Source organism: Anguilla rostrata, chromosome 7, assembly GCF_018555375.3.
Source record: "Anguilla rostrata isolate EN2019 chromosome 7, ASM1855537v3, whole genome shotgun sequence".
In the NCBI taxonomy this organism is placed as follows: domain Eukaryota; kingdom Metazoa; phylum Chordata; class Actinopteri; order Anguilliformes; family Anguillidae; genus Anguilla; species Anguilla rostrata.
The window spans coordinates 48,668,288-48,812,112 of record NC_057939.1 but is presented as its reverse complement, the minus strand read 5'-3'; the positions used below and the strand labels follow the sequence as shown (position 1 = coordinate 48,812,112).

General features: G+C 45.9%; 5 protein-coding genes across 10 annotated transcripts in view; 2 read left to right on the top strand and 3 right to left on the bottom strand.

Annotated features, from left to right (window-relative positions):
* The window catches only part of strip2 (striatin interacting protein 2), a 34,511-nt gene extending 9,262 nt beyond the window's left edge, over window positions 1–25,249 (bottom strand). The window contains exons 1-16 of one of the 2 annotated variants that reach the window (XM_064344846.1): window positions 25,093–25,249; window positions 20,274–20,343; window positions 19,981–20,055; window positions 13,194–13,328; window positions 12,704–12,824; window positions 10,470–10,538; window positions 9,440–9,546; window positions 8,994–9,121; window positions 8,245–8,433; window positions 7,481–7,531; window positions 5,213–5,445; window positions 2,630–2,695; window positions 1,883–1,946; window positions 1,209–1,280; window positions 757–831; window positions 157–254 (exon numbers count right to left, since the gene is read on the bottom strand). In XM_064344846.1, coding sequence (XP_064200916.1) covers window positions 157–254; window positions 757–831; window positions 1,209–1,280; window positions 1,883–1,946; window positions 2,630–2,695; window positions 5,213–5,445; window positions 7,481–7,531; window positions 8,245–8,433; window positions 8,994–9,121; window positions 9,440–9,546; window positions 10,470–10,538; window positions 12,704–12,824; window positions 13,194–13,328; window positions 19,981–20,055; window positions 20,274–20,343; window positions 25,093–25,203 — 1,664 coding nt within the window. In that variant the 5' untranslated portion in view covers window positions 25,204–25,249. The remainder of the gene's footprint in view (window positions 1–156; window positions 255–756; window positions 832–1,208; window positions 1,281–1,882; window positions 1,947–2,629; window positions 2,696–5,212; window positions 5,446–7,480; window positions 7,532–8,244; window positions 8,434–8,993; window positions 9,122–9,439; window positions 9,547–10,469; window positions 10,539–12,703; window positions 12,825–13,193; window positions 13,329–19,980; window positions 20,056–20,273; window positions 20,344–25,092) is intronic. The other variant, XM_064344847.1, reaches the window with a different exon arrangement.
* Window positions 25,250–33,786: 8,537 nt separating this feature from the next.
* On the bottom strand, window positions 33,787–76,221 carry LOC135258648 (putative adenosylhomocysteinase 3). The gene is made up of 16 exons (XM_064342091.1): window positions 75,581–76,221; window positions 47,301–47,412; window positions 44,874–45,017; window positions 43,719–43,841; window positions 43,168–43,269; window positions 42,754–42,848; window positions 42,220–42,326; window positions 40,748–40,864; window positions 40,594–40,657; window positions 40,291–40,379; window positions 39,862–39,932; window positions 38,962–39,138; window positions 38,368–38,408; window positions 37,402–37,470; window positions 35,976–36,054; window positions 33,787–33,911 (listed from the first exon to the last, which is right to left on the bottom strand). Exons 1-16 carry the CDS (start codon window positions 75,905–75,907, stop codon window positions 33,787–33,789), a joined length of 1,842 nt encoding a protein of 613 aa, XP_064198161.1. The 5' UTR covers window positions 75,908–76,221.
* Window positions 76,222–77,912: 1,691 nt separating this feature from the next.
* Window positions 77,913–86,255, bottom strand: tmem209 (transmembrane protein 209). Of its 2 annotated transcripts, none has more exons than XM_064344844.1 (15): window positions 86,100–86,255; window positions 85,270–85,408; window positions 85,026–85,084; window positions 84,759–84,890; window positions 84,012–84,256; window positions 83,171–83,375; window positions 82,823–82,998; window positions 82,439–82,510; window positions 82,032–82,128; window positions 81,403–81,528; window positions 81,092–81,189; window positions 80,286–80,400; window positions 79,914–80,011; window positions 79,472–79,545; window positions 77,913–79,066 (listed from the first exon to the last, which is right to left on the bottom strand). In XM_064344844.1, exons 1-15 carry the CDS (start codon window positions 86,113–86,115, stop codon window positions 79,015–79,017), a joined length of 1,704 nt encoding a protein of 567 aa, XP_064200914.1. In that variant the 5' UTR covers window positions 86,116–86,255; the 3' UTR covers window positions 77,913–79,014. The 2 variants fall into 2 exon arrangements, with proteins under 2 accessions (XP_064200914.1, XP_064200915.1); XM_064344845.1 differs by having other exon boundaries at window positions 86,049–86,206.
* Window positions 86,256–87,275: 1,020 nt separating this feature from the next.
* LOC135259912 (carboxypeptidase A2-like) lies at window positions 87,276–93,372 on the top strand. The gene is made up of 11 exons (XM_064344842.1): window positions 87,276–87,436; window positions 88,356–88,437; window positions 88,986–89,120; window positions 89,324–89,422; window positions 89,734–89,835; window positions 90,042–90,143; window positions 90,764–90,874; window positions 91,154–91,244; window positions 91,356–91,555; window positions 91,818–91,902; window positions 93,108–93,372. The coding sequence occupies exons 1-11, from the start codon at window positions 87,372–87,374 to the stop codon at window positions 93,293–93,295; spliced, it is 1,260 nt and encodes a 419-aa protein (XP_064200912.1). The 5' UTR covers window positions 87,276–87,371; the 3' UTR covers window positions 93,296–93,372.
* A 1,040-nt stretch (window positions 93,373–94,412) lies between these two features.
* On the top strand, window positions 94,413–142,290 carry tfec (transcription factor EC). 4 transcript variants are annotated; one of them, XM_064344839.1, is made up of 9 exons: window positions 94,413–94,548; window positions 103,532–103,756; window positions 130,694–130,927; window positions 131,153–131,254; window positions 134,254–134,299; window positions 136,569–136,625; window positions 137,903–137,978; window positions 139,067–139,214; window positions 141,511–142,290. In XM_064344839.1, exons 2-9 carry the CDS (start codon window positions 103,562–103,564, stop codon window positions 141,952–141,954), a joined length of 1,302 nt encoding a protein of 433 aa, XP_064200909.1. In that variant the 5' UTR covers window positions 94,413–94,548; window positions 103,532–103,561; the 3' UTR covers window positions 141,955–142,290. The 4 variants fall into 4 exon arrangements, with proteins under 4 accessions (XP_064200909.1, XP_064200908.1, XP_064200910.1 ...); XM_064344838.1 differs by having other exon boundaries at window positions 134,254–134,374; XM_064344840.1 differs by lacking the exons at window positions 94,413–94,548; window positions 103,532–103,756 and adding an exon at window positions 124,555–124,725 and having other exon boundaries at window positions 134,254–134,374.
* Window positions 142,291–143,825: the final 1,535 nt, after the last annotated feature.

The following is a 143,825-nucleotide window of genomic DNA, read 5'->3' as shown; positions in this document are numbered from 1 at the left end:
GTGAATTCAAGTCTCTATTTCTTTGCGAGGTCAAAGCCGTGAAGCTCCAGAGGAGGACGCTGAGGGAAGGACGCTGAGGGAAGGACGGCGGGATCCCGCCCGGTTTCCTCCTGGGAGTAGGCCCCCTATAACCCTGCGGGCGGCCGGCTCACTTACGGCATCTCCTCCGGCAGCACGTCCGCCAGGATGTTAATGGAGTCAGTCTTGGCTTTGGAGGTAGGAGCAGCAGCCAACAGAAGCTTCAGCAGAGCTATCTGCAAAAAAAAAAAACCCATAAAAAAGTATGTTAATGCTTCTGGCAGTAATTTCGGGATTACCTCAATTGGCTCATTAGCTTTAGGCAAAGATAATGAAAGAGATTAATAGGAAAATAAGACATCTTCCCACAGTTTGTTTATTTTAGTCAAGATCTGGTCCTCTCCCTCTCTCTATCCCCCTCTCTCTATCTATCTCTCTCTCTATCCCCCTCTCTCTATCCCTCTTTCTATCTGTCTCCATCTCTCTATCTCTCTCTCTGTCTTTCTATCCCCCCTCTCTCTATCCCTCTCTCTCTCTGTCATTCACTCTCTCTTATCAGTCTTCTCCACAGCAGGTGCTCTTCTCCCCGGAATCTGGCAGAACATTCCGTGCGTTCCGTACGAACGCGGTCATACAGCACAAGTGAAATACGGGAGCGTCGCCATGGCGCAGGAGCAGCAGTGGAGCCAGTAACCGTGCCATGATGTGAGTGGGATTCAGGGTGGGGGGGTCACTCACCACATACTGGGACAGGTTGGGCAGCATCCCCACGTACAGAGTCTCAGTGGGCGTCTCCTCCACGTCCTCTTCCCCCTGACCAATCGGCACCAAGCAGAAGCTCAGACAGAAGGCAACACACCGGTAGAATAAAAACAAAACGTGTCCTCTCGTGCTAACGGTGAAGACACTCCATTGTCCAAGAGGGTTTACAGGAGGTTCACACTCGAAGAGAAATAACTTCACACTTCACAGTTCTAGAGACATGACCTCACTAGAGAGTTTACCTAAGAGAAGGTTCTTCACTAGAGTGTCCATCTAAGAGACAGGGCTATGCTGGAGTCTCTTTCCGAAGGTAAGATACTCTGAAGTCTCTCTAAGAGAAAAATACCTTCAGTATATCCGAGAGGTAGAGATTCACTGGAGGCTGACAGACAGATCTTCACTGGAAGAATTAAAACGCAGCAACTTACCATGGTCATGGGGCACTGCTGCAATGTTTCCTCTCTCTTGATCTGCACCTCTGCCAAGGAGATGTACTTGTGCTGGGAAAGGGCATACAACCAACAAAATTTAATATGACCGTGAGGGAAAACTGCAGGAAACCCAGTGGGTCACCTGACACAAGGATGCCAACAGACATTAATTAAAGCCAACAGACGGATGAAAATCGTCAGGGTGACCGTGCGCCTGTCGCCATTTTGCAGTGTAACGGATTCCCAGTGCGCCGATATAGAGGCAAATTGATCTGTTGTCAAATGGAGTTTGGATTGACTGGCTCTAGTGTTCCACAGGTTCAGTCTTACAATAGTAAGGGGCGGAGCTTCACTGACAGGGTCTCTCCCCGAGGGAACACAACTCACTGGACAGTTTCTCTTGAGCATCACCAGAGAGTCTCTCGCTTAGAAAGAGCTTTACTGGAGAGTCTCACTCAAATAGAAGGAGATTCACAGGATGGTTTCTCTCTAAGAGAAGGATCACCACCAGAGACTCAGTGCGAGAGAATGAAATTCAGTGGACGGTTCCTCTCTGAGGGAAGGAGTTTTACTGGGTGGTTTTATTTTCCCAATAGAAGGAAATTCCATGGATGCTTTCTCTCCAAGTTAAGCCGAAGTACCTCTCCATGAATCAGGGCTCCTGGTCTCACCTGTTTAAGGGTCTTCACACTTTCATGGATAGGCCTTGGAAGACCAACCAAGGTTTCTGTGTCACTGCAAAAAAAAAAAAAAAAAAAAGAACAACAGGAAATCAAATAAGACCAACCCAGAAAGACACAAGGCGGCCATTTTGGAAGCACAAATTTGGCTACTCTTTGGCCATCTTGTGGCAATGTGGTTTTATGCATCCTTTCATGAAATTACAGAACAATTTAGCTGTCAGATTCTTGAGGCTAATGACATGGCTTCTTGCTGGCTTTTAATCAAGCGCCCCAAAACTCTTAATCTTTCTCAAGAGAAACCCCCCTTCAAAAAAAGACTTCCCACCACTGAAAGAAAATGACATCAAGTTATTTTAGGGATTAATAAGACCCTTAAGGATGCGATATTTAAAGAGTAGCAGCTGCTACAGTTAGCCACACTACAAGCTATAACACAGATCATTTTATCAGTCTACGAGCATCCCCACTCCGTGTAACTGACTCTTTATTCCTGACAGGAAGATACCCCCTGATCCCACAGTCCTGAACTTCTGCTGCCTCTGTCAGTGAGGTATATGAAAAGGCACATGCCACAAAGTAGCCGAATAAATCAATCAATCAAGTAATCAAGTCATATTTTATATTACGCTCTTCATGCTAAAGACTGACATGGCACGGATCCATTGAAAACAATGTGCAAGAACAACAAGCGAGGTGCGTTTAAGACTCCCTGGATTGTGTCAAAGTGATGCTCACTTTCCCAGGGTGAATCCGATGAACTTGTTCCTGCTGGTCTCCAGAAAGTGCTCGATGTCTTTCTCTCTGTGAGAAAACAAAGCCTGTTAGAGCCCATGGTTTGGGGGGGGGGGGTGTTTGTTCACAGTGCAGTGGGGCTGTGAGCCTGTGGATAAAGATCTCGCATCATTAATGTATCTGCTGCTGGCTGATAACTCTGTTTTCCAAAAAGCTTTGTGGAAAATTCACCCGGCAACAAAAACAGATAAACAAAATTCAGGCGCCGCTGCAAGAGCTTAGAGGCTCATCGGACACGCTTGGGAATTCCGCATTCCAGGGATTTAAACTTCACTCACACACACGCACGCACTATGAAACACACTCGGTCTCACTCACACTCGCACATTAACACACTCACCGGCACATTCACATTCTTTCTCTCACACACACACACGCACACGCTGACACGCTCCGTGAACTCAACTCCAGTTCAAGGATAAAATGACTGGCTGGTGTCTGCCTGGTAAATAATGCATATGTCTAAAGATTACAGGAGCGAGAGATAGAGCAGAGAGAGAGCGAGAGAGAGAAGGGGTGGGTAAGTGAGAGTGAGACAGAGAGAGAGAGAGAATGAGAGAGAGAGAGAGAGAAGGGGTGGGTAAGTGAGAGTGAGACAGAGAGAGAGCAGGGCAGGGCGATGCATTACTCATCCAGCAGGTGCCGCTAACATAGGATTAATACAGCACTTCCACCCTGATGGGCACGGCGGACATGTTGCGAAGGGGGCAGGGGGAACCATGTCCAGGATAGCAATATTTTCAGGGCAAATCATGACACAAGAGAAGCAGGGGGTGAGACTAAGACTGGCCACACCTCCTGGGAGGGGCTGGGGCGGGGCACGCAACACTGCAAAAGCCTTTCTAGCGTGCCAGTGCCTAACGACAATCGATCTGTTGTCAAATGGAAAGCGAATCAATCCTCATAGCCCTCTGACAGTACGAGGCCGATCTCTCGTTGAGAAGCAGCCGGCGTGTTGCCCTGCATCTCCTCTGTCATCATTAGTCCCTGGAGTTTTTTTTTTTTTGTTTGTTTGTTTTTGTTGTTGCTGCTGCTACTGAGACTGGTCTCTGGAAAGCGAGACGGACACGCTCGCGATTAGACAGAGACCGCGGAAGCATCCACGTGGCTGCACCACCGCGTACGTCTTAATTTAGATCAGATGCGCAGCGAATCCTCCAGCATGCGCAAAAATAGAACAGGGATGTGCATTTCACCAGTGGAGAGGTAGCAGATATATGTGGGAGAGAAAATGGAGAAGGTAAACTGAGAACGATAGAGCATTTATTTATCCTTTTTTTTTTTTATAAACCCAACCACAACTGCCAGCTTTGGGGGAACAGTTTGTCCATCTTTTCATCAAGAGTATTAACACTCAAACATAAATACACTCAACATTTACTAGAGCATTTGAGGGAAAACATGTTGCAGCCGTAGTGACCCTCAGTGACCACTAGGTGGGAGGGAGGAGCACTATCCATGACTCCATTCTTCCAGCCTGCTCACCCACACAGCTGAATATAACAGACACAACACTATAAGACCTAAAAGTTCAGTTCACTCACAGTTTGAGGAAACCAACTGCCTTGAACCATTTGGGAAGGGTTTAAACTTAATCTTTTCAAGGATTCTCTGGTCTCGTTAAGCTTTTTATAAATTGAGTTATAACAACAAATTCCTTTAAAAACAAAAAAAAACAAAAAAACTTAAGACTGCTCAATTCAAGTACTAAAACTGCTGTTAGGTCCTACACTGAAGAGCCTGTCCAGCATGGGTAAGAATGAGACAGCCATCCCCAGAATGGTTTTAGTTAATGTTATTTTGGCAGGGGTCGACTAGGAACATCCAACCCCCCGTTCCTCCTTATGGCTCAGAGATGAAGGGTAAATCTGACACAGCAGTTGGCACCATCGCTGTCTCACCCAGTGCTGATTTTGGCAGCTTATACAATGTTTTATTCAGTTTTATAACACATCTGAGCTCCTGGCACCTCCACCGAGATCCTCCCCGTGACTCCAACGAGCAGGAGGTTAATCCCGTCACTTCCCAAATCCGTACCCTTTTTAACCCTTTCACCTCATCCTGTTAGAGATCCAGATCTACGCCCATGCATATTTTATTTGATGTACACGATTGACCCTTTGACTGGCAGTTCAACTGAGTGACTGAGCTCATTTTCACATTCAAATTTAGTTAATTTGGTTGCGCAACATTTATATTCACAAATGAATAAATAAAGATGCTGAATGCTGAAGAGAAAGAAAGTTCACTTGGTTGAGCCGCTAGTTAAAAGGCTTAATGCTTAACCCTGTCATAAAACATCTTGCTTTCTGAAATGCAATCCCCTAAGGTCTATCCTGTGAATTAACAGCCAGTGTGTCCTGGACTGTCTATGTGTTTAAAATGCTAAGTGTTATGCTATGCTTTGCTATGGCTAACCCTGCACACTATGATCACTCTAAACAGATTCCAATGGTTTGCGGTTATCGGTCACTATGGGGATACTGTGTTCCCTGCTTCACTCAGGGGGCCCCATGGAAGCCTTACCTGACTTTGGGGGCCCAGGGCAGGCCCTTGGGGAAGGACAGCCTCTCGGTCGGGGGCCGCAGGGGGGGCAGAGGGGGCGGGGGCTGGATTATCACGTCCCGGTCCAGGGGGTCCACCTCGCCCTCGATCCCGCTGTCCACGTCGTCGGCGTCCTCCTCCTCGTCCCGCGCGTCGTCGTTCTTGAACGGGTCGCGCTCGTTGTAGGTGTCCAGGCTGTCCTGCTTCACCAGCGGCTGGAAGACAGGAAGCGGCGGCGAAAGGCAAGCGTCAGACGCCGGGACGCCGCGCTCCTCTCGCCGACGGCAAGGGGCCTCCGTCTCCCCGGTAACTGAGACTTGCAGGGCGGTTGTGGGCGGGGCATGAAGGAAGGTCTCAATTCTGATTGGATTTAATTTATTCATCATTTTTTTCATGTGGCTTCCTTCAACAATTAATGGCTTTTTGCACACAGATGCTTGATAAATGTTCCTAACTTGAAGCCTGAAAAGCCATCCATAGTGTTTTTAGTACTTTCCCCCCAAATAATAATAATAATAAATTATAAGGCCGTCGCATTGATGCGAAACATAATGCCTTCAGTGAATTGTGCAGACAGCTGTTGCCTATCTGCCAGCTGAGCCGCGCAGCTGTTGCATTGTAGGCTGCTCTCGCGCAGATTGCTCAGGCAGAACTTAGCGGTAAAGCCCGCCGGAGGAGTCACCGCCGCCTCGCTGCGCACGGCGCTCTCTCCCTGCCCCAAAATTACCGCCAACTGTGCGCCGCTCCATGGGACTGGAACTGTCAGGATTAGATACCTGCATGTGGGGGCCATTACTACACCTGGGGCTAGGGTTAAGGCTGGTCATGCTACTGAGGAGGCACACAACATTATAACTCATTAAGCATATTCTGCAGGTTCGGTTAGCCATGCTAGCACAAATTTTGGTGTTCAGTCTGTCGTCTTGAGCTCGTTTTTAGAGTAACAATTGTGTTCTCCCAAACGCAAGCCCCTTATCACACGAACGATGACAAACAGGGAAAAGCCCAATAAAGAGTAAATAATCAATAAATGACATAACAGGCAGTCAAGGTGCATAAACACACAAGCTAACTAAAACCAGGCAGCACAAAGCACCAGATCAACCTCAGAAGCAGCATAGGCATTTCTGGAAGGGTCTGGAAGGTCATACAGCTAAAAAAAAAATTTGAAATTCCACCATTGTGCAGTTTCAGTGCTAAGAGCCTGTTTTCCCCATGAGCTGATTGCTTATGGGAAGTTATGAAAAACAAGGTGATTCCCATTTATTTAACGGCTGCAGAGACTTGTGCAAAATTCTGTAGAAACGATGAGCAATAACACTTTTGTTGTGGGGAAAAAAACCCTCCCTTGCTCCTGTCCTCTAACCCCATTCGCTTTCAGCCCCAATCACTGACCAATCAGCATTCAAGAACCATAAACGCTAGATATAGCCAGCTGCTGTCACAACACCTATTTTAAAGAGCTTTTAGTCATACTTACAGTACCAGCAATTCTCTTTTATGGGAAGAATAGCAAATAGCAAATAAAATAAAATAAAATTATCAATCTGACTTACCATGAGATTTGAGACTCCGAGATACATGGAACCAGAGAAAAAACCTTCAAAATCTTCAAGGCAATTTGGGCCAATTTAAAAACCGAACTCACAGGCACCAGCCACACTCCATAAAGGTGTTATGCATTCCAGTCAACCAATCAAACCAATACTTGGGATTCCAGTCAAAATCATCGGCAGGAAGACAATGAGAGAAGAACAAGATCACGGGGTGACTCAAACAGTAATGCAGGCATCAGGCATGGGGGGGGCAGGGGGGGGTTGCGTTAATTCAGCGTTATAAAACATGGTGTGGTGTTTTTGAAGACTGGGGAAAGAAAAATCAAAAACAATAAAAGAGAGAGCAGTGGTGACACATGGCTCTGCGTGTCGAATGGAGCAGTCATTCCGCGGTGGAAGCAGGTGGCTAGTGCGCTCTTTTTTTTTTTTTTTTTGCCAAACCTGAAGGACATGGAGGAAAAAGCTACGGTGGCGGCTAGCTGTGCCGGATTCAGCACCGCGGGGGAGAAGCAGCCTACATGACACAATCATCAGCCAACCCTGTCTCGGCCCGTCCCCCCCCTCCTCTCCGGACGGGACAAACCGGCATGGGGGCATGGTGGCGTTCGGGGGCGCAAGACCAGCTCAAGACAAAGGAAAATAAAAAAATAAAAAATAAAAATAGAGGGTGTGGGGGATTGTGGGTAATAATGACCTGCTTCCTGGGAAAGGGGCTGTCTCCTTCCAAGCTATCAACATAGGCCGTCTGTAGGGATACAAGGGAGAGGGAGGGGGCATGAACACCATAGAAGAAGAACCACGTGTAAGGCAAAGCCCTAGACTGCAGGGTGGTGAGTGGAGGACTGGCTGGGAGGTGGGACCTACTGTAGAAACTGGCCCTGAGTCACTCTCTCATAGGCTGCCCCACAGGGGGCGTGGCCTAGTGAGTGCATGTGTGTGTGTGTGTGTGTGTGTTTGTGTTTGAGTTAATGGGTCTAGAATGTCTCTCAAAATTGGGATCTTAAACTCCAGTCCTGTAGGGCTACAGCGTCTTTTGTTTAGCTTGATTGAACTGAACTGTTCATACACCTTGTTTCTATTGGCTTTCGTGTGCTGCAGATTGAAAGGAAAACTCAGAAAACCTGGAGAGTGTGTATATCTGTGACCCTGCAGGACTGGCGTTTAAGGTCACCACTCCAAACGAGGAGCATGTGCAGTAAGATGTGAAAATCCGGTGGGTTCTGTGGCAGCAAAATCAGCAGAGCAAACCTGATGAGTACAACAAATCCCACCGGGTTGCCAGAAAACAGGAGAATCCCTCCTGGATAGGGGAGCGTGCGCATTGCGATCGCTCACGTGATCAGAAACCCCCAGAAACGGAAGTCCCAGCCCGCTGCTGTGAGGGGTGCGAGGAGGGCAGCGTGTGAGGGGAGTGTGAGATTTGGGGGGGGGGGGGCAGGAGGGGTGGGGGGCTGTTACCCTGCGACTCCGGCGGCCCCTCTTCTGCTGCTGCTGCTGCTCAATGAGCTCCATGGCCGAGGCGGGGGGGGAGGCGGCCCTCATGCTGCGCACCACCTTAATGCTGTCCTCCGGCAGGGGGGGCAGGCTCAGGCGCTCCCGCCCCCGAACCTTCATCTCCTGCAGGTCCTCAAAGCCCCCCAGGGTGAACTGGGGAACACACACAGATAGCGACACACACACACACACACACACACACACACGAGACCAAGCAGGCATACACACGCGCGCACACGTACACAGAGATGTACGCACACACAGATACACACATACACACTGGTGAGAACCAAATTCAAACTGTCCTGAGAAAAAAAAACTAGATAGATCAGAAACACTGCAGCAGTCCGCTCATACAAACTGGCACAAATCTTTTCCCAACACTCCTCTCTTTCTCATATCCAGTAACTTTTAATTCCCTGCTAGTGAGCACCACTCTCAGACATGTCAGGACAGCAGACTGGGCATGGGGGAACAGGCTGGCAGGGGGAACAAGCTGGCAGAGGGAACAAGCTGGTGGAAGGAACAGGCTGGCAGTGGGATCAGACTGGCAGAGGAACAGGCTGGCAGTGGGATCAGGCTGGCAGAGGAACAGGCTGGCAGTGGGATCAGGCTGGCAGTGGGATCAGACTGGCAGAGGAACAGGCTGGCAGTGGGATCAGCCTGGCAGAGGAACGGGCTGGCAGTGGGATCAGGCTGGCAGTGGGACGCACCAGGATGGTTTTCCAGAGAAGCAGAAGCACTTTTTTCATGGGGAAGTGCGGCGCATTCATGCTGCAGAACTTGTTCACCATGGTGAAGAGCATCAGGGCGAAGGGCTCTCCGTTGTACAGCGGTGAGCCTGGAGGAGAACAGGAGAGCAACAGCCTTTATATCCACCACCTGCAGGACGCCTGAATAATAATGCAGTATAAATATAACACATTTTAAACTTCAGCAGCAAAAAATCTGAATTAATGGTAACTAATGGTCTGCCACTCTTATCTCATTTTTATATGAAATATTGAATCCAATTTTCTAAATTTACCAATCTTGACAATGTCACATCCACTGGGGATGGAAAGGATTTTTAGGGGGCAAACTGGGCTCTTTTAGAGCAGCACATCCCTCTGCGCTCTGATACCGCTCCCCCTCCTGCAGCCCTCTCCGCCCCCCTCACCCAGATCAGTCTTGAAAGTCTCCCTGGCTGTCCTCCATTCTGACCGGTCGTCCTCCGTCTCCACCCGGATCATCTCCACCATCAGGTACATGATGCTGAGCAGGACCCTGGAGAAGCACGTCGCAAAGCGCACGCATGTAGACTGGAGCCTGACTGCCTCGTACACTCCCCAATGTCCCATAAGAAACTGTATGCTGAAGACGAACTGCTCTACAGGCCCAAGATGTCCGTATAACAGACTGTAGGCTATAGCCTGACTCTACAGGCCCCTGATGTCCGTATAACTGTAGACTGAAGCCTGACCGCCCCATATGCCCCTTAAGGTGATGTCTGTCAGTCTGTCTGTCAGGGACCCCATGACCCGAATGACTCAGGCCAAATCGTACAGGCCTGGCAATCGTTCATCAGTAATTAGCGAAAACAACTGACAACAGCCTGCATTGGTGGCTTAATTCAACTACAGGCTCTGTTTGCGCTTGGAAATGAAAGGGAGGTTTAGGTTTTTTTACAGGTAGCCCACTGTTTAGCTTCATGGAAGCCTACTGTGTGGGCAGATCAAATAAATTCAGAATTATTTCAGGTAATTATCTCCTGACCTGTGCCAGGGGGGAATCACTCCCTAACTGCTCAGAATCCCCCCCTCACCCCACTCCCCCCACCCCCCGCCGTCCCAAGCACTCAGGTGTCAGAGGTGTGTGAAATGCATGCTGGGAGTTTGCAACAGATCTGAGAGAGCTGCTTGGTCTACCCCACAGGGATAGCTGAGTTTGCCATTAGGATTCCATCCTATCACCATGTAATTCCAACATACTGCTACAGCACTTGTGGAAAGAACTAGGTGTGAAAAACGTGTTTTATTTTCACATCTGTTGACACCTAAACCTTTTACACCTTAAAAATAAAGCAGGGGATTGCGCTTTTTCCTCGGATACGTGACAACAGCTCCCAATGTTGCAAATTCAGAGCTCAGAATGGTGTCCCCCCCCCCCCCCCCCCCCGAGCCGGTTTAAGAGTTTCGGTATGTTCTTACCTGAGCTCAGTGCTGTCGGCTAGAGAGATGGCGGGTTTCCTTACTGCACTGCTGCAGGCCTGGTTATTACTGCAAGGACAGCACACACACACACGTATGCACACACACACAGAAAAAAAAAAAAAAAAACTTTAATTAACCTAAAGAGTACCTTAATCTGGCTCCCTGTCCCCTGGAGGACAGAGGCAGCCATGTTTAATGTAACTCCCCTTGAGTGAAGAGAGGTGGCCAGGTGGAACAGACAGCATGAAAAGACAGCATAAGCCGTGAAATCAATGGGGTGGGGACAGGGGGACGCAGGCCCGCGTTTGAGCCGTAATGGAGGAATCGACCCGGACAGCGCAGTGCTGCTTCCCAAGCACAGGTGGTAGGGAGCACCAGGCTGTGTTCTGCGCCTCCCTAGCACCTCCCACCCCCCACATGCCTCCGAAATCCGCATGGGCAGTGGTGCTTCACGGGCGTATCCCGGGGGAAGGGAGCAGGGGTGGAGGGGGTGGGGGGGGTGCTGAGGGGGCATGAAGTGCCACACTTGAAATTTCAGGGCTCTGAACATCACATCTGGTGGGGTAACTACAACGCCTGGCCCCCTTTGAATGGAGTGCTCAAATTTCCCCCCCGCCCCCAAGAAAATGTCAGAGCAGAAGGGTTCCCCTCTGGCTAGTGCTGAAATTATCACCCAGCGACACCCCCCCCCCCCCCATTAAACATGAGTGGGGGAGGGCGAGCTGTCTCCAGAACATTCCAAAACTCCTTCAACCAGAAGCCTGAAGGAGAGCCTTGGAAAGAAATAACATTCATATTTATAGGGTCGGTGTCCTCGCCTAAAAAAAGCCTGAAAAATTTATGCCGCTTCATTAATTTTTATCAACAAAGAGAGCGTCAGTGTCCCAAGTGTATTTAGGCATTATGTCTCTCTCCAGAGGGTGTGTGTGCGCATGTGGAGGCATGTGTGTGTATACGTGTTCATCTGAGTGAGTGTGCACACGAGTGCATGTGGGAGTGTTTGCATGTGTGCACGCGCGTGTATGTGTATCTGTGCATTTTCATTTGTATGTGTGTGCCCATGCGTGCGTGCCTGTGTGTGTGTCTGTGTGTCTGCATGCGCCCATGCGTGCATGTGCATGTGTGTGTGTGTGTGTGTGTGTGCGCGCGCGAGTGGGCAGCAGTATTTATATTTAGCACTTTGGCCTCACGGAGTGAGAGTTCCTCTCCAAGGGTGAAAAGGTGTCCAGCGTTCACACACAGCTGTTCCTGTTCCCAGCAGTGTCAGTCTGAGAGGGAGGGTACAGGGTTTGGGGGGGGGGTGGGGGGGCACTGGGGAACGAAGCGGCGTCTCCTCAGCATGGGGGTAGGGGGTAAGTAAGGGGTGAATTAATGAGCCTTCAGGTCCGCGGCACGGACGCCGGACTTGCCGCCGAGAGGAAGCGAGCTTCACGCAGAGAGATGACGGGTGGTCCCACGAGCAACAGACACAAATTATTTATCTGTTTTTTTTTATTGCTGAATTAGCTTGTTTTCCGGTTTCCCTCACGGAGGTTGAGAAATACGCCAGTTAAGTCTCTGCTGTGTGTGCTTTCCGGAGCTTCCCGGCCCTAGTCACCTCAGACAGCGTACAGACACCTATACGCAAAGCGCACCAGAGCAGGTCAGACTGCAACGTTACCCAGCAGATATTTATAACAAAGTTGTTCAGAGGAGCACTACATGCGCACATGTAATCAGATATGAAGAGCATGAACAACAGACAGAGGCCCCTTTGCACTAATCAATAACAACACAGGGATCAATAAAACTCTGGGAGCTTAAACAAGACCGATAATGACACAAAGAATAAACTACTGCAAGAGCTACGGCTGTAATCCTGAAATCTTAGGATGCTATGACTATGGGACGGGGTTTGCCTTTAACAATCTGCTCTGGCAAGCAGTAGATAATCATTTGATTTACGACACCATGTTGAAAAGCTTTTAGTATTTAGCTCAGTCCAACTCAGTCATCTTTTACCACTCAGCTGCTGTATGTAATGCATGTGGGGTCCATCAAAAACAACCGTTATTACTGACCGTTGATACTGTTATTGCTGCCATGACTTGTTACTGCATTCGAAAGAAGTAATAAAAAGAAACAGAAATAATTTGTTTGTGGACGTGCCAGCCAGTGAGAGGGCTAGAGGAAGGGGGTCACCGTGAGGCAGGTCTCTATGGTAACGGTGTCTTTTTTTTTTCGGGACTCACTCGATCTCCATGCTCAGCAGCTCCAGCAGGGCGGTGAAGGTGCCCATGTCGTACAGCAGGAAGACGTTGTGCCGGGACCAGTGCAGGACGTCCGCCTCCGTGTCGCACTCATCAAACACCCCTGGGAAACAGAGCTTGTTCATTAGCTATCTTGTGTTAGGTACAGGGTGTGTTCATTAGCTACTTTGCATTAAGTACAGGGTGTGTTCATTAGCTACTTTCCATTAAGTACAGGGTGTGTTCATTAGGTACCTTGTACCAGGTATTGGCCGTGCTCATTAGCTACCTTGTACCAAGTACAGGCCGTGCTCGTTAGCTACCTTGTACCAGGTACAGGACGTGTTCGTTAGCTACCTTGCGCCAGGTACAGGCCATGCTCATTAGCTTCCTTGTACCAGGTACAGGGTGTGTTCGTTAGCTACCTTGCGCCAGGTACAGGACGTGTTCGTTAGCTACCTTGCGCCAGGTACAGGACGTGTTCGTTAGCTACCTTGCGCCAGGTACAGGACAGCGCGGGCCACCTTCAGCCTCTTCTCCCGGTTGGTCACCTCCAGCGAGTCCAGCAGCCTCATCACATAAGCCCTCTGCTCAGACAGGCCCAGCTCTATCCATTTTTTCTTCTTCACTGGAAGAGAGAAGAGGAGAGAGAGAGGGACAGAGCAGGAGAGAGAGAGAGCAGAGAGGGAGAGAGGGAGGGAAAGCAGGAGAGAGACAGGAGAAACAAGTGGGAGAGAGCAAGACAGAGGACAGAGAGGGACAAGAGAGGGGGAGAGAGAAATGTGGGATAGAGAGAGAAAGGGTGAGGGATGGAGAGAGGGGAGAAAAAGGACACAGAGATAGAGGGATAGATGGAAAAATAGATAGGGAAGAGGGATAAAGAGAGAGAGGGAAGGATAGGGAAATACAGAGATAGAGAGAAGGAGAAAGGGGAAAAGGGAGTGTGGGAAACAGTGGAAGAGGAGAGAGAGAGAGACAGAAAGAGGTCTGGGTCATGCGTTTCTCACGGGGCTGAGGTGAGCCCTGGTTTCTGCACGAGAAGCGGATTAACAAGGCTCAGTTTCCCTCATTAAAACACCCAAACTACCCAGCACCATCCACAGCCAGAGTAACCCGCCTGGTATGAATGCTGTGGGGAATTTTCGGCTTAGCCCAGATCCCGAGGACCCACATTTCAGCTCTTTCACCGGTTTTTAACCGTTAGACGGCTTTACTTTCAATGGGAAATATTCCTTACGGTAAATAAACAGACACGTATTAGGCTCCCCTGTAATGCAGTTGCTTTTAACACTTTTCTCCATTAGAGCCGGGGGATCTTGAACATTAGACCAAATCTAATTAGCCAGAAGATCCCAACTACCTAATTTAACAGGGAGGTACTCAATAACAGAGATTGTTAACTCAAAGTGTATATGTTCACTGAGAATTCAAATCTTTTAGAAAAGGTTAGTTAGCATAACCTGCATGTTTTGGGATTGTGGGAGAAAACTGGAGTACCCAGAGGAAACCCACACAGGACACACACACACATACACACATACAAAGGCCCCAGCCTGGATTCGAACCCAGGACCTTCTTGCTGCAGGGTGACAATGCTCACTGCACCACCATATTTTCTAAAAGTCTTAGAAAAACAATGTCTCCTAGTGACAATAAAAAAATTATTCAAATTTGACACAGGATATTTAATTTTTGGAATGAAATGTTTCATAATGGATACACTTTGAGCAGAATGAAACGCTTCTCCCTGAACGAAGCATAAACGGGGAAATAATTATTCTCGTCGGACCGGGGAGGACGCAGAGCTGATTTGTCACTGATGAGTCTTGGCAGAGGAAAGACGCTCCCCCCCCCCCGCGTGGAGCATGTCTAAATCCCCAGCGCAGGCAGACAGGCTCATTGCTCATCGGCGTTTTCCCACGCCCAGTTCGCTCGCTGTGACGGACAAGCGGGAGCCGCCGCGTTAACGCGGTCCGTCAAAGCCGTCAGCGTTAAGGGGAGAGCGCCGCGCCGCGCATCCGCGAAAAATGACTGATGGGGGGAGTGAACGGAAGAGACGGGCGGCCGCTCTCTCCCTCTCTCCCTCTCTCTCTCTCTCTCTCTCCGCTTCCAGCACCCCTGCGGCGTCTCGCAGTGCTGGCGGTAGCTCGCCGTAGCTCAGAGCCGGTTTTCGGCTGGACCGCAACAGCGGGGCCAGCCCTACAAACGCAAATGTCCGTGACTGACTGAGTGAGTGACCGAGTGAGTGAGTGATGAAGTTACGCCATTGGCCGGCCGTGTTATGAAGTCACACCGTTGGTCGGCCGGATCACGTGTGTTAGGTCCAGCCATATACTAGGTGTTACCCTGGTCTTGTTAATCCGTACTTGGGATTCGAAGCCTTCACTCGCACCAGAACAGCGGACGCACACGTATTTCACACATCACTTTTTTAGCCTAGCCCTGGCCGAAAGGCTGCAGCATAAAAATGACACAGCACAAAAAACTATAAGGAACACTACAGTTCCTACAAAAGCAACAACATCCATCAAACCAGGAGTCAGGAGTTTTCATACTAGAGGTTACCAGAAAATAAATAACTGCAGTCATTGTTCTCATCATGTTATTGTCAGAACACCAAGTTATTTAAACTGTTGTCTTCTTGATTCTTCTAAGGTCCAATGCAATGGATTGTTTTGCACAATGTTCTCTATGTCAACCTGCATCTGTCTGAATGAAAAAAAAAAAACAATCAATAAATAAAACACAGCTAGGTAAATCACAGAGAGGAACAACATACTACTCAGTACTACAGTATGTGAAGTGTGATTTCAAAGGCAGTACCCTAACCCCTCCATTTTGGGGCTGGTACTGTGCACACAGACTCATTTCCACCGCACAGTGAGATACTCCATCAATGGCAGCTGGTAGCCTACTGATAAGGGGGACAGAAAATGTATCTTTAAGCCCATCATTTTGCACAATTAAGCAGTGTGAATAAAGATTACCCATCAACAGCGGATTTCATTTTTTACTTTTTTTTTTACATACAGCTAAGAGGACAGCTTTGCTTTTGTGGCCTCTGCATCTAAATCATTAATTATAATGAATGAATTATAATTAGAATTATTATTCATTAAAATTAAACCTAGGCTTTTAAGCTACGGAAAATCGATTTCTGTACGGAAAAAAAAAAAAAAAAACTGCCGATGGGACCCCGGTGTCTTTGTCACCGCTGAAAGGACTCGTCAGGACCTGCACAAAAGGGCGGCGCTGCTGACACATTAGACGCAATTAAGCCAGCGGCTGACGGGGACGGGAGATCCGGACTGAAGCTGGCAAGCTCCTCAATCACGAGAACCCAGGATCACGGCTGTAATCAGCTTCGTTAGCGCGACACCTTCATTAGCGCCCACGCGGTTTACCAGCCTTCTACCAAGAGGGAGAAATGAGGTGAAAAGACTCCTTCGTCTGTTCATTCAGCTTCTCAAAGGCCAGGTTTACAAGTTTACTCATAGCGCTATGCTCTGTATTTAAAATTTTTTTTTTTTTTTTTTACTTACAGTGCCTGAGTAAATAATAGACGCCTATGTATACTGGAATACTGTACATCAAGAGTGGACAATTCTCTCCCAGTTCTGGGTCGGAGTATTTGAAGTTCTCGTTTCCACTAATTAGACCGGCTCATTTAGCTAATTAGCCACATACTTGCCAACCCCAGTCACTCGCAGATTAGGCCACTAAATGTTTCACACATGGACAGATGATCAATCCTCAGCTGTCACTTGTGAGTTCCTCAGGGCTAATCGGGGAAGCGCTTATGATCTAAAATGTCAGATCACATAAATGATAGGGCCTATTAAAATTATTTAGTGCAGAAGCTGGCTTGAAATCCAGCCTTCCTTCCCCCTGATGTACGTTTGAGCAAGAGAGACACTGCAAGGTCATTTTGAGATGAAATGCTGCATTAGGTACAGCAGCCTAGCCTTCTCACGGGTGCTGTCACAAATATTAGATAAAACTTCGGCTTTCCGTGTGCTGTCTGTGCAGCGCCGGTGATTTCAAAGCTGCGGGATATTCCAAGGTAAACGCTGTCGGAAACGTTTTCACCTGGTTAAGCGCAAACAATGAGCCATTCTTCCCCTTCGAAATCAGCTCTAGTGGTCTGGAGAATTTGCTAAAATAAGTGCTGACCTTTTTTGTTTTAATAAAAGCTTGACATCATTGTACTTGACACAGAGGAAATGGCTCCACAGTTTACGTCCAGCAGCGCGTATCGAAGTGCACAAAACACCGACAGGCGAGCCGCTGAAATTCTGCCCCGAACGCCCCGAACGCCCCCATCTCCCATATTCAATCTGGCAATAACCGCTGAAATTAAGGGCTGACGACAACTGAAGAAAAGCATACGCGCACACACACACACACACACACACACACACACGTACACACACACACACAACACACACACACACACACACACACACACACACACACACACAAACACACACACACACACACACGTACACATACACACGTACACACGCATACACACACACACACACACGTACACACACGAACACACACATGCACACACACACACACACACGCACACACGCACACATGCAACGCACACATGCAACGCACACGCACAAGAGTAGCCAACAAAAATCAGGACTACAGCATTACCGCACAATATGTCAAACAGACAGAGCTTGTGACAGAGTGGTGAGATGCATTCGCTCCAGTCCTCTCCAGACAACTGCTCCATATCCTCTGGGCGTGCGGGGGTGTGAGGACCCTGCTGTCACAGTCTAAGCTTGGCTCTGTGTTCCTGGCACCGCTCCTCCTGCCATGGTTTACATTTTTTGGCTCTTCAGTCAAAATGGCCACTCAGCCTCTGGTGGTTAAAATTAATCTTAAAATGCATTTATTGACCCTCCTCCCAACACATACACACACACGCAGACACACACACGCACACAAGCAGACACATGCACACAGAAACACACACACACGCACACAAACAAACACACACAAGCAGACACCCACACATGCACACACACATGTAGACATACACACACACACACACACACACAGAAGCAGACACACGCACACACACACACACACAATAGCGTACACCCTTGACCAGTGCACTACATCCTTGCCGAGTTAGCAGAATTCACACTCGTTGACCTGGAGAACTCCTCCCCCCCCTCCACTGCCGCCCCTGGCCTTCGACAGCCCTCCTGACCGCTCTCGACCATGCTCTCTGTGATGTCCTATCGACAGGACCGTAATGAAGATCTCCTCCATTCCTCCGAGTCTTGAGGAAGGGATCAGTGTGCGGGATTAAAGACGTTCTTTTAAAAATCCCTCTTATGAAGCGTTGCATCTGCTCAGAGAGCCTATCGGACAGGCTTACAGCAGATTCCTCATCTCCCCGAGCTCCATTGGAGGGCATTATGGTGTATCGTGTCAAGGCATTCGATGACTTGGGGCAGTGTGTGCTATTGTTTTTGGGCCCTTATGGCGTGTCCTGTATCATATCGGACCTTGCAGACCGTACGTGCATCGTTTCAACGCTTAGTATGTGTGTGTGTCTGTCTGTGTGCATAGTTTCCTATTATTTGACCTTGAAGGTCAACAGATTTCAATTCTCTTTTACGGCGATTACCAGCGTATCTAATGGAATGAAATGTACTTGATTGTGTAGCCAATCAGAATGCTATTCATGCATTGCAGATTTCTACAAGACGGCGTTTGGGTTAATTAGCAAATATTCTTTGACGTGACGGTTCAGCCGTGAGGTCAGAGGTCACGGACACAGCTCAGATCAAAGCTGAAAAGAGATGATGTGCATTTCTGGCAACCGCAAGCATCACACGCAAGAGAACTGCTTTACTGCTGGACATTTGAAAGGGTACAGCACACAGACATCAGGATTTAGCACTCCCTCAGTGATTGATGTCATCATGTGCAAATGTCCCCGTTTGGGTGGATCATCAGTGCGGTTTTTAGCCGAACCCCAGAAGCACTGGCATCGACTTGTCGACCGTTATCGCACGCAAACACAACTGCCGTTTGATGGTACAGACAAACAGACAGTGGGCAAACAGAGGTAAAGCAAGCCTGGCCACGTGCACGGGTAATCCTGCCAGGATGGGCATTCGTGCCAGAGAGAGGGGGGAGAAAAAGACACGTTGTTGTTTGGGAAAGAGGGGAGGGAAAAACGAGCGAGTCACTAGCGTTTACGCTGCATCGGCCTGACCACCGTCGCAAAAAACAAACAAAAAAGAACGACTCGGCTTTCCCGTAAACCTGCCAAAATCGTCAGCAGCCACGGACCGAAGCAGATTGAGAAGGAGGACACGAGGGATTACAAAAGAGGCCAATAATTCTTTATCCAGCTCATTATTTTAGGATGTCAACAGCTCTGAAACAGTGCTGGTGTAATCTTATTGGGCAGAAAGAAGCAGCAGCCAGTAAATCTGAAGCAGACGTGATAAAATATGGATGGGATGCCAGTGTCATAACCAGCAGAGGGGAGCTTCACCAATCACAAGCCACGTTGGTGACAACAAATGTTACAATGCCTTCGGTGACTGGTGGCTACTCAGTCTTCAGCTGTCACTCATGACCATAAGTTTGGTACAAAGGCATGGAATGCAGAAACAGACTTGGCCCTCAGGAATGGGGTTTCCCCTCTCCTGCATTATACCGAGTCAGCATTTAGTCATGTGACCCAGAAACATAACACCACACATTGACAAACAATCTGAATTCCATTGGCCAGAAATTAGGGGCTCAATTGCCTTCAGCCAGACCCATATTAAAATGCTGGATACTGGGCAGGCACAAGTGTGCATACACACACACACACACTGCACAGCACTGCTGACTGTGTATTCTCAGATTCTTTCAGAGGCAGATAAGAAGTAACATAACACCTGGCAGCATGTAAGGTAATCATCATCTTTGTTTCAGCCTCATAGTGCTTATACCTCATACTGCTCTCTCTCTCGCTCTGCCTCTCTCCTCCCCCCTCTCTCTTTCGGTCTCTCTCAGTTTAGATAACTTAACAGTCTGGTAACAGAACAAATTCAACACGGTAAAACTGTGTTACCTCGCCTCGTCACAGGTAGCACAGTGACTGCCGCAACAGTCAAACCGGAAGACCAGCTAACACCAGCGTCACACGTAGCATCACGAAACGACTGAGCGCCAGAGCTCGAGGAGCCGCTCGGAGCGAGCCAGGTCTGTTCCCCTCGAAAGGGAACGCCCGTTCGGCCTCAGCCTACCTTGCTTCCGGAAGTCCTCTTCGAAGCAGTCCCTGTTGAGGCCGAACTCCGGCTCCTCCGTGTAACTGTAGAGCTCTGTGTGGGAAAGGAGAGAAGGAGGTGACATCAGGGAGTGACCCGGGAGAATTCTAGAACTCAACTGTACCCGACCAACCTTCCTGAGATCTGCAGTATGATGTCGTGCAGTGTAATGGGCTCATTTTGGGGTTCCATTCCCTGCTGGGGCGCTGCCATTGTACTGTCGGGCAGGGTACTTACCCTGAGTGAATGGAGAAAGGCCCCACCGAACTCACCGGAAAGTTCAGCCGTGAGGCTGTCTGTGTCGCCATACTCAAACTCCAGGGTCGGCAACTCCATGGAGCCCTGAAAAATAAGGCCCGGAGTGGGTTACAGGTCTCCAGAGCAGGCCACAGACACCCTGAGAGGGGTACAGCTGACCAGAGGGGGGTACAGCCGACCAGAGCAGGCCACAGACACCCCGATAGCGGTAGAGCCGACCAGAGATGGGTACAGCCGACCAGAGATGGGTACAGCCGACCAGAGAGGGGTACAGCCGACCAGAGATGGGTACAGCCGACCAGAGATGGGTACAGCCGACCAGAGATGGGTACAGCCGACCAGAGATGGGTACAGCCGACCAGAGATGGGTACAGCCGACCAGAGATGGGTACAGCCGACCAGAGATGGGTACAGCCGACCAGAGAGGGGTACAGATAACCAGAGAGGAGTACAGTCGACCAGAGAGGAGTACACAGTCCAGTATCGCAGCCATCGCTCACATAGACAAACGCTCCGTGGGCAATTTCCCTACGCAAATAAGGAGCAGAACCTCTGTCTTAATGACTGAAGAAGACGGCACCGAGCAGACAGCCGGGAAGTCAGCAGTGAGAGGACACCATACTGTGCGTTTAACAGGCCTCAGGCCTGAGCAAACTGAAACCGGAGTACACAACAGTGCAGCCTGCAGCTCACACAGCAGCCTTCAGGAGAGGAACACTGCAGTCATGCTTCTGTTTCTGTACCTCTTACACTCAATGACACGCCATAGCAGCACAACATCAATAAATAGAACAAACGTAAACCCTGGCTGTTTCCAACTGGCACAATCTCAGATATCTCCACCAGTCTGTGTGTTAAGAACGGCCAAATGGAACAAATAACACAAAATAAAAAAAATTTAAAAATGGATTTTAGATCTCAGGAAAAAAAAGTTTGGTAAAAGAAATAGCATCTCCCATTTTGAAGAGCTAAAGCTTAATATGCTATTCATAGACACTGGTTCACGGATGGTTGCCTGTTTGATGAGCATGAGGTAACTGTACTTTGTCCTCAACAAACCCTTTCTTCACTTCACCAAGCAGTCTTAGGTAATATATCTCAAATGCAACTGCCCACGTTTGTGGTATTAGCTTGAAGCCGATGTTCAGGAACTTCACTGGGGGATATTTTTTTAAATATTACCGTTTTAAACCAACGAAGAAACCGACAGACTTGTCAAAGAACTGCCCAACCATACTGGTTCAGCTGGTTTGCAGCATGTTCCCCTTGGCTGAGATGAATCATCACACGTCTGTTTTATTTTCATAAAATACATGTTGCAAAAAAGTAAAACATCAGAGTGAAAAAGTGGGCTGAGTCACCAAAGACTTGCGCTGAGATTTTCCTCAAACGTGACAGCCGATTATTAAAAACTCTTTCTTGTAAAATGTCAAGTCTGACATACTATAAAGAACTTCACTTTGATTGAGCATTCTAATTTCAGAAGCAACATGCCACATGCACATTTCCTCACACTGTACTGTGGGAAACATACTGAAGATTTAAAAAAGTAATCATAAGATTAAGATTATAACTACCCTTGGGTTTATTATAACAATTCCAGGGTTAGCCTGTGTTTTCAAAAGCGTGAGCTGAAACTTTATCATCCAACAAAGGCTGAGAATTTGTCTTTTGTCTCACCTCAGAAATAGAAATACATGTATAAAAACAAAATATAGTACAATAACACAGAAGACACACACACACACAAAATAATAGCTCGTTATCTGGTTTTGTTCAAATGACTGATTGCAAGCTGGGACAAAGAAGCTCTTATAGACGTTTCTTTTTCGCTACTGGTGCTCTGAAACATTGGCCAGAGAGTAGAGTAGCAACTCAAACTCGCTGTGGAGGGGGCGACTGGTTTTATATTAGCCCAATATAAAACCAGAGAACTATATCCCGCCTGCTTTACGGCAAAAGCGGTCACGTTGGGCAAACCGCGGCTGACCTCCGCCTGAGTGTTTTTTGAGAGGAGCGCGGAGCAGGAGGAAAGCTGCCCTTCGGCATTAGGAACTGGTCATACTGTAGTAGCAGAAGTGGAGAAGCCAGAAGAAACATGACAAGCCAGGGCGACGTTGCCGGGGGGAAGATTTATACCAGCCCACAGTCGGCCGAGGACAGTGGACCGTAAAAATTCCCATTGAGAATATGATGACCTATAAAGGAACTCAATCAGAAGAGCAGCCACAACAAATCCACTTTCCAGCAAAACAAAAATGCTGAGGGCTGATGGATTTTCTCCTGTACTTTTTTTTTTTCATTTTTCCATTGTATAATTTGGCTTCGGAGTGATGCGTGCTGCAGCTTGCTTTCTGCGTCTTAGTTATCAACAATAGCAGCAGATAAATGCAAAGACAGTGTGCCTTCAGACATACAATGCTTGATGAGGGAGATTCCCATAGTATCCTTCCCAGGATAGTGACTCCCAACCCAATTCCTCTCCTTCTACAACAACTGTTAGATGTCTCGCTCTGAAAAATATATGTAATAATCCAATAAGTCACAGGAAAAAAGAGACACAGAACACAGAAAATGAACTTGCAGTAATACCAGTGAAACTACAACAGGGCACCAGGAACATAGAGCAGCTCATATTTTCAGCTCACAGTGTTTATTTATTTATTTATTTATTTATTTATTTATTTATTGAAATATGATGCTAATACTCAATGTTAGTATGTATGTGTGTATTTGTAGGGAATGAGAAACAATCTGCCAACCTCTACAACTACTTTGCCATCAGTAGCAATGACATTTTAGCAGCCACATGTAAGATATTGGCCACAAGCATTTCATTGATGAACAAAATGTTTTTGTTAGAAGGAACCCTGGGTCAGCATGCCACCAATCATCGAAAATGATTGGTGAAAACATTGCACAGCTCCACAGGGGAACTCCTATGGAAGGGGTGTAACCATGACATCCTGTTTGCTTACAAACAATCCACCAAAAAACAAATACACCACTGTGCCCTATGAATGAATTATCTGTGCAAAAGAAAGACATGGCATGATCTGTTTCAGAAACAACTCATCTAATTCATTTATTTAATGAATACGAGTTTCAATTAAGATCACATCAATTAAGCTTCACTGTCAGCAGGAAACAGTGGGGGCTAATGGGGCTAATGCATACTTTCACTACAGCGCCGTTCAAAGCTGTAATCTATGGAAGCAGGCATGTGATTTTTCCTGCTCCGCTACCCCGGGGTTTAAGCGGACTCCTCTGGCCGAAACCCGCAGCCAGATTACAAAACTGGCAGCGCAAGACGCAGACGCCGCCAATATGAAACTGCCATGCATCACATCAAGGAGCCACATCAACGGCCAGTTTAGCCAATATACTACGTGCATTACGGTCAGTTGTAATATGTCCCATTTAAACCCGCATTACATGAGGTAGGCTATATCCGGAGTAAACACAATTTGGATTGTATTGGCACTGTGGATTATACTGGCTGTCTGAAATCTGTGATGGTTTCACAGAATATGCTGCTCGGCAGAGCATGCTAAAAAAACAGTCGCTCACTCGCGGGCGCCACTAGAGCATGCTGGTTAGGGTTTGCAACCCTGAGATTGAGCTCTCGAGAAAGGCAGTGAACCCGAACTGCTGCAGTAAATATCCAGCTCAGTCAATGGACTGTTCGTAAAGAACGACCAGTCCGTTTGACTGGATAAGGTTGACTTTTAATAGCTAAAGTGAAAAATGCTTTGAAAAACACATGAAAGAAAGCACATCTTTAAATGTCACCTGTCAACAACTGAGCAAAGTAGATCTCAGAAGTGGCCGGCATAAAAGCATGCCAGCTGGTTTGTGCAGTGAAACTCCATTCTAATACAAAACTCTGGCTGAGGATATGAAAGAGGTAGGCTACATAAAAAAATGTTTAAAAAATTATGCTAAACAAATTAAGCATTAAGCATTTTAAAAAAATAAAGAATATCATCCACTGCAACGCATTTCGTTTTTAGTGAAAAGAACGTGTCCAGATTGCACATCCAAGGGCTGAATGAAAAATGCATTTCCTGTCATTTCCAGTGCATAAATGAAACATCAGTTGACGTTTGAAGGGAGCAGCGGAGCTAAACTGAAAGCATACACATTTCCAATAATATGCTGCCCTTGAATCTCATTGTAGGCTATATAATCTATCGTCCTTAAACAGTAATTTTTACATGCATTTGGTCATTTCTTTGAGTCACCGTGTAGGCTATCCATAACAGGTTTATTACATGCTTTAACTGCGATAATTAGAAATCGCTTGTAACATTAATAAAATATTGCTGTCAACTTTTAAGTCTGAGTGTCCAGATATACGAGAGAGACGTAAACTGAAAAAAATCAATTATACGGGTTTTCAAATTGTGGCATGAACGATCAGCAAATCACAGCATAGGCGTTTTCTCTCCAAGATCATTCACACCGATGTGTCAATACAAACAGCGATAACGACGACGACGACAACGGTTCATAATGGTAATATGTCAGTGTTCATAGCGTTTCAAATGAGAAATTGGTTTTAAAAAGTCGTCGGCTCGGCTTCCAGCATTAGGCTACACGAAACCGCCAATCAACCCCGAAAAATGTCGCAGACCGAGCCCCGTCACATTGGCTACTCTCATAAATATATTTTTAGCAGTAGCTCGCGCTGTCACCGAATATCAAACTCCGATTAAGCATGCTTTCAAAAGGGGTGGCTGACACGGGCTTTTAAAGCTCCGACACCAAACCTTCCCCTAGCACACTGCTGCCGGCGTGATTACCAGCTGGACACGGGTTCTTCGGATTTACCTCCGAATCCTTTCGCTGATTCTTGAACAGCTCTTTGACTTTCGGAAGAGACTTCTGCCTGTTGCTGTTATTAATATTATTAATAGGTACCTCCATTTCGTCCGCCTGCATCTGCCCAAGCCTGGTCACTTTCACCGCAGAGAGGACATTAGTATACAGCGCTTGGAACTGTCACATTGGAGCCAGTTGAGGATTCCAAGTTGGCTATATCCATCCCTGCCAATCCGATTGGTTGGCCGGGCAACGCTGTGGGCGCGGCTTAAGATGGACGCGTCTCGGTGAATGGTCGGCAGCCTTGTCAACAGTGCTAAAGCAGCAGAGGGGAGACGCATTCTAGGGGGCGAGGTTGGGCTTTTAGCGTACACATGCCCTGAGGCACCAGCAGTTGGAAATGGGACAATATGTCAATTACTGGACGTGATGAATGAAAATAAATAAATAAAAGAATGAATGAATAGGCGCACCGAGATCATTTTTGTGCATTGTAGCAAAGCCATATTACGTGATTAAAGGTGGTTTGAAGGAGGAACAACAATTAACTCAAGGGGAACGGGAGCAGATGAAACAGAATCAGTTTTGTACAAGGCTGTTTACAATCTGTCACACACTGCTTCTCTGCCTCAGCTGATGTTTGATGGGTGTGATGGGGAAAATATCTGCTGTTCATGGATGGTGTTGACGGTGAAAATGAGGACACTGCGTTTATACAGTGTCTTTGGGTCCTACCTCTTCAGAGAAAATAAATATGTATATATTTTTTTTCTAATATCTTCAGCACGACTTTGTCCACGACCCCGTTGTATTTTTGCTGCCAATTCCAGATGTCTTTGTATGCATGACTAAATCCAGTGAACACATGCTCCATTTCAATCTTGCCTATACGATGACATCAAACTCGATGTTATAAAATCATATTTCGTCTACTACTATTGGTTTTGATGCTGGTGATATGTATCACATTAGCTCTGTTCATTGTGTAACCCAGCATGTATGCACAGGGGCGTAACCAGAACCTAAAAAGCACCAAGGTCAAGAGACTCGGTGGGTGTGGGGTGACGGTTTGCTCTTTTCCCCCTTTATTTAGTCCATTTTTGAGGATTCATTTTACAGTGTAAATGCTGTGCACACCCTGTGCTTCGGCTTAAATGTGAGAAAATACTGAGGAACATTCATTCCCCTCCTAAATGAATTGCAGTTGATGTTCTCACTAAAGAATACAGTAAGTATATGCTTTGGAAAAGGACATGGAAAAAAAAAAAAAAATGAGGACATGACCTTGGTGTGCTCAAGGGTAGTTACAGCCCCGTGTGTGTACCTATGCAAATTTCTCTGGATAAGAGCATCTGCAAAATTCTTAAATGTAAATGTGCTGGCAGCGTTACCCGAGATGCTCCCGTTTTAAGCTGAAGTTCACTTTGTATGCTGGCACAGCTTTTCCTGTGGGTAATCAGCAGAGGGGAGCAGAGATGAGCTCTCCAACTGAAACACTTCAGTCTGTGCTGTATAACCAGGATTAGCCCTGTGTGCCAGTAGGATTTCAGTGCCAGTTAACTGCTTGATTCCACACCCCCCCCCCCTCAGAGATAAATTTTATTCAGCATCTCAGGATCTTTGAGGCCCCTTAACCCTTTAAATTGTATGAAATATGTGATTAGAATATTCTTAACTGAACATTCTAATGCTGACGTAACAATCACTGCTAGCAATTGAAAGCAGTGCAGTTCTAGAATGCTGACTTCGAATTTTGAAAGAAAAAAAAACCCCCACTCTTCACAGGGTTAAGACACTGATCTGTCTTATGTATGCTGAATGTGACATGTATGGGGTATTGATATCTTGTGTTGTTTTCAGATGCATGTCAGCACCACTGTACAGTACTGCTGCTAATCTTCATTGCCCTTTCTTTCCCAAAGGCAAAACATTCCTAGAGAATAGAGAAAAAAAATTTGAAAAAAGAAACAAAAAAAAAATTTGCTGGTGTCATTAAAGTTCTAACCAGTGAAAGCCAGGCTATAATCACCAAAAAAAGTCAATGTGTGGTCTGCTGGTGAATTAATGACTGCAATCTCCCGCAGATGTTTTGGTGTTCCCCGAATATTCCTCGGACCTTTAGATCTGGCGGGGGCATGTGCTACATGGAGTGCGAAAGGGAGATGTTCCTGTGGATCACTTTCTTTCCAGATCAGCCGCTGATTGAATTATTGATTAATATGGGGGGGGGGGGGGGGGGTCCATAAAGTGGATTGCCCCGCACTGGCCTGATCTACCCTAAGCCCCATGTCGAGAGCACTTTATGTGATATGATTAGAGTCTACACTTTAATGAAAAAGAGGTCACCTCCCAGTGTGTTGGAGTTGCCACATGATGGATTTAAACACACAGGGGACACGCTGGGAGATGAATCTCAATGCACAATCCAATATAACTCAGCCACCGTTGTGCGTTACAGACAGGAGGAAACAATATGAGAGAATTACACTGTTCTTACACTGGACCAAATGCATAAAGCCCTGTTCAGATCAAAACTGTGACAGCAGACAAGACAAGAATGACAAATTAGGATGGAAGAAATATTGGGCTTACTGAGCATGGACTAGAAAGTCCACATCAAAGCAAAGGTTAGTGAACATTTTCCTAACAAGAAGTTATGAGCGGGTTGAACACATGTCTCCTTGCTTTAACGCTAGACTCAAGATTTGACATGCTTATCTCTGAGACCACGGCAGATGTTCTAAAACTCTGAAACTTATCAAAATTTCATCTGAGATTTTATCAGCAGATGGCTTTTTGATCTGAACCAACCTTAAGACCCTGCAGCTTAACCCGTGCTTTCATTTCAGGTCAAGTTGACCATTTTTAAACTTTAAAAGAGGAATGACACTTTTGGAAAATACATTTCATGAGCAGTGACTAAACTAGTGTATATTTGGTTCTTGTTTTGCGTATATATTTGTCGTTCACCATCTGTAGGTTATTTGCTTGGTCTTCTAGTCAAAATGGTTTCTTTGAATATAATAAGATAGGCAAAAAATAATGTTGACAATTAGTCACATATACCACTCATATTGTTTGGAATTGAGATAAAGATAATACAGTAACTAGAGCTTTTATTGCATAAATTTTGTTTCTGTGTGGCTTTAAGAATCCCAATGTCTTGGATACATTAGACCCAGGCTAACAGGTTCACAGGTGCTAATAAGCAAACAGAACACAAGGGTCTGTTTACACAATTTGCCATGCTTGCGTTTGTGCAGACAGGAAAAGGATCCTGCTGTTTTTCTCCCAGTAACCATTAAGAGACAGAGCCACACATTCACAGTTGTAGGAGGACGGTTTGTTTACGCGACCTCAAGTGGTATTAGTTTGTTTTTGAGCGGGAGTATTATTAAGGCTAATATGATGACTCACACCAACACGCTTCAAGTGCAGTCGCGGCTACTGTGATTCATAACTGATAGTCTCACTCCAAACATATTGTCCCTGCAGCCTGAAGGTAACATATTGTGGCTTGACTCAATGAAAACCAGCGCAATGCACTTACAAGCATCAGCTAGGTGACTAGATTCTCCAAATGGCATCGACAAGGTCGAAGTCAGTCTGAATGGGACTGCAAAGAATGAATCTCGCACAAACAACAAAGGCTTTTGTGTACACAGTGATATTGGCAACACCCCAGCAGAATGTAACCTTGAGTCCTTCAGTGAAAACTACGTACAGCGACATGTGCGACAGTGAGAGGGCAGCTGTTGCCGCCATCGCATTGCTTATCTTTTCACAGAAAGACAGTTCCACATTGGTCCGGTCTGGTCTTACAGTTGAGGGTATGTCCCAGTAACAGCAATACAAAAAAAGAAGATATAATTTAATGTCCTTTTTTCTAAAGCTTACTGCAACTCCTGCAGTTGCCAATGTAATGTTCTGTATGAATTTTTCCCGACACTTGAGTTTGAATAAAATAAGAGAAAATGAAAGTGCGTTGTACCACCAATCAAAATGCAAGCTTCATCATCAGCATCATCACAGTGCATTTCCTGTCTTCCGTCAATTGCTGGATCTTCAGACACCTGGCAGGATTGCATTCCAGACGTGGGGGGGGGGGGGGAGGGGTAATGATTCGGGATGAGCCTGATGATTCGGGGTTCAGCTCTTCTGAGCTCCTAAGCCCTCCGGACCCCAGGACGTCAGATCTGGGGCGAAGGGGGATCAGGTCACTCTGAACTGGCAGCAGCAGCTGCGGCTCTCACTTCCCCCGCCCTGCCCCGCCCCCCCACCCCCACCCACCAAAAGCGCAGTCTCCTCTCTACTCCCAAATGTTCCCAGACAGGCCTCACTCTAATGCCATCTCATCATTAATGCAGATCTGCCCCGGCCAGCAGTCATTCAGCTTCGTTTACTCTGCTCCTCTGTGCCACTCCCAGGGGGCAGAATATCCCATTAATAATCATTTGCGTATTGATATAAATTTATCATAATTCTACATCACCATAGACTTATTCTCCTTATTATTATTGTTATAACGTCTGTGACTACAAATGATAAGCTGGTATATCTGCAGCAAGGACATCGACACAGGTGCATTTTCAGCCGTTCTCTTAATGTTTGTGTTTTCCAAGCTACGTCAGGTCTTATTGTGAACAGCATTTTGTTGCCTATGAAATAAAATTAAATGTGGATACACAAATAGAAGTGTACTGCTGTGCACTTCTCCCTAAATATATTTTTAAATGACCTTCTTGTGCACTACCTGACCTTCACAAGATAAACAGCCAAAAAGAGCAATAAATAAATAAATAGACCAAAAGCTTTGAGGAATGGCTCCCAGATCAAAATGTCATGGAAGCCAGTTGCGGACTGTGAGAACATTTTCCCGATTTACTCTCAACCCAGTGAAAACAGAAAAGGGGTTATTGATAGTTGGTGCGCAGTAGGCTACCTGGCCAAACAAAAATGCAAACATCTATGGACTGCTTGAAATTCTGTACCGTGGACCTGGGGGGGGGGGGGGGGGTGTATTCAGCACTTTCCCTCGTGCCAACCCAGTAGTAAAACTGCCATCTGTCGCCATGTCAACATCAAGTGGGCAAACGGTGTACAGTCATCTGTGTTTACATCACACATCAAAACCAATTGCCACATTTGATTTTAAAGACAAGGAGTATCAAAAGAGGTCAGGAGCCAGCCAATCAAGAGGCTTCATACCATGACAGATTAATTTTTATAGGCATACCGAATAGCGCATCTATCCCTCAGCGCTTAAGATTCGGTTCTTTTACGGCCTATAAAGAAATGAGGTCGGCAACTGGTCGGATTTTCAAAAAAATAATAAAAAAAATAAAAAAATACATGCCGCACGCTTAGAGAAAATGACAATAACTTCCATGTTTTTCCATGTCGGTCCTGATAAGCACAAGTGGAGTAGTCTCTCTCACCTCCGGTAAAAACATCCCTTTTTATCCCTCTGGGGTGTAAACCGCTTTAATGTGACGGTTGCATCTCACTGTACTCAAAATAGAAGCTGGCAGGAGAGCTGTCTTCGGCAATGCTGCGCATCGCTCGCCGCTTCCTTTGATTCCTCAAGTCTCTCTTCAGATCCCGTCGTGAGTAGCTATTGATTTGTCTCCTTCGCGTGCACGTTCGGCAGACTGCCACATCTCGAGCCATTATACACCTCCCACGGAGATATCCCTGCAAAGGCGTCTTAGAGGCTCGGAGACAACGTGGCAAATAACCGAATAGGCTACAGCAATGTGTCAGGTAGCCTATTCCTTCCCGTCTTGGGGGCTCATACCCATGATCGACTTGGGACAACAGTCGCATCACAGTTCCGTTAACGCTGACAGAAGGGAAAAACCTTCTTCACAGCAGAGTGATTAAAATGTGACAACGTAAAAAAGAAAGACTATATGATGCAAACATGTTTGTTTACACTTTATTTCATTTTTTTAAGATTACAGATTTCATTATTGCTCATCTACTATAATCACTTGCAATATTTAAAACTTTTTAATTTTTTTTTATTTTTTAAAACATTTTTATTTTTAGACAACTTCAATCTTGAGAATTTGTGTCTTTCTCTGAAGACTTACAGCGATAAATACAGTTTATCTGATCGAGTTTCTCTCTGCAGAGTTTATCATCAAAAAGCGAGATGCTGGTGTCATCTCCCTCCCTCCCTCCGCCCCGTGTGATGTCACCAATTTATAATGCTAACGAGCCCGCCTTCACAAACAGGTCGCGAGCCCGAGACAACTGCAGCGAATGAAACAAGAATCGTGGGGAACGCATTGGGAGTGAACGTCAAAAGGAAAAACGTACGTATCAGAAATCTTAAAGACAACAGGTATAAATGTTAGCAAAACAGACAAACATGGATACATGATGATTAAACAAAAACAAAACAAAACAAACAAAAAAAAAAAAAAACAGCACGAGTAAAATTTGCTCTAACAAGTAAAAAAATACAGGTGTGAATACTTAACACAAAATATGTGATATCTTATTTTGGGGCTGGAACACAAATCGAGGATGGGGGTGTTCTTGGGCATAGCAAAATGGCAAGGATCTAGCGTTCACTTGATGAACACGATGGGACAAAGATGGGATGTGTTTATCGGGAGTTCAAATATGAATAAAGCTAACGTTAGCAGCTCACTGCAGATTCCAGTTGTGATAGGACATGCTGGGTGGCCAGATCAGGACCTGGCGTAACGCAAACACCTCCCCACAGAACCGCGAATGACGTCTTACACTGGCTCCACCGGATCAGGACAGGTAGCTGGTCTTAAAGAAACGCGACAGAGATAACACTAATCCAGAGAACGCAATATATTCTATATTCCCTTTATTTTAATAAAAAGTCAAAACGAAAATATCTTCACCGAACGTATTCTAACGAGGTAAATGTATCGGCCTTCATCATGTTAACAGTAAAACAAGGTCCCAAATTATTACAGGTTACAAGCCAACCGACAGGAAGGCTATATAAATTCCAGTATTAATAACCAAAATATTTCCTCATCTCCTCTGTAAAGATGAGACTTTTTAAAAATATCAATGAATAACAGCTGGTTGATATTTTGTAACCGTTATTTTACCAGAGAATATGGCCGTAATATCAGTACCATGCACCCAACTCCGCCCTGAAATGAAACGGTCACCTGCACATTGTAGAAAACAGGGGTCTCACAATGGACATATATTATCCTATCCTTCTTAACACTTTACTGCTTCTAATCTTCATAATGACAGAATGGTAAGTGAGTGAGTGAAAATTCCTATTGTCATTATTATTATTATTATTATTATTATTATTATTAACAACACAAAGAATAATAACAATAATCATAACTTTAAAAATAATCATAATAGGAATTATAATAATTTAAAAATTCTCTATAAAAATCTAAATATATACTTCTCTGTATGATATCACAGCTTCCATGCCCATATTTTAATTGTTGGAAGGAGAAAGCAACGTAGGCTACTAACAAATCCCGCTCGCTAAATACTTCCCCAATTTTCAACACTGGCGGCACTTGAAGGCGTAACAAACTCCAACATGATGCGCTGCCCGGCAACCCCACCAGTCGTAAAGAAGCCGTTAGAAGTGAAAGAGACGCAATGCTGACTGGAGACGTTTGCACTTAGTGTTTTGAGAGATGACAGACAAAGAAAAAAAAAAAACAGCGATTCCGTCCAGTTTTACTTCTCTGTTAAGTACAGGCAAAGGAACCAGAAGGTTCCACGACATGGAAAAATACGTTGCCAGGAGTGATCAGTGCTTTAAAAAAAGAAAAAGATAACGATATGACCGCTCTACGCTGCCCCTCCCCCCCTCCCCTATGACCAGGATGAAAGAAAAAAGACAAAAAAAAAAAACATACAAGTAGAAAATAAAGACGATAAGACTGGAAAATTTGCACGTGTATTTTTTTTTAGAAGTCATGTCTAGTGTTAATTTGATGGTGAGATCTCTAGAGGAGAAGCAGGACTGACGTGTAAGGTAAAGAGAGTGGGAGGATCCCGGAGGGACTGTGGTGATTGGAGGTTTGGGTACGGGGTACGGTATTGTAGCTGAAATAAATAAATCTGCTGTGGCGCTGGCTCCGCCCCCACTAAACGCCACCAGCTCCGCCCATGGGCGTCTCCCAGGAAACGCCGCTCTCTCTCCTCCCCTCAGATCTTGGTCGGTAGGGTTGTGCAGTCTTGATATTTCTTTAGGGTTGAGTCGCCTTTTCGGAAGTAGGTTAATACCTTAAACAAACACAAATTTAACATTAGAGCACGTCCAGTGCACATCAGCAATGCACTGTGGAATTGCTGGCTGTCCAGCTCCAAAGCCTGCCTTTTTGAAGGGGCAGGTGGCTGTTCTTGGAATTCGCGGGTGTCATTTTAACAGTCCCCAATTTGGTGAATGAAATCCACACCCCTGGATACCATGGAGACCAGGACACCCGCTGCATTTGACAGTCCGGTCAGTGTAATAAAAGGCCAGCCATTTAAGAACAAAAATGTCCCACGATGCACTGCAGCTGTGCTGCGATTGGCTAGGGAGGTGGAAGCACGTCAATCTTTCACGATCGCACGATGGAGAAGAGGGGGGGAGCTGATATGAGCCTCTCGCTCTCCCAGAGGCCGCCACTCAAGCCCCCTGACCCCGCCCCCACCCTGACTCCGGAGGGCCCGGCCGAGCGCTCACCTGTAGTAGTTGGGCTTGAAGGGGCCGTTCTTGTTGAGTCCCAGGTACTTGGCCTGCTCGTCGGACAGCTCGGTCAGGTGCGCGTCGAACGTCGGCAGGTGCAGGCTCGCCACGTACTCGTCTGAAAAGACCCAAAAAAGTTTCGGAGGTCTGTCGTCTGCGTACGACAACGCACCAAACTGCACTCGCGCACAGGGAGGAACACCTGTTAGCTACAACGGGCTAGAATTACAGAAAAAAACAGGCTTTTAATACATTAGCAGAGGCCTGTTCTGAAAACTCCCTCACAGAAATTGAATCTACTGCAGTATTCGCTGTAAATATTGACTTTTTTTGGAAAATATGAGATGTTTTCCACCGCCCTACAAAACAGAGTGTGCTTTTAGAAAATACACCGCAGCATCTGAAAGCAGCAATTATGTCATTGGACATTTGTCCACAACACTGTGAAGTGTAGTGATATATTAACAGAACATTTTAATTTCAATATACTGGCAGTACATTCCGTTTTTTTTTGTGTGTGTTTTATAAAGATTTGCTCCCGGTGCCAGGAGCACACAATGAAGTAGCCGATCTCTAATTAAAAGCAGCGAGCAGTGCATTACTCCCCATTACGAAGATTACAATCCTTAATTCACACTTCTAATGGAACTCTGAAATGGCCTGAGATCTGGGCTCTGGGGTCCTTCATCCCGAGCCAAACTGCTAGTGTTACGGCTCACATCGGCAGTGTTATCGCACGGTTCGTTTTAGCGGTGCTAGTACACAGTTCATAGCGGTAGTGTTAGCGTACGGTTCGTTTTAGCGGCGCTAGTACACAGTTCATAGCGGTAGTGTTAGCGTACGGTTCGTTTTAGCGGCGCTAGTACACAGTTCATAGCGGTAGTGTTATCGCACGGTTCGTTTTAGCGGCGCTACTACACAGTTCATAGCGGTAGTGTTAGCGTACGGTTCGTTTTAGCGGCGCTACTACACAGTTCATAGCGTATAGTTATGCGCACGGTTCGTTTTAGCGGCGCTATACACAGTTCATAGCGGTAGTGTTAGCTACGGTTCGTTTTAGCGGGCTACTACACAGTTCATAGGGGTAGTGTTAGCGTCGGTTCGTTTTAGCGGTGCTACTACACAGTTCATAGCGGTAGTGTTAGCGTACGGTTCGTTTTAGCGGCGCTAGTACACAGTTCATAGCGGTAGTGTTAGCGTACGGTTCGTTTTAGCGGCGCTAGTACACAGTTCATAGCGGTAGTGTTAGCGTACGGTTCGTTTTAGCGGCGCTAGTACACAGTTCATAGCGGTAGTGTTAGCGTACGGTTCGTTTTAGCGGTGCTACTACACAGTTCATAGCGGTAGTGTTAGCGCACGGTTCGTTTTAGCGGTGCTACTACACAGTTCATAGCGGTAGTGTTAGCGTACGGCTCACAGTCTTGGCTTTAGAATATTGGCAGTTGGGTTTGTGGCAGTAGGGGTATTGCAGTAGCCGTAGGGTTACTGTACGGTTCACAGTGGTAGGGTTATTGTATTGTAGCAGTACGGTTTTTGTATGGTTCATGGTGGTAGTGTTATTGTATGGTAGCAGTAAGGTTACTGTATGGTTCACAGCAGTAGTGTTATTGTATGGTAGCAGTAAGGTTATTGTATGGTTCATGGCGGTAGGGTTACTGTACGGTTCACAGTGGTAGGGTTATTGTATGGTAGCAGTAAGGTTATTGTATGGTTCATGGCGGTAGTGTTATTGTACGGTTCACGGCGGTGCTGTAGAGGGTTGGCGCTCGCCGCGGTTCAGGCTCGACTACGCCGGGCTTCCTCGCGGCTCCTGGTGAGCGCGCTCAGAGCTGCAATGTGAGCGAGCGGCTGACAGCTTGACCTATATTCCGGCACTTTCCGCCAGTCTGCTGAGGAGGGGGAGGGGGTGGGGGAGGGGGAGCCCAAGGCTACGTCTCCATCCGGCAGACATGCTGTTCTCTGATCCTCCCGCAGGGGGCGCTCAGCTGGAAGTCTTTCTTCCCCCCACATCGGGCTGTCAGACCCAGTGCCCAGTTAAACACAGTGCTCAGCATTCAATCACAGACAGACTGACTCACTGAACACTGTGCTCAGGTCTCAATCGCAGACAGACTGAACACGTGCTGAGTACTCAAACTGGGTGGAGGTGGGTGTGGTTGTGGGTGGAGGTCTGCGCCCTTACCCATTTTTTTAGGCAGCAGGTAGACGTCCTGTTTGTAGCGACCTTCAGGAGCGTTGTACAGCTCTATGAGAGCCAGAGCCTGTGGAATGGGATGGGGGGGGGGGGAGGGGTAAAGAGAGGTGAGGGACTGCTCCGTAACCATAACAACACCGCCGACCAGCACCATTACCGGGGGGGGGCCTCTCCTCCAGATCTTCTTCACACACACTTTATCCGAACCGCCGCTCACAACCCCGAGCAGAGCCTCCGTCAAGCACGTGGTCACTCACTCGAACCTGACGCCGCCAACGCTACAGCGTGTCACACACACCTTTCCCTCAGACACAGGTAAGCACGCTTCACCTGCCCCCCCCCCACCCACAGGCAACAATCTGATACGGTAATAAATACGCCTCACCCACGCGAGGGAGGGGCGAGGCGGCAGCTAAAATAGTTCCACTTTATAAATAATTCATAGTTCCATGCGGTATTTTAAGACTGAGAAGAATGCCAAGCGGACTCCGGATATCAATATTACAGGGCGAATGGGCGATGAAACGGTTGGTGTAACGCACAGAACGGCTCCACAACGACCCCCTGAAGTGGACCAGCGCGCGTTTCATACGGCCCGCGTTGGTGTAATTTCACGTTTATGGCGAGGCAGCAGTTTCCTAATGGTTCTGAGCAGAGAGATGGAGACTGCGGCAGAGTTGCTCTTTTTGACTTTCTTCTAGAGCTGCCCCTGGATTTAAACTCCAAGGACCTGATTTACAGAGCCCTCAAGGCCGTGAAAAACCGTTTAGCACGCGCAAAATTAATAACACAACTGAGACTGGCTCAAAACAAATACCACGACCGATCATTGGTCCCGTCATTGGTTTTGAGAGCGCTAAAAGGTTTTTCATGTGCTCAAGGTCGTAGCAAATCAGGCCCTAATGTTAAGCAGATAGCTACAGTTCTACCTGTTTAGTGCTAGCTACTGTAAACATGTAATTAATTTTGATAGGTTACTGAGGTATGACAGTATAATGGTGGAAGTGTGTCTGAAAAGTGGAAAAGGGGGCAGTTAAGTGCTAGAGGGAGGCTTCTTGTTGCTCAGAGGGGGCACTAAAATCGGTAAAATAACCTTAAAGGTGGAGCGTAAATACCCTTCTCCCACTCACAGCCAATAACCTGACAGACTTAATCATCGTCCTCGGCTCCATGACGGATTACTTTGAGTTCAAGTGAATTCAGCAGCGTGCTCTGATCTTCTCTCCCTCTCTCCCTCTCTCCCTCCCTCCCTCCCTCTCTCTTTCTCTATCCCCTCCCTCCCTAGCACACACAACGCAACAGCCTTCAAACATACATCTTCTTTAAAAGTCTCTCTCCCAGACAGTCTAAATCCACCTCTGACCCGCAGTCCCAGGCTGATCCAGCACTCAATTTCCCACAATGCTCCTCTCACCTGGGTAGTGGCGGTGATGGACAGCACAAAGGTGGGCACTGTGGAGCAGCTCAGGTTGAGGAGGCGACCCTACAGATGAACACACACACACACACACACACACGTGAGAAAACAGAAGAACACACACGCTATTCCGACCAAAGTGTGGGTGTGTGAACACTACTTCCCAGCAGATAAAGGAAATCACAATCTCAATCTGGCAACCGGACAGTGCCCTATGGTCACGGGGATGCAGAAATTCCCCACCCACCTCGTCATCCCTAATCTATAGAGATTTCAGCACCGTGGGATTTCACTTCCCGCTCAGCCTACAGCGAATCGCTTTCAACAGAAGCAGCGCGAAAGCGTCAGGAAGGAGAGATGTGCAGGATGAATAAACTCTGCAGGACTTAGAGATTCATGAGACCTATTAATCCCCCTCATAATGATCCCATTCTGTCACCAACAACCATCAGCAAGACTGACACTGATAAAAGCAGGCTGCTGTATCACAGTAAGACAGTTTGCAGTGTATCACTGTAAGACTGTGCTGTATCGCTGTAAGACTGTGCTGTATCGCTGTAAGACTGTGCTGTATCACTGTAAGACTGTGCTGTATCGCTGTAAGACTGTGCTGTATCGCTGTAAGACTGTGCTGCATCACTGTAAGACTGTGCTGTATCGCTGTAAGACTGTGCTGTATCGCTGTAAGACTGTGCTGTATCACTGTAAGACTGTGCTGTATCGCTGTAAGACTGTGCTGTATCGCTGTAAGACTGTGCTGTATCGCTGTAAGACTGTGCTGTATCGCTGTAAGACTGTGCTGTATCGCTGTAAGACTGTGCTGTATCGCTGTAAGACTGTGCTGTATCGCTAAGACTGTAAGACTGTGCTGTATCGCTGTAAGACTGTGCTGTATCGCTGTAAGACTGTGCTGTATCGCTGTAAGACTGTGTGCAGTGTGCTGTGCTGGTCAGCCTCTCTCACCTCAGCGAGCAGCAGACTTGCTGTATCGCGTGACTGTGCACCTGTAAACGGGCAGCTGAGACTGTGCGTACGCTGTAGACCTGCTACGCTCAGCGTGCACGCTACGGCGATCCTGTACAGACTGGCTGCAGCTGAGCGGCGCACACCTCCTCACCTACAGACGACGCACACTACCCTCCGTCGGGCCAATACGTGTCACGTACACACACACGCCCATCACTCTCCAGTGCTGCACAAGCACACAGCCATCACTAGACAACACAGCATCACTCTTTCATCTACCAAACATACTCAGTTTGCACACACACACATCAGCCCGCTACACTGGTGTGGGTGTGAGTGAGAGATGCGGTGTGGTGTGCGTTGTGTTGCGTGTGTGTGTGGTGCGTGTGTGTGGGTGTGTGTGTGTGTGGTGCGTGAGAGGTGTGTGGGTGTGTGTGTGTGTGTGGGTGTGTTCGTGTGTGTGTGGTGCGTGTTGGTGTGTGCGTGGTGTGTGGTGCGTGTGAGGTGCGTGTGTGTGTGCGTGTGAGGTGTGTGTGTGGAGGGTGGGGGTGTGTGTGTGTGTGTGTGAGAGGTGTGTGTGTGTGGGTGTGTGAGAGGTGCGTGTGTGGTGCGTGTGAGGCATTAACACTGTAAACGCAGCCCCCGTTAAGGGCAGTCCTCCCGCGGGACTCACCACGTCGATCTCGGTGTTGGAGTGGCCCATGTTACACACGATGCAGCCGTTCTTCATGCGGTCCAGGTACTCCCTCACCACCACGTTCTTATTGCCTGAAACCATAAGTCACTGTTTCATACTCTCTGCGTACAACATATCAAAACCCTGATGACTGACTGCTTATAGATTCTGTATAAAAAATACTTTTTTGCGAGAGGGAGAAAAAAATCTCATTACTAGAGTATTTGAGAAAACCCCAACATTCAACCACATTTGCATGAATTTATCCAGGGAAACTAATAGCATAATTTTTCTACGTACGATAACATAAGAACAACACCAGACCAGATACGAACATTGACTTTACTACAACTAAAACATAAGAATTCTACATATATATCAATAAATAACATAACATATTTTTATGGTCTCCTGACAGAGATCCATTGACTAACTCGTCCAACAGAATAAAATCCCACTCCTGTGCACACTCTCACCCCCAGGGTGATCTCCATATCGTAACACCGGGTCAGCGCAGACACTGTGAGCACATTTCTCCCGCCTCTCGACGGACGCTTGCAAACGGCTCGTCAGAGCGAGATTAACTGGGGACGCAATCAAGTCTCGGAAGCAATTAACCCCTCGCAGATCGGATTCACGGGAGACGGCCTGCCAATCACGCTCCCCGCTCTCTGAGGCAGAGAAACGCCTGAGTCAGCGCTTCAGCGCGTCAGAGCGCGGCCTGACGCCGTCCAGGCTTCGGCCTGTTCCGCGCGGTCTCCGTGGAGACGCCTCGCGCTGGCGGGGGGTTCTCAGGTCGGCTGGAGGAAGCCTACCTGTGCAGGTGATGACGATGTCCACCTGCCGGATGACTTCATTCAGCTTCACCAGCCTGAAGCCGTCCATGCTGAGGGGAGCATTTAACGTGCATGAGCTTCATCTGTCCCACACACTCGCGCACCTACACACAGACTCGCGCACCCACGCCCATTCAGCACAGTAGGACACACGCGTACCTCACCATTACACAATATGGCTCAAATATGACTTGAATTATGACTATATGTTTGTATACGAGGATATTCTTTCATTCTTTGAAGAGTTGGCATAGGGATACTGATCACTACAGATGAACATAACGGCAATAATGTGACACCTGCTATTATACCTGGAGGATACCCTACTCTCATAGACACCTGTCATTCTGACTGGACAGCTCCACCCCAGTGTGACCCCTGACCCTTGACCCCTGACCCCTGACGTACCAGGCCTGCAGGGCGCAGATGGGGTCGATCTCGGTCACGTACACTATGGAGCCCATGGCCTTCAGAGCAGCACAGCACCCTTTCCCCACCTAGAACCACAGAGAGACGTCAGTTAGGCCAGAACTTATGTAAGTGCACACTGCCCTCTAGTGTCTCGAACACAAACAGCACCCATACGCAGCAGTAAACACCAGCAGGTAGAAGCGTCAAAGGTGATCTCAGGTACAACTGACATGCACACTGTGCAGGTCGCCTGTCAAATAAATACAAACAAACAAAAAACACAAACGGATAAAAGCATACCTCTCCATATCCACACACCACCACCTGTTTGCCTCCGAACATCACGTCTGTGGTGCGTTTCAGCCTGCGGAGAGAAGCAGGGGAGGGATCAGTGAACATCGGCTCCGCCCCCCTTCAGAGGAGATGTCCAATGGCGAGGCCCGACTCCACTCACCCGTCCAGAATGGACTCTCTGCAGCAGTACAGGTTGTCGAACTTCTGCTTGGTCACGGAGTCGTTGACGTTCATGGCGGGGACGCAAAGCTTCCCGGCCTTGGACAGCTGGTACAACCTGAGCAGAGAGGATCATGGGATATTACGAGATGGACAAAGAGCACCCAACTCATTCTGTATTCCTTGTAATCGCACTCCTGTCAATAACAGATGACTCCTTCCGTACAAGGCGTTTCTGGTGCTATTACTCCACCTGCCCTCTGAATGGCCATAACCCTTAATGAACATTCACATGGTGAATGGAATTGGACTCTGGGGTTTGACTGTCGAAAGAGAGAACTCTCACTGATAAGGATTCAGAGCTGAAAATCTTCTGCGTACACAGAATCTGTCAGACAGGATGCTGCGGTATAAGACAGAACTGGGGTCAGCGTAAGGTCAGCGCGGGGTCAGCGTGGGGTCAGCCAGTGGGCTGAGGTTCTCCTCTGAACCCGCAGCACAGTGTGTTTGGCTGAAGCTGAAGAGCATGTGTGGTAAAGGACTGCAGTGGCTCAGTTCCCCTTACAATTCACTTAAACCCCAGGACTCCAGTCTCACTGACACAATATAACCACACAGACACACACACAGGCAATACACACACACACACACACGCTCGCTCAGTCGCTCACTCACTCCTATACACACACGTACACGCATATCATGCACACACACTCCATATACCGCACACACACATCATAACACACACACTACCAAATTTCTACACCTACATACCAAACACAGCAACACACACACACACACTCTCTCTCTGTGGATGTGCCTTATAGCAGTGCATCAGCAGTAACAGGCTCTCAGGCTAAGCCCCCACAGCTAGTTTACATAATCCTGCTCCGTTTCTCACGCCGGCCCCGCGACTCTCCAGGGCAACGGCAGAGCAGCCCCGCTTTAAAAAAAGCCCTGATCTCAGCGGGAGAGAAGCGCGGATTAGACTGCACTCAAAGGTCAGCTTCGCTCCACATTTAAAACACCGTAATCAACTTAAACTCGTCCCCATCGGACTGAAAGCTCAGCTCGCGCGCAAACTGCAGCATCCTGTGGAGAACGGGCGCTTCACTTCAGACCAGGCGGCAGTACTGCTCATCTCAAAGGAGCAGTTCTGACCAGCAATCCATCAAACTAATCACAGGACAAAAAGGCCTGTGAAATAATGATTTTTTAAACTCTAAAACTCTAGAGAGGCATCAGAATACATTATAAAATTTGGCTTATTTATTTTGTACTTTTAAAATGCATCTTACTAACATCAAGTAGAACACAACATCTTGAACAGCATAAACGCGTCAGATTGCAAATGCATGTTAAATACCTTTACCGGCCACTAGATGGCAGCACCCACCCACAAGCAAGTCACAGTCTCCCACCAGAAAAAAACCCGGTGAAAGCATCTCTTCGGCCAGCCCGGCCGTGACCCACCTGTGAACCCCGGTGACGCTCTCCTCCACGATGCCCTTGATCTTCTTGAACATGTTGGGGTATTTCTTATAGATCCAGTGGGTCAGGTCTCCTCCGTCATCCAGAATCTGAAGGGGCAGCAGAGGCAGGGGTTACTGCTGGCCAGGCCACCCGCTAATCCTGACCTCACTAGCTCTAAGGACGTGTGCGTAAGAGGACACATTCAGTCATCTGCTTCTCTGATGCTTACATCTGAAAATAACCTCTCTAGCAGTTACTTACTGAGGCAGTTTAGTTGAATTCCAAGCTCTATTTGTTCATTATTTATATTTTTAATGTCCATTTAATTTTATTTGTTGTATTAAATATACTTAAGTTCTTAAATCCTGCATTTTCTTTATGAGATAATTCCGTAAGTAAGAGATGTCACCTTCTTGGTCCCCGTTACTCTATGATTGGCTGTGAGTGACTGTGTTTATAGTAAAAATGTGACGTGATTGGCTTAAGCAGATGCACAGAGATCAGTAAACCGTTAGCCTGCAGGAGGCGCTGTACCATGTTGGGCTGCCAGCCCTCCAGGTTAACACATCGGTCGATACACCACCAGAAATCATCCTCCGACTCCCCCTTCCACGCAAACACCGAGAAGCCTGCAGGACAGAGGGAGAGAAGATCAGGAGAGAGGGAGGGGGGAAGGGAAAGAGAGGGACAGAGTTAGTGAGCAGAGGGAGGGAGAGAGAGGAAGATAAGGAGAGAGGGAGGGGAAAGAGAGAAAGGGAGAGCATGAAAGACAGGAGGGAGGGAGTGGGAGAGAGAAGAGGGAAAGAGTGAGAGAAAGGGAGAGTGAGTGAGTGGAGGGAGGGAGAGGGAGAGAGAGGAAGACACAGAGAGAGGGAGAGAATGAGGGAGGGGGAGAGAAAGGAAGAGAGAGAGGGAGAAAGAGAGATAAAGGGATGTGGGGACACACACCTCCCTCTGCCAGAGCAGCCGCCACCTCGTTCTGGGTGGAGTTCAGCGATGCTGGCACAGAGCCAGGTCTCCACCGCACTGGGGACCCAGGAGCCAGACAGGGTCTACCCATGGAGGGCATGGGGGATGGAGCCAGCAGTTAGGCCGTTATATCACAGACATCACAGGGCAGTGATATGTGTTACCGCATGTTGTGGTGTTGTGTGATATGGATGTTGTGTTGTGTGTATGATATAGTGTGTGTAATATACTCACAGCAGTCTGGGCAGTGATATGTGTATGATATAGTGTGTGTGTGTGTATGATATAGTGTGTGTAATATACTCACAGCAGTCTGGGCAGTGATGTGTGTATGATATAGTGTGTGTGTGTGTGTTTGTGTGTGTGTGTGTATGATATACTGTGTGTAATATACTCACAGCAGTCTGGGCAGTGGTGTGTGTATGATATTGTGTGTGTGTGTGTGTGTGTATGATATAGTGTGTGTAATATACTCACAGCAGTCTGGGCAGTGATGTGTGTATGATATAGTGTGTGTGTGTGTGTATGATATAGTGTGTGTAATATACTCACAGCAGTCTGGGCAGTGATGTGTGTACAGCCCACCACTTTGGCTCCAGCCAGTGGTTTCTCTCCCTGAGCTCTCTTCCTCAGAGCCATGAGCGCTGGCATCTCTGTAGAGAAACACACACACCCATCAGCACACACACACAGGGATCAGCGCGCATACACACACACACACACACGGATCAGCATGCTAATGCTATAGCGCAGAACTGGCCTTTCTCCTCCAACTCAGGGTCACAGATTGGCTAAAAGGAGTCACAGGCCGGCTGAGAGGAGTCACAGACAGGCTGAGAGGAGTCACAGACAGGCTCAGAGGAGTCACAGACGTGCTCAGACAGCCTGCCCATGAAGCAGCCATCGCCTGTGTAATTGCTGTGTGGGCATCAGGCTGGCCCAACCGCAGAAAGCTCAGCTGCTTTTTCGGGACAGGGCCAGCCTATCGCAGGCTCCAAAAGCAGAGCAGAGCCGCGCGGTCTGGTGTAAATATAGCGGGAACGCCCAGCCAGGCGCCATCTTTAATTTAGGGCGACCGCGACTACTTCACCTGAGAGGTGGCAAATTCCTAACGGCTATAATGAACTATGACTCGGAGAATAAGCCTGTCCCTGGAAATGCCTTTCACCACTGAGAAGGCCAATCAACACTCTGAGAGAGAAAACACCGTATGGGACACGGGGAGAGGGAGAGGGAGAGAGAGAGAGAGAGAGAGAGAGAGAGAGAGCCTTATGGGAAAGGAAAACTGAGCAAGACAACAAGGGAAACGGGAGAAAGAGAGCACGCATGAAGAAAACAAGAATTAAAAGGGACAGAGAGTCGAAGACACAGAGAATAGGAGAAAAAAGAAAAGGCAAGTGAGAAAAGGAGGGAAACAAAGGAAGAGAGGGGCTGAGAGAGAAGGGAGAGAGGGCATGAGAGAGAGAGAAAAACAGGGAGCGCAGGAGAGAAAGATCATCTGAGTTCAGCTCTCATGAGAGAGAAAGAGAGAGAGATGCCAGAGAGTCGAATCGATGTCTGGACCAGCTAGCAGACCGGATAGCCGGGTGATTGGCTGGCCTCCTGAGCTGGTGGGCTCCCTGTTGTTCTACAGAGGCTGTGCGAACGCACGGGTGCACTAGCGCCCCCTGAAGGCCGACCCCCACCTTGCTCGGCGATTTCGATCTCGCGGCGACCGAAGTCGGCCTGCTTGATGTTCTTGATGCAGAAGTCGGAGTTGCCCTTGGAGTTCTTCTGCTGCTTGTCCCGGGGAGAGGTCTCGTCGTCGGAGCTGTCCGTGTAGGAGGCCGCTGTGGACAGACAGACGGACACAAAGGCACAGAGCGTTTTACCTCAGCACATATACGGCATGTTGGAAACAGCATCTTCTCATTCAAGTTTGTTTTTTTTTTTTTTAAGTTTATGAAATGGTGAAAAATTAGAACTATTAAAAATATATTAAAAATCCATCTGTGAATTTGCAAAATACAGAAATGTGAACAGATGTTATTAAAAGGGGAAAGTGTTTTGGGGTGCCCTTGCTCTGAGCCCTGCTCTCCTATTGGCTCACTGTTACCGGGCAGATGGCAGACAGCATTAGTCAGCAGACCCGCCCCTCCGATGCCTCAGATCAGGGGCCCTTCACAGGGCGGGTTAGCACCCCAACATCTGCCGTCAACTAAATCACCTCCGAAACAGCTACCCAGTCACAACCCTAAGCTTACAGTCAATTAAGAGATTACAGGGAGGTAGGGAGGGATGGGGAGAGGTGCAGCCTGAAGAGGTGAGTCTTCAGTCGTCGCTTGAAGTGGGTCAGTGTCTCAGCTGTTCTGACCTCCACGGGGAGGTCATTCCACCATCGTGGGGCCAGAACAGACAGGAGACATGTTCGGGAAGCGCAGGTGCGAAGAGGGGGAGGTGCCAGGCGTCCTGAGGTAGCAGAACGGAGGGGTCTGGCTGGCATGTAGGGATGAAGATCTCTGGCATGTAGGGATGAAGACCCCCCTCTCTTCCTGCAGCAGCCATCTTTTCTGACTCCTCAGCGAGTTTTGGATATTTTTAATAAGCAGCCAAAGCTTCCCATTCATCCCCATCCATCATCCCGGGGCGACATAGCTCAGGAGGTAAGGCCGATTGTCTGGCAGTCGGAGGGTTGCCGGTTCAAACCCTGCCCTGGGCGTGTCGAAGTGTCCTTGAGCAAGACACCTAACCCCTAACCCCTAACTGCTCTGGCGAATGAGAGGCATCAATTGTAAAGCGCTTTGGATAAAAGCGCTATATAAATGCAGTCCATTTACCATTTACCATCCCCCTCCAACCCCCAACAAAACCCCGACATCCACGAAGTGAAAACTGTTTTTCCTTTGAGCGATGTTTTTCAGAAAGACCCAGGAAGAAGAGGGATTAAAACAAAATTAAAGCTCAACAATTATTCCCCAAACACCCCCCCCCCACCTTCATTTTAATGAAAAACTGGCTCAGAGACAAATTCCTTTAATCCCACGGGCCCCCTGATATGGCCCGTCGCTCCGAGCAGAGGCCGGGGAGAGAGCCCGAACGGGCCGGGGGGGGGAGAGGGGCGGAGTGCACCTACACCGCCCAACGCAGAGAGCGCACGGGCCCTTCCTGTTCCTCACCCGCCGCTATGGAAACGAGCAGGGCTGACGCTCGTTACAGAAATCCAGAGACTGCCAATCACGCGTGCCCTGCCAGCGCTGGCTCTCGCGCGCGGCGTCCGCGTCTATCCGCTCGAGCGCGATGCGAGCGGCGTGGCGTTTCAGCCGGGGGCCGCAGACGCAGTCGAGAGGGAAGTCCGTAAACGAGGACGGGCGTCCGGAGCGATGCCTCGACCCTTCTTATGGTCACGTGACCTGAAACTCTAGGCCATGTGACCTGCCGTCTCTTTTACTACCATGCATCCTGTACGGGTGACACCAGGGACATGGCAGGGTGCTGGAGATGTGCACCAACAGTAAGAGACTATCTACTGGTTCTGACTGGATGTGGGAACGGATCGGTGATGGTTCGATATGCGCAGCCTGCCAACAGCCCTGAGGAAGAGGAGGCGTAGGAACCGTCCTATCAAATGCAGTGCTTAGCCTGAAGTCGTTAACTCAAAGGGAACTGGTAACACGATGAGCTTGATTATTCCTGATCAGCGAATACATTTGAAATGTGGGTGGGTCTTTCGTGCCTTATGACCAACACCTATTTTTAGTCACTTTTTCTCAGTTGAAACAAGTTCATTTTGGAGATGACGCGGTATTCACTAATCTGTGTGAAGGAAAAAATGCCTATACTCACATTTGATTGTAAATCAAAGTGAATGATAAATGTTGCTAGAATCCTGGTCTATCCCGCTTGTTATTTTAATAGGTCTACAGGACTGCGTAAGATTTTTGCTGCTCAGTCACAGATGGGTCAGGTTGCATTGCTGGTCATGTATCACGCATTAGGTATTCTGAAAATCAAATTACAGTGCTTTGCTTAAAAATTTTTCCAGTTTTTCCAGTTCTTCCAGCATTTAATTTAACCGCGTGTAAGTGTGTGTACACGCGTGCGTGCGTGTGTGTGTAGAGAGAGGCGGGCCGTACCTGAGCTGTAGCTGTCTGTGGAGGACTGAGAGATGGAGCGAGACAGGGAGCGGCGGCCGATCTTGGTGGGGCGCTTGTTGAACTCCTGCTTCTGGTCTGCAAACTGGATCTGCTGTGGACACAGGGACAGAATCAGAATCAGAATCAGAATCAGAATCAGAATCGAATTTATTGCCAAGTACATTTACACATACGAGGAATTTGCTTTGGTCAACACACAGTTGTGTGTATGTACAACAGTACACGGGTCACACGGAGGGTTTGCACAGAGAGTCTAAACCTCTTCCCCAAGGAGCAGAGGCTTACAGAACACATTCAACAGGGATGATGCATTTCAGCATGGCATTTTTACCAAGTTTTAAAAAATATATCTAGTATGTCTGTAGAATTTGGGCCTAACCCAGCACCCCACAGTAACTGGGGCTGGCAGTCATGCTGTGATTCTGTGTATATCTGCAGGAAAAATGGCCCTGGCACAGCTGACACACAGCTATAGCCCAGTGAAAACACCGTTTATAAGTGTCATAACCCGGCACTCCGTGTTCCACGAGCAATTAATTATTTTATACAAGGAGGTATAAATCATTTGGAATACACTGTCCAGAACATGGGCAGTAACAGCACTCTTCAACAATCAATAACCATAAAAAGTCCTGGGGCGTGGGGGGGGGGGGCGAGACAGGCTAGTAAAAGACCATTTCCTGGTGAACTGATGCAGGCTGTGTTGATTGGCCTGGCACAGTCACCATCCATTATGATGTCATCCGTTTTAGAATCATAAATTGAAACAGTCCAAGACACACAGGGAAGACCTGATGCTACAGCCACCAAAGTATAGGTCAGACACAGAGCATATACTACCAAAGCAACATACTGATAAACATTATTTATACTGCCATGCTAACATGCTGATGTATTCACATTAGCACAGTTACACACAGATTCACACTGCAGACCCCTGAAAGCCGCTTCCTGCGTCTGCACATTTATAATGCCTTCCTTTATTTCCTCCGGTCCAGACTGGTCAGGGCTCTTTAGCACAATGCCCGATTGTTTCTCTCTGTTCCCCGCCCCGTTGCCCAAAGCCCCGCCCGCTCGTGCCAGGAACCGCTTTAAATAATCAGAATCCTTGGCGCTCACCTTAGCTGTCAGTAATGGCCACTGTTAGCGTTAGCGGCTGAAAGAGCCCATTACCAGCGTAGCGCTAGGCCCTCGGACATTTTGGGCCGGTCACAGTTAGCTTGCCTTGAGCTCTAGGCCTCAGACCAGTTTGGGTTGGACAGCGTTAGCGTTAGCACTAGGCCCAAGGCCAGTTTGGGTTGGACAGCGTTAGCGTTAGCACTAGGCCCAAGGCCAGTTTGGCTTGCGTCAGCACTACTGTAGCGTGGTCTTTATCTTTAGGCCAGTCAGCAAAACATGGACTCTCCTTTGAACCATATAGGCCACAGAGAACCAGCACTTGCATTATTAACCGCCACAGAGGGATCTCAAACTACATGTCCCAAAATGCTCATTTCTGTCCCACAATCTCATGTTGCACTGCACGGAGTAGCACTTAGGGAGTACTTTTGCCCATATGTTACAAAATGGGGTCTGAGACTGCTGATAGGGGGTCTCACACAGAGCGTGTGTGATATGAGAGAGCTGGCGAGCGTGTGTGCGCGTTGTGTGTGTGTGTGCGTGTGTGAGAGACTAGACAGGATATCCACACTGAGAAGCCACTCTAAGGGCTCTGTGTTACTGCCGGTTCCATGGAGCTGCCCACACAGGCCCACAGCCCTCAGTCACCACAGCCATTAACACAGGTGATCACCAGAGGCTTCCCTCCTCAGTCCAAAGCTCAGAGACACAATTTCCCCTCTGAAAACAAAACATATTCTCTCTGTAGAGAATACGAACCATGCAAAACATTCTCCACCAGCGGCCATTGTAATTAAAAACAAAACAATAATACCCTTCGTATGACTATCGCTGTGATCATTAGGAGTCAAAAGCTATGAGTAAGTGAAATACAGTGGCCATAAGCACTCATGTCATTGATAATTACCAATTGTTACTCTAAAATACAGTATGCCATGTGGTTATTATTTCGCTATAATATAACCCTGACTTCAGCACAGAGAAGGACAGTGCCCTTTAACTGCGGATGACACACACACACACACACACACACACACAGCCTACAGTTTCTCTCAGGTGCATCCACCATGCAAACAACAAACTTTCCACACTGCAAGCACAAAAAAGCAGCTCCCATGAAAATTCCAAACAAACACCACATGGAAAAAACAAAAAAAAAAAAAAAAAAACAAGGTCCCCAAATCACGGCACTGACGCCTGAAGCACACGCTAAGGACACGGGATTAGGGCTAAGAGCCGTGTTCTGGGAACAACGGCGACGCCATATGCCACGCGGCGTTTGGTCTGACGTACAGATGTTCGCGAGCGTGCGCACAAGCAGAGAAAAATAGCGGCTTACGCAAAGGGGCAGGCAGGCTTGGGCAATCTGACCGCCAGCGCTGGCAGCTGTCACTGGAATTACGACCAAAAGAAAAGAGGGGGAGAAAAAAAAAAAGCAATTTCCTGTGCGCGGAACAAGCAGATCAATCAGGGTGTGACGACACAGCAAACCGACAAACAGCAACTCTCTTCCCTTTAAACTTGGTGGTACACTCAGGGCTGTGATACTCCAAACTGCATTAAACCAGCTCTGACACAAAAGGTCCTCCGATGTGGTCCGATTCACATCCTGGTCATCCCTCATTTCCTGTCGCTGCACAGTGGCCCCTGTCCCGCTGGCCTGGGGGCCTCTCATCATCCAGGGGGGCGGGCAGAAGGCGGGACGGGGGGGTACTGGAGCCCCACTTAGCCATGGCGGTGATCGATCCTCTCTGCCTGCTCCCTCCTCGGGGCAGTGGGGCAGTCCTCCACTTTAAAATGGCCCCTTGCACCTCTTCCCCCTCTCTTCCTATAAGGACCCCCGTCCGCTCTGCTCACTTGCTCCTAATCCATGTTTGATCAGTCAATCTGCTCCTTCCTGGCAGCTCCTAATAGGATTTGCTGACTCAGGCTCCTGCAAATATGAATTCCTGACCTGGAGGCTCTGGACTGGCATGTTGTGACGCAGAGCCAGACAGGGTCGGTACCGGTACCAGGCCAACAGTATTTACCGAGCCTGTGCTTGCTGCTGGAAAAACAGCAGCCTGCCATGTGATCCTGTGGTGGCATGCGATTGGTCGAAATGGGAATACTGGAATACTGTATGGTGAGAGAGTTTAGGGTGGTGTGTGACTGGCTGAGAGGCGCACTGCATGCTGGGTACAGTAGGAAAGCACAGGGTGGTTTGTATTTGGCTGAGAGGGGCACTGGTTGAGAGAGGTGCACTGCATTCTGGGTTCAGCAGGAGAGCAGAGGATCATGGGAGCGGCTGATGAAGTGACGGAGATTAGGAGAAGCGGGTGAGCCTCTTCGGGCCGGGGGGAACGAATCAGAACCCGACAGCAGCGCTCGGAGCGCCGGGGGCTCGGCCAGCGGGGGCCAGCGGGGCCAGCGCGTGATCGCCTTCACGGAAGCGTTCGAGTGGAAGATTCGGGCCCCGGACGCGTTACGCAACACAGGACTCCTGAACCGGCAGCGAGAGAGCTCTTATCAGAGCGCTGCGAATGCCGTCCCCAGTTCAGAACAAATCAATGTCATTTTTATGAGAAACGGTAGCGCTCTGAATGGTCCTTCATAAGGGCTAAGCTAATGGTCCCTCCTAAGTGTGTGTGTGTGTGTGTGTGTGTGTGTGTGTGTGTGTGTGTGTGTGTGTGTGTGTGTGTGTGTGTGTGTGTGTGTGTGTGGTGTGATGTGGTGTGTGTGTGTGTGTGTGTGGTGTGTGTGTGTGTTGTGTGTGTGTGTGTGTGTTGTGTGTGTGTGTGTGTGTTGTGTAGGTGTGATAGTGTGTGTGTGTGTGTGTGTGTGTGTGTGTGTGTGTGTGTGTGTGTGTGTGTGTGTGTGTGTGTGTGTGCACGGGCGTTTAGCGCAGTCTGATACGCCTCCAATAAGTGTACAAAGTTAGAGGTTATGTGCATTTACACAGAGATTACTCAGACAGATGCAAAGTACCGGTGGGTCACACCGTGGGCATGTCTCTAACAGAACTCCATTGAGCTGGATTTCTGTGAAGTGCCACAGATATGGTTCGGGAGAATGGGCACGCGTACTCTGGCTGAACACGATTCTAACCGTGTCCCTATCAGTATAAATGAAATACCATGAATAAGAACCACACAGAGGTCAGATACAATCAAACAGAAAGGTACACAAAGGGTAATACTGATAGTGAATAAATGCACTTATCCTGCTATGTGATAAAAACGATGTACGTGGTGCATGTTGCGTGTTCTAAAATGAAAACATAGAGGACTAAAGTATGTTTGAAACAAACCATTACTCGTACCACTCAACATATAGGCTAATACAACTACATGAAATGGACATATTACTCAACTGTACACATCAAAGACACTCATTTAACGAGGAGAGACAGACTGTTTTCACATTTCTGAAATGACTGCCTTTCATTTCGCTTTCAGTAATGCATATAATAACCAGTAATTATGGACAATGTCCTCTGCTTGTGCAGCTGCCAGTTTGGTACCTCTAACTGTGAAGGGCGAAGGTTTTGGACACACCGGATTTATTTATTTATTTTTAACCAGCTGTGTTCCCTGTTTTTAGCATACCCCCACCCAAAGCAGTACATCATAGACTAGCATAGACTAGCATGCCTGCAGCCAGGTTTTGCTTGATTTCACTGCACAGTCCACTAGCAGAGCAGCTCAGTAATTAGAGACTGCAGTACCCCTTACTGGCCAGAGGGGTCTCTGTTTGGCTGGGAGCTGTGCCTTGGGAAAGCCTCACTTCCCAGCCCCAGATGTGACTGCCTGTGTGTAACCCTGTGGGGTTAACAACAGGGCAGGGGTCAGTTCTGCGCCGGTCAGCACCGACCCGGCCAGGGCTCCTGGACCATGTGACCCGTCACTGGATCCAGTTCACCGCACACACGGGCCGGCACACGCGTTGGGACTCTGTCCGCAAAGACGACAGAGCGAAAGAGCCGACAGAGTTAAAGTTGCCAGGCAAGCTACTGCTAATGAAAACATCATTAAAAAGCCCGGTTGTTGTGAACTCGGCGCAGGCAGGTACTGGACCACAGCCGACGGCACTTGCAGCGGCGTCGTGTTTGTGGTTGGCGTGGGTTTACGGCGGGACTTGCGTAAGCGCGGCATCAAAGGGGCCCCAGAGCTGTCCCGTTTGTTTTTGCAAAGCGGCTCCACTGAGGGCCGGGGACGCAGAGAGACGGAACGTTCCGGGGCCCGGGGAGAGGCGAGGAAGTCATCAGACGAGACACACTCCCCAGAGAGAAGGTCCGAGTGCGGGGAGAGAAGCATCACAACAAACACGCACGCATGTGTACACACACACTCACTCACACACACACACTCACACACACACACTCACACACACGCAAACACACACACACTCACCACACTCACACACACTCACACCACACACACACACACACCCACACTCCTCACACACACACACCACACCCACACCGCACACACTCACACCACACACGCACACACACACTCACACCACACACCACACACACACACACACTCATCCTCACACACCACACACACAACACACTCATCTCACACACTAGCCACGACACAACTAGTCACAACTAGCTGCAGCAGCTTGCATACATCACACACCATCTTAACACACACACACATCACACACACCACACACACGTCACTCCCACACACGCACCACCACACCACCACAACACATCTTGCTACATAGACACACACGATACATCACACACAACATGCATGCTCAGCCCACACCTCAAGCCCCTCACACACTACACAGCTCATCCTCACACACACACACACACACACACACACTCATCCTCACACACACACACACATACAATCAATCACACACGACTCAGCATGCCTGAGCCAGCGGTAAAATATCTATAGTCACATACATTATGGCTGCGTGCGTGTGCGTTTGTCATGATATTTCACAACCAGTGCTTGGAACACACACGTATGCATTCATGCATGCGCGCGCACACACACACACGTGCACTCGCGCACACACGCACCTGACTCAGCATTCCTGAGCCAGCGGTAAATATCTTGTCGTATGCATTATGGATGTGTGGCAACAGTGTGGCTGATGAAGTGTAAATAATACATGCATAGCTACACTGCTCTGCACACGCTGGCAGAGGCTTCCTCTGAGTCAGAGCACTGATCTGGGATCAGGTTCTCCCTGTCGGAGTCCTAACCTTATTCACAGCGAGCCCGAAGGCAAAACTGCTCCCAGATCAGGATCTACAGTCAAAAAGCACCTGAATCACGTTTCCTCTACATTACATTACAGGCATTTAGCAGATGCAGAGCGGGTTACACAGCTTTTTACATGCCGTTTACACTGCATCCATTAACAGAGCTGGATGTATACTGAAGCAATGCAGGTTAAGTGCCTCGCTCAAGGGTACAAGGACAGTGTCCAACCTGGGAATCGAACCGGCGACCTTCAGGTTACAAGACGAGCTCCTTACGGGGGGTGGAGGGGGTTGTGTGCAGTGTTGCCATGGCGACACTGGAGGGCAGCGCGATCTCAGGGTGGACATGACAGCAGTGCCCTGGGCGAGAGGAACAGTTGTTCTGCACCACTGCACAGCGAGGTCACACCCCCCAACCCTTCCTCTTTTAGTTAACCTCCTCACCCCCACGGCCATTAATGACCAATTAGAACTACACCTAACCAGCTCAGCCAATTAGGACAAAGGACTCTGAGCCTCAAAAACCGGATTTAAGTCACTGTAATCGAGCAGGAAATGACTGTGGGAAAGCATGAGATTTCTCCTCGCTGATAAGAACGCTAGTGTGTGTGTGTGTATGTGTGTCAGCCTCACTCTCATTCAGGTGCACTGCCTCTCTCTCAATTCCTCCGTCTCGCAGTCCTCTTCAGTCCCTACTTATCCCCTTCTCTTTCACCCTAACCCTCTCTCCCTCGCTCTCTCCCCCTTCTCTTTCTCTCTGCTTCCTTGCTGGCTGCTGTAGCTCTGTATATCTCTGAAAGGCCTTTGGGCCCCAGTATTCCAGACACAGCCCTCCATCCGCCCCTCTTGAAGGCCCCACGCGGCTTCAGAAACAAACACAGCAGATGTTGTGGAAATTGACGCCCCGGTTGGCGTGATGGGGCCCGGGTTCGAGCAGATGTGATGCGAGAAGGGGGTCCTGGTGGGTGCTGAGGGGCTTCGCGGTTTGGGAGGACGCGCGACTGCGCTGGGAACAGTGCCGGGCCCAGCTGGAGAGAGCGGATAGCGGGAGCGGGCCCACGGCTCACTGATCTGGGGTCAGTTATCGCACGCGGGCACTGCCCGCATGAGCAGGCCTCGGTTAGACACACAGATCCCAGTTTACGCTGCAGGGTGAGTCTCACCTCAGGTGAATACTGGGGTGATGACATGGTTGCCCAACCCTTTTTGCTGGAGATTTACCCTCCTGTTGGTTTTCATTCCAACCCAAACAAAGCACACCTCATTCAACAGCTAGAGATCTCGCTGAGCTGCTAATCAGTAGAACCAGGTGCACCAAATTAAGGTTGAAATGAAAACCTACCGGACGGCAGGTCTCCAGGAACAGGGTTGGGCAGCCCTGTCATGAAGTGCTCAATGTCATTTCAATGACGTCAACCTCTAAAAAAGCCACTCTTTCTCCCTTGGTCTCTAAATTCAATTCAAAAAAGCTTTCATGCTTCAGATCTATTGCATATCACAGTGTAGGCAAATAACTAACATTTACAAAGTTCTAAAACAAATAAGTGCACAGTTGCAGTAAAAAACCAAACAAAGGGACAAAGATTAAGAATGAGAAGGAGAACACATACCCAAGTTAAAAGGCTAGACAAAAGAACAAAACCAACATCTCGGTTTCTCACACTCTCTCTAACCCAACCCTTGCATTGTAAGTCAAAGTTCAGTCAATAGGACTGCTTCAGTGTCCAACATTCCCATAGCCTCCGACCAATTAGCACGCAGCCAGAAAACCAGCTCCATGGCACTGGAACGATGCAACGAGCCCAAGTGGGCTAATCGCATGTAGAGTGGCTGGACTTAGCGCGCGGGGTGAAGCGTGCGCCTAAACGACCGTTAAAACGACGCTGCCTCTGAAGAGCACATTAGCATGTTGGCAAAAAGAGCAAATTCAAGCACAATAAACCTCGAGGCGCAGAATTCTGAACACCGAGAAGACCACACTAGTCCAAACGCCACTTCCGCAACCTGTGACCTTGACAGACCGAAATGTGCATTTTTTTGAAATTTATGGGGGGGAGGAGTATCAGTAGACAAGCAGGGCCCTGGTCAGAACCACAGATCCCGGTCTGAGGTACCGTCAAACCCCATAGGCTAAGTCTCGTCGTACGTCTCCGTGGGAACTAGACAGTGGGCAGCCACACGAGCTCTCCAAAGGCTTTTTTTTTTTCTTGGTAATCCTCTAGCAAAGGATTGTTTGCTTCACTTCAACAGAAAGGAAAACGATATCCACCCCACAAAAAAAGGCATTTCAGCACATAAAAGCGCAGAAGCTCGCCTGACACGAACGCTCCCCAGTTGGCCGTTAAACCACCGCATTTAGCGAAGTCGTCGGTCGTTAAGACCGCACTTCCAGCGGTTTTAAATCCCCATCGGGTAAAAACGCGGCCGTAAATTCCCGTGCAGCCGCGAGCAGGCACACTCGCGGTCCGCAGCACCGCGACCCCTCCGAGCGGAGGGTGTTTGCTTAAGGTTTGCCGCTGGCGTTTCGGAACGCTTTTCCCGACGGGGCAGTCCTGAGGCTAAGTTACTGTGTCTGAGGAGCGCGGAGCGAAGCGGCCAAACGTAACACATTTATTCGGCTCACGGCTCGACCCAGAAAAAAAACACCAGCGCTGCAGAGGTGAGAGCAGCCAGTATCACCGAGACGCCCGCTCCTACTCTTTAGTGCGTAAGTTTTTTAAATAGCCTACGGTCGCCTGCCCAGATGAGCGGAGACGCAGGGCGAAGAGATGGGGCTCGGGTACCTGGATTCGGAGGGACTGCACCCCATCCTCCTGCTCTCTCGTCCGGGTCACGTTCAGCAGGTTGTACACCCTCCTCATGGCTCCGCGGCGCGAGCTGGACTGAGCGCGCTCGGCTGAATGGAAGAGGCCCATGCATCACGGAGCGCTCTGACGGGCGGAACAATGGGCCCTCGCTCGGGGAAAACGGGGGCGGGCTGAAAGCCGAAACCGGCGGAGACGCAGCCGCCCCACACCCGTTTGGTTTGCTGGCGGGGGGGCTGGGAAAAAGGGGAGGGCGGGTCGGACACGCGGGCTCGGGTCCTCCCACAACGCGGTCAGCGAGACGCGATGAACCCCAATTGGGCCGTGCCGAGGAGAGGGTTCTCCTGCGCCCGTAACGGCGGTTGGACTGGTCCCACGTTGGGGGCAGTCCTTTGGGCTAAAGACCCAGGTGCGAGGAGTCGGTGAGCAGACAGGCTTGCCTGGCACAAAGCTTCATTCAGGGCTTCGAAGGGCCAGTGAAGGGTGAATGGTGAACGGGGCGGGCTGTAGTAACCATGGAGAATGAGTGGAGGATACAGCCAACCGCAGAGGAAGAGCGAGTTGGGAGAGCCAGTGGAGGGCAGAACAGGCTGTGGAAACCAAGGAGAAAGAGTGGAGGATACAGTCACCAGGAGAGGAAGAGCGAGTTGGGAGAGGCAGTGGAAGGAAGATGCCAACAATAATACCACCCTGTGCCAGTCTCGTGCCAATTTCCACAAGCTAAGCAGGACAGGGCTGTGCTCTTTTTGTGAAAACTAAGTTGCTGCAGGAAGAGGTGTTGGTGGGTCAGTGGGGGCAACTCTTCCCCTTTGACCCCACCCCCACCAAAAAAAAAAAAAAAAGTGTCCTGGCAGAGGCTTCCAAATTACAACAAAACTGACTATATATCTGGCAACCGAAAACATCCCTTGGATTCTCTACCATCTCTGACATCATCACGGCAAATGCATTTTGTTTTGAGTAGACTTACCTGATAACATAAAAAGATCATTTGAAACTTTTTTTCCACAGCAGTAGTGAGAACTAGGCTATGTGGCCTCCACAGGAAAGCCGGACGGCCACTGTACATCCAACCAACTAATAGAAAAAGACTGGACTGTTCCACTTCAGGCTGAAAGTCAAAAACTGCATATCATTTGCAGTGTTCGAGGTGAAACGAGATGGATCAAAATGTAAATAATGCAGTGAAGTTATTCAGTTACTCCATGTCGAAATGTTAACAAATATTTGGATGATCGTTAAGCCAAATTTGCGTTCACCGTGCAAAACATGATTTAATCACTCGGGATCCCAGAAGAAAAACAAATAAGGGTGAGACCAGAAGCTTTATTACTGTTGCATGAAAGCCCTCCACAACCACCAAAAAGGCAAAGTCGACATTTTATATTAGCACATCCAGACTCGTCTCCTGATGCTTTCCACCAATCAACATCCTAATGGGTCAGTCTTGAGACAGATTCCGATTTTAGCTCTTTAAAACCGGCAAGAAAAATGCATTGTCCTCTTCCTTTTAAAAATAAGCACAAAAATTTCAGTTAGCACACGTTCAGCGTTGGTGGTTACACAGACATTAGTGTGTAACCACATACTGATCAACTCAAAACTGATCATTTTTGTGAATTAAAATATCAAAATATGCCATCAAGGTGAGGGCAGTACATTGTGTGCTGCAGCTTCCAAAAGAACAACAAAGTTGAACTCAGTACACCCATCACAATTAAAATATAACTTTATGAGAAAAGTCAATAACCCGTGAGGCAGCTTCAATAGGTTGTCAGGCAGAAGTTTGATCTTTCAGCCAATAAAATAAAAAAAACCAAAGCCAGCCAGGAAGGACAGAAATAAACATGTGGTCTTTGATGTGGTCTAAACTTCCCAAGACACAAAGGCAATGGCTGTCAACTCACCAGGCACGAAAGAAGGTGGGGGTGCAAAGCGTGTGTAAACAAAGCGCAGTCCAAAAGCGGTGGACCGTCACTGGGGTCCTGTTACAGCTGGATGCAGTGGGTTTTGGGTGTGGTGTGGGGACTGTGGGTTTTGGGTGTGTTGTGGAGGCTGGAGGCTGTGGGTCTTGGGTGTGTTGTACAGGCTGTGGGTTTTGGGTGTGTTGTGGGGACTGTGGGTTTTGGGTGTGTTGTACAGGCTGTGGGTTTTTGGTGTGTTGTGGGGACTGTGGGTTTTGGGTGTGTTGTGGGGACTGTGGGTTTTGGGTGTGTTGTACATGCTGTGGGTTTTGGGTGTGTTGTGGGGACTGTGGGTTTTGGGTGTGTTGTACATGCTGTGGGTTTTGGGTGTGTTGTGGAGACAGTGGGTTTTGGGTGTGTTGTACAGGCTGTGGGTTTTGGGTGTGTTGTGGAGGCTGTGGGTTTTGGGTGTGTTGTGGGGACTGTGGGTTTTGGGTGTGTTGTGGATGCAGTGGGTTTTGGCTGTGGTGTGGGGACTGTGGGTTTTGGGTGTGTTGTGGAGGCTGGAGGCTGTGGGTCTTGGGTGTGTTGTACAGGCTGTGGGTTTTGGGTGTGTTGTGGGGACTGTGGGTTTTGGGTGCGTTGTAGAGGCTGTGGGTTTTGGGTGTGTTTTTTGTGGGGACCGTGGGTTCTGGGCGTGTCCGGGGGTTTCGACCAGGCTGCCGGTGTGCAGTGTGCCGCCGGCTCTCACCGTGTGGCGCAAGATGCCCGGGGGGGTGGGGGGGGCGCCGCCGCCGCACTGCTGGTGGGAGGAAGCCCCTCTGGGACTAGCGGGCGAGTCCGCCACCGTCCTTCTCTTCAGATAGGCTCTCTGACAGGGCCTGTGCGAGCCCGCCCAGGCCAGGCCCGGGCGACGGGCCCGCTTTGGGGGGAGCCATCTGACCCTACGCCTGCACTAAATCACAGCAAAGCACTGGAGTTACTGTACGCTACGCCTGCGCTAAATCACAGCAAAGCACTGGAGTTACTGTACGCTACACCTGCGCTAAATCACAGCAAAGCACTGGAGTTACTGTACGCTACGCCTGCGCTAAATAACAGCAAAGCACTGGAGTTACTGTACGCAACGGACAGGGCAGAGCCCCATTACACTACTTATCACTGTAAGCACTGATCAGTGTTGCTGTAGGCCCTGGTCAATATTACTGCATACAGGCCCTGGTGTTAATGTAGATAGTGGGCAGTGTTCCTGTAGAAACTGGTCAATATTTTTGTACACAGGCCCTGGTATTATGATATTCTTGCAGACAGTATTTATGCAGGTGAGCTTTCCTGTAGATACTGATTAGTGTACCTCCCTAGCATTACTATAGACACTGGTTAGTATTACTGTGAACCCTAGACATGATTACTGTTATTACGACTAGTGTAAAGCCTTAGAATTATAGTACAGAATAATCAGTTTCACTTTCGACACTAGCCAGTATTAGTCATTATTACCGTAGTCTTGCGTCAGTATCATGGTCAATATTACTGTATGGCCCGGTATTACTGCAGAACTCAGGCAGCTGAAGCACTCGTATGGCTGGTGAATGAGAATAAATCATTAACAAGTGAGAACGGACACGTTTACTCTCCCGAGTGAAGAAATTCTCAGGTAGGCCAAGGAAACATCAGCTTTAAAACGGCACACTACCCAACGCCAGCTGCCCATCAAAACAAACGTGAACCTAATCGATACATTTACATCTCTGCAGCAAGAGATGTAGGCCTACATTTACACCTCTGCCGTAGCATTACACTCATTTATAAAACGGGATGTTTTTTTAACAAAAAAATAAATAGTGGGACGGCTCCTGCAGCTTCACGTTCGTAGGTTCATTTTCTAAATGGGGCAATGCCGTTGTACCCTCGAGCAAGACTGAATTGCTTCAGTAACTATACAAGCTAAAAGGGATGCACATAAAAAGAATGTAGCCTAAGCTATGTTAGTCGTCTGGAGAAAAGTTCTCTCATAATTTCCTCAATTTATTTACATTTATTTATTCATAGAAGAACAAAGAACACATGAGTCACAAAAACAGCCAAATTCGCTTCCGTAGTCGATTCGAATAAGTAGTAACCAAGGGTGACGCTGTTGGCCAATTACGCAAAACACCTAATTATGCCCCGCCCTGCCGGGCTGCCTGCCCCAGGTTCCACCAACCAATCAGGATTAAGCACCAGCCTGCCGGAAGCACCACTGCACTGAAAAGCTGTGCGTGCCAGCACAACCTCAACCTCTGACCATCCATCCCGGAAACAATCGGCAAGTCTGTTTTCACATGTGCTAAAAGCCGTTTCTGATCTTTTCTCAGGAAAAATAAATAGCCTACATTTTTATAAAACCACTTCATTAAAGGACAAATCCCACTAATGCATCACAGCTCGTGTCGGATATAGAAGCGAAATCTCATCCAGGTCGGAGAGGGGAGGGAGAGGAGCGTGAAAAGGAGAGCGTACATCCGCTATAGCCCCGCATGCGAAAGCAAACTACGCACGAGAATCGCCGATTAACACAGCTCCTGTAAACGACTCGTCAGAACACTGCTTCCTGGAGGCTGCTAAACTCAAAAACAATACAACGCCCCCCTTCTCCCCCCGAACACACACACACTAACTGTGAACCGATTGTGAAGGCTGGCACAGGGAGCCGATGTACGAAAGAGCATCAAGCCATCGCCGCGATCCAGCTGACGAGCACGTGAGACCGATTCTCTCATGTAAGACCATTCATCGAACATGTCGCTTTTTTTCTGGGGCCTACGGCTGACTCGAAGTGTGGGTTCGCCGTCTATAACGGCGCACAATAATAGCCTTTTTGTTGCAGGTCTGGACGGAGTGGGACGTGAGCGGAAGTGGCCCACGCGGTTTTCTGCATCGCTGCTTCGGACTGCGTCCCAGCTAATTTACACGGCCGGTTTTATCCGTGGCAGCGCGTTCGATTCGTAGGCGAACTGGCGATCTGAGACAGAGATCTTCGCGGTTTTAAAAGCAGCTCTTCTGTCGCATACGGAGGGTGAAAGTGGTGACACAACCCTTCCTCTGAAACGCTACCGTTGCAGCCGCCTCGCTAACAAACAACCTCCCCTTAAATCTCACCTGGACGTGCGCTGCAGCGTGCGCAATCACGCGATGACAAACACCGCACACGCGATGACAAACACCGCACACGCGATGACAAACACCACGCGTCGCGCGCTGACAGAGGGGGTCTGAACCAATTAAACGCTTACGGTCGTCCCTGCGCCCGAGGAAAAAAAAAAACACTCAATGAGCGGTTTGGAAATGCGAGCGGCGCACCGTGGGATTTGTAACGAGCAACAATTACGCCAGAAGAGCTGGAAAATATCTTGAACCATCAGCCCAAATAAAAGCATAAAATCATATCCTTCTGGAGCCCAGATAATCTTCTGTACTGTCAGCAGAACAATAGCTCATGTGTGCGCATGAAATACTACACAAACACAGATGCGCCCAACTCCGTTTGGGTGCCTTTGCTTTCTCATGGCTCTTAACAGCTGAAATCCAAGAGGAGGATTCAGTCAGGGGTCTGACAGAACAACCTTATGCGAACCCTATCAGTCAGAACCCTGGTCAGGGTTAGAACTCTGACAGCAAGGAGGCCCACTGCACTTCGACTGTTATTGTAAGGGAACAACAAGTTAAATATACATAATATATATTATATATATAAGCGGACACATAGTTGGTAGTCAAGGTGACCAACATGTTTCGGTCTTTAGCAACAGAAGGGTCAGATTCCAATTTCCAACTTGTACAGGTTTTAAGGAGCCGAAACGTTTTTCAAAACACGTTTTAATGCTACAGTGTATGAGGCCAAAAGTGACCCAAATCTATTTGAGGAAAACAGGTTAGACAATCATAAGACCAGGACCAAAAAAGAAATCGTCCGAAGCGCTTGTGCTAAACTGAGACACACAGTGCGGTGGGTCTGTAGGACTTAAAGCCGGCTCGCATCAAAAAGCCAACCGGTGAGACGCTTTTAAAAAGCCGTCATCCGAAGATATTTCAAAGAAACTGAAGAGTTCAAAACAGCTGCTGACAACTGCTGTGGTCTCTCAGACTCAATGGGCAAAACTTTGAGGCCAGAACGGGTGATAAGCCTGATCGACCGACTCTCAGAACCTTACGGAGACGGCTAATATGTTATCCAACACATTTGTGTTGACGGTGGACATCTTTGACTCTGTTAAATTTTGAAAATGCGCCACCCTCGTCTGCTCTCAGTGTTGTGCTAAAACTAGGGCTGAGACGACAGTGAAAACAGGACTGGTGGAGGGGCCATTTTAGCTGACAGCAGCTGATGGTAAATTAACTGAGAACACATTAGACTGACCAGCCTGTCATTTATGACTTTCCGGGACATTAAAATTTAACAATCACCGTTAACATTTAACATTTATCATTTAACATTAGCAGTCTTTTCTGCCAGGCAAGCTCAGAGTAGCGTAAAGACTAAATTAGCCTATTTGCAAATGTCAATACTGGGTAGCATTTGAATTATGACCACAACACTGTGATGCTATAATATTTATAATAACATTTATATGGGCAAATATTAATTTAGACTTAATTGCTAGAATCTGTGCAAATGTGCAGCAGATTTTCAGAAAAATAATCAATATATGTACAAGGGTGTTTACAACCTCGCACTATTGACACCGTTAGTCTACAGTCCTTGGTATTTAACCTCCAGCAGTCCTGACCTAGCTGCATGAACCAGTGGAATTTCGGCTGTGGCTCCTCTTTTTGGAGTCGCTTTGGCTATTCAAACACAGGCCAATCCATCTTATTTAATCGGCTACAGCCATCAGCTGTCACCGATTCCGAGAGGTGTATTTGCACGCTGGGGCCTGTAGTCTTTAAGAGCAGCTAAACCATGCGTCGCCACGGCAACCGACAAGACAGAAAAACCAAACTATTTTCTTACACCTCGCTGTGCACCTCAGGGGTAAATGGCAGGACGAGATCGCCAGAGCTGGACCGGGACGGGGGACGCGAGGGGGCTTCGTTCGCGGGACTACGGTTCAGCCGAAATTCTCTGCAGCCACTGGAGGAACTCCAAGGAGACGGGGGCACACCTCTGTGCTCCAGAATCTGCCGCACGTGGCACTAATGCCAGAGAAGGCCCACTTTCTGAGGCACTGGACCTGGGTCAGGCACGCATCCGGATGGTGGCAAAATCCAAACGCAATCCCGCATAAACCCTGGAGCTTTTCAGCAACACAAAAACGTTCATATGAAAGAAGAGCTTTATTCCGCCTATTAGCCAAAGCGGACCGTTCCCGGTAATCTGCCGGTAATCTGAAGGATTTCGAAATAACGATGTGACCCAGGTCCGCTGGGTAACGGCCGGGTTGGTGCAGAGCAGTGCAGGGGGGAGGGGTGGGGTGGGGGAATACCCACAATGCACCTGCTCCCAGGGAGCGAGCGCGAAGCGAAGGTGTCTCTTTGATGTTGGACTTGCCGCACCGCGTAGCAGAGAATGCCATTACCGCTCTAAATAAGTCACCTAGTGTTGAGCTGGGTTACCGACTGAGCAGCTGAGGACTGCGACTCTCTCTGCTCGCACGGTGCCTACGGCATCACAGGCTCCCGTCCGCCAGGATTCTCCTTACGCAACGCGGACAGAACAACACATACTGACCCCACAAGGGGCTGTGTGCACACCGATAGATCTTCCAATAGAGAGGGAAACAGAGATAAATAGGTTATGTGCAGTTAGCTGTATTTCACCGTCTACTGAATCAAAGAACACTGTGTTTTTAAAACTCAAACCTGCAACCCCATTGAGAAATGCTAAACCTCTCAATCTATGAAAATAACCACCAGTACTGGGGTCAGTTTCACTTCAATTTTTAATTTTTTTTTTTTTTTTTTCCACTTCATTTTTTATGAATTTCCTCAATGGACTCATCTTAAATGAAATTTACACCCCAACTTATTTATTAACCTTTATTTATACAGGGCCGGTTGATAGCGCACGCATGCTCTTTTGCGAACGAGAATGGTCTGGAGGATGTGTCGCACATTGATGTCTACGATAGTCTAAATCCAGAGGAAGCGTAGGCACTACCGTGACCTTACGCTCCCCGGAGGCAGAAGAGACGGCTCGCCCCCTTGGGTAGGCTGGCCGGCTGGGTACTGGGCACTGCGCCTGGCACGCTGAACAGCTGGCAGCTGGCCGTGGCCAGGAGGCCCACTGCACTGGCCCGTGCCCAATCACTTATATCACTATGAAGGGGGTAAAAATACACCCCCATCCACTCAGACGCCAGTAAGGGGATATCTTTACCCCTCTAATTCTGACTCACGGACGGGGCAGGGCAAGACGAGGCTTCGTTTCGGGTGACCCCGCCCCTGTGTCGGCACTCCGTTCCCCAGGTCCCCGCCGGACATCTTACCGCCATTCTTTACTGCCTCGTTCCCGCCATTTTCCAGCAGTGAAGCTCAACTGCCTTTTATGGCGACAGGGAATAACTCATTTCACAGCTTCCGCTGAAGTGCAGGAGCAGCGAGGCACTTTCCGCTGATCGGAAGAGTGGCTAGTGGCTGTGCGTCACCGTGGAGCGGGAACCCGCTCGCTCGCGACACACGGCGTGCAGGCCGGACGCGTTCGCGGTCTTCGTCTGCAACGGACACCGAGCGCGGCGATCGCTCAGGCGAGAGAGTCAGTGACGTCAAAACCACAGGCGCGATCCCGCTAACTCACACAGACAGACGAGGGTGTTCGTTCAACTGCCCACGCTCCCTCACACACTTACTAAACCGCACAGCACACAAGCGTCGCTCCACATGCTCCTTTATCTTATTTTTATTTATTTTCATAGATGCGTTGTGCCGTTCCGTGTTAGGAATCAGTTAACACCAGTGGCCACAGTGAACTATCCGGTTTCCCGACTTGGACCGGTACTTCTCTCTAGGGGTTTCGTCATACTTGTTCCTGGTTATGGTTATACACTTTGTTGTACGTCGCTCTGGATAAGAGCGTCTGCCAAATGCATGTAATGTAATGTAATCTTACTGCATCCAGGTCAAAGGTCAGAAATCGGACCGAGCCGCAGAGAGCGGCGATGAGAGAGCGAAGCTTAACGAAGCCTGGAGTGGGCGGACCTACAAAGAGCTGTCAATCACCAAACTCTCCACAGCACCACACAATTATTGGTTCACCCCGCCAAGTCGCTGATGGTACACTGTGGCACCAGCCAATCCTGGATCAATAAAAGCTCTCTGTGCCATCAAACGCAGCGGCTCAGCTCAGACTTTAGAGGAATTAGTATTTCAGCCCTGCACTGTCGATCGGTCCGGTAGAGGAGCAGACTCTTATCTCACTGTCTCCCTGGGTGCACACAGACCGGGGGAAGTTTCCCAGCATGCACTGCACGGTCACACCGACTTCTGCATGGCAACAGGCCCACACGCACGCACGCATGCACACGTCTTAGCTTTCCTCCACCGATTGCTTCGGCCTTGAAGATTAGAATATTCAAGCCCTTGCGTGTCTGACAAACAATAGCGAAAGGGTCTAACAATTAAAACAAAAGGCTGCGCTCTCCTCCCTGTGCACAGGCTAGGCTACACAGGTCCAATAATCTCCACGGTCTTTATATTCCACATTAATCCGGGCTGTTCTAATGCTGTCCTAATGTCCTCAGTCTGAAGGGATTCTCAGAGTCCAGTCCAGAGGCATCACACGCAAGCCTGTGAAACGAGCACTGGTGCAGTTAAATTATAGCGGTGCAACCTGGCCCAGACGTTTGCTCACCTGTGCTAATCCTCACCTGGAAAAGGGAGCAGAACTGATTGGGTCAGCGTGGCACTGCCACAGAGGGGACGCTCTCCGTTAATAAAGCTCGTTTTCGGTCCCGCAGGAGCCGAGCCGAACCGAGCCGAGCCTGGGACTCATCCTGCACCAATCAGCTCTCAGTGCGACCCCGCTGAACCTGTCATCCATCCCCCAGCATCAGCGCCGCTACGCATCTTATACGCACTTTCTTCTTCTTCCATCCGTTCTCGCGTTCAAATGAACTGAATGCCTACATCTCGTGCCTACATGTCCCCTTCAGTCCACACCACATCCAAACACGCCGCACAGCAAGGGTCCTTTCAGTTGTAAGCTTTAAGGCTTTGAGAAACAAAGAGATGTTATTATCGGCAACAACTTAAAAAAAAATTTACAAAACAAATAATAAATTTAACAGGCAGGACATAAACAAAACTCAAGTCTGGAGCCAGAACCAACAGGGACAACAACAGGAGCGGCTAACCACAAACAGTATGAGGAAGGGGAGAGAGGGAAGGGAAAAGAAAAGAAAAGAAAAAACACTGAGAGAACGAAACAAAGGAAAGAAAGAGAAAAGCAGACTGCAATTAAAGCAGCATTCCCCCCGCGTCGCGGCCAAGCGCACATTAAGTTATTGCGGAATTACAGGTTTGCGGGAACGCAGTATTCCAGAAATACCCCTGTCCCTTTTCCCCAGGGGTGTAATTACTTCAGATGCACGCAGAAGGCAGGCTCGGTCGCCTTTTACACTGCCTGCACTTTTGGCTTCTTGTTCCGTGAGAACGGACTGACAAGTCTGTCAGTGTGGACATGGCTGTACTGCTGTGTGTGTGTGAAAGGACAGGTCTGTCAGTGTGGACATGGCTGTACTGCTGTGTGTGTGTGAAAGGACAGGTCTGTCAGTGTGGACATGTCTGTACCACTGTGTGTGTGTAAGGACAGGTCTGTCAGTGTGGACATGGCTGTACTGCTGTGTGTGTGTGAAAGGACAGGTCTGTCAGTGTGGACATGTCTGTACCACTGTGTGAGTGTGTAAGGACAGGTCTGTCAGTGTGGACATGTCTGTACCACCGTGTGTGTGTGTGTGTGTAAGGACAGTTCTCTTGGCTTGGACATGGTAGTACTGCTGTGTGTGTGAAAGAACAGGTCGCCAGTACCGCGTTGTTCACTCACTAGCCTGTCATGGATGTTCTTCACACGAAATGTATCCTGGCAAGCCAAGGAAGTGCGCGTACTGCACACGCGAACGTGACACGCACCCCTGAGGCTAACGCTAATGCTAGCGTGACCCCGACTGGCAGAGGGCTGTGGTGCGCTGGGCCAGCATTAAAACGGTGTGATGCTATGGGCTGCCAACTCTGATATCACCCACCTCCAGCTCTCTCTCTCTCTCTCTCTCTCTCTCTCTGTGCTGTCTGGCTGGGCCTTTCTTGCAGTACAGACAGACAGGCAGACAGATGCTTACTCTCAGCAAAGGCCTTTGTGATCCAACATCCGCCCTTAACCCCCCCCCCCCCCCCCATTCACCACAGCCGAAAATGTCCCAGCTCTGTTTTTGAGTAACGATACCCATCTACCTGAGCCACACAGACAGAGAGAGACCAGCCTGGCTGAGTCACAAAGAGAGAGAGAGAGAGAGACCAGTCTAGCTGAGTCACAGTTTGAAACCGCTTCCTCTTCATTTTTCGGGTCAACGCGTAAGCAGTGATTAAGCTGCCGGAGCCAGAATGGCTCCTTAAAAACGCGGCGCAGCGGAGTGTAAACAGTGGGATTCTGGGAGGTAAAGGCCCGTCTCCTCACTGCTCGTGTTTCAGGCACTGTCACGCGGCGCGGGAGAGCTTCCCAGGAAAGACGAAGATCCGTGACGCCGTAATGAACACAGGATTATCCCGAGCAGCGTGGGGGGGGGGGGGCACCAGTGGCGGGCTCGCTGGGAGCCGTTTCGGGGTGTACATGTCTCGGCACTCAAGGGCGCGGCGACAGGCCGTTTCTAGGCCACTATATGACGGCGTGTTATTTCTGGGTGGACTGGATGCTACTCTGTCATACTTAGAGAGGCCCGGGTTCGAGTGGCGGGGGTCCGAAGGGGGTGAGCGCTCTTAACTGCATATCGCATTTCTGTTCTGCGTGACACAATGAGGCCCTCAGAACCTCCGATATCTGAACTGTGACAAGCTGCAAATTTGCCCTTACTGTTTTTATTCAAACAAACGGACACAGAAATGAACTAATAGTACAGAAGGCTGTACTTAAAAAAGTTGATATTTTTCTGGGGAAAACAGAGACATTGGGCTGTAACTCCCATTAAAACAGTACAGAAAGACTGCACCCAATACTCAGGCTAACTATGAGGCTCCAGGAGAGGACTTTATTTTTCCTGATGGCTAAACACAGAGCTTCCCAACCAGATTACACCCCCAAAAAAAATCATGTAACTTAACTGTGTAACGACGTGACTTAACTGCGCTATTAACCACTTTCATCTATCAATCAAGCGGTGATTAACAGGTCCCGGGGGGGGGCAGGCCTGGTGACCCCCGCATGCACGCGCTGGGAAAGGAGGCCGCGCAGGAGCGGGACAGAATGAGCAATGAGCGCGAGGGCTCGGCGGGGTGACCTTTAACCCCGGCCGTCTCCATGGCAACCAGGCCCGATCCACACCATATTGGTCAGAGCCGTCCGCTTCTCCGTGGACACAGTTCGGGCCTCAAGAGCATTTCAAGGACAAATGATTTTACAGGACCTGTTTTGTTTTTTTTTGGTATGAATGTGACTGTTCCCAATTTCTTCCTGATAAATCAGGAAAATTTGATTTGTCAGACCTTTCTCTGGGGTCGCTGGCATTTTGGCCATTCTCTCCAGCCATCAGCTGTCAAAGAGAGCAAAATCTTTTGATGCATGTGCTTTTCAGAAACCCAGGTCCTGTGTTCTCTGGCTGAAATCTTCAGGGTCTGAAAATCCCTGGTTTTCAGGGAGACCGTCAAAGGACCTTCAGGGATATTTTTGCATGAAGAACACTACACCCTAAAATAAAAATGTTTTGTATCTACAGTGATTGATGACGTTCGGCACTGAAATGAATGAACAGACCGGTGAGCTGTCCAATCGAATGGCACTATCCCAGGATGGAAACGTTTCAGAGGACTCTGAAGGGCCGTGGGAACTCTGGGGGGCCATTTTTTCCCCCGTTGGCGAGGCGGCCGAGCACGCTTCTCGCCGAAACAAAGGTGACGGCTGGCTGCCAGGTACCGGTGGGGGGGGTGCTGTTATTGTAGCACAACCGCGGCGGAAAGCTCGAGCCGGTTCACACCTCCAAAGCACACAATGAGTCCCCCCGGGCACTCACAGGAAGCGGAAAGAGCGGGCCGGGCTCGGAGAGGTTTCCCACAGCGGCTACCGAGCGACGGAGGAACGGGAGCCGCGAGCGTGACTCACGGCGACGACGGACGCCCTGCCCTCCGCGCGGAGAGACAGGACTCAATCACCACCAGGAGGAAGGGGTGGGGGGAGAGGAAGAGGAGAGACAGACTGAGAGAGAGAGAGAGAAAAAACGAGGAAGTGTGCAATAACAGGATGTGGATAATTCAGAAAACGCCCCCATTTTTCTGCGCTAATATCTTTCAGGGACAAACTTGCACACAAAAATGGTGGCTGATCTAGAGGCAGAGAGAGAGAGAGAAAGAGACATAAAGTAACGTAGACCGAGTGTGTGTGTGTGTGTGTGTGTGTGCGTGTGTGTGTATGTGCCCGTGAGTGAGTGTGTTTGTGTGTGTACATGCGTGCGCATGTGTGCTGTGTGTGTGAGTGTGAGTGTGTGTGTGTGCGAGTGTGTGCCTGCGTGTGAGGGTGTGTGTGTACATGCGTGCGCATGTGTGCTGTGTGTGTGAGTGTGAGCCTGCGTGTGAGGGTGTGTGTGTGCGTGTGTAAGCCGTACAGCACACGTCTCTTCATGCTGCTGTTTGGACTCCACGGCACTGGAGCAACGTTCCCACAGATCTCTCTTGGAGACTGTTCCGGATAGCGGCCAAGACAGGGGCTCCATGGAATCTGTGGCGGTAGCTCAGACAGGGGCCCGTCAGCTGGGCCTGGGGCCCGTCCGCTAGGCCAGGGGCCCCTTCTCGCCCGTCCTAAGTAGGGGAATGGGAACGGCGGCTGGAGACGTGTGTGGGTCGTTGCCACAGAAACGACCTTGGGGTGGGAAGCGAGGGGGGGGGGGCCTTAGGAAACATTCCTCTCTCGCATTCCAGAGGGGCCCAGGATTCCTGCCAACTTTACACCATGCTGACAAATATTTCCCCCCCCCTTCCCCCCCAGTCCCATCCCATCACTAGAAAGAGGCCACAGAACTGCCCCCCCCCCCCTCTCAAAATACCACAAGGGGGTCACACCTGCAGAGGACACTGCCAGGGGTGCAGACACAGGCGCATTCATGCCCCTCTCCGCCCTCAGTTTCCATTCAATCCAGTCCGCTTGGAAAACTAACACAATTCCAAAAATAAAAAACTCACAGAAACTGTTTATATGAAAAAAGCCTGTGAAGTACCACAACGACTTAAACTGAGTATCAAAATAGAATTATGAGAGTGTTATTCAGACGGTTACAGGAACTACAAAAAAACAGGACTCTTAAAAAGCCTTTATTTTAACAGGGCTGTGTCACCTGCTAAAATATTACTGTTAAAAACTCTTCCAGAAGAGAAACAACTGACCCCATTATCCAAGCTAATTCTAAGGGTCCAGATGGGGACTTTATATTCCCCAAATCCAGAGCAATAATGAACCTGTGCTGTGAAAGGGCTCTCAGACTGAACAGTTGTGTTGAGCCACAACTCCTTTTTCACTGCTCGATATACCCATTTTTTCCCATGATTCCTGAGCAGCGGAATTCCTGTGGGAGAGACTGAGTGTCTCTATCAACGCATGAAGGTGGAATGGAATAAAGTTTCACAGCCATGTCAGATATAAACATAGTAAAATGGCTATGCCCAGTCATAAATGCCCCCAAATTATTCTAGGTTATGGGTTAATGGGACACTCCACAACTACGCCACCAACATTCTGGCACTTTCTAGGGTTTACCCACAGAGCTGACCACAATTTCAATTTACAGAGTGCCACTGCAGAAGAGTAGGCTAATCTGCTGGAAGAAACAGACCCTCCCCCCCACACCCCCCTTTCAGGTACAGCAGGTACAGAGACATGAAGAGGAAGCAGGTGACCCTTACACTGGAAAGTAAACCAGGTGACTTATCTCACTGAGTGGATCCAACACACACGCACACACACACACACACACAGACAGTCCCACTGCGCACAGTGATTCAGGCTGAGCACGCGCGCTCACACACACATGCGAGGATAGAGAAATCGGTTTTTTTTGTTGTTCAAATCAGTCAGTGATTGATAGCCTGTTTAAGCCCCACCCATCACAGTATTCGTGAAACCCCTGTACCCCATCGCGAGTTGGCAGGACCAGCTCAGCAGCAGAGGGTGGAGTGGGGTTGTTTTGGGGGGGTAGGTGTAGTGCAAACAGGAATCCATTATCGCCGGCCCGATCCACTAATCCCTTTTCCGGGCCGCGCAAATTTCGCGGCGCCCCGGCGAGGCCGCGATGGCCGAGATCGCTCCGGGCGGCCGCGGCCAACATCTGTCCCCTCGTGTAAAAAAGCGAGAGGATTACGCCCAGCCCAGAGAGGCGGAGCGGAGATCGGGGGGGGAAAAAAAAAAACGCCATTCGGAATATTTTTAAGTCCGAAGGCCAAACGACAGCAGAACCGCCACCTTAAGGGCAGGGGTTCAACAGATGCAGGCTGGATGTAGCCCACCGAGCAGCACGCAATCCAATATTCAATAACCAGCACCTCAGAAACTCCGCATAATACATCTACACAGAAATGGGCATAAAGTCATATCCACACATCACATTTATTCATTCCTGTTTATTCTGGAGAAGCAATCTCTTGGTGCTGTTTTGCAGGTATTGCGAACTGCAATGCAGGTGCAATTTCCTCGGCACTGATCAAACAGAAATTTCCACTAAACAAACCTCTCGACACGCACTCCCGTGTCACTTTAGACCCACGCAACCCGGCCGTATCATAGCGACGGATTCGGATTCAAAGTCAAACACCAGCCGATAGGTCCTGACCTCTGCACTTTGGAAGAACGACCGAGACACCTGACTCCAAACGGGCAATTTGCACCGCTTCACACAAACACACTTCCTTTCCAACAGCAGTTACCATATCCTCAGAGAGAGAGAGAGAGAGAGAGAAAATAAAACGCAATCCCGAAGATCATTACACCCTCACTCGCCCTAGAAACACCTTTACGAAAGCCTTGGCGTAGATAGCCATCTGAAAAAGCTCTGAGTGTGCGCTGGGATTCATTGCGATATCTGATCATAATCGGCTCAGGAGCGCAGATAACCGCGAGAGCAGTGCAGGCGCTCCTCTTCTCATGGCCCGTCACTCTAAACATCTTCCTTCTGACTGCGAAGCCGCTCTCGGCTCGATCAGGTCTACTCGGGCAGCAAAACCCCACACGCAACGCAAAATGTCACAACATAACACAATGATGAGAACAGGCCATTCAGCCCAACAACGCTCGCCACTTTCCTGACTAAATTAGTGCTCTGATTACCTACAGACTAGATAGTATCTATCACTGCATCGAGACTAGTCTTGAAAATCCCCCCAGTTTCTGCCTCTACTACGTGACGAGGCTATTCCACACATTGACTACTCTCAGTGTTAAAAGATTAATCCCAATGTCTGCACGGAATTTAGCTTTTGCTCTAACGATGTGGGAAATATCCAACATGTATGGCTCATTAATATTCGCGAGACGGCTTCATGCAACCTTTTCCAAGTCGAGCCTATCGCAAAGGTGACCTTGAGTTTTGATTCTGTTGACGATATCTTCCGATACCATTCTGAGCGAGAGCGTGTCTGACGTACGGTGAATTAATCAGGAGGGACAGGAGCTCAGATAAACACGGTGGAACACTTGGGGCTGGCAAACGCTGGTAAAATATTGTTATATGAAAAAGTGCTCACAGGGCTCTACGCTAGCCTTGTTTTTCAAAGAGCACATAAGTTGAAAAATGCAGGAGCACACTAATGCATTGCAATTAGTAAATGTGCTCCTAAATAATTTTTACAGTTAGCACACATTGATTTTCAGGAGAAACTCTTCCTGAAATGGGAGCACTGTACAGCCCTGGCTTGTTGTGAGCCTAGGCTGTTGTCCAAGTATGACCACAAGGCTTCAGTGACACAGGTGGTCCTGCCAGGGATGGGGGGCCGGGTGAGAAGACCATGGCTGACCTGGTTTCCTCTTTAGCCCCGCCCAATGATATTTCAGGTGCTCACAGCCAATTGGCTTAAATCACAATGACGGTGCTTGACATCCAATAGGCAACAGCTCTCCTATAGAACTGCGTAAGCCTCACAGTTCAGAATAGTTGCCTGAAGTGAACAAACTTCACCTGTAATACTCCTTGCACACAAGCAGTTTCCATAGCAATGAGAAGCACAACTGCCAAATCAAAACTGGGCAGAAGAAGGGGATTTGGGGACAGATTAAACAGTGCAATTAACCTTGGAAGAGCTCCATTAGAGATCCACACCATGCGTGAATGAAGAGGAAATTCCCGAAAATTACTTGGCCATCCCACACTCGAAGCTACATTGTCTTAGACTACACTGCGCCATCACCATGGTAACGAGGAAAGGAAGTGACACAGGCATGACAGATGATGAAGACCTTTTCCCTCACTGACAAGGACACACTTTGGCTTCCGCGAGTGGGGTTCACAGCGGGCTCCTCACTGACATTTGGGTTCGGACAGCCCACTGGGCCGTTTGCCAATAAGCCTCCAGACCTGACAGTGCCAAGTACAAACTAACAAGAAAAACTAAAACAAAACTTTATTATAACCTACACTTGACTTTGTGTAGTTTATTCAATGTATCACTTTCAAGTTTCAATTAAAAAAAAAAAAGTCGCATTAGATGGAAGGTTTGCGCACCAGATCCTGTGTGATGATTAAGTTGCACGCGATCTGTTGAGACCCAGCGTAAATAACTCCAGATAAAAACATCTGCCCGAGTCTTTCGCCACCCGTGTAGCGTTCCGTCCCCTTGAGCTGACGCATAGTTCTACTACCATCTTAATCAGCCTCTTGGCTTCTATCAGCTTATGAGCGTCTGTGGAATTCTGTATCTGTTCCCAGTTCCAGCAGTCTGTAACCACCGTTTTCGTGATTACAGACGGATCTGTGCGTGCGTGTAAGGTGAGGTGGGGGCGATGCGGGGTAAGACATCAGTAAAAATGCTTGAGAAGTGACAGAAATGTTGCTTGGTCCTAAAAAGCAGACGTTTTTTTCCAGTCCACTCGCCATCGCTTCTTGGCAACGTTTTCTTGTATTTTTTCAGTTTACATTATCATTTAGCCTAGCTCACATTTCCAATTTGATTAAAATGTTGATGGAGATTCCATTTCAATTAGATATTAGTGTTTTTCCCGACCAAGATATAGTTTTCTAATAGACACACGAGAGCTATATTAAACTATTCAAACTGCCACAACTCCTCAGCAAGAGTAGGCCAAATGAGGTACAAGAACATTGGGATAAAGACAGTGAGCGTCAGACATTTGCTCGTGCCGGTTTATAGGGGTTATGGCCTGAATTCCAAGTGAACAAAAATTGTCACTTGGTGAGGGTCGCAACTGTTTTAACGCCGGAAACACAACCGTTCCCTTACTCTGTTCAAGAACAAACATTCTCACCATGTCGCCAGTAAGAAACCAAAAGATGCGAGAAGACAAGCTAACAGGCAGGTAATCTACAGCACTTCCTCTGTCACTCGTACAATGCGTCGGAGGCACGCACGTCGCAGTTTTATCAGCAGTCAGCTGGTCTTTCCACAGCACCAACTGTTCCAGCGTTAAAAACGTTAGCTGCTAGCGAGCATGCAAACTGCGAGCTTCTCATACGTAGCGCCACGACAGCGCACTGCGGTCAAAACGCGAACACATCACCAGGCAGCCCGACTGCTAACGTTGGCTAACGCCAGCTAAAGATCAAGTTTTCAACATCGCGCAGATCGCAAATAGCTCCAGCATTTCACAATGATGCAACCAGCGAGCTGGCTGTCAATGTGAAAAATAATCCCATATTAATGTGACATTACCTCAGTCCATATTTTCGTTTAAAATCCGTGCGGCTAGAACCATTAGGCAGCCAGTAAAGCACCGTCACACAATGCATGTGCTAGCAAGCTAGCTAACGTAACAGAAATCCCGAATCAATTACAGAAACCAGCAGGAAAGACTAACAAGCAGGGGGACTATTAAAATTTTTCACTAACCTTTTTCATCCTTGGGGCTTCGGCTACCGTACCATCGCGGTTTAGGAAAGCTTCCCCGTTTTGCTGTGGGTCTGTTCGCTTCATAGCGGACGCCTGCGGCATCTTCACGGGGTTCGGGCAAGGGGTTGGCGAAGGGCTAGGGTCCCCTCTCACAGTCTCCGGCGCAGGAGCCACAGACGAAGTAGCCGCGACGGGATTCGTTTCATTTTTGTTTAGCCCCTTATCCTCAGCTTTTGGTGTCACTGGGGATACAGGTACCAACTCTTTGGTGGGAATGTCGTTCAGCTCGACCTCGGCCATTTTCGCTGCAACAACCTGTACTGACATCGCTACAATTTCACAAAGTCCTTTTTTCCAACACAAACGGATACGAGTTGAGGAGGACGGCGTATACGCAAAGGACAGTGGTAGATGTAGTCTCTCCACTGCACTGGAAAAATACTGGAACCGTGCTGGAAACAAAGTTCAAATAATGCCTTTAACGATTCGCGCAGAATGCTGGATCAAAATTTATTGATTACTTTTCTTAGATAGAAAAGATAAATTATCAGTTACTTCCAAATAAGTTAGAAACGCACAGGCCTACGTTTCAAACAACACTACATATCCCGAACCATATCGCGCGCCCTTATACGCATTATTGAACATGAAGTTCACAATATGAACCTTAGGGGACGCTGACAAGAGAAAACCCCCCACTAACAAACAGCACAGATTCTCAAACAGAACTTCTTAAAGGCTCAATTTTGTTAATCCGAAATTCATGAAATTTATATTCATAACACTTAAATTACAATCACATATGAAAAGAAAATATTTGTTTACAGAGTTATATATTAGTATAACCAGTTGTCATAGTCATGAACTAAAATGTTACATAACCATTTGAAACCGAGATTGTGTGAAAAATAACTAAAATAATACATGTAGAATATAGAACATGCAGTTAGATTTTGTCAGAGTTGGTGCTGGTGTTATAACCAATTATTACATTCCTTGGTAGCCACAGTAAGGGCAAGTGAATGTCAACACATATAGTTAGACATTTTCACACATAGCCCTTCAAAACATGAAATATACTATATGCCTCCATTATGGTCTAACATTTTATACCTCCCCGACCAAATTCCAATTTTATCTAGTGAAAGGCATTTCAGTGTTAATGGTATTACAATCATTTGACTACCATTCATGCTAATTCTGCTGCCCTGCTGATGCCAAGTAACTGGTAGTGCAAAAAAAGCACAACCTAGCAGGGTTATAAAATTGGTTTCCAGAACTATAAGCTGCTTTTCACTCCAGTGATTCAGTTTGAATTCACCCTTCCCTCTGCTCAACTCAAAGACAGTTTGCTTCTTAAACACATGGACAGAATATTTAATATTCATGTTTTTATGATTTTTGTTTAATAAACACTGTGTATATACTTATTACAGCTGCATGAGACAAATACTTATTTCAATTGAAGTTTTAAATAACTGCCACGCTATTCTTGAGAACAGTGACATGTTACAAAAACAATTGGGCAGTGTACAAGGTACCCAGCTGTGCCAGTATTCTGTTTGGGCATACTTGAACACAATAATTAAATGTAAACTGCCAAAATACCAGTTTAGTATTTAAAGGACAATTCTCTTCAAAAATTGAGGAGTAAGCATCCAAATGTGAATTACTGCATGACCTCATGATTAATAAATCTACTGTTTTATTTATTTTTTTAAATTACAAGTTTACACTGTGCCTTCACTTAATTCAGAACCACTCACCAGCATAACAATGCAAATTATTCATTTTTTGGTTCCAGCGTCTTCATGTGAAATGATGGGTAACTTAGGTTTTCTATTAATACCACCTTAATCTTTCACTATGTTCCAGAAATATTATCTGGTTAGATATGAGGTTCAAGAACAATGTTAGTAATTCAAATTCTTACATTTTAAAAGCCAGCCAAAGCCCACAGTTTAAGTTTATAAAATAAAGACCTGTGAAACTCTTTAACCTAAAATAACCCGAAGTTCCAATCCGTATTGTGAAGAGGCAAATGCTCTAGGTCCTTTTTATATAAAATATCTACTGCCACTCAGTGGAAGATTCTGGTAGAGCAAGTATTAAGAGTTCGACAGCTAGACATCCTTTCCTGTGGTAAAAATACAACCATGCAACAATACCACAATAACCTGTTTCGTTCATCAGGATTTTGCAGCTGACTCTGACAGAGAAAAGGAAACAAACAACCTGTAAATTTATCCATTCAGTCTACAGACAGTCACATTTCGGTCAGTGGATTCCTGAATAACAAGAGCAACTACTTTCTTTTACACCCCAAAACTAATTCATACAAACATGTTTATTCTTTTTCTCAACTCAAAATGACCACAATATCAAATTCATACAATTAAAATTTTTACAGTTTTACATTCCGCATTTTTGGTAAATTGTAAACAACTGGAATTTGTAAATCCTATTTTGAGGCCACTTCTTCCACCCTTAAACAGATAATACCAGAGCCGTCCGCATAAAAAACTAAAGCTAATTCGTTCATCATAACATTCATACTGTTCCACATCCACTGCGGAGAGCACAGCCACCGATTCATGGCCACCTTACAGATTTTACACAGCTGCAAATGCCTAAAAAAAGGGGAAAAATAAATCTAGATTTGATGTGAAGAATTCACATCAAAGCAGAAGAAGCAATATTAAAAGCAGGCTTTAGGACTGAATGCACCGTAACTAAGCAGTGGAAATAAAGGTGGAAGATTTGCATGCGTCAGACTGTGCCTCAGCTCTCCGCAGTGAACGTCACTGAAGAGTCCTCAGCAGGAAATGACCTTGGCACTGAAGAAGCATTCAGCCGTAGTAACAAAACTCCGTACGCGTACGAGGCAGTGTTCCACACAAACATTTCTTTCAAAGGGAGTACGTGTGCTCCTAAACTGAAAGATTCAGGAGCACGTTAATGTAATCCCAATTAGTACATGCACTCTTAAATAGTTTTTACAGTTAGCACGCATCAAATATCAGGAGCAAATGCACTGTAGAGCCCGGGGAGGCTAAATAGAAACCCTCAAATCAATACAAAAGAGTGATATACACACACCTAAATATTTAGCATTCAAATTTTTTTTAAGGAACATGCTGTCTAACGAGAATGCAAATAATGCACTTCTTTTGTACTAGTAGTGCACTTTCAAATTTACAGATAAATCCAACAAGCACATTTTCTTTGTCTCTTGACCATCTTGTGCCAGGCTTGACTGCCACACCTGTTTAGGTCATTTGCTTTAATAAATGTCCCATCAAAAGAGAACGGTTTGTGATCATTGCTCAGTGAAGAGTGTGCTGGTGTGGAATCTGAGGGGTCTTTGAAAGAGCTATCCGATTCTAAGTCAGTCTGAGGTGAGGTATACTGCGATGATCTTTGAGAGCTCTACATCAGTCAAATATCCAGAGGATGTTCACTCCCGAGAGGCCCAAGTTCACTCTCCTGTCAGAGGGAGTAAAAACAATGCTTGAGGCGTCATCCCACGCGACACACGCATGTATGCACACACACACACGCACACAAAGACACACACACACACGTGCACTCACAAAATGAGCCCGCCCTCCCACACGCATGCACAAAATGTCAAAATGTGTTGTCTTTAGCCAATCGATGATTTAAATAAACAACGTGCATGCTGAAACAAAGCCAGCAGATGCTACAGTCTTATAGGACCATGGTTTGGGATTCATGCTCTATACCATGAAGTGTCAACTCAATTTTACCCCGTATAACCAAGCCACAAACTCATAATAAATTTAAGTTTGATTCTTTAAAAAAAAACAACCCGAGAACCATTTGTTTTCTCAGTGCAGATAAACGTGGCAGTATCAGCAAAGCACTCACCCCAGCATCCCCGACTCCTTGGTCTTAATGATGAAGAGAAACATGAGAACAGTGTGGAAAAGATTGTTCCTGCCCTGTAAAGAAACGGCAACATAAAACAGGCAAAAGTCATATCAGCAATCACCCTGAAACAAAAGCACACTGTATCACACGTGAGGAGCTAACACTCAGACCTAAAGACTTTGGCATTGCATAGATTTAAATACGTTCTAAAATGGCTGAATCAAACTCTGACCTAACAGGATGATGCATGCATCTCCCCAGACTGTTTAAGCCTGTATTAAAATCTGACTCATCAATCATCAGCGTTGCCCCTCCCCCCTTGACTCACCTGTAGAGACGGGAGCGCATGACGCAGAGAATTGCATCATCACACACACGGTGCACACAGAGAGAGGCCGCGTGTAGCCCACAGATCACCCCCCCCAGGCCGAGCTCTCACCTTGGGCAGGCTGTACACGTGGCCCTGGTAGATCAGCTGGTAGTGAGGAGGGTTAACGCTGCTCAGGTGGATGCAGAAGAGGTTCTCGTTCGACACGTCTGTTTTTTTCCCGAAAATGCACACAGTAGGGGGGAAGAAAGGCACCCGTTAACGGGTTTGTGAATCGCGGTCCTTTGTACTGCCTAATAGAAGAATAGACTTAGGCAGGATTTTACTTGTTTCATAGCTCATTAACCAATTAATTAACAATTACAGGGAAGAGAAAACCAGCGATGCTGGTTGCCTGGTTTAAGTATCTCAGGCCTGGGGTGTGTGGATGGTCAAATCGTCAGTGGAGACCGGAGGAGGACCACTCTGGTTGCTACGCGTTACCTGGCTTGTCAGGTGTCTGGCTGAAGTGCTGGGAGGTGAAGGTCTTCCCATCGGGGTATCTGGGGTGAGGAGGAAGCCGGGAGTCCAGGTAGGTGCACAGCACGTGCATGAGGATCTGAAACAGGAAGTCAAGCCCCCTTGACCCTTTGAAGTATCGAGTTTTTGGAATGTTTTTTTTTTTCAAGCCAATTTTCCAAGGCTTTCTATTACCAGTAATGACTGTTACATCAGCATTAGAATGTTCAGTTAAGCACACTCTAATCGTATATTTGTGATGCTACACCTTAAAGTGTTACACATGTTCAGCGATACACGGACCATCATGAAGGGGGTTACAGGAATTCTGCAATGACAATATGATCCTGGGAAGATATTTAATGGAAATTTTCCCGTGTCCTCCTTCGAATTACAGTTAGATGAGTCACATTTTCCTCCTTCACAAACACAGTTTAACACATTCATCTTGTCATTCTCCAAACCAGCCAAACTGTCTGGGACAAAAATAAACACTTGAAAGTAAAAGCTGAAGACAAACGTTGCTGGAGCTCAGGCCTATGATTATCACACAGTGATCGGGGGGTGCTGTAATTCCCAGGGATAAAACTCAACCCCATAAGCCCTGGAATTCGGAGAAAAGGCAGGATCCAGGAAAGCAGTGTGACGACTGAGAGAAAGACAGGAATGAAGATGCTAAGCATGAAGACAAAGAGTAGCTCAGTGAACAAAAGCAGACAGAGGAGGTAATAGAAAATAAGAGTAAATAAAACGCGTATTTTTGAGTGACACTGCAGTGGGCGGGGACTCACCGCTGAATCGGTGGGCAGGTCCGTGTCCCACTTCCTCCCCTTCCACTCCCCTCCGGCGTTCCAGCGGAAGGAGCTCATGCAGCCGCTGTGGGCCAGCTCTGATTGGGCGAGAACACGGGAGCAGGTTAGACGCGCCTCTCGCTTCCTGTCTGGCGCCCAGCGACGCACAGGAAGCTAAAACTCCACCATTATGCACCGCAGAACAGATCAACCACACCAGGTCACGAGAAGGCCTACAGGACGGGCTGCATTAACCTACTCCCGAACACAGATTAAAATAAGGAAAGCTGAATTATAGCTCTTATCCTGACCTTTGATCCGTTCGCTGAGGTACTCCTGGTTGGGCGTGATGTCCAGGTACTGCACGATGGTGTTCAGAGTGGGGATGGCGGAAGCCTTGACCACAGCCGCCTGCTTCAGGCTGCTTATGCTGGCCTCTGTTTCACGGGAGAGAGGAGAGAGCAGGACGGGGAGACAGGGTGAGGCTGTGAAACACCTAAACCGCAGCTCTAACCGCCCCTGTTCAGCACAAAAGGCACCACAGACTCCATAAACACCAAACTCTGCGCGCTTAACACTCAACTTCCTGTCTCTCAGCTGTGGAAACATTCCAGTTTGATGCATCTTATTAATATTCATGAGGGGTGTGGCAAATGACAATAAAGTGGCAATGGATGTTCTGATTTTCAGAATGGCTCCTTGTGAATTCTTCACAAACTGCAGTAATATACCAGAAACATCTTTTAGAACCAGAGAATTCCAGCAGTTAGTTAGCAGACAGAGAGGAAGGAATGCAGGAGTTTACCATTTAGTTGATCTATAGCTGTGGTAACCAACCCTGTTTCTGGAAATCTCCTGTGCTCCTGATGGTACCACTTATGTTCAGCACTTTGAGTTGCACTGAATAAGTGCCATTAGCGTAGAGCAATGTAAAGGTTACCCCCAGTCTGCAGCTCCGGGCAGCCCATTCTCCTCAGCTGGGCGTTCACAGAGTCCAGCTCACTGACCAGAGGGACCAGGATGGTGTCATTAATCCACTGCAGGAGGAAAGAGAAGCTGGCATTCAGTGGCAGGGGTACTTGTAACTCTCTCCCAGAATGCACTGCGGCAGTTTTTGGAATGCGGACTGCCAGCACGGTGTTAAGGCCAATTTACGGTTAGGCAATGCATGATCGTTGCCACCAGCTATTATCACACTTGAGGGGCAGTGATAATGTAGTGATATCCATTGGCCAATCAAACATCGCCTAACTAAAAACTGGCCTTTAGTATTAAGCTAACACTACGTCACACAGTGGCAATAATTCTACTGACAACTCAGCAGTCAGGGCAGGGGCAAACTCTCACGTTTCTCAGCTTGGCGGTCCAGCCGTCTATGCGATCCACCACCAGGTGACTGGTTGTGATCCGGGCCCATACCTGAAGAAGGAAAATGGAAGGCAACTGTCATTATGATGAACCTTTTACTGGTACCGGTGTCCATATTCAGCACATGAAAGCTTGTGTGCCTTAAAGCCAAATTTGAAGACCCCAACAGGGTTCTTGTACCAATGATAAAAAACACAAACACAGTACTGACTGGGGGTCTACAGCACTGAAGACTGGGGGGTCTACAGCATTGAAGGTTGGGAGTCTACAGTAATGACGGCTGAGGGTCTACAACACTGAAGGTTGGAGGTCTACAGCACTGAAGGTTGTTGGTCTACAGCACTGAAGGTCGCGGGCTGTCACCTCCTCCGCTGCCTGCTTGGAGCCCAGGTCGGTCTCGTCTTTGTGTGCGGAGGGGGCCTGGGAGCGGCAGGCCAGCTGGTACTGGAACTTCCTCAGGCTCTGAGCGTAGTCTCCCATCGACCGGCTGTAGTTCCAGAACGTGGGACTGTGGGAAGGGGTCACGAACTCTGGACTTCCTGCAGGAGAAGGAAGTCAGATATAGATATAAACACGGACATACGCTCCGGAGCAGAGGTTCCCAACCCTGATGTGAAATATTATTTGCATAATATTTTTTGAAAAGTCTATATATTTGCATATATATCGCAGTGTATACAGCGCGGCAGAGTAACGTTAGCGCTAGTGTACCTAGCTGGCTCCGCTGGCTTTTCTCCTCCTCGGAGCGCAGGAACTTCTCCAGGGTCTTGAGGTCGGCCACGTAGTCCTCCTTACCACCGGGGGAGCTGAATACGGAGGGAGAGGTGCGGTACCTGGCCCGCAGGCTCGTCCCCTCGACGGGCCCGATGCTGCTGGGGTAGGGCGAGGACCCGGGAGAGGGACTGTAGCTCAGCACCTGAGGCAGACGCACACCTGTCAATCATGTAATGGGCGGGCACTGAGACACAGGGGCCTCCCCTTTCAGTGTTATAATCAAACAGCTCTACGCAGAATGTCATATTCAGAGGATTTAGCACTGAGCCAACAGCACACAGAAGAGATCCTCCTAGTCTAGAAAACTGGGAAAGCATAAGCCTTTTTACTACATCCACTGAAGGCTTTCTAACAAACACTCATGGATAACAACACCTCGTTATATAATTTCACAAGACTGGATATTTACTGAAAAGGCCTTAAATAAGCCCAGGGAAACAAACCACTGACAAACACAGCAAAAGCTGAAAGAAAAAACTGTACTTCTCAGTGCACTTCCAAATCAGGAACCTCAAACTTCAGTCCCAGAAGACAACAGTTCTGCTGGTGTTTGTGATTGACTTTCGACAAGAAGCCAATTTAGCCCTTGGAAACAAGGTGTGTTGACACTTTAACCAAGCAGCTATTTAAATTTAACATTTATGTATTGAAACACACTGAACACCAACAGACACCACTGCCCCCCAGGTGTGGAGACAGTGAACCCCCTTTCTAAAGCTGGCTATAGAACGTCAGAAGGCGAGGCGCTGCAGGACAGGGCGGGGCGGAGCAGACGCACCTTGCCGAAGCTGCTCGGGGAGGAGTAGGTGACGGGGGAGGAGTAAGAACCTCCGCTGCCCGTGGGGGAGGGGCTCTGGAGGGAGGGGCTGTAGCCAGTCACGCAGCTGGGGGAGAATTTGGGGCTGGTGTTGGCGGGCCAGGAGGGGCTGTAACTGAGCACGCTCTGTCCCATGAGAGGGGAGGGCTGGGACGGCGACGGCGTCTCCTGCTTTTCCGGCATCTGAGGGGGCGTGGCCAGGATGCCTGCAGGTGGGCAAAAATCACAATAAAAAAAGATTCAGGATTTAAACATCCTTGCAGACATCTCAGAAGTACAGATGGAGTTTATCCACCAGTCTCCATTGTTGTTTTGGTTATTACCAGCCTACTTACTGACTGATGGAGCTCCTCTCTCCACCAGTCATTACAGTGAAGCCCAGCTCAAACCAAAGATTTAGAACACAATGAGCTGCAACCAGCACCATCTGCAACATTCAAAAACTTGCCACCTGCAATTAGCTGAATCACCTGCAATGGTAGGACCCAACATCAAACGTTCTGAGTCTCTTGACGCAAGCAGCTCACACTACTGCAACTCGTCTCTGTAACATTCGAAAACTGTTTTGCTGTGTGGCGAATCTTCGGTGTGAACTGGGCTTTAAAGAGCAGAAGAGTGCGGACAATTATCTTTATAGATGTGGTCATCTCTACAGAGGAACCTCCTCGGGTCACCCAGTGTACCTCCTCAGGGGCACTGTTGACTCACCGGAAGAGTGCAGGCCCAGGAGACGGTGCTGTTCGGGGGTCAGAGTGATGGTGGAGGGAGCCATTGTGTACTTGAAGTACTTCCAGAAGTCGAACAGGGCGTTGAGACTGAACAGACAGGCGAGGACCAGCTCTGTGGTGGGGCAGGGGTAAAAGTACACAGCAGTCTGTCAAAAGGCCTTCCACAACTCACATACCTATTTTCAGCAGACTAAATGAACGATCACAAGGGCGTAACGGTTTAAAATAAAATAGCAAATGCACTCACCTACATACCACAGGGGCCAGGAGGTGATATTATAATATCGTCTAAGCAGTTCTCCAGTCCTGTTAGATAGGATCACAGATCATAGTTAAGGCAAAATGATTCTGGCAAGTAGTACCTTGTATATTTTGCATACCTTTCTTAATAGCCTTTAAACAGTAGCGCGGTCATTGACAAACCAGAAAATTTACAAATTAAAAAATAATAAATGCAACCATGCACACAGAATTGCACCGTTAAAACCTACATTTCAGTGTAGATCATTCCAGCGAGAGAAATATTGAGTACAGCCCAGGCGAGCACTACTTTCCGCGCTTGTTCCTCTCTCCTCATCTTCATCGTCCTGTCGATGAGCGAGGGCATACCCTCTTTCGCCGGCGTCATATCTATACGAAACACAGCCACGTCAAATTTATCGCAACACAACGCTCTAACTTAATATCCTCAAAACAAGTCACCATGCTAGTTAAGTTTAGCTGAATATTTTGCATAAAAGGTAAAACGTGCAGACAAGTTTCCAGCTTGCTAGTGAACAGTTTAACAATCCATGGCGCTAGCGGCACTGTAAATCCCAAAATCACCAGTGCACGAGTAGGATTCCGAATATAACTTACACAATCACCTCATACAGAAAAAAACTATTTGATTTTTTGAGAAGAGCTAAGCTAATTTAGCTAGCTAGCTAGTTCAAAGCTAACTTTATTAGCTACCCAAGTTAAAGTTGTAGTAATAAGCCCTGCATGTGCACTTGACTCTCAGAGAAACCTTAATATTAGCTAGCTACCCAGCAGTGTTATGATTATAGATCGCCATTAACATCTTAAAGAGAGGATCATACCGGGATTTACTTTTATTGATTTGACATAACATCCAGAAAAAACACTCAGCCCACTCACTAGCGTGCAGAAGAGCAAACTTATACCCATTCAATAACATAGACAAGGTGTTAGCTAAAGCCGGTTAGCTAGCAATAGCTAGCCAATGTTAGCAAGCAATATGATAATAATGTCATAACTGCATACACACCCGTTCGTAAATATGCGTTTTACCGGGAATAAAGAACTTTACATCACAAACCTAGCGTGCTAGCCATGAGCCTTTCACGCTCCAAACACCGTGTAGTAAGCTAACATAAGCGGGATAGAGTAGCCGCCAATGATAGCCGACGATGGAAACCGTTTCACCAGGAAGTTAATACTGAATGAAGGATATTCTTCCGGAATGACAACAAATCCCATTTAACCATGATGCGCATTTCATGATTTCATCTCAAACGCCATTTCGCTGTGAACAACTGAAATCTGTGAATTCATACATCGGTCGCTAACTTTGAGCTTTATGCCAATGTTTTATTTAAGTTGGCACAATTCTGATCATCTCGATGTTCTAGTCAAACATTTGATTGTGAAGATAACAGTTAGCCTAAGAGTGGTACTTAGCAGATACATTAGCATAGAGTATTTAACAAATAGTCAAATGTTATATACCATAGGATTCATAGCACAAGCTCATTTATAATGTTAGTCTAGACATACATAGGATGTTAAATATGCATAATCAACACAAAATGTCATCACCATAAATATGCTGATGTCATTACTATGTATAATATTAAACAGTGTAAAGACTTTGTAGAAAAAATTGTAACAGTGAGAAAAAGAGAGGCATATTTATTATTTTATTATATAAACATTGCATGTCATAGTATGACACATTGCCCATTGCTGTGACTGAACATGAACACATATCACAGGCTTTTAGTCATCTCCACCAAGATGTTTGTGGAAACAAAAACCTATGCACAAAACTTGAAATAACACACTGGTTCCAGTATGTAAGGCAATGAGCAACACATAGGCCTATTATATAGTCCTTACTTACAATGAACAAAGTAATTTCATTTGTGTTGCTGAAATTTGCTTTCTTGTGAAAGTATACCTTCATATAAAAAGTGCATTAACTGTGAATAAATAATTGAAGGAAAAAAAAAAAAAACAGTTGCAAAAATGTTATTCAATAGGATATAGGAGGTGCAGGGCACGCTATTGCGTAAGACCAGCTTTCTAAAATTTGTACTAACTGTTCCGGGAAATGGACTGAAATCACCACCTGGGACAGGCCTCGTGTTTCGAAGTGGATAAGCCATGAAGACATGCTTTGTGTTCCTATCTAAAAATACCCTTTTTTGGACTTTCTCGGGGGTGGAAAGACATACAGGTCTAGCATATCGATGCTGATTGTGTACAGTGCGGCCATGGGAATGTGACACATGTCGGGGGCAATATAAATGAAGCAGAACGCACAGAATGAGCACGTTCCAGGCGACGGTGGCTTCTCTCCCCCATCAGAATGAAGGGAATTCTCGTTTTCTTTGCTTTCCTTGTGGCAGGTAACTGCCGGCAGCTCTTTGTAGGGTAAGTCCACCTGACAGACTCTTGAATGTTATTCCTTACAGAGGGTTCCTCGTTTCATGGAAATGGTGGTAGAGAACAATCTGTCGTACAGAATGAGTGGACGATCATGTTTAAAAAAAAAAAAATAAGGGTAGGTTCACTCTACCGCACCATTTCAACAGCTATACCTGACAGAGGCCTGCGAAAATACAGTTATACTAAAATCTAATCATGACAGGAAATTTTGACCGAGAATCTAAAGTATTACTTGCAATACAATCTTTTATGATTAATTAATTGCTAAAACAAAGCTGACATTTAATTACCCTATAAGAATCAAAATGTGCTATAGGGTGAATGATTAACATACATTCTGTTTAATTGGCAAACCATGCAATTCCACATTATATGCATATGTATATTACAATTAACTAAATATTATATTTAAACAATCATGTTATATTGTAGTTAACTTGCATTTCCCTGTTCATCACAAAATGATAATTAACAGAAGAAGCCACTGGGGGGCGATATAACTGCATGTGTTGCTTTTATCAAGCCCACTTGTAAAACAAATTAAAGAAATGGACTATACTGCTTCGCAAATCTGCTCTCTTTGTTCAATATGCAAGTGCGCCTAATTTAGTTAGTTTGAAATCACTACATTAAATTATGAAAGTATGATTAACATTGCGTAATTCCTGCGGGGCTTATTAATTTAAGAGAGACCATCCATTTTCAGGAGACGTGAACGGTTGATGCAATGATTTAATCTGAACCTTGATTAACATGTTTTTTACATTTTTGTTTGTGTTACAAAGATATTTCAAATTTGTATGTATGTAATTTAACAATGATCAGTATATCTAGATAAACCCCATAACTTCAAAATCGTAATGGCATGAATACAACCTTTAAAAAAATAAAAAACATTTTTTAGAGACCAGGTTCTGAGGGTCGCCGTGGAAACAGAGGAGCAGCTTCGCCTTCTGGCCTCCCTGGAGGAAGATGAGATCTTGCAGGTATTTATCCAGTTCTTCTGATAAATAAGAAAGCAATTTACTAGAAACAAAACTTTTAACATCCTTATTTTTAAGGGAAGCATAACATTGCACAACTAAATTCTGACATCACTTTGTGAGATAAAACAAAAAGTAGGGCACTTGCCAAAACAGTGGTTATGGTTTGTGGTATTAAACTGCAATGTATCCTTTTAAATACTTTTAAACTGAAACAACGTTTAAACCATCAACCAATATGACAGCTCATTTTTTCTTCTTAGTTCAACAACTATTGTAGATGTTTCTGTGTGAACTGGTTCTGTTTTGGACAACACATGAAGTATTGCCACAATGTACAGACACCAGGAATAGTTTACAAAGTAAAAGATACTGTAATCCTGAGAGGTTGAACAAAAGGCAAGTCTATTTGTCAGAGTATGATAAAACATCACAGACATTACATTCACCCAAAATTCTGAAAGGAAATTTTTTTAAAAAAGTGAATCCATTTCGCTGCCCAGAACACAATGGTTTTAACGCAACTGCTGTGTCTTCTGATCTTCTCACAGCTGGACTTCTGGCTTCACCCCGTCTCCTCTGATCTTCCGGTGGACATCCGAGTGCCTTTCGCCAGCCTGCAAACTGTCAAAGTTTTCCTGGAATCAAACGACATCTCGTACACTGTCATGATCAAAGACGTGCAGGTAAGTTAAGGCGCAAAAAAAAAAAAGCCAAGTCCCGTTGTCATTTTAAAGCGGAGCGTTTTTTCTCTCTCTCTCTCGACGTTTCTGCGGCCTCTCGTCTCCACCGACGGGGCTCGACAGAGCGAGTCGCGCGGCGCAGAATAGAGTCGAGCTGAAAAGGCTGAAGACGTAAGAGGGCGGGCGTTTCCCTGGGTGCGTTTCAGGACCTTTTGGACGAGGAGGAGGCCGAGATGGAGGCGGACAGCGTGCGGGAGCGCGGCTCCAAGAGCTTCAACTTCGCGGCCTACCACACTCTGGAGACAGTGAGCTCATGGCCTTATCTGATATGCACAAACAGTCAGGCGTACAACACACACACTATGTCACGCGCAGGCACTCGCTTGTGCAGATGCACGCACGCACACACACAGTATACACACACGGTCACTGACACGCACACACACACAAACCTATGTACTCAAATGCAGGTGTATACAAACAGTCAGCCAGAAACGTACACACACACACACACACACAGAGTAATGGAAACACTGTATCCTGTAAATGTTGCAATATTGCAAGTTTTGCAGTCTTATATACTGGAATGAGTAAAATTCCTCTATTTCTGCCACAGATTTACCAGTGGATGGACTCCCTGGTTGCTGACCACCCCAGCCTGGTCACCAAACTACAGATCGGTTCCTCTTATGAGAACCGCCCCATGTATGTTCTCAAGGTATGAAAGAAATTCTCTCAGAACGAAATTAAGATGTACAGTTCAAGCACTTTCGGATGTTAAAGCATTTCTGCATCACGTGAGAGCACGAAATGAATCACAGAAAAAATTGTGGTTTAAATTCGAGTTGCAGTTGAACTTTTCCTAGAATGCATCATGGGCAAAGTGTGTGTGTGTGTGTGCTTGCTGTACTTGCTGTGTTGCAGTTCAGTACCGGTGGTGACAATCGTCCAGCTATCTGGATCGACGCTGGGATCCACTCCAGAGAGTGGGTCTCTCAGGCCACTGGGGTGTGGACTGCCAACAAGGTAAGATTACTGGCCCACTATCAGCCAATGACAACTCTCACTGGCCCACTGTTAACCAGGGCTAACCAGTGACTGTCCTTCATGGTCCACTGTCAACCAATGGCAACCCTCATTGACCCACTATCAACCAGTAACGACCCTGACTGGCCCAATATTAACCAGTGATGACGTCGTGCTCATTGGCTCACTGTTAACCGATCACTGTCCATCCTAAAATACTATCAGCCTGAATGTGAGTGTGGTCATAACTTTCTGATGATCAAGAGAACATAGAACAGCTTCATGATAAAGATAAAGGCAATTCAGACTAGGTCTACCTACAGTTCATCCTATCTACAGTCTAGAGTGCATGCAGCTGAAAAATACTTCCAAATATGTGACTTTATCAAATATTTCTTGGCTATTTTACACCCATGGCCTCTTCTACAGCTGAAAAAAGTGAAGAAACAGAAAGCAGAAAATCAGGGAAGTTCACACAAAAAAGATTAGATTGCATTACTCTGTATTTTTCCCATACAGCAATCTGTATTTGATATACAATTTCTAGTGTAAATCAGTCTGACAGAATACACATTTTTTTAACAAGATGACGCAGTTGTAAATGGCTTCTAACTGCACAGATTGCCACGGACTATGGTCGGGACACGTCCCTCACGTCACTCCTGAACAAAATGGACGTCTTCCTGATGATCGTGACCAACCCTGACGGCTACGTCTTCACCCACACCAGTGTACGTACCAACCGCGCGTCTTTATGGACAGTATCAGAAGTGAGACAGGACGATAAGTAATGTGTTTGCGTGACTACTAACAACAATTACAAATATAACAACAACAACAACAATAATAATAATGATGATGGATTGCATTTATATACAAGATATCTCAGTTATATCATCATTATCATCTTAATATCGGATCGCATTTATTTAGCGCCTTTCGTCTCAGGCTCTCTGTTACGGGCTCAATGGTTGCCTTGGTAACAGCAGTTGTCACCTGATCTATTTCAGAACCGCATGTGGCGCAAGACCCGGTCCAGGCTGCCCGGGACCACATGCCGCGGCGTGGACCCCAACAGGAACTGGGACGCCGGCTTCGGTGGTACGTAGAGCGCGGTGAGCGGTGAGCCGCGACCGACGGTCCGCGCGGTCGGCGGCGTCGGCGGAAGCGGCCCCTCTCGGTGCTCACCGCGTGTTTGTTTGCCCCCCGCAGGCCCCGGGGCCAGCCGGAACCCCTGCTCCGACTCCTACCACGGCCCCTCCCCCCACTCGGAGGTGGAGGTGGAGAACGTGGTGAACTTCGTCCAGAGCCACGGCAACTTCAAGTCCTTCATCTCCATCCACGCCTACTCCCAGCTCCTCATGTACCCCTACGGGTACTCCTGCAACGACGTCCCCGACGCCCCCGAACTGGTGCGCCCCTCCTCCCCCCCATCACATTTTAACCGCTTTCTTACAAACGTGCGCTATAAAGAACATGCAGTACAGTAAAATGTCCAGTGTTCACTTCAGCTCAGCTCGACTGAGTTTATATGAGACCAACAGGCATCAAATGGACCCTTTCAGTGTAAAATGTACTCAACTGTCCACTGATAATTGATTCCCAGATATGAATTCATATTCATATCTGGCGATGGGTATGAGTCTAAGCTCCGGTCCTGTTCGCTGTTCTCAGGATTCGGTCGGCAGGTCGGCTGTCAAGGCTCTCAGCACCCTCTTTGGAACCAACTACAAGGTGGGGAGCATCTGCAAGATCATCTGTGAGTATCTGCCTCCACCTCGGGGAACCTGCCTGCCTGTTCCTGCATCCCTCCCTCCATCTCTCTCTCTCTCTCTCTCTCTCTCTCTCTCTCTCAAACACACACACAGGTTTTTTTAAAAATATATTTTTGCTTAGCAGATGCAATTACACAGTTTACACAGAAATTACAGTTTAAAACATTATGGCCGGGACATTTAATACTTTTAACGTGATGACAAGCTGATTTTTCCTGGTGACTACTGTGATTAAATGAATTGATATTTAAGTTGTTGTTTAAAAAAAAAAATTTTTTGATAAATGATTGATATTTAAGAGAATTTCTAGGGCTAAAATGAGGTTTTAGGGTTGAAATTAGGGTTTGGCTAGGGTTAGGTTTAGGAAAACAATACAGTACGTGTTATTGTTGAGGCAAGATTAGGATTGTGTTCAAGAGCTTTGGAAAAGTGGTCAGTCTTACTTACACATACATTTTCCTTTTGTTGCCAGACAAAATAGAATTGCAGATAGGATTGGACCTCACAGATTCAAAGAAGATGTTCCTGAATAGCTGAGCTGCAGCTAAACAGTTCTGGTTTTGGCTCCATGTTGCTTGGCAGTGGATCTCTCTGTAGTAAGACTTAACTGTAAGGGTTAAGACATCTACATAGGAGCCTTAACCCGTTGCCTCAGACACTGAAGGCAGACCTTTCAGTAAAGGGCATGTCTTAAGACATGGGTATCCTTGTCTTTTGGAAACCCTGTCAGTGCCTCACACGTAGACAGAAGCCCTTCTCGTCGGGACAGACGGCGGGCGCCCCATCGGGTCTTCCCGGTGACCCCCGACAAGCCGTGAGACGGGTTTAAGCCGAACTCCAGCCGAGGGGGGGGGGGGTGTCACTGCGTCCAGACATCAAGCGCCTTTGAGGCTTGATTAATCAGGCATTCCACCCACTCAGACAGACCATCCTAATGAAGAGCTTTTTGCGTCTGAATTCCTGAGTGCTTTTCAGAAGACTAGATTTGAGGGGGGGGGGGGGGGGGGGGGTTCTGTCCGATTTCCACCCGGCAATATTTTAAGGAACTACTAATAAACAGATCCAGCCTCTTCCATTTGCTCCCCAACTTAACACAAATAAAGGCATCTATCAGCATTTTAAAATGAATTAGATTCTTTCTGTTTGATCTCTGAAACAGATGTTTTGTTTCTTTCCTGTCCTTGTTCAGATCAAGCGAGCGGGGGCAGCATTGATTGGTCCTACAACCTTGGCATCAAGTACTCCTTCGCTTTCGAACTCCGTGACACGGGTCGCTATGGTTTCCTGTTGCCAGCCAATCAGATTGTCCCCACCGCCTCCGAGACCTGGCTGGCCCTGAAGAACATCATGGAGTATGTTCGTGATCACCCTTACTGAGCGTGACCCCCACCGCGTGAATCTCCACCTGCACAGTACTTACACACTCTCTGAATAAAATCTTGGAGGAAGAATGATTTCTGCTTTTTCTGCTTCATACGGTTTTGTCAGGAGAACCAAGAACGCACCTTTTCAGTTTTGTACATATACACGCACACATACAAAACTTTCAGTGTCAAATCAATAGAGCAATTTGCAATAATTAACATTGTATATTTGAGATCACATGCCTTCAGTGTCTGTAAAATATATAAAGCCTCAGTTTCACGACAGCTGTGCTCTTCTCTGTCTTCAGTATGGAAAGTAGGATCCTGTAGCATGTTAAAGAAGGAGAACCTTGCTAGTGTGCGGTGGTCATGAGGACTCCTGTATCAGCTGATTAAAATGACTCAGCCAAATGTGGATATTTTTGGATGCGTCTGCCTCAATGTGAAAGTCTGTCATTTTTCAAAAAACTAAAATATTCCCTATTTTTGTTATTATGATCACCTACTACTTCAAATAGCACAGAGGCAGCCACTGAAGTATATTTAGCTCTCAGATTTAGTCTCAGTAGTTAAATAATTGCAGAACAACAAAATGACTATGAGTCCAATTAATGATGCACATAACACATTTTAATTTTAGTTTCCTGATTAAAACACAAAACAGCTGGAACCCCCCCCCCCCCACACACACACACACACAACTGCCTTACAGAGTTTAATTCTGTTGATTCGTGAATGCAAGTTGATTTGAAGTTCTGCATTAACAATATGTTTAGTGATTTAATCAATTAAATATTATTAAATAATTAAATTAAATATATTATATAAGGACACTTTTATTTTTGTATAAGGAATATTCATTTGCAGTTTATTTCGTGAAAAATAATGTGCGATAGGCACTTGCCTATTGTTCCTAAAATTACCCTCTGGAAAACCTAAATCATGTTGTCTGATGTAAAAAAAAATTCCCTTGCCTGTGCTGCCTTATCTAAACACCCTGGAAAAAAACAGTCCATTAAAAAATTGAAACGAAAACTCGACATGTACAAAATACTGGTAATCATCAGAATCAATGCAAAGCATGGTTCACAGCCAGGTGCGAAGAAGGAGGTGGCAGAGCGACTTCCCTTTGCGCTCAGCTCTAGAGAGCGAAAAGAGGAAACAGGCTGTGCTTTATATTTAGGCCTTTCACAGTGCTGAAAATGCTGACAGCCAGAGATAGACTCCGCTCCTGGTCCACCATGTCCGCTGTCCCTCTGATGAAAGGTAACACGTTTACTTGCTTGTGTCAGCTAATGCTAACGGCTAATGTCATAATCAGACACCGTGGATATGTTGCTGAGTCACTCAAATATCAATACAAATTGAGTATTAGAGTGAATAAGTTCTTGCTGCATTTTTATAAAAATATATATGCACTTATTTTTGCAAGTGTACAAACAATATCTACGGTCTTTAGTGAAGGAATTGTGTATAGTACAGTAAATTTCACCTTCTGTTAGATTTAATAATGACAGTTAAATGCGTATTTAATCCATTTCCTATTTCTAGAGAGCAATGATATTATTTCAGCTGAACATGCCATCCTGTTGTTATTATTTTAGTTGAACGTGCCAAAATAGTAGAACCTCTCATGGTTGCCTTTCTCAAAAGCCTATTCTCAGCACCACAGACATATTTTTCAGCAACATAGACATATATCATAGAGGATAATTTTTTAGACTGTATCTGTTGTTTTCTTCTTTTTCTTTTTCTATCACTTTTTTACCAAGTTCTGTTCTGGTGATGAACTTGAGATGGGTTTATGTTTATATAATTTTGCATGCTTTTATATATACGTTCATATATACTGCATTACAGTAATATTGTATCTCTGACTTCAAAGCAGTTTCCATATAATGTTTTACAGTATCAAACATTATGATCATATGATCACTTTTTCTAATTATATAATTTTTCTTTTTTTGAATGGATTAGCACATCATGTACAGTAACGTATCACCTACATAGACATTGATGATGCCTGTGTTTAATTATCACAGAAATAACAAGCAATGTTTGTATCATGTCCGTTGTTATGAAATTGCCACTTAATTGGGAAATTGCTAAATTCAATTTTTACAGTTGAAGTTTGGCACGATTGAACAGGGGCACACACATCCACACAGACACTAACATACACAAATGCACACATACATGTATGTAGTTAGAGTATCAGTTCAATCACACAGTAATATCAGACACTTAATAGATGGTTGATCTAATTCTGAATTATGCTGGCTTATTCAAACTATGTGGATTCTATGAAATACCCAGCAAATTCACATGAGGAGACCCCCGGTCACATTCAACTCTGTACTGAAGTGTTTCACAGCAGCAATTAATGTAAGGTTCACACTTCTTCCTGGGACCACACCTCACATCACACAGACCCAGGCAATACTCAGGTCGGCAAAGGAACCCATGCTGGTGTGTTCCTTAGCATGTGAGACCCTGACCCAAGTTCCACAGTGATACCACAGTCGCTACCGTGACAACTGTTTCCAAAGCTGCAGTCCTACATCGGCGTGCAGCGAATGTTTTTGTTTTCTGTGGACTTCCTCTAATCGTGACACAGCAGGAAAGTCCTACTCTGCTCCTTTTTATGGACTCTTCCTCTTTCTGAAATGTCACCAGATATTTTGCTTTATAATTATAGGAAACTCCATTGGACTTCTGATGCGGTGCTCTTGCATAACTGTCACGCGGGCTGTTTGTGTGTTTTGGAGGGGAAACGGGTTTTGTTGCACACGCCCAAATGCGTGCGGGGGCGTTGGGTGGTCTGGTTTTTTTTTTGGCGGTGGGGGCGGTGGGGGCAGTGGGGCTGTGTGCCACAGAGGGCACATGAGTGATTGTGTCATTCTGGGAATGACTTGACAAAATGAACAATACATCCAGCCTAAAGTTCCAGTCAATTAATGGCCTTGGAGGGATGAGGAAAAGCAGAAGTGGCACCATGTCAACAGAAACCACAAGACTTTGTGGTTTCTGAAGAGTGTTTTTAAGAATGTAGGAGGTTTAAAGATTAAAGATCTGTATCAATGGCTGTGGAGGGGAATGATACTGTCATGTGAGCAGGGGGAGAGAGAGAGAGAGGGGTGTGTAGGGAGAGAGGAACAGAGGGAGTGAGGAAGGTGTGCAGTGAAAGGGAGGGAGAGAGGGAGAGAGGAAGAGAGGAAGGGAGGTGTGCAGTCTGAGAGAGAGAGAAAGGGAGGTGTGCAGGGAGAGAGAGGGAGAGAGGGAGGTGTGCAGTGTGAGAGAGGAGAGGGAGAGAGGGAGGTGTGCAGGGAGAGAGAGGGAGAGAGTAAGAGAGGGAGGGAGGTGTGCAGTCTGAGAGAGAGAGAAAGGGAGGTGTAAGAGAGAAGAGAGAGAGAGGAGGTGTGCAGTCTGAGAGAGAGAGAAAGGGAGGTGTGCAGGGGGAGAGAGGGAGGTGTGCAGTGTGATAGAGGAAGAGAGGGAGGTGTGGAGAGAGCCTGTTTAGTTTGTCTGCCCGGCTCTTAATCACATTATTATCACAGTAAAAAATATGCCTTTTGAGGTATCAGTTATTTTTTAAAACTATTCAAGATTCTAAGCAGTAAGTTCTTCATTTTATCTCAGGAGAACGGATCGAGCAGTGCGGCAGTCGTAGCGTGCAGAAGACTGCAGCTACTACAGAACACATGACTGATCATATTTCCCTTTGAGTCAGAGGGCAGGGCAGTCTGGGGGGGATTTCTACACCACAATGATAAAGCACAAATATAAATGTTGAGTTACGCGCGGCGATATTAAACGATACGCTCGGCTAACCGTTCTGCCGGAACCCAGCAATGGGTAATTCCAGTTCTGAAGGGGCTTCGGGATTTTTCTGTCACAATACCTGAGCCGGTCAACCGAAGAACTGTATTTGTTTCTCTGTTCCTGTTGAATGTTCATGAGCTGGTGAATTCTCAGATGTGTCTGGTGCATGATGCTATAGCAGTAGCAATCCCATCATGCTCTGAGCCAAGAGATCTACCCCAGGGGTTCTCAAACTTGGGTTCCAGAGACCCCAAGGGACCCATTAAGCAATTCAAAGGGGTCCTCCCCAAAATTAAGTATTTACCCCCTTTATGAATATTATGGTTTTCTTTCAATATTTCATAAATTCTACATTTTAGACTTTCACATCAAATCAACCGGGCTCAGCATTGTGATCATTGTCAATAATAAGTATGTATGCTGGAATAAAAAGCCTCATGTCTCATGCAGATGCGGTATACTGAGGACCTCTGGTGGTAATTTTTCGAAAATGCCAGCCCCAGCCGAATGAACGGATATGCCAGAGTATCTTATTTATGGGACATCGGCAGTTGTGTGTGTGTGTGTGTGAGTGTGCATCTGTGTGTCTGAATGCGTCTGTGTGTGTGTGTGTGTGTGTGTGTGTGTGTGTGTGCGTTACTGCAAACATATGCAATATATGCACCACGTGTGTGCAATTTGCCATAGATACGGTTTTAGTTGGCAAAGCATGCATCAGACTTATGACATTAAAATAACAGAGTACAGTACGGATCCACACGATCTAAGACTCGCACTGAAATAAAAACTGCACTATCTTCACATTATGTAGTGGGGTCTGAGCTGTCTAATGATCTACATAATGCGGTTCCTGCTCTTGAATTTACCTTGAGAAAAATGCTCAGGTCACTGATAAGGTCTAGCTCTCGGCACTGAGCTGAACTGTAATGAGAGTATAGGGAGAGGGAGGCGACGAGATTCGCTAGGAATCTCCGTCTCTTGAGGGCGGCTAAGCACTGGGGGTGTGCAAATCCACGGAAAGAAAATATAGAAATACAAGTGGTACAAGGAGAGCACTTATAATGCCCTTCTCTTGAAGGGCGGAGAGAGAGAGGGAGCGCGCGCACTCTGATTGCTCTTCAGAAATGTATTTTCACATTAGCGGTGTGCACGCTAATACTGCCAATTTCTTTGACAGTTAAATACGATATTTGTTAACCACCCTTCAGGGGCTGGACAGTAATTAGCTCTAAGCCAACCGAAAAACACAACACTATGCGTTACGTCCCAAAACAGCCTATACAGCGTTGAAGTTGCTTGTCCACATTCAGATTTCTTGCGCAAACCGATCCTATGCTTTCGTGGTCTTCCGTGTGCATTTACAAAGGCTACGACATGCTTCGACATTTTAATTTTGATGAGAAAAATAAAACATTTCACTTTTTTCAATAGGCATGTAGCCTATTGATTTACATAGAAAATTTAGAGAGGTACACCAGGACCTGCTCTGTCATAAACACAAATCAAAAGTTCGAAACATTTAAATTTGGAGGAGCAAATTCAATCCACAATTTCCCCTTTTCAGTAAGCCTGTATTGTCTTGCATAGGAATTTGTAATGTGATTAGTTTAAAGCATACAATTGCACGGCGCAAATGATTTAAGATAGACCGACAATTTCGAGCGAGTAACTCCGAATTGGGAGCCAACTTCAGCGTGGTTGCAGAGCATCAGAGGGAAATCCTTCACCCTCGCCCCACGAATACTGCATGCATGTCCACTATTTGCCTATTGAGGTAGACAGCGATTTAATCCATTCATTAAGCAGAAAGAAGTCGGCTTCTCTGGCCCCGCGCAATTACGCAAGCGCACGTGCATTCCCATTGACCTCCATCCAAGCTGATTGCGAAATACCAGGGAGGTAACAGGTCAAGGGGAAATCATGGAACAGACGCAAAAAAAATTGTTTCATACTTTTGCCAGGGAGTGAAATTGTTTTTAACTTGTTCTGTATTCCTCCTTGGCGAGACTTCTTTTGAGTGTGTTGGTCCATTCACTGGGTGAGACAGAACTCTGAGGGGGAAAGGTAGGCTAAATGAATGAACTAGCTATTTCTGTACTTACAGTTGTGACTATGGACACTTAATGGTGTGCCTTCCGTGGACAACAGTGCTGAAAATATGGCTGCAAAGATGTTTTACAGTTGCTATTTCAATGTAACAATGTGTACATTCATAAACGTTACACCGTAGCCGCCACTACAATGGCTATGTAGAAACAAACGTATTTTGGCAACGTAATGCACAGTGGAGGAAAGTAAAATATTCTGAAGTGATTCTGAACTGCATTCACAGCTCAAAAAACGCGACTCAAAAATAACTTATAATTGGAATGTTTTCTGAACAGTCAAGTCTTAAGAACATGATCATACATTGTGAATGAATGCAACATTGACCGTTATTAATATAGTTAATATTTGGGAAAATGCAAAGGGTGAAAAGAACGCGTCGGCTGGCTGGCGGCCTGCCGCTGGGTGACCTCCTCATTATCCTCTCCGCGTTTCAAGTCCGGGGCGAGAGGAGAAGCTTTCAGCTTTCGAGCTACGCGCTTCACAGGAGGCACCCGGGACAAAAGAGAGAATTAGCCACGAAAAGAGCAAGTAAATAGGCGGCGTTTTTTTACTTGAAAGTCTGACGGGCTGCTGAAAGATGGGCGGAGAGAGGCGCTGTTTGCTTTTTGTCACCAGCGCATGATCAAAACAAGCAGCTACCTAAGGAACCGGAGGCCGAGGGCTTCAGGGAGAAACGTCCCTGGGAAGGTTTTAATGAGCAGACTGGGGTCACCCGTCTGTGACCCACTCAGCAAAACAACACACACTTCCCGCAGCAGGAACGGGGAAAGACTGTCTTAACGGTGACAACGCTCTTTTTTTGGTAGATCTTCTGAGGGGTTCAGATGTGTCCGACTCGGGAAAAGACGTTTTGGTGCTTCGGCCGTGGAAAGTGTGGAGGGGTGCTTTCTTTCTTTCTTTCTTTCTTTCTTTTTTTTTTTTTTTTTACCTTGAAAACCTCTCTTCTGTAGCTGGGATGAATCTTTCAAAGGGCGCGTGCGGTCTGTGTTCAGTCTCAGCATAGTTAACTGTCTCTCAAACCCCGTGTTCTCTCCAGATACAATCGCCTCTCTCCACAGGACAACTCTATAGCTCTCCAGACAGTGACCGCGGAAAAGAATCAAACAAGCATCTGTTCCAAGAATCAATGGCCACAGTTTGCACCCGCGTTTCCTAAGCTTACCGCAGCATGAGGCATCCTGGGCTGACATGCGCATCTTGGCCCCGATACACCCAAAAATACAGACAATGTCGGTCTAATTGTGTTACTTATTCTCAAACGTGTATGCTTTAACCTTCTAACACCCGCCATTTTTGTCCCCTGTGCGGGACACGATTCTCTGGTCTTAATCCCTAGAACCGTCCATTCAAATTGAAGCATTTTGTGAATTGACCAACCAAATCAGTCATAAATAAGACCATTATCATTGTCCTGGGTGATTTATTGATAAACAAGTCACTTGAGTCAATGGAGGTCAAAAGAGCGACTGCTTTTCCCGTCAAATGTCAGTTTTTTAATTAATCTGCTAAGTGTTCATTAGCATTTGGGCAGAGAAATCTGTATCAAGAATGGCCGGTATTTGTACACTGCACAGAGAAGGCATAGACTGGGAGACCAGACACAGGCCATTGTTTCAAACAAGTGTTCTAAGACAAGTGTTTGTGCCTGGAATGTAGACAAGACTGCAGAGCTCAGTTTGTTTCCCTTTCCATTTATTCCAGAAATGTGAAGAGTGTCTACTATTGGGCACTTATACAGCTGCAGGGGGCAGTGCAGCACACAGACTTAATCAGTTTTTGAATAATTTTTTGTATTTTTGAAGTGCTCGCACCAGCACACGATTGTGGGCAGGCGGAGAAGCCTGCTAATCTCTTCACCTGCGAAGAGCAGGCTGTGCTCACCTCTGAGTGCTCCCCTGCCACACCCTCATCTTAAAGAGACAGTCCGTCGTGCTCCTGTTTGCCTGTTTGGGGTTTTTTGCTTCGGAGGTGACGGTCCTCAGTCTCGAGTTGCGGGACATGTGTTCGTTTTGTGCCCCTTGTTTGGTGACTGTGAAGCGGCGGTATGCCCTGACCGTGACCCCGCGAAAGTGCCCTGAATAATTCCCACGCAGGCTAGCTCTGCGTGCTGGGCGTTCTTTGGTGAGGGAGGGGTGAGGTGTATCTCACAGTGGGCTGATGTCCCAGGTCACCCTATGTCCCAAATACCAAACACCCCCCCCCCCCGCACTTATCTGAGTGAGTCTGTCCATGTGTGTCACTCATAAAACACGGATCTGGCAGCCCACCTGGCAGATAACTAGGTGATAACTCGTGTGCATTTACTGGGGTGGTAAGACTTGTTCAGACATTACTCTGAGAAATGCTAGGTGTTGACTCAGATAGAGCACGCTTTCAACATTTTGGACTCATAAGCTGGTAAAAACAGTACTTCATTTGGCACTGAAAATGTGACTTTGTATGAAAGAGAAAGTAAATGTGTGTGATGGCTGTTGGCACATCTGTTTCTGAAGAGGGATTTTAACAGTAGACATGCAGGCAGATTACACCCCTCAGTGGCTGGTCACTACGATTTGAAGACCCCTGCAATCACACAGACTTGTTAAGCTGTAATAGTCACTGATCAATGTTATTGATCGTGTTTCCACATTCTCTCCCTGTGTACATTTCGATTACCAAAGCAAACAGTATGCAATGAACACAAGCTGGCTTCTTATCCATACAATCAAAATGAGAGTTTATATATACACTTGTAATACTGCATATAACTGTAGTGATATTGGAAGGGTAATTTGTGTTAAATGTGCCGTTGTTCCACCATTGAAGTTCTGCTTTCACTCAGTTCAACATTTCCCATATTTCCTTAGTCTTACCTCACAGTGATTTCTTTCAGTTTTGATTTATCATAATCATGTTTTCAAAAAACCACATGTGGACACCCAGTACCCTTCAGCATGCACATTTTGTACGTTGCTTTGGATAAAAGCGTCTGCAAATTAAAATGTAATGTAACATGAAAAGTACACATGAACTATAAAAATAACCCACTTTTAAGATGAAAAATCACATGTTTTGTTTTCTCATGTGAAAATTGTAGTTCATATTTTAGTCAGGATGTGAAAAGGTGCATATGCAAATGACTCATTGCAACCTATTTTCAATTTTCATTCACATGTGAGAAAATCCAGTCACGTGTGAAAATGTCCGGTTCACATGTGACATTGTAATTTCCAAATATGAAAAGGCAAATTTCACGAGTGATTTTTCTCATAAGGGTTGGAACGTCAAGAGTCTACAATGAACTGATTTGAGCTGGATAAATGATTCGTTAAATAAATGCAATAATTATTTAAAAAATGTTTTATGTTTACTTAGTTTCCCTTATATTTTGTGTGAAGATATGAAACAGCTCAGTGTGACAAATATGCAATAATAGAGGAAATCAGAAAAGGGGCAAATACCTTTTCACGGTAAAGTAAATAGAATGGGGCTGACTGACCACGCTTAGTTGTTATACAGAAGCATGTGAGCAATAATTTCACATTCGGTATTGTTAGTCATTATCGGATGAATCAATCTCGGTAGTTGTAAATGATAACATTTAAATGTCTGCCAACAGAAGAGATTTCCCCCCTATAAACTGCATGATGATCCGGTTTGTAGATAAACTGTCTTTGCACGTATTACAGTAATTGAGATGGTTTATAGGGAACATGCTGTTGTTTGTTACCATTTCAGTTCACTTTAATTATATCTCAGTGGATTTCCGCAAACATGAAAAACAAATAGATTGTTTGAAGGAGGTTCTGGCAAAAAAAAAAGCTTCTAATATAGTACACAGCATTCAACAAACCAGCCATTTGGCAAATATCCGGCATTGCCAATAGCATTAAAAAAAGGCCTTTAAAGTGACCTTAAAAAAATGAATCCGCTCATAAAAAGATGTACCCAGCCAATCACATTTAAGGAATAAAATCAGTGATGTTGCATGATAGGAACTGAAGTGCAGTTATGTGACTCGGCAGTATTGGTTAGCTATATGGGGTTTGGGTTTCTTCATATTTTATAGCATTGTTTTTTGTGCCAGTGTCAGTGTGTGTCCCAGATTGCACTGGGTTCACCGTTCACGATCCAGCAGTGCCCTATGGGGGATGGGGGTGGACGGGACTTTGGACGATTCCAAGGGCCCTCTGACAAACTGGGGCCTTCAAAAAATGTATCTATAATTGTGCAGGGATAGGGTGATCTCTGCCATGCTGGGGCCCAAAATCCCTGGCAGTGACCCCCCCCTCCACCCTCCACCCTCCACCCCCCCCTAACGTGCATTGTGTTTGTACAGTCTGACGGGACGGGCTAGACGGAAGGGGCCATGTTCCATACCCACGTGGGCGGGGTCCACCTACAGCTGATGAGGAACTGCGTGGAGGAAGAGGAGGATGAGGGATTCTGGGGCCCCGGGCCCGGCTTCGGCCCCTGGCCCCTGCCGCAAGCTCACGCCCCCATCACACCGGCCCTTTATGGACAGTGGCCCCCAGCGTGGCAGAGGCCTCAGCCACCCTGGAAGGTAGAGCTCGCCCCCCTTTATCCGAAACTCTCTTTACAGGCTACTGCTTCACACGTCTGGCCTGCGCTGGACACTTATGAGACAAGTGTTCTTAAATCATACAGTCTGCTTAATTTCACTCTGTTTCTGCCCAGTCCAGCAGCAGTAGTCTGTTAATCTCCTAGTGTCTAATGGGCTCTAGTAGTTTAAATGTGTCCAATGGAGGCCAAATGTTTAACTATTAGAGTTAAATGTACACTAGAGTTGATTTTACATGGTAGTGAGCATATCACACACACACACACACTAAATAAAAAATTTTATTTGTATAGTGCTTTTTGCAGAGAACTGTCACAAAGACAGAGAAACAGAAGAAACAGAAGAAAAACTGGGTGAAAACCAGGTCTCAAGCAAGTGAAGTAACAAAAATTCCCAATGGGAAGTAAAACACACAAACGAGAAAAAAACTCCCCAATCTCATATATTTAATTTAATGCAGCTGTTATTTAATGTTTTCTTATCGGGAAACCAATCAAAAAGCAACTTGTAGATTTATAGATGAACTGAGATGGATTACTCTACATTATGCTCTTACTGGTGTTATGCTGGAGAGCACAGCTGAAGAGGTCAACCCTGTACAGGCATCAGTCCTTTAAAAAAAAAAATTAAATTAGATTTATCATCCCAAACAAACATTTGAGAGGCAGTAGCCGAAGACACAAGCAGGGCCCAGAGCCTTAAGGCTGCTTATGCTTAACCTCATAATGTGATTAACGCGCGCATACCGATGTCGGGACGTTAGAGCCCATGCCACCCACAAGGCCCTTTGTGTTCCGAGGGTCCTTAATTACGAGCCCCCTTCTCCCCCCCCCCATCGGTTTGTTCGACGGCATTGTCCGGAGTAACGGGCAGAACCGCGCTCGCAGGCCGCTAAGCCTCTTCATAAACGCGGTCCCTCTGTCTCCCCGCTACACTCTGTCCCTCAGACGGCGGTGCACTGTGTCCGTTGGGACGCCACCGGCACACGGGCTGGACCCCCAACTCCTCCCTGCCCCACCCTCCCCACCTCAGCTCTCCTCCCGACAGCATGAGAGAGGGGAACCTGTTACATCTGGAAAACACGCAGGGAGAGGGGGAGAGAAAAAGGGGGAGAGAAAAAGAGAGAGCGCCAGAGACAGAGAGAGAGAGAGAGAGACAGACAGAGAGAGAGAGAGAGAAAGAAAAACCGCTGGATTTGTATCTGGTGCAGCGGACGGCAGTGCAGCGTTGTGGCGGGCAGGCCGTTGAGAGGATGAGGAAGCCGGGCTGAGGGGGGGGGGGTGGATGAGGGTTACCTCACAGCCCAGAGTCCGGTCACTGCTGACTGGAAGGGACCACCCATCTTGGCAGGCTCAGCTCTCTGGTGTAACCTCACTGGCGCTTGACTGCGGAGGACACAGCACCCACGAAGCTCCCGTCTGGGCCCCTGTCTCTTCCCTAAAGTGTCCCTCCTCTTGGTTACGACTTTGTCTACCACCCTGCCCCCCACCCCCCGAAAAAACCACAGCCAGGACAGCAGGGTCACTGTCTATCTTTAGCCACAGGCTGAAAATACACCTGTCTCTGTACATGCTGAAACCTGGCTTAGCTAATGGCTTAGCTGAACATTTATCAAGAGTTTACTAGCCTTCACTGTGCTACATCTAGCACTATATCCTTAAACCCATATGCTACTAAAAGCACCACATTCCCAAGTTCCCTCTTATGCCTACTATGGCACTGAGCATTATGTTGTAGATTTACGTGTTGACTGTTACTATCAGCTGTGACAGTGATAATTTTACCTCCATCTCAGCTCTGTGCCTAAACCAGTTTTAATGGACTTTTGTGAGAGTCTCTAGGTAGAAGCATCAGCCAAATTCCGAAATGTGATGTAATGTAAATGAAAGGTTGGCTGTCAATTCCATTTCCAGTCAGTCAGTTCAGGCATTGAACTTGAAATTCTAATCGTGAATTGAATATGAAAAAATATGATAAAATGTCCACAACTCTTGTTCCCATGGCGATAGAATGTGCTGGGAAGACATCTCCATAAGGTGTACTGCTCTTTGTCCAATCATGGAACCGAGAGTTCCAGACAGGCTAGTACTATGAAATAATTTCATGTTTATATCTTATTAAAGGTCCAATAATACAGAGTAATATAGAGAATATAGTGTGCTCCAGGAATGGTTGCTTTCTTTGTCTACAACGGTACGATAAAAAAAAAAAAAAAACATTCACAGGGCAAGGCTTGATAAGTCAACACTGTACAGTGGTTTCAGTTCCCAGATTCACCTTGTATCGAGGGTCATTTGAGGACAGAAGTGTGAGAGATCACCATGGTAGATAAGACCTAATAGGATTAACGTGACAGAGAAATTTTGGCGGCCGGCCTTGGAGGAACTGAGGAGGAACAGAACAGACTTCCGAATGGACTGTCGTCTGTCGGGCAACTTTTCTTCAGCAGAAATAGACAGATTGTGATACATCCTGAAGCGCAGACTCCTAAAACAGAACTGATTCAACGTGCAATTTTTCCGTGACAGGAAACGGACCTTATAACCAGTCATCATTTTCGACTTTCACGACATGACATTACCGTACATACACTTTGGAATTTACCAGATGCTCATTTACACAGCTGGATATTTTACTGAAGCAATTTACAGAAAGTACCCTGCTCGAGGGCACAACAGCAATGTCTTCCCTGGGACTTGAACCTGCAACCTCTGAGTTAGCTAAGCTTTACAATACTGTTTCACCACAGTTTTGGTGGGGGAAATAGGGTTTCTCTCTGATCCCGCTAGCACAATTTTAACTACGTGCACTACGAACAGATAAAAAACCGTTCTAAACAATTAAACATAAAAATTTAATTAAATTAGGGAAACAAAAGGACATCCTTTTGCGGTATTCTAATGATATCCATACTGTCATAATATACGCCATTTATAGAATAACTATGTCATTAGATTAAATGTCATCTTCCTCTTACCCAATTCCTGATTAAACTGTTATTGAGACTTTGCCTGTTCTGTCTAGCTGCTGTTGCACAATAGTATTGCATGGCAGATGTCAGATATTTTCTGTTTATTAAATATATTCTTGCCTGTATCTTACACTGGCTTCAAATAATAATAATAATAATAATAATAATAATAATAATAATAATAATCATAATCATATCAATCATCATCATTGTTATCATAGTCATCAGGCCACAGGCTTTACAATAAGACAATAAAAAATTATAATAATTTTTAATTTCAAATTTCCTTCAGTGACTACAGGTGTAGACCTGTTCAAAGAGTGCCAAGAATAACCAGGTTGTACAATATAATTATGGATTTGTGAGGTTATGTGTGTTACTCATTTAAAAAAAAAAAAAAAATAGAGTTTGAATTAGAATGTTCATTTTTGCTTGTCACAACACATGGTTTTTCCATCTTAAAACTATGTAAGGCTGAAGCAAACTGTGAACCACGGAAATGAATAAGACTGATTAAGGAGGCGAACACAAAAGTTGTGTTTATTATTTTTTTTGTGAGTGCGCTTGGTGTGGAGATCCAATCTGTTTACTGTGACATCGACATAACAGCTGCAATCTCACGCACAGTTAACCCCTCCCATAATCAGTACACGGGAACACATCAAATTAATTAAGTCATCATCCAATGAGTGTAATTTTTTGAGCGCATGCACTGCTGCATTCAACATTCCTGAGTCCTGACGCTGGTAACTGAAGCTTAAAGGTGTTTTTAACAGTCGAGAGAGAGGAAAACAGCTCAGACCTCGTATTTGTGTGAAGACACAAAGCTCACATTACACTACACTGATTTATCAGACAGTAAGTCACCCAGTGTGACTCACAGTGTGATAGAACATAAGTGCATCTAACTGACTTCATATGAGTCAAAGTGCTGGCTAACATCTTAAAAGTAGCATGTGTACCTGCAAGATCACATAGAGGAAATGAATGCATGTTTTTTGTCCTCCTAAAATGACGCTTAAAAAATGAAATATATATCATAAATATAATTGAAAATATATTTAATAGCAATGAATATATATATATATATATATATATATATATATATATATATATGTAGCGTGATATATAATTAACACTGGACATTTCAATGTGTGCCCCCATCCCCTGCTCTCCATCACTCCCTGTACTCAGGGACGCGTCCCGACCGCCGTGCCGGCCCAGGACAGAGGCACCACTCATTTGGGCAGCTGTGCAGGGGCCCGCAAAAAAAAAAAATTGCAGGCCCCCCTTGGAATCAACGGCCCATTAAGGAGGCCCCGCATACTGGACTTTATGAGATTACTGCCGTTCCTGCGGCAGGTGTCTGCCAAGATTCCTTTCCCATTTAAACCTCCCGGCCCATACCAGCGGCTAATCCTATTAGGGCTAATTGAGTGAAGTCGGCGGCCTCTTTCACTGAAACCGAGTCCAGGAACTAATGCGACTCAAAGGGAAACTACGAGGCAGGGAACGCCAGGCCGTGCACAGCTGTGCAAGGGGGAGCTTCATGTCAGCGGAGGGGATCTGTACCAAGGGACTTAGTCATTTTTGTCTGGGCCATATAGAGACGGGGCTTGACTAATACTTTGGTATTTACTTGGTGCACAGTAAAATGTCCAGTGTTAATTCAGCTCTAAAAAAGTATATTTGGGTCCAGAGTGAATTAACACCGGAAATATAACTGTGTATTAATAAAAAAGTGATATTTGTGTACAACGTATTTATGAGATACGATATGATACTATATGTACGACTGCAGATTTTCCTGTTTTATGCTGGAAGTATAAACATACGTGGTACATGTTGCATTAGAAAGCAAATCAGGCAATTTTACTGGGAGTTAATTCCACTAACATTCCATTATTCATGAGCAAAACAAGGAAAACAAGGTGTCTATTATCAGCCGGTCACCAGTGATTAGCAGTGATCGTTTGGCAAATATAATTTTCATATAATCCATGTTTTAATTCGGCGTGCTCTGCTGAAAGACAACAAAAGGCAGATTCTTTTGCTTTAAAACAGTGCTGTCCCATACAAGGCCCCTGCCAGATGAAGCCGGTCAGGCTGTGGCACAGGCTTGATCTCTGGTACATCGTGTGCTCTAATCAAGCTTAACCACGTTAGCCGTACCCCTGGCCAACGCCTCTGCATTTTAAACTCAATTAGAACGGCAATTAAAAACTGGCATCGACTGACATCCCTTCATAATGCCCTCCTCCTGGTTTTGAATCATTGAATCGAATCAAATCATGGCGTTTCAAATCACCGCAGTGTCAGCCACCCACCTGAATCATGGGAATTCATCCCCTTCACTTTCTCACAGGCCAGCGACTAAACTTAACCTCCCAAGAGCCAGCGACTCATTTTTGTACCCTGTAGAGGACAGAGTCTCTGGCTTTAACTTAGGAACCATATATTCTATTATGCTCACACCTACACTACAAGTGACATTCAACAAAAACAAAATCATATTTTGACAATATTTTCTACACGTTTTTCTGTCATCCAAGACAGTCGTGTTGTGTCAAAAATTGAAAGACTTGAACTTTCAATAAAATGTTAAACTGCAGAATACTCGAGGAACAGATTTTAATTGACTCAAAAAATTTACATCGGTGCAAATTATGACCTTTTACGTTTAATAATTGCTGTTTGGGTCAGCAAACCCACACTCACACTGATACGTCTGAGTCTTCTGTAGTTTGGACCCATTTTGTGTAGTTTCTAGAGATGTCTTCCGTGGCACCAAGAGACAGGAAGAGCTTTCAGCATTCCTTTACTTTGTGGAGAATTTTTTCCCCATATGTTTTATGGAGAGAGAACAGTCTGTACAGCAATCTCAATTAAGTTAAACTAAATTAAAAAAAAACAAAACCTAGAAAGCACAGTCAACAGTAGGTCGCCTTTAATTTAATTTAATATGCTCGTGTTATTGCATCTTAGAGTGACCTGAGATGCTCTGTGACACTTTTACCACAATGGGAGACGTTACAGGGCATTTCAGGTAATCCGCTGATGCCCTTATTCAGAGTGACTCATGTAGCCTTTTGTATTTTCATCCATTATATCAGCTGGTTATATACTGAAGGAATTCAAGTACCTTGCTCAAGGTCGCAGCTGTGGTGTCCTACCTCAGAATGAAACCTGCAACCTGTCGATTGCAAGCCAAGTTCCCTAAGCATTATGCTACACTGCCACCCATATTATACTGGAATTATGAATGATCATAAATAAAAAAACAGTGCATTCATATATCAGCACTGCAAAAGAACATTAAAGTTATACCTGATGACCTTATTACTCAAATAGGAGTAATTTAAGTAGGTACTTACTCATATATTTAAGAGCAACCATTTCTGTTTTTCTTCACAATGATTGACAATTAGACTTTTTAGGCCGATTTGTAAAGAAAAAAAAATGTTTATTGAATCAAGTCCATGGTTTTTGAATCACATGAATGTTAATTCGTGCCCCCAAAGGGTTAAACCTCTGGATTGTGAATAGCTTTGATTTCTTTGAACTATTACAATATGCCAAAGCATTAAAAAAGCTTAAAGTAAAATAACATCACTAACTGAGCTAATTATAAGCTCCTGAAATCCTGACATTTATTCACCAGGATTGTAATATCGATCACCTTTAAAGCCAAAGCCTTCCAGTATATATAATCTCAGTGAATGTATGCCGAGCCGACCCTAGGGTTTTGGGGGCTCTGCACAAGGATGCTGTATGGCACCCAAGGTGTTCCAAAAATAATAATAATAAAAAATGGAACTGTCTGGCCTTGGAATGGCTGTCGCCCCAAATAACTGCATTAATTGTTTATGCCTGTGGCAAGCTCTGAATGTATGCAGAACCATACTGACTACATAGGACTGATTCCTTCAGAATTTGTCCTGAATTCAAACTCAGAAATGTATAATTTAGTGAATGTAATTGTTTTTTTGGGCTCACTTCTCCAACCTGGGCTTGTGAGGTCAGAATTTAGAATTTCTTTATGAGTCAAAGTTTAGAACACATTATAACTGACTCCAGATCTGTAAAGTAGCAATAGTGTAATTCTGAATGTTTCAGATGATAGAACACAGTATGTAAACGCTAAATACGGCTGCTTTGTCTGCGGCTGTATGTCTAAGATCCTCTCCTGAGTTTCACTTCGCCTCTCTGGGAAGGGGCAGAAGACTCTGCCTCCGCAGACAGTGCAGTGCCCTTATCGCTGAGGCAGGAAATGACATTCTCACGACAATTCGCCTATTTGATAACGAAATTCCGGTGGAACTGCGGAATTAACGGGCGTCTGGGTGGCAGAAATCATTCAATTGGCAAACCCTTAATGCCAGGAAAACGCCCGCCTTTGTCCGACTCTCCTTCAACACCGCCCCTACACACCTTGCTGCTGTTCTGAGTGCATCTCCCCCCCTCTCTCAGTGGTGAAAAATCTTGCCGATAACCATTCAGGAAATAATCATTCTTTTGTACTGTGTTTCACAAGGAGTTCCTCTGTGGCTCTACACCCACTCCTTACTGTCAGACTTGACTCATCGTGTTAACTCTTCATTATCTTGTTCATCCCAAAGGACCTGCTCAAGGTCTGCTGTAGATTTTATGCTTTTTAAAATTTCATGCTTTTTAAAAAAAAATTATTTTTATTTTAGCCTGATCTGCTCCCATAGGTTGTTGACTGTGGAGCACATCCATGTAATAGAACTGGAACTGGGCCTTAACAGATACCAGACCATGAATTCCATCCATGAACTAGAACAGTGCCTTAACAAATACCCGTCTATGGTTTCAATCCATACAATAGAACAGGGCCTTAACGGATACCAAACTGTGGGGCCCATCCGAGCACTAGGACAGTGTCTCAGCGTGCTTTTGTGTGTGAAATATAACAGAAAAAGGAAAACCAAGGGAATTATACAAGAAGAGGGACAAGTTCTCTGTGAGACACTAGAACCAAGTCAAAGAAAGAAATCCACTTTTATAGTACAGGGACCTTGCTACCATATCAATGAATCATAAAGCATGTAAAATGGCTAGATATAGCTAGATGACTTCTTGACCGACTTTGTACATCCGCACATCTGTGTTTTAAACACCCTCGCTAGCAAGAAAATGGAAAGCTTGGCAAAACTTGTGGCATCAGCAATCCGGAGGTGGCGAAACATTCTATGACTCACTGATTTCAAAACTTGAGCTGTATGTCAGCGGCCAACTGTCAACAGGTGCCCCGCTACTGTACTCACTCCCAGTGTGATTCAGGCCGTACCCCTTAGCCTGAGCAACAGACAGTGAATAGCCTTTGCCTGGTGGCCATGCGCTGTCCATAATACTACATGCGGCTGAACAAGGCCAGAAAACATTTTCACTAAACTGCAACTGACACCAAAACCAAACAATAGAAACAGCACTTCCACAGCACGGGTAATCACGGGGAAATATTATTATTAAGAATTATCCACCAAAAGTGAGTGGGTGTCAGTCAGTATCAAGTATTGATGCTTACAAAGGAGTAAGAGGGGTAGGAGGCCATAGTTGTTTGCAGTGGGTGTTAGGAGGTGTTTGTTTGTGTGTGAGTGTGTGTGTGTGCATGTCTGTGCATGTGTGTGTGTGTATGTGTGTGTAGGGGGTGGGCTCTGGATGGGTCTCAGAATGACAAGGGGTGTTTTTTTCTTTTGGGGGGGGGTTTCTGGGTTTATTTGACCATCTCAGTTCTGGGCTGATGCTACCAGTGTCCAGTGGGCCAGAATGATGGAATAACACACCCTACGCCCCCCACCCCCCAAAGCCTCCCCCCAAGAGGATCAGAAAAAGACAAACGTGACAGCTCCTCCACATCCCCAAAAGCCTCTAGATGAAAACGTTAGAGCTTAGGGGAACGAGAGAGAGAGAGAGAGAGAGAGAGAGAGAGATTATGAAACATGAAGAGAAAGAGAAGCTGGGAGGCCAGACAAAAAAATGCCAAGAATTGGATTAATTGGCATAATGCAAGGTGGCTGGGCACAGCCAGGGAGGGTGGCAGTGCTCGGAGAATCCCCCACCACGCTAGGGCCGTCCGCGCAATTAGCCACCCGACCTTCGACCCCGCCACGATAATTAATGAATAACACAAGGGATCAAGACAAAAGCGCAAGGAGCGATTTGGCGAGCACCGGCGAGTAATACATCAAAGAATGCCGGTAATTGGCCCTGTGGCTTGCTTTCTTAAACCCCATTTCTTTCAATTCATTGACTCAAAATAATAGGTTCAGGTTCATTATCAACAGGTCCGAGCACTAAAAGGGCAACGCTTCCACCAAGGCTCGTGCTGCCGAGGCCTGGAGCCCGTGCAGTGCTGGAGGAGGCAGACCCCCTTTTGGACGTGTGTCGACCTGGACGGGAGGGGAAAGTGGTTTTTGCGTGGACGGAGGGAAGAAAGAAGAGCGAAGAAGAGTTTTTTTTTTTGTTAGAAAAATTGAGAGCAGTTCGTCTCCCTCGTTGTCAAAATGTTGGAATATAACTGGTACGGACAGGTGAGTTAATTCGATATGCCTGGGTAGAAGGGACAGTGGAATATGGCAAAGGAACTGGCCGAGAAATTAGATTTATTAGGAAAGCATAATTCTTTATTTATTCTGTACTGCTGTTCTACTTAGTGTTTTTATGCGCTGGTTGACATGGCGAGTTTGGTTTAATTCTGGCATATGTTCAGTGTTGGATCTGTAAACAATGGAAATAATGTACGTGGGTAAAAAATGGTTTGATGTGCAATGATGCTAGCTCAGAAGGGCTCGTTGAAGGTTGAAATCACGTATGAGGATTGAGCTCGTTGGAGTAGTTTTGCTCCTGTTTGTGTAACTTTAGTTAAAAGTTCAGGAGGGTCGTTGACAAGTTGTCAATCAAGTCTGCACTTGTTGCACGTGCTGTCTCTCTTTGGGGTGTGCTTTCCTCCTCTGGAGAATTATTGCACGCTGATCTCTGTTCTATACGCTTGTGTTTACATTGCAAGCCCCTCTGGATAAGAGCGTGTACAAAATGGCGGTAAACTAGAGTAAAGAGAAAAAAGTGGAGGATGCAGTGTTGGTCAGGGTGTTTGGTCGTGTGCAGCGGCGTCACTGTGACCCGTAGGAATGTGATGCATCCTCGTGCTGGGCGCAAGCATTTTCACAGCGTGAAACTTGAAATAAACAATGTCAATAAATAAAAAGATAGACACTTTGTTAAAATAAGATTTTAAATGATAAATGTAAAATAATACCTTAATTTATATAATGGAATTAATCCACAAATGTAGCCCAAAGTACTTTACAAAACAATGATTTAAATAGAAAATAAATTCATATATTTAAAAAAAATTGAATAGATAAACTGCACTTCTGGACTAAATGTAAATCTAAACTGCCATTTCTCAAAATCTTAGAAGTAGTGAATTAGCCTGCTAAATATTGACGACAGATGAACGGTGTTTCATTTTTGATATTTCATGATATTTCCTTGTTTTTGATCATGAGGGTGGGGGGTGTGGTGGGATAAGGGTAATCAAAAAAATTTATTTTACACTCTATCCCCCTGCCCAGTGACCAGGTGCAAGTTTACTTCACACAGGGAGTAGGCACAGTGTGGAATAGCTTGGCAGGTCAAGCAGTAGAGGCAGACACTCTGGGGGTTTTCAAGACCGGGCTCAATACGCTGCTACTGCAAATACTATCCAGTTTCTAGGTTAACGGTGAGCACTGGGTACCCTTTAGTGGTAGGACAGTGGCGAGCATTGTTGGGCTGAATGGCCTGTTCTCGTCATTATGTTATGCTATGTTATGTTATGTTACCTTGACAGGTTAGATGTAGCGTTAGCATTAGCTTCACAACACAGTTGTTGAGTGACTGAGGCAGGCCTTAATGCCGAGCACGGCTCACATGCACGGCTCGCATGACACTTCCTCCACACATGTTGTGACTTCCTCTGCAAACATCTTGACTTCCCATGCGCATGTCTTCACTTCCTCTGCACACGTCTTCACTTCCTCTGCACACGTCTTCACTTCCTATGCGCATGGAGGAAGTCGTGTTAAAATCCATCGCAAGACCCGTGCTTGGGCGTCCCAGACAGTGCCTGTCTGCATAGCACAATATACTTCCTCCACAGGACTCATAATTAAAAACTATTGTGAAAAAAGTGCTACATGCTAAAATATCATGACTTTATTAAAATTAAATCATTTGATAATGGTTCTGCTGGCTCAAAAACGTTTGCTGAACGGGGTCCAAATGGACTCTGACCTGAAAACAATAGCGTGCATCTCTGCTTTTTGAAGCACAATAGCTGCTCAGAAAAAAAAGATGAGGCTTATTTTAGTCAAGAAATATATCGCAACTTTAGCAACGGTTAAAGCCTTGTGAAGGTTCACAGGCAAAGGGCAGCGTTAGCAGAGTTAAGAGAGCAGCAATCTGGCTTCTGGTTGTCCTGTGGCCCAAAAAGCACCAGCGTGTGCTGTGGCATTCCACACGGGAACACTGAGAGACTGTTCCCCGCCCGCAGGCACCGCCGGCCGAATTCACGAGATGCCTGGACGTCAGAGGACGCGATTCAGGGCCCCGAGACATTAAATCACGCGTGATTAAGCCGGGAAACGCAGATATCGAGCACCGCTTAATCTGATTGGCCCTGGGGCACAATTGGAGAGAAGACTGTTGGGTTGACAGAAACTGGACTGCTTGCACATTCCTCCAGAGGAGAGGGGAGCCCGGTCTTATCCGGAAAGTTCTGGTGTGGGTGCAGGTTTTGGTTTTAGCCCAGCACTATGACACCTGATTCAGCTAGTCGTAGTCTTCAATTAAGATTTTGATAAATAGAATCACGTATCTTAGTGCACCCACACTGGCAATTTTTGGGTAGGATTGGAAACCCCTTGCTCCAGAGACAACACAACATTGGTTTTAGAGCTGGATTACCTTTGTCATCAGAAAGGAAAAAAAAGGCGCAAATATTCTTGCATGGTGTCCTGCTAGGAATGAAAATTCCACATATCAGATTGTCAAACACCTCAGAACTTTGGAGACAAAAAAAAAAAAAGAAAAGAAAAGAAGTGAAACGTTTTTTTTAAGGATTTTCCATACCTGGGAATGCCATGTCAAGCAATTAATACCCTAACGAACCTTAAGTCTTTCTTTTGGTCCAAAGGGCTGCCTGCTGTGATGAAAGAGGGACTGTCTGCCCCCGTTAGCCTCACGCGGGCTCTTTCTTCTCCAGATCAGATCATGCTAACGCCGTAGCCGCGCAAAAAAAAAAAAAAAAAGAAAAAAGTTTACAACCGAAAAAATCTCAGGAATGTCGGGACTACGCGCTACCCCGGAGAAGCGCTAACCGAAACTTCCCTCACGCCGCGGTCGCGAAAAGCTCAGGAATTGTGTCATCGAGAACGTCGCGTATCGTCGAAGGCACCCTGATAAATTTCCGTTGCATTAAAGATCAAGTGTCTTTTGTGGAGTTAATTAATGAGTCGTCCTTGTTAAACAGCATTCTCATTCATTCACATTCACTGGGGGCATTCACTTCAAATTTCTCCCGTTGTTGTAACTAGACCGAAAGAAAAGACGCATAGTTGAAATGGGGAAGAAAATAACCCTTCCCACTTATCTCATATTAGTGTATGGCGTTAACTCATCTTAGAGTCATGTAAATGAGCCATTCCAATGTTGTTTCACAGATGTTTCTCTGTCAACAACTATTGCAAATGACAAAAAAAAAAAGCGCACCTGCCTCAGTATATCTTAGACTCACACACACACACACACACACAAAACAACAGCATGCACACTTTGTGTCAAATCAATCTTCAGAGATCTAGAGGAGCATAATTCAGAAAGCGGACACTCTATCTGAATGGGTAATGGAGCCATTCGTTTATCACAGTCCGCCCATCCAGTTGTGATTTTCTCCGTGACTATCTGGTGTCTCGATCATGGCGGCAGTTAGGAAATATGGACTCAAATCACCGAAGCAGAAAAGGCCTCTCCTCCTCCTGCTGTATCCGTGATTCAGCCTTTTCTGAGTCTCCAGCACCGTGCCCACTCCGTGCATCTTCATCTTTTCTAACATCTTGCCGGTTTAGAAATGCAACGCAGCCGATTAAGCAAATTCTCGGGGAATTATATTGATCAAATATGCAGCCAATGGGACAATTGGCGAGTTGATCTCGAAATGAATTTCAGAGAAAAAAATATTAAGATTTCTATTATTAACTTATAAAATTGTAGTTCATCATATCTGAAAAAGTGGACAAAAAATGTTAGGAGGTAAAAAAAAAAAGGCACGATTCCAGAGAAAGTTCATGCTTCCGTCCGCCGTCCGCCGATGAAGGATTTGCACGGTCGCACAAGAGCGCCTTTGTTTCAGGGTATTTATAGTCCTGTAGTAGTGCATGAATGAGCTCGGTTTTCATTCCGGACCGAAGAGGCTCGGGCGGTTAAGAGAGAGCACTCACTGTGTCCCAAACAAACAGCTGAAAGCCTCTGTGCTTCAGAGACCGCCCATGTCTGCGCTCCAGTGAAGGTTCAAATGAACGAGAAGAAAAATTCAAAAAGCAAACTTGCCAATGACATACGACCACCAGTTGCTGTTACTAATTGATAATTGGGAGACTATTGTGCTACAATAATCAATTTTTACTCCTCATCAGTGCATGCATGATTTTTGTGAAGCCATGACCTTTGCCTGGTTTTCTGCCTCTTTTTTTTAGAAACAGATTTATGGGGGTCCTGTACTCCCCATGATTGCTTTGTTTGTTTTAACTCAAGTCTATACCAGGGCCCTGTTTCACATACATAGCTAATGAGTACGAGTTAACCTGATCAGTTTGCTGATATTTTGTGAAAAACCCAGGATTTTTGGTTTCACGAAGCAAGTTCGCAACTTAGCCAGACTTGTTAATGTTTTTATAGCATTTCCGAATGCCATCCCTCGAGTACCAGCACTAGCTGCATTGGACCTCTCTTGGGAGCTACTCTGTTCCCCATTTGAAATAACTTGCATGTTACGTATTCAATATTGTAAACATGTCGATAAGCACTTCCCTCATACAAATGAGTGTCAGTGGAGAGGGCCTCACAGTTTGAGGGATTGGCGGTTGGAGTGGTCTTCTGTTTTACTCTGTGGGAAAGGCAGGTGGGAAAGAGGATGACCAGTCACTCTGCATGATGGGGGGTTGGGGGGTGGGGGGGTGGGAGTTTAACGAGCCTAGGGGAAATCCCGAAGGAATACTGTGTGTGGCCCGCGATAGATTGGCAGCCTGTCCAGGGTGTATTCCTGGGATAGGCTCCAGCACCCCCCTGCGGCCCTGCCCAGGGTAAGCAGGTATAGATAATGGATCAATGGATGGAAATTCCCGAAGGGTTTTAGTAGAGGTACTGAAAGATTAACTGCACCTACCACTAATATAAGCTGCATCCAGCTGCTGGTTCAGAGCAGACACCCCCAGGCCCCGTGGCCTGTTTGCATAGTGCCACTGCACAAGCTCCTCAGCGGGGGTGAAAGCTGGGGCTGCTGCCCCCCCCCCCCTCCCGGAGTCTTCCCAACCTTTTCTTGTTGGCTACACGAGCACAGTTTTGCCAGGTTAGCCACTAACTTGTATGCTACCTAGTTGAAAATGCTGAATTGTAATAGACAGGCTGTTGTAATATATTTTTTTATATCATATTTGACTTTGACCTGCTGCCAGGTCCTTTTTTAAGCTGCTGTCACATGGCCTGGGAAGTCATTAAAAGTAATTCAATTTAATATTTCAGTATGGTGACATCATTAGAAAGAGAACAAATAGTAGGGGCTCACCACCATTTAAAAATTTAGCAGAATTTAATGAACCACTCTTAAGTGAATAAAGGTCTTCTTATGCATTTAACTTATCTGCCTAACTCTGCCTGGCTTCATCTCTTCATTCTGGCCACTCTGGCAATCTTTGATTTGCCGAGTAGGATCATGTTTTACATAACCCCCAACGATGATGAGTCCTAATAATAAAAACATATGCCCTCTCCAGTGTTGCCATGATTTAGTGATCGCAAACCTCGAAAAAAAATAAAAACAAAAGCTGCAGGTGGTCAGGGCTCAGTGTATAGACCCGGGTGCAGGGACGGTGACACGGTGAGGCATAAGTGAACGACCACAAACGTGAGAAAACACAAGAAAACAAGGAAAGGCAAGGAAAGTGCAGATACAAGTGCGAAACACTGAGACCAGGCGATTACAAACAGATCAAGGAACTTAAATTCAGAGAAGAACAGGTGAGACTAATAATAACTTCACTAGGAAACACGAGGAACGGGGAATTGGCGGCCTCTGGTGGTCGAAAATGGGAACTGCGACAAGGTTTCATCATGAGAGTTTGGGAAATACTGTTATTGTCAATTTCAGTGTGTTATGTGATCCAGAAAAGGGTAACCTCACCTCGCTGCGGGTCTATATGAGGAGTCTGATCCTGTTTTTGGCATGCGATTCAACTCCCTTTTATAGCAGAGCGGGTGTGCACAGTTATGCAAGACGATTCAATGCTGGATTGAGTCATCAAATCATAATTCATGTTTGTGAAATGGAGCAAGCCAGAATTTAATGCACAAGATAATTTGATATGGCACGCTTCAGATTGTGCTGGTCTGTTTCAGCGACGAGCGTGAAAGAGGGCCCAGTTTTGCCCGAGCGCTTGAACTCAAAAGAAGACAGTTCAGTGTACGAGGCCTGGCACAGGAGCCAAGTTCCCTCTCACTGCTATACTGTTTGCGCCCTGGCTTAATGAGCTGAGATGCAGCCTACACAAGGGCAGTGCCTCAGCTCTTAATCAGTCACAACATCTACATCCAAATGGCATGTCTCAGAGATACGCATCACAAACGTGCCTTTGTACCAGTTTAAACTGTGTATTATTGGTTCGAGTAAGGTCAAAGCTGATACAATTTTCTGCTTAGTTCCCATTAAACAGCTATTGCATTATTTCATTTTCTCAAATCTAATTAAGGGTGTAATTAATATATCTCCAGGAAAAGCTTTTGAACAGTGGCTGGCAAACTTTAGCCTACAAATGCACTTTGTGTACACTTGAAAAAAAAAAAGTTAAATATATTTTACTCTGCTAAAAACTGAAAGTTGTGGAATGCTACTACCTTAATTTTGACTGGTGCATTCATGTGAAGGCTTGAGCTACATTTGAATCCAGCAGTTTTGGAAAAGAGCTATTTACTGCATGTTCAGCTTGAACCCACACAAAATCTCCATACTGCCTAAGCACTTTGTACAGGACACACTCTAACCACAAGGCCACAGAATAGCACGCAGAAACAAGAGTTGCATCAAACAAAGGGTAGTGAGTTGGTTTGTTGCCATGGATACTAAGACAAAACATGTAAAACAAAACATGTAATTAGAATATGCGATAGAATCTGTGTAAAAACAGCAACAATGTAATGGTAATAATGTAATCATATATTAACATTTTATAGCATTATTATACCACTTATATAACTACTGTCTGTGTAATTACAGTGTAGGTAAATGTCTGGTATGATTTCTACAAAACACAGACTGGGAACACTTTGTTCTCCAAAACTCATGAATATGGCTTAATATCTGTGTAATTTTTAGTGTAATACAGTGCAATTACTAAGACTGCTCTGATACCTACTGATAATGATAATTTTCCTTTGAGCATGAACAAAATTATTCGCACAGTGGCTGAATAATATTAGTTTTATCTCAACATGTTGAGTGATAAAAGAATTCATAATGAGTTTAGTCTAAAAATTCTGATTAATTCAGAAAACGTCTGGATGTACTTTACAGATCACCAAACACGGCTTCTCAAAGAGGAGCTCACAAACTGAATTTCTATATTTAAAAAAATTTTAAAATAGTCTCGCTGAAATATACACTCACATTTTTTTCCCTGAGCTTTGCCTACTGGCCCGCTACACACAATTTAGCCTACCCCCTGAGATTGCTCTTGTTCTTTAATCAAAAGCACGCTGAACACTTCCTAATTTTTTATCATCGATTCCTTGCTCCAGGTGTGAAATTTTCACCGTTCGTCTTCTTCACCCATAAAAAAAACTTGGAGATTAAAGAGGGCTGAAAACACAAATTCTCTCCAGTTCCCCTAAACCTGGGACAGTTAAGAGATTCTAATTATTTTAGGAGTCTTTCAAGCTGCGTCCACTGCACTGAGACTTCCCCATGAGCCACTGCTCCCCCTGTGTACCTATTCCGTAAAACTGAAGGGAGGTGGAGAAGTTATTAATCGAGTTATTGGCGCACAGAGAAAACATCTGACATTTAATGTTAAGATCAGAAACTAATCTCAGGGAGAATTTAGAAAGTTTTTTGAATTTTTTTTTTTTTTTTACAAGAGATCAGATTTCCTTCCCCCCCCCCCCCAAGAATGGAATCAAACTTTCCTGGTGGCTTTTTCCCAGAGTCGGCCGTATAATTCCATAACAAAAATGAACACGGCCAAGCGGCAAGCGCTGGGTTCTGAGAAACAGGGAAGACATTCCAAGCGGCACGTTGGGTCCAATAAAAAAGGTACCGTGGATGGATTCAGCGGTTTGTGAGCGACGTGGCGCTGCTCACAAAGAGAACGCTGGCGAGCTCGCGCTTGATTTACGGTCAAATCCATCTCCGTGCTAATTGGAGAGCTGGGAACTAATGAAGTCTGTGAAGCCTTCAGGTTGCCATCTGAAGGGCCCTTTTGTGATTCATGTCGGGGAGTTCAAAATTGATTTAAGAAGGGAAAATCATATTACTTTATTCCTTCTAACTGCATCTCTTCTGAAAGGACTGGGATAGACCCTGTTAGTGCGTTTGAAATCGTTTTACATAAAATGGCTGGCGGTCATGTCTGCAGTGCTTTTTTTGCTTGCGAGCGTTTCTTTGGTTTTGGCAAGTGGCCAATAAGGGGACACCTCCCTTGTTCAAACCAGTCGCAGAAACAGATGTGACAAATGGGAATTAGGGGTAATTATGATTTAGTGTCTCACGGCGTTGAAAAAAGAGAGATGATTTTCAAAGAGGTTTGAAAGTTGCTCTTTGGTTTTGAAATGTTCTAAGTGAACAGACCTTAATTACTCATTACTCAGAGACAATCTGTTGAATACGGCTGGGAAGAAATGCTAAACATTTGCTGAAATAAAAGTTTGGGTTTGAGCACAATTTGTCTACATTAGTGTACTCTGCCAGACTGAGGAGGCCCTTCAAGACCCACGGTGAAGTAATTTTGGAAAGAAAGCCACAGCATGAATACCTTCCATTTTCTGCAATATTCTGGCCTGCGTACAGTCCCTGATTTTGTACAACTAAAGATATTAGTCATACAGTGGTCTGTATATCCGATTCAGCCCGAGCACCTAAAAAACTCTTTGGCACACAAAATAGGGCTAAAATCGCTGTAATCTTTAATTTATATACAAATCATTAAAGCGTGGCAGATATCACGCATTCCTTTTCTACTCGGATAAAACAGCCCTCAGATGTGGGCGCCGAACTTTGAAGTCTCGTCTCAGAAGCGGGCCCCGGCTCTTACAGGAAGTCTCTCATGTTTTATAGATGTTGTATGTGGAACTAACAAAGGTGAGCCCGGTCCCGACAGAGCGCGGAAATAACCACGGCCGGCTCTTCGCCGGGGGTAAACACCATCCAAAGGGCCTCTGCGGTACGGAGATCCACGCGGGGATCCTGATATCACCCCCCCTACCCCCCGTCTGTTATTCAGACTTAAAACTTCCTCCGTGCAAATAAAAAAGGAAAAAAGAAAAAAAAAAAATCAAATACGAAAAAAAAAAAAACGCAACTGACAAACTAACCAAACTAAATAAACGATTAAATAAATCATCAGTGGAAGCTAACGAGCTGAATGGTATATCATGCGACTTAATGAAAGAAAGAAAAGATTTATGCTCTCTTTGGCTGTGTCCTCCCCCCCCCCCTCCCTCTCCCCTCCCCCCCTGGAGTTTCACTCAATTACACAGGAGTCATTAAAATGTCATGTCCACAAATGTAAATAATTTTAATTCAATGGCGGAATCAGAGTCAAAAGCCATTTAGTTCAAAGAGGGTTCCTGGTGATGCCACAGCCACTAAATAGAATTTGTCTCAAGCATTTCCTACTGCAAAAAAAAAAAAAAAACGGGGGAAAAAAACCCAATAATAACAACATAAAAGTCTCTTTGGTGTCTGAGGATACGGCCAATTAAAATGTCACAGACACAGAATGCATGACATGCAGTGTTACTGTAAGACGGAAAAGATGCAAGTTGATCGCCGGCTAAATAGAACATTAACGCGTGCTGTCGCTGCCTTGTCGAGATGCCATGTTTACCGATGCGTTTAAAGTGCAGTCATTATAATGTGCCGTACAGTTGGCCTCGTCAACCGCACGCGTAATCGTCTGCGACAGGCTCGATTACGTGTGTCAAAAGCAATTTGGCTGTCCATCATGCTCGCGTATCGACAAACTGTAAATTGGGCCAGACTTGCTGCGTTCGTGGATTATGTAATCCCGTGTGCTCACGCAGCTGGATTTCTTGTGCAGCGGAATAGGAGAAGATGCAGGAAATTCTGTTTTTTTTTAAATTTATTTTTAACAGCAAAAAGATCATTTCTGCGAAAAAACCTAATGTATGATTGCTGCGGCGAAAGAGCAGTTTTCCAAGAATGGAGACTTGGCAGAAAAAGTCATTTTGGTTCCCAGAACATATACGGATAGAACGGCCATGAAACATTTCCAACAGCGCTTGTCCGGTTTCCTGGATGTCCATTCTGCAGTCGCGTTCCCGTTATTCTGTTGTGTTAGTCCACTTATAAAAGCAGTGGGATGGCAGATTGGCCATCCATGTTAACTACTGTGCCCCAGGAAAATGTCAGAAATATTCAAGGAACCAGAAAAGTCAGTACACAGAAGGTTCTTAAAATTTCATGGACGTGTCCTCATGATGTTGTTGACTACATGATAACCATCCATCAGGGGATGTTGCACATTAAATTTGTATTAAGTTCATACAAAAAAAACCAAAAAAGATATTTTTCGCAAGTTTGTTCTTTGTGATGTGTATCTTTTTTTTTTTTTTAAAGATCTTGTTCCTGTAATGCTTGCTTAATGTTTGCTTTCATCATTGTGGATAGTTTTTACAGTAACTGTAGGCGCTGTGTGTGTGTTGGTATAGGGGGGTTAGTGTGTCATTGCAGCCCTCCACCCCCATTTTGGCTCCACATCTCCTTTCCGAAAAAGAAGGCCGAGCGTGCCTGCACTCTGACCTCCGCGTGACCTCTGCCACGGCATTGTTCTGCCGCGTTCGGGACGCGCTCTTCCTCTGCAGCTTCCAGCGAGCACCCCCCCCATCCCAACCCCCAACCCCCCCGTTTTCGGGGCTCGAGCGGGACAGAAACAGGAAGCGGGTGTTCGAGAGATACCTCAGGTACTCAGAAGGGGAATGTGCTGAGTCAGACTGCCCGGACCGAGTGTCAGGAACATGGGGGCATGGAGGAACACGTTCTGCCCCCCCCCCCCCACCCCCACACCCCAGTCCCCCGAATCCCCCAACCCCATCTGAACTTTCGCTGGGCCTTTTGGCCTCCCCGTGCTGAACCCTCTCTGGGGGGTGCGTAAAAAAGAACGCGCTGGTAGGAAGCCTGTTCCTCCCAAAGTTGCTGTGTCGTTCCTTCCTCTCCGTGCAGGGCCACTCAGGAAACGCATCCTAGGGCAACCCCCCCCCCCACACCCCCCCGATGGAGTTGAGTAACTCCGCCACCTCTCCTGTCCCGCTGTGACCACATCCCTCTCTCTTTCTCCGACGTGCTCCGTTGTTCTTTTCTCTTCTTCGCCGTTCCCTCTCTTGCTGTCGCCTTGTCGCCACCGAACTGGACGCGATGAGTTGCTGCTGCCTGGTTAAAGTGATCTCTCTGACGGAAATCCAGCTGCTGCCGGTAGGTAACGCGCCACCTTTACGTCTTTACCGCATCGGAGAGAACGTGGCGTAGGCCGGCAGTTTAGGGCTGGGTGCTACCAACACAGATGGGAGGGGGAGTGTCACCGTCGAATACTCAGTGTTAAATCAACACTAACAGAGTGCATTTTTACTCTGCAGGAGCAAGTTCGATCTCTGTTCAAATCATGTAAACCCTGCTAAATTAACACTGAGCAATATTAACCTGAACTGAGATGCCCTGCACCGTCGGTAGCGATTAGCACCAGTGAGAAACTGAATGAGAGTGGTGGTGACTGACTGTGATTTAGGTCACACAATGCAATCACAGATAAGCCTGTTCACTGCGTGATTCCATGCTCTGAGACTGTATAATCAGAAATGATGCGTGTTGTTGGACATGCCATGCACTGTACGAATTTGTGCCACCGCAAACACAAATTCAAAAGAAAGCATGCACAGTTATGTGATTAGAGAATGTCATGCTCTTGATTGGAGTTAAGCTGAGAGCAGCTTTGATTTTCTCGAAGGGAGAGATTATTTCTGCTGACGATCATCACGAATCTTGAGAATGTGTGCCTTTTTTTCCGTTATCCTGTTGAGGAACTGTGATACGTGGTTACACGCAAAGCCGTTCGATTTGCAGACGCTGCAAGGCCGGAGGATGACGCAGCATTAAACGCAGTACTGTTTAACACGCGAACGTGCGCGTTTAAATGCAGCACACAACTTTCAATGCTTTTACACGCACAGGAATGTGCATTAATAACAGGACTAAAGCGTATACCATAAAAGTATACCTAGCATACCGTGAAAACCCAAAGAGGAAGCTGGAGCTGAGATCAAGGTCGTGTTGACGATGACTTTTATATTTCAAAATCATTAATTTCACTGTTTCACAACGAAGTGTTTTCTGAAGTGAAACTACCACTGCAACAGGCGGACAAGCAATGACACGCAGTTGAGCAATATTTTTATTTAACTCACCACCATTAACCGTTCCCCAAGGACTTGAAATGCAGCACGTGGAGCAGAGAGTCGATAATTCACCTTAATTCACCTCCATAAGGTAATTCAAGCGTGTGCCGCCCTATTCAATTTAAAGATCATACCGGTATCCGCATTATTAATGATAGAAATTGGATGTCGTAACCTTGCTGTGAGCAAAATGTAGTACTTTTCCTGTTGAATTTCTATGCACTTGATATGGTGTTCGGATCATTAGTGCAAGATTTGTAGACGGCATTCATTACATTCTAGAGGCTTGTGGTTTTAAAATATTTAAGCACTCTAAACTGAAAAAAGCATTAAAATCTGTTTTTAGAATGAATATTTGTAGTATCTAATATTCATGATCATTAGAATCACTAAGATCATTACTTTGATTTTGAAGACAGTGTATTTCCTTCCTGTTTACATTGTTCTGTTATCTTTGTGCATCCTACCCTTTGTAAAGTACACTGCTGATTCCAAATATATGATATCTTATCTCTGAAGCCACAGAAGATCTTCTGTGGCTTCAGAGACTGCATCCTGTTTGTACATCTAGCGTATCAATGCTTTCGCAAAATTAATAGTAGCTCTAACACATTTTATATCAGCTGCATACATCTGCAAGATAATTAATATTATTCATAACGAGAAGTGAAATGACTTCCTGTGTTCCCAGCATGGTTTAAGCAATTAACGCATTTTCAGCAATGCTGGAGAAAGACACAATCAAGATAACTTTCATTGCTGAGACTAAGACATCTTCACTGTTAAACAAAGTACAGCTGTATGCATTCTAGAGTCGGTTTTTTAATTTGTTTAACTATGTTTTTACTAGTTCAGCCATATTGTTATGTCAAAGTTGTCAAAAACAGATGTCAATTAAATCCAGTCAGGAATCTGTGAAAAATATCTCAATATCACAGCTAAATTTACCAAATATAGTCAGCCAAAACTTCAAAACTGATCATTATTATTTTTCTATCTTTACATTTTGTGATTAATTTATTGTGTGATTTACAGAGCAAGCAGATGTAACAAGGTTAGTAGGTGTTGCTAAAAGGAGATCTAGGTGTGGGGACTGAAATGAAAGCGTGTACTTGTCAGATGCCACTAAATATTTAAATCACAAAGGCAACATGCATCTAAACTGCTGACAGGGATGATTTAGAAAGGATAGCATTTTCATCTTTGTGTTTAGGCAGACAGCATATGCTTAATCACGTACAAGCAAATATTGAAAGTTCTGTCCATGTATACTGTGTGAATCACACACTGAGGGGAAGTTTCCTTGGTTCTGAGATAACTTACTAGAAATGACCACAATCAAAAGAAAAGGGTGAAAAAACAGGAAGAGTAATGGGAACTTCAAAATTTGGTTATGACTTCATTGATATTTCATTGATTTTGAATTTGAGTAACAGACCATTTTCCAACATACTCATTAGAGCTAGTTCTCTGCATTGATTTCTTAATATAGAATTCATATATTAAATATAGGATATAGTTCATTTTATCAAATTGAGCTGAGGACAGTCACGGTGTCGCAATGCTCCTGTGGCCTGGCACTTCAAATTTTCCAGAAATTATGAAAACTTGAAAGTGAAACTGAGCCATCGGGGAAAAAAAAGAAATTATGAAAAAGATGCAACAGTTATTGTTCTACCCTTCATACTGCAACACACTTTGGAAGCAGTTAAAATCACATTCCACAAACACTAATTGAAAAACCGCCACGAGAATTCTTTCACACCATTTGTTTAATTTGTGAAATATTTGTCGAAAGGAGTAAAATGTCACAGGTGTTTATTTGACAGCAACAGCCACACATAATTAAACAACAAGTGCGTAGAGGAAGCCAATGAAGACGGATTTCACACCTGCTGAGGCCTCTGTGGATTCCCTTTTACAGGCTGTATAATCAACAAACTGTGTACATATCCAACAAACATGCACGCGCGCACACACACACATGCACACACACATGCACATGCGCGCACGCACACAAATGCAGACACACTCACAGACACACGCACACACACACAGTCACAGACACACTCACAGACACACATACACACAGTGGATTTGAAATAAAACAATGAACATGAGATTAAAGTGCAGACTGTCGGCTTACATCCATATCGGGTGATCCCAGCAGGAATCACAGCCTTTTTAATACATGGTCCCCCAATATAGGGGACCAAATGTAATCGGACAAATTAACATAATCTGAAGTGAAGTCATCACATTTAGTACTTTGCAAATCCTTTGCGTTTGATGACTGGCTGAAGTCTGCGACTCATAGACACACATGCTGAGTGTCTTCCCTTATATTCATTCTTTTATTTCAAATACAATATTTTGGAGTACAGAGCTAAAACAACAAAAACTGTGCCACTGCCCCAATACGTTTGCATTTAACTGTATCTTGCCATTGTTGTTGTTAAGATTCCTATTGGTTTCCACCCACAGACAGGCCATTGTTCAGATTGCATTACTCATTGAAGAACTATCAGTTAATTCAATTAGACTCTTAACTGCTTAATAAGCATGTCTCCTGCATTGACAGTTCACAGAAAATGTAAGCCAAGGACAAAAAAATTTGGTTCTGTAATGTGCTGGAGAAATCTTAATGGAGAGAAAGAAGGCAGGTTGCTTGTTTGGCCTTTGACTGTAAAAAAAAAAACAGAAGTGAATGCATGTTTGTTTATTTGCTCTCTTCAAGAAATTCCAGTAGCAAATGCAAATGGAAAGCCTTTCCAATATAGTGCAGTGACATCACAATAGTTTTCCAGATATATTACCGTGACATCACAATGGTGTTTTAGATATAGTGCAGTGACATCACAATGGCTACCTTTATTTAACATTTTGTACTGTACTATAACAGCAAGGGAAACTGAAGGGAGGGGCTTGTCGTCATAGCGAGCTTTGCATTGCATGTCCATTAGGAGTCTTGCACAGTGGTCAATGAACTAGGTTCATCACCAGAAGGTTATAGGCTCAATCTAGGCTTGATCTAATTCACTTTCTAAACCATTAAGAGACAAATCAACAACTTGATAAGATGGTGGCAGCTACACTAGGCCAGACAGCTGTTGATTGAAGATAACTCTCTGGCCAAGACCGATCAATGCTTTTCTTGTGTTGGTTGTGTTTGTGTGTGTGTCTTTGTGTGCTTAAGCAAGATGTTGCCATTCTTTTTGTGATGCTTCCAAAAATATTTCAGCAATCATTCACTGGCACTTACCAACTTGCTACAATGATGCGCTTTGTGAAGATCACCCATTGATGACATGGAACACAGAAAGACAAGAGAAAACAGTTTTCCTCTATATATAGGGTTGAAGATATACAGCAGACTGAAATCAGATTAGAGAACAGCTCATTTCAGTTATTCTTTAGCCTTACACACCAGACAATGAGCCACAATGTGCCGTGGTAAAAATGGCTGCGAGGTTATTTAAAAACCACGGAGAACAACCAGCTTGTTGTGTTTGACTGCCCCGCAAGGAAAGGGCAAGTTTGCGATTGGCCCGTTTTCTTGCAAAATAGAAAAAAAGGGTGGTTCCAGCAAATTAATGCTGTATACAAAGTTCAGATACCCTGTTCCGAACGAACTGAAGTAATCTTCTGAGTTTTCTGTTTGAAGTGCTTATCATGGCACACAATAGAGGGATGACCTAGCCTCAACTAATTAGGTCACTTAGCGTGCCTGGCTAGTTTATAAATGCCCTGCTGAGGTTCTCAATGGGCAGTCGCTAAGGGCCAGCTTGAGAAGAAGGCCATACCCTGGGATCCTACAAAAGTTCTTAAACACCAAACTGAAGACATTTGCGCTGAGAATGCCACACTTAACCGACTGCAGCTACTACAAGATGCGGGACAGTGCCAGAGTTTCGAATGTAAGGACTTCGAAAAGACACGTCGAGTTCGAACAGATGCTAACAGAGCGCCTTGGTTTTCAATCCATTTTTTAAAAAAATGAACAAGAAAAATAATCCGGAAAATTTACTGGAGATGAAAATGTGAAATTAATGCGATTTTATAATTAGCTTATTTCGATTGGTTGGTTGCAGTAGGTCATTACATCAGCTTTTCATTTAAATCGTGCAAAGTGGCTTGTGCATTTTCCATCATTGTCTGAAGAATCAACTTTTTAAACATGTGAAGACAACTTGATTTGTACAGTTCTGTCAGTGTTTGTGGATTCAAAAACCACGTGAAAGTGATGTTCAGGATAACAGGTCATATCAGGTTACAGTAAATAATTGCCAAAAATATTTTTTAACCCTGAATCCAGATTTATTTTGCTGCCTGATGAAGTTGAAGCTCTCAGGATAGTTATTGGTTCTCAGGAGGAGCAATGCTTTTTTTTCTTTTTTAGCAAGTATTAATGGCTTTTGTGCTTGTGGGATAACAGTTGTCAATAGTTGACTTTGCTTGTCCATACATATTTGCCTGGATTCAATCAATGTCTGACAATAACTGACTTAAAAGTGCCTGTGTATTTCAAAAGTTGGACAGACGAAGTAATTTAAAGTAAGATAATGCAATGTCGTGGAATTCAGGAAATAGTGCTCCCGCATTTATTTGTGAGTCACAGGTAAGGGCACATGGTGATTGAATTCCGGCCATGGAGAAGAACAGTTTATGTGGAACTGTGGCTGTCTGAGTTGTGAGCTGAACTGAGCACAAGGCTGGTGTCGGGGACATTACATTACATTACAGGCATTTAGCAGACGCTCTTATCCAGAGCGACTTACACAACTTTTACATAGCATTTACATTGTATCCATTTATACAGCTGGATATATACTGAAGCAATGCAGGTTAAGTACCTTGCTCAAGGGTACAACGGCAGTGTCCTACCCGGGAATCGAACCTGCGACCTTTCGGTTACAAGCCCAGTTCCTTACCCACTGTGCTACACTCCGTCCTTGGGGACAGTACGAACTGACCGCGTCTGTTTGGCACAGGTACAGAGCCACCTGGAGAACCCCAAGTTCCACCTCCACCAGGCCCAGGCGCAGCAGGTGAAGCAGTACCTGACCCTGGGCTCCAAAATCGGCGGGCAGGGCCACCCGGTGAACCACCCGCACCCGGGGCAGCCGCCGATGAGGAACGGGCACCTGCCCCCCGTGCACGGCGATGGCAGCACCCCGGGGAGCCCCGTCACCTTGCTGACGCTCGCCGCCAGTCACGACAGCGAGGTGAGTCACCTGACACCCCCCCACCCTCCCCCCAGCCCCCCTTTTGGATTAGGATTCCAGAATATACCCCCCCCCCAACCCCCGCTCTCGGTCATATCTTCATACATGTGAACTTTATATTAACGATGATGCAGCAACAGAAGAAGTAAAAAAGAAAAAAGTATAATATCTAGAAGACTGTTAACAAGAACGACAAGTGCACGCTGTAATTATTTTTCTTTTTAGTTTCCGATGGACGAAGTTATTGACGACTTAATTAGCCTTGAATCCGGTTTCCAAGATGACGGGTTGGGACGCATGGAACCCAACATCCTAATGCAAAACAATGTAAGTATTGGGAAAAAAAATTATTACTCAACACTTTTCACTTGCAGTACTGATTAACACATTTCACGAATTTAGTTCAAGCCAAATATTTAGGGGAGTGTAGAATAAAAATTGCAGAAAGTACATTTGGGGGGAGGTGGTGGGGTGCCAAAGTATTGTTTGAACTGAAGAATATTCAAATATTTGGCAGTGAGAACAGGCCATTTGGCCCATCTAGTGATCACACAGTTACAGAAGTGTAACTTGTGACTTATTAGTTCTGTTCTATTTGTTTGGGATTAATTAGAAACAGAGCAAGGCCTGTTTTATGACACCATTACTCTATACCGCTAACATGAGCAGAAAGACAATGTGATGAATCTGTTGAAGTCCCTCTCTGTGATATAATGAATTCAGCGGCATCTATAGTGTCACCTGCGAATATCCTCGGATGTGAGAAAACGGAAGAAAAAGGAGAACAAATAGGTTTATAAGATTTAGGCAGATTTAACCTGACAGAAAGTATTGAAATTGATTTAATGCTTCAGTTGGTTTTTTGAGATCACAGACTCTTCCTTACACTTGGCAAAACTGTTCCTTCACCATTTATTTAAAAAATTTTTTATTAGTATAATCAATGGATCATTTCTGAGGGCAATAGTTAACTTATGCCCTAAGAACTGAGAGTTAAGACATTTTCCCCTCAGGGTATTTATAAATTAAACTTGAGATGCCAGTGATGGGTTATAAGTTCACTCTCAGGGAAAAAAAAGGCTTCTTTGGCTCGTATCCATAGGAGAGCCCTTTTTAGTTATTTATGGAACCCTCTATGGCAAGTTAGGTGTGAAAAGTGTGAAAGATCCCAAAATTGAACAATTTGGCCTGACAAAGAACCCTTGAACTAGACAGGGTTCCTCTATGCAGACACAGAGGAGCCTTCTGGTACCCTTTCTTCTTAATGTGTTGCCCATGTTTGCTTGTAGTGTGACAAAAACTGGTTCAAATTAGCGTTAGGAGTATTTATGACACTGCAGGTCAAAAGGCTAAGTTCTGAAGCCTGTTTTCTCCTTTTAGTAGAACCCTATGAGCATGTCATTGAATTTAAACAGAACAGTATAACAAAATAAAACTAAAAGACAGAAAATTTAAACAAATTAGGTGTTCCCAGTGAGTTGGTATCAATGTCAGGACAGTGTTGATATTCAAACATTATCTCCAGATGTGATAAGTCAAAACACTCCCTGTCCATATTTATTGACTTTCTTATTGCTGCATATTGTCATTTTTCAGGCCAATTCAGAATAAAATTACAAACCACTCATTTGACCTGGGATATTTACACTACGTACACACATGGAAATGTTTGCAACCTACACCAAGATAAACTCTAGCCACTTCTCAGTCTATTGGAGAGCTAAGTGTCATTGTTACCCAGCGGGTTACCCGATATGAAGCAAATCAAGTTGCACGCAGGAAAATAGAGGCACTTATCACATCTAAGGTCTCATAATCCCAGAGAACAATTAGAGCTGAGCCTTTTGCAGTAGCAGGAGTCTTAGAAGAAACTCAGAAGGAGAACATGACAGCATGCATTTGAGAAAGATTCTCAGTATTGGTGAGTGGGAGGGGAGCAGGGGGGGAGGAGGGATGGGGGGGTGTAGCTCAGCTCAGAACAGCTCTCAGGCAGAACCCTCGCTCCCTGGGGAGTTCTCAAAAAGACGCCACGCTCAGGTGGGTCTGTTAATCGTAATTAGGCGCGGGGTACAGCGCACGGCATCTTTTTCGCCGCATCAGCACACCTGAACGCAGAAGGGGAGGGGCTTAAGTGATGGGTGTAACCTTGCCGACGGTGGCGTTACGGTCCGAAACGTTTCACTCTGCGCTGAGCTTGTTTTTTTGGCTTTGGACGCGAGAGGATGAACAAACTGGACGTCCACAAATTCAATACTGAAAGAAGCTCACGTGTCATTTTCATGTCGGGCCAGTTACAAGACTGTGTTAACCTTCAGACAAAAGTGTACTGTTACACAAGAAGGATATGCAGCAAACAAACCTAACATACAGCAGGGTGTGCAAACAAAATGGAAACATACAGGATGACAGCGCAGACAAAACTAATATCGCACAGGAAAGGAATGGAGATATTGCACAGAGTCTCCAAGGCAAAGCCGCATGCTGAATTCAATCTGAAGTAAAGCTCCTCTCTTCTTCTGACTCCTCCATGTTACAGGGAGTCAGACCCCCCTCCTGAGTGGATGAAAATTAAGATCATAGATTTAAGGCTGGACCAAAAAACGGGAGCTTCACATGTAGGGGAAAGCACAAGTAATCAGCGGTCGTAAGTTTTGGAGTCGTCTGGAGAGGAGCCCCTTTCATCCCGAACGCTATTTTAATCAGAACAACAGCAGACCGCGGTCACAGGTCGTCTGAGTGTCAGGGAGCTCACGATGGCGGCATTGGTAACAGAAAGGCAGTGACCTCGGCAGAGTGGGCGGAGCTACAGACCCTATCCCTGGGGAAAGAGACATCAAGGGTTCCGCTCATCCGTCACTCAAACCATTAGGCCCTGGGGCGGGAAAAACTGGTCACTGGAGGATGAGAGCAGTCAACTTTTGACATCCACAGCCTCTCTGACTTCAAAGCATTTTTCACACCTCCAGAATTTATTTAAATTATTTAAAGGGGAAAATTTTTTTGGGGAAAAATAGCATTGGTTTAGAAAATGTAAGTTTTGTTATTGTTTTGTAGATGTGATAATAACTGTGTTTACAGAGTTCTGTTTGATATGTACAATTATTACCCTTTGGTTTGGATTCTGTCAGTATTTGTCCTTACATCTGACCCACAATTGAATTCAAGTGTTTGTCATTTTCTTTAATCTGGCAACCCACAGAAACTAAATCACCACACAGTATTTATGAAGAGAAATGCTAATGCTTGAAGTTATTGGCAGATCCTTACACCCCAGACTAACGTCCTCTCTCTTGTTCTCTCTCTCTCTCTCTCTTTTTCTCCCCAAGGTCTCTCTGAACAGCGGCATGCTGGATGTGTACGGCGGTGACCAAGGTATGCCTGCCGCTAATAACGGAATGACACCTGCTTCATGTCCCACAAACCCCACTATAAAACAGGAAGTCACAGGTACGCATCACATCACATGACTTCACTAGCCGATGCCGCCGCTCTGAGGCCAGGGTCTTTGGACAGGGCTTTGCGCAGGTGTCGCACATTTCAAGCTTCTGCTGAGCAGCTACATTTAGAATAGTATGAAATTAACCAACACACACAAAAAAAAAAAAAAAAAAATGAAGAGCAACATTCATAGTAACTGTCAGTTTAAATGATCGTTTACATTTTGAACAAGTATTTGTCTCAGTCTTCAGATGATTTCATTGATTTTATTGCTTACCTTTTTAAAAAAACGGCAATAACAAGGACATTACAAGCATCGGCCATCCGTCTAATGAGTGTTTTGAAGACAAACCTACTGGGAAGTGACTGAAATGAAGACAAAGGGCATTACAAGCGTGTAGCCTTTCAGCGGCCATAAATCACTGGGACGTTATTAAAACTCGCGGTCCGATAATGTATTCCCCTGTCTGCCAATCAGTGGGCGGGGCGGGGCGCGGCCGTGCCGGCGCTGTACCCCTGCTCTGGGATCAGCAGCCAGCGCACGCGCTCGGCAACGCTGACTGGCGCGCGGAGCTTGACTGATTATCAACAAGGGAATCCCTCTCATTTGCTCTCCATGGTCCATTACCCACATTGCAGGACACCGTCATTGATCTTTAGCTGTACTTTCGTCGCAAATTGATTGTGCCGATGCTGCGAGTGCCAAAACGTCCCCGTACAATCCGCTAGCTATGTGTGTGTTTGTTTTTTTATTTTTATTTGCGCTCTTCCGCCCGCAGAATCGCGATTGCTGCGTCTCAGTCGGTATTTAATCAAATCTGAAGAGCTGCTTGACATGAAACGACGCTTGCTTTACTGCTAACAACACGAGATGCTTGATTACACAGATAACATTTTTAATTACTCAGTATACAGCTGTGTGTTTACTGAAACGATTCAGGTTAACACCTGGCTTACTTAAATACTTTGCTCAAGGAAATAAAATGGCTGCACCCCACCTGGGAATCAGACTGGCAACCTTCTGGTGATAAGACTTTCCCCTTACCTCTTATGCAATGCTGCTGAATTGGGTGTCATTTCTGGTTTAATTTCAGAAATTTAAATTGGTTATTTAAAAAAATGGTAGTGCATTGGAAAAGAAACGGAAAACAAAGTTTGTAGCTAGGAAACATATGGTAAAAAACATTTTGGTAAACTTAAAGGGTGCATGCTTGAACAAAAGTGAGCCATCTAGTTTCCAGTACATGAGTGTTTTGAATTTTATGTGTTGCAAAAGTTTTGTGCAGCTTGGAGTTAGAGTACACGCAAAGCAAAATGAATGAGAGTCTATGGTCTGAGTGGTCAGTGACACCTGAAATGACCACTATGTCAACATACATATGGAACAAAAATAGCAGGCCTTAGTATATTAAATTAAAGGTAAAAACAACAACAACAACAACAACAACCAAGTGCAAGCCATTTCTTATGAAAAAAACTAGTGTTTGACTTGGAATGGTACCCCCCTTAACACACACACACACACACACACACTTCATTATCAGTGGTTCAGGCCAGTGTGGGGATGCATGTACTACTTGTCCGTGTCTGTTGGAACAGACACAAAGCACACTTTGTGCCCGTTTTTTTTAAAATATGAATGTCATGCATGGAGTAAACCTAATTGATTTAGGAAATAGAAGGGATGCCTGCAGATCGTTTTCACTCCAGCTAGAACATAAGTGAATTACTGTCTTTTTAATGCAAGTGCACGGCCAGACAATGGGTCGTTACACAGAGTTTAAGTGACCTTATTTAATCAACAAAAGTGAATTGAGAAATCCAATCAAAGGTCCCAATTATATCATTTGGAAGTATGTGGATTCGAGGGCTGGAGGGCTCTTCTCCCCCTTTGTGGTGCATCAGCAAATTTTGGAAGCCGAGATAATTTGTGGGCAGGGGCGGTTTTCAGTGTTAGCAAATGTGTAGCGATCCCGAAAAAACAGAGCAGTCTGTCCCTGCATTCTCTGCCGTGGTTTCAGTGCAGAAAAGGCCTTTCACTGCCACAGAGGTCAGGGGTCATATACGCTGTTTGTCTGAGAGTTGAGAAGAATCGCAGTATGTGCAGTTTAATGCCTTGTTCAGCAGGGGTACTTTAGGTTATGCTTTTTCTTTTTTTCTTTTTTTTTTCTCATGCCAACCTCCTGTTTTTCTTGTCTTACAGAACTGGACACTAGAGTTCTTGCCAAAGAGAGACAGAAAAAGGACAACCATAATTTAAGTAAGATTATTTTTCCATGAAAACTAAGATTTCAACATTGCCACTTTATAATCATGTGATTCACTTCATGAAATATTTATCATTGTAGTTTTAAACTACTCATATTATGCAGTTTCTGTTTTATTTTTATAAGCAGAGTAAGCTTACCCCACCCAAAATTTTGGGAAGTACTGTTTATGCTCATACAGTCTTATAAACAAAATAACTACTAAGCTTCTTAGCAGAGCAAAGTGTTTTCTAAATAGTCAAACTGGTAATAATGCGCACTAATTGGCATTATGTAAATATGCTTACTGTAATCCATTAGCACAATGTCTTGTGTATCTGCCTTGAGAATTTTTCTTAGTAAAAGACAAAGGGTTGCCTTACTGCCACCTAGTGCTGTATTATGACACTGCAATGTAGATTTCGCTAGGGCATTTAAAGTCTCCAATTTGGGCTTTAACAGACTGCAAGTCATACAACTCAACTTTATATAAGAACAGTTTTATTGGTTGAACGTATAATCCAAGAAAACTATTGCATTTCTCATAGGGATTTTATGAAGTGATAAGTGAGCTTTCATTAAAGGGTTAGTTTTACATGAAATAATAAGAGCTGTAACTATGATCTTTTAGAAAGATGACATTCATTTGGGGGAGGGGGGGTTATGGGGAATTAGTCAAGGGGACAGGACATTAATTGGATTCCTCTCTAATCAGTATGATAAGACCCGGCTCTGGATTGGTACTGTCCGAGTGGATTTGAATGATTTTGTACGGTGTACCATCTGTCATGTGATCCAATCCAATCAGTGAGTGGCATTCAGTTAATCAAAGCTGTGCTGGCAGATTTTTCCGGGAAAAAACTTTATTGATAAAAGAGGGCTTCCTCATCACAAGATGCTCATGTGAGGAACTGGGTTACACAAGCCGGTGGTAGTTCACAAAATTTTTTCGGTCTGGGCCCCCTTTGGTAATTTAAGTCCAACAGAGACACACACCCATTGCGTGATCAGTGAACATCAGTAAAACATTCTTCGTACCCCAAACCCTTCCCACACATACACACATGACCCAGCACTGTGCCCCCCCTCCTCTCTGTGCCACCCCCCCCTCCCCCCCCACTTTGGGAACCACTATGCTTAGGCATAGCCTGCTGTACACTGGCACGGCAGCCTAGCATCACACATAACCACACCGAGGATCAGGACCAATGGCCCTGTGCAGGACCGAAGGTCAAAGGTCACCTGTTCCCATGAACTACGGTAACATGAAAACTGTCTGTCTCCTCGCCAGTTGAACGAAGAAGAAGATACAACATCAACTATAGAATCAAGGAACTTGGGACGCTGATACCGAAGTCTAATGACCCGTAAGTATGGCTCGTACATATTTCATTATTTATATTCTATTTCATTAAGTCGACATCCGGAATCCTTTGTACCTGGGTGAGGAAACACATTTCTTTATATAAAATAGCATAATGGGTAACATAATAGGGCACAGTATTGTTTATTTTCGGCGTTTGTTATCCATATCCACGAATCCCACCCCTGCCACCGCTGTTTCCTGCGCGTTTTGGCCAAAGTGCCAACGCTGGTGCGCTCGGGCAGGTGAAAACATTTATTAAAATAAATGGAATCGAACGAAACCGTTCCCACTCTTCGCACTCGTCCTATTCAGCGACCCTTTCAATAAAACACATCGCACATCGGCCGTACCCCACAGACAGCGGCATTGTGCTCATTTTTTTATCCACGCGGTGTCCGGGCGGGCGATGCGTCTTATCTCGCTAATGTGCGCCGCGGTGCAATGCTCAGAGCCCATTGAAGGACGAAAATGAACTCGAACAGAAACGAGTCGGCTATCTGAATGAAAGTTTACGCACAAAGACGGGACGAATGGGATGGGGGGGGGGGCGGTGGTGGTGGGGGGGGGAGCCGGCGCCCGAAGCCACTGCTTCTCAGCAATTGAACTTCTGATAGAAATTAAAGGGAAGGTTAGCCATTCGGTCATGCTATTAGGACATGATAAAGCAGATTATTAGCTGTGATCAGACAAACGTCTTACTCCAAAGAAAGGGACAATTTTAACAGCCGTTCTTTTTTTTATTTAAAAAAAGAAAAAGAAGAAAAGTAATGGTATCAGAACTACCCCGTATATTGCTTCCCTCCCAAAGTCACATTTTTTACTTCTCCTGACACCAATTTTCACTCCGGGATTAATTTTTTTGCCGTACACGGGGGCCAGAGAATCGACTTTTCTGCAGATATACTTAACTATTCTATTATAATTCCCCATTCAGGAGCGGGTAATGTACGCGAATGAATAATAGCATTGTAAATCATCATTTCTTATTAATATAAAAAAAAGGAGAAGAAGAGGAGAGGGGCCCTTTGGAAGGGGGAATTTTCTGCTGACGCGCGCACTTGTGAAAAGGTTATCTTTACATCCCTGCAGTGATATGCGCTGGAACAAAGGCACCATTTTAAAGGCGTCGGTGGAGTACATTAAGTGGCTCCAGAAGGAGCAGCAGCATGCCAGGGAGCTGGAGACCCGGCAGAAGAAGCTGGAGCTGGCCAACAGGAGGCTGCTGCTGAGGATCCAGGTGGGTGGAAAACCCTTCCTCCCCTCCCCTCCCCTCAAAAAAAATAAAATAAAACATTGCCTATTCACACCCAGTACACCTCACACCTGCCTCAACCCTGTCCACCCATCACACTCATTCTCCACCAAACCTGCTTACAAACCCTCGTCTACCCCTCCTACACACCATATATCACACCAACCTACTCGCCCTCACTGCCAAAGCCATACCCATCAGCCTGGTCCAACCCCTGTCACCCACCACACACCCATTACATCCCCACCAAACCTATTTACAAACCCTGTCTTCCCCCCCACACCTCTATTACATCCCTACTCAACCTGCTTGCAAACCCCTGTCCACCCCACACACACTCGTTACATCAGTGAACCAGTCTTTATACCTCTGTCCACCGCCTGTACAACCCCACCTGACCCATCCCAAACCTCTATCCACTCCCCTCCTCCTTGCTTGAAGCTGCTAACCCATTGAACCCCACCAAACCCACCCAAAAAGGCCCCAACATGCCTCCCAATCCCTACTCCCAAATCCCGCCCCCCTTTTTCCCTGATAACCGCTCCTATGTTTGTAACTGCCCCCCTAACTCCCATTCAAGTTCCCCTTCCACCCCAATTCCCCCCCATCCTGGGAGACCCCGCTGACCCTCCCGAACTTAACCGAACCCCCTCCTCAGAAACCTCCGCAATGTTCTCATCAATGTAACTCCCCCCCCCCAGTCGTGCCCCGGCTGCAGTAATTACCTGATTAATAAATACCAAACCGCAGCCTCCATCAGGAGAGGAATTAGGGCCCAAATTAGATTACGCTGCCTGACACTGTCAGAGAGTAATGCGCCTCTCCCCTCTATGAAATTATGCATTAAAATGTAGCGGCTATTGACATACTTGTACAGGAGACATTATGGAGCTCCTCACCCGCTGAGACATCCCAATTATGCGCAAAATTAATTACTGCATGCGGTGTTTAGGCATCCCGGCCCTCCCCCCCCTACCCCCCCTCCACCCCCACCCCAACCCCCGTGTCAGCACACCTTCGGCTCGTCGGCATTAGAGACGCCACGTCAACTTCGGGATGAGCGACGCCCCCCCAGAGCCGCGGTGTCACGCGTCGCGAACGCGGCGGAGCCGCGACTCTACTCCACGCTTACGGGAGAAATCTGATGATTACTCCAACCTTACTCCAAACGCAGAAGAATGATGTATGATTTCAGTATGATTTCAGCCACCTCACTTTAAACTCAATGAGCACTTACAATAGTGCAACCATGCCTCAATATATTCTGTTTGTAATAATAATAAAATAACAACAACAGCATAATAATAATACCAATAATAATACTACTACTACTACTACTACTACTAATAATAATAATATAGATGGCCGCTCTTTCTTTATTAATTTTTCGTCACTGTACTGTTTTAGCACGGTCCGCAGCAGCAAAGAGAAACGGAGGCACAAAGGTTAATGGCTGTCCTGGGGATTTGACGGGATGCCGTTCGGGGTACCTGGGCTGTCACGCGGCGGCAGCAGACGCCGCGTCTCGGGCTTCTCGCTGGCGAAGATCCGCCCGCCACGACGCTGACCCGCGGCGCTTTGATTAATGATCGCAGTCGAGGGCGTGCTCGGTCTTAAATGACATTTAGGAGTGCGCTCGTGAGTGCGACTTACGCACTGAAGGATTGCGGTGGCGCGTGTGTGTGTGTGTGTGCGTGCGCGTGCGCGAGAGAACTAAAGCTAACCCTCTTTCCCTGCTCATCTCACATAACGGACAATCGCTGATGACGTTTAGATAGTTTGCGATTTAGGTTAAATTCAGTAAGATGTCAGATATAAAATGTTGACTCTACATATATGCATGTTTCCCTAGAGGTCCAGTGCTTTCTCCTAATGACTTATGCATATTTCTTATATATGACATACATCTCCCAGTTCTGTCCTTTGTTTCTTTACATACGGAGGACACAAAGGATCAAAAACAGAACTAAGCTGTTTGCTTTTGTTTTTTCATGTGTCATGAACACTTTCATTAACACTATCTTTGTCTATTATAAAATTAATTTAAAAAAAAAATTATGTAAAATTTTGAGTAAACTGTACTGAAACTAATCCCTGAGTTTGTAGTCTGGATCAGGAGCTCTTCTGGTCTGTATGGGTAAACCGTACTGAGACTAATCCCCAAGTTTGTAGTCTGGTTTAGGAGCTCTTGTGGTGTGTATGAGTAAACTGTACCGAGACTAATCCCAATTGTGTGGTAAACTGTACTGAGACTAATTCCAGAATGTGTGGTTTGTTTCAGGAGCTGGAGATCCAGGCTCGTGCCCATGGGCTGCCAAACATGGCCTCCTCTCTGGGGGCGGTGGAGCTGTCCTCACACCTGCTCAAGCAACAACAGCAACAGCAGCAGCAGCAGCCGCAACAACAACAGCCACAACAGCAACAGCAACAGCCTCTGTACCCGGAGGAGCTGAACGGGGACTACGTCCAGCGGGCGGCCATGACGCAGATGGCGGCGCCGGTCGACCACGGCGACGGCTCCACCACCTTCTCCGACCCCCTGTCGCACTTCACGGACTTCTTCAGCGCCACCCTGAAGGAGGAGCACCGGCTGGACGAGATCCTGATGGACGACCCGCTCTCGCCCTTCGGCGCCGACCCGCTGCTGTCCGCCGCGTCCCCGCCGGCCTCCAAGGGCAGCAGCCGACGGAACAGCTTCAGCACCGACGACGGCGACGACCTCTAATGACCTCTAATAAAAAACGAACCCACTCCCACACACACCCCGCCCACCACCTGCCGTGGGCGCGTCGGCTGTCAGACTCCTCCTACATACTGCTGTTTCCCAATTCCCAGTCTTCTCTCATCTCTGTGGTAGTTTTGAGAGATGGCACAGCACCCCCTCCTGGACAGCGCCAGCACTGATGGCAAACGAGATGGTAACAGAAAAAGGGAGAGAGCTTCAGCCTTGTGGTGTGTGCTCCTGTTAGCCCTGGGACTCTGACAAGACTATCTGTAAATAGTGACGGTGATTAAAAGGGTTTCAGAGACAAAAATACCCTTTTTAAAAAAAAAAAGAAAATGGAGATTACAGCCTCTAAACTGGACCTGTTGGTTTTCCCTTCTGTGGTCTCTCCTCTGTTGTGTCCTTATTTAAAACCGATCGCCTTCCTTCTCAGCCAAAGACATACAGCAATTCAAATGTAACATTCATACTAGCAACAAGACTAAACGAGGCCTTCTAAGCATGATTTGCCTTAATACGTGTATAAAAATATATATATATATATATGTTTATGTATTTATACTTGTTTTAATCCCTGTTCTCTAAAGTTTCTTACAATATCTACTGTAACCATTTATTTTTTATCATGCATTGGGGTTTTGGGAAAAAAACAAAACAATAAACCCCTTTTTTCATAAATTCAATTTCTCTGCCTTTTGTGCTAGCACTATACAACACAACATTTTCCTACACAAAGAAATCCATCTGATATGAAAAGATAGAATAGAGGATTTTCAATAGAGGATAGGAGGAATCTGCAATATCAGGCTGGAGTATGGCGTAATCCAAACAAATCATTTTGAATTTGAGATTGAAAAGGTATGCTTGAGTGGTCCAATGTGGTCCTTTGTCTGTACGGCGAATCTAAGTGTAGCGAAACAAAGATAGAATGGCACTACTTAAGGATGTCCAGAGCGTCCATAAATCATTATTAAAACAAACTTAAGCATTTTTATTCATAGCCAGCTTGTTATCAAAATACAGCTACTATCAAAACAAAACAGATATATAATTATTACACTTACTACATTATAACCCTTCTTCCTTTGCGCAATTCAAATGTGAAGTTTAATCATTACTTCTGAGCAGTGTTTTTTTGATTAACAATGCACTTTGACAATGGATGCCTGATGTATTTTGTTTAAAGTATCAACAGTGGAAATCTTAATCACATGCAACATTAGCCAAATGCATACGCAGTTCTTAACAAACACATGAGACGGAGAGCAGTGAATTAGTTTACGAAATCCCATAAACTCAGACAATGAATCGTAAATTATTCAGCAACTACAACAACATCTAAGGCGGATGGTACGAGCTTGTACATAATGCCATTTTATTAAAAGAAAAAAAATAATTACATGAGATGGGCTTGAAGTTAATAACATTCTTATTTATATCTGCGCAACAAAGAAGAATTACATAAGTCTCCCTTATCAAATTGCTCAGCCATAAATTTAATTTTTTTCTCATTTATTTTTGCTTTGTTTTCATTGTCGTAAGGTCAGAGAGATAGTAACTGACTGGCGCGCCATCAGACATTAATCAGAAATGCACCACTGACAGAGATGCTCATAGAAGCCTCCTCTAGACCACCTGTATAGACGTAAACAGGTTAGCAGAAATGCTAACGCAAATATCTGAAGACAAAGGAAGTCTGCCTCTGATAAACAGGCCAAGCGCATCACAGTTATGAGTGACAGGATGTGAGGTCACAGTCCATATGGAATACGGAATCAACTGAACACGTGGTACCTCCAGACAGACATACTTTGTATACACCCCTCCACCATAATAAAGACTGCTTACAGTATATCCTAAGACAGCTGTTT

Bases quoted from the DNA above. Each gene is read 5' to 3' on its own strand.
- LOC135258648 (XM_064342091.1), bottom strand. From the start codon at position 75,907: ATGTCAGTACAGGTTGTTGCAGCGAAAATGGCCGAGGTCGAGCTGAAC. The intron at 47,413-75,580 runs GTTAGTGAAAAA...CTGTGTCCACAG, and splicing joins AAGCCCCAAGGATGAAAAAG to CAGATCCAGTTTGCAGACCA. The intron at 33,912-35,975 runs GTAAGGGCGCAG...GGGTCTTTTCAG, and splicing joins CCTGCTGCCTAAAAAAATGG to ACGAGTACGTGGCGAGCCTG.
- tmem209 (XM_064344844.1), bottom strand. The intron at 82,999-83,170 runs GTACACTAGCGC...CTTCTCCTGCAG, and splicing joins AAGCCAGCGGAGCCAGCTAG to GAAGTCCAGAGTTCGTGACC. The intron at 82,511-82,822 runs GTGACAGCCCGC...TTCCTTCTTCAG, and splicing joins CCAAGCAGGCAGCGGAGGAG to GTATGGGCCCGGATCACAAC.
- LOC135259912 (XM_064344842.1), top strand. From the start codon at position 87,372: ATGAAGGGAATTCTCGTTTTCTTTGCTTTCCTTGTGGCAGGTAACTGC. The intron at 89,836-90,041 runs GTATGAAAGAAA...GCTGTGTTGCAG, and splicing joins GCCCCATGTATGTTCTCAAG to TTCAGTACCGGTGGTGACAA. The intron at 90,875-91,153 runs GTACGTACCAAC...GATCTATTTCAG, and splicing joins ACGTCTTCACCCACACCAGT to AACCGCATGTGGCGCAAGAC.
- tfec (XM_064344838.1), top strand. From the start codon at position 103,562: ATGTTCCATACCCACGTGGGCGGGGTCCACCTACAGCTGATGAGGAAC. The intron at 136,626-137,902 runs GTAAGATTATTT...TCTCCTCGCCAG, and splicing joins AAAGGACAACCATAATTTAA to TTGAACGAAGAAGAAGATAC. The intron at 137,979-139,066 runs GTAAGTATGGCT...ACATCCCTGCAG, and splicing joins ATACCGAAGTCTAATGACCC to TGATATGCGCTGGAACAAAG.